The 144,179-nt window shown below is 41.8% G+C and overlaps 2 protein-coding genes and 1 long non-coding RNA gene across 3 annotated transcripts; 2 read left to right on the plus strand and 1 right to left on the minus strand.

The window, feature by feature from the left end:
• Positions 1-24,509: 24,509 nt before the first annotated feature.
• On the minus strand, positions 24,510-64,448 carry LOC111764399 (uncharacterized). Its single transcript, XR_002797019.2, has 4 exons — positions 64,264-64,448; positions 25,987-26,068; positions 25,758-25,852; positions 24,510-24,747 (listed from the first exon to the last, which is right to left on the minus strand). It is a non-coding gene; the product is annotated as an uncharacterized lncRNA (long non-coding RNA).
• A 19,176-nt stretch (positions 64,449-83,624) lies between these two features.
• Positions 83,625-87,758, plus strand: NKX2-6 (NK2 homeobox 6). Its single transcript, XM_004459514.3, has 2 exons — positions 83,625-83,919; positions 87,136-87,758. The coding sequence occupies exons 1-2, from the start codon at positions 83,646-83,648 to the stop codon at positions 87,756-87,758; spliced, it is 897 nt and encodes a 298-aa protein (XP_004459571.2). The 5' UTR covers positions 83,625-83,645.
• An 18,467-nt stretch (positions 87,759-106,225) lies between these two features.
• On the plus strand, positions 106,226-110,231 carry NKX3-1 (NK3 homeobox 1). Its single transcript, XM_004459518.5, has 2 exons — positions 106,226-106,520; positions 107,577-110,231. Exons 1-2 carry the CDS (start codon positions 106,226-106,228, stop codon positions 107,993-107,995), a joined length of 714 nt encoding a protein of 237 aa, XP_004459575.2. The 3' UTR covers positions 107,996-110,231.
• The last annotated feature ends 33,948 nt before the right edge of the window (positions 110,232-144,179 follow it).

A 144,179-nucleotide genomic window follows, 5' to 3' on the forward strand; every position in this document is an offset into this window, starting at 1 on the left:
GTGAGCTTCCAAAACAATCATGCATAATGTGCAGAATTCCCATACATCATCCTTCCACCAACATTTGTTGTAACATTTGTTACAGATTATGAAAGAACATCATCAGACTATTACCACTATTTTAATAAGCTCCCTAGAACACTAGTTTTTGGAAAAAAACTATAATAGAAGGAAAAATAAAAGATATGGAAACCTAGAGTTCCAGATAGTAGAATAGTTGAATCTAAAGTAGTCAGAGAACTTAGCAAAGAACTTTAGGAATCCAAATTATCCACTGAGAGATATTAATAAGATAATTCACATATTTATTCACATATGTGCAGGGCTGTTTTCAGTTTGAATGAACCAGCAATGTCACACTGGCTGCCTTTAACAAGTATTTCTTCTAACTGGCTGGGTCTTGTGCTATACCCATTGTTAAATACTGTGAATACACCATTGTACAGATACACTAAAAGCAGATAAATTCCAGCCATAACTGATCTTAAAAATATTTCTGAGGGAAGCAGATGTGGCTCAAGCAAATGGGCGCCCATCTACCATATGGGAGGTCCAGGGTTTGATTCCCCGGGCCTCCTGGTGAAGGCAAGCAGGCCCCAGCAGAGAGGTGGCCCATGGAGAGTGCTGGCCTGTGCAGCAAGCTGACCTAAAGGACAGCTGGCGCAGCAAGATGACACAATAAAAAGAGACACACAGGAGACACAATAAGAGATGCAGCAGACCAGGGAACTGAGGTAACACAAGAGATTAAGCACCTCTCTCCCATTCAGGAAGGTCCCAGGATCGATTCCCAGTGCTGCCTAAAGAGAAAACAAGCAGACACAGAAGAACACACAGCAAATGGATACAGAGAGCAGACAACAAGGGGAGGTGGGAGGGAAGAAAGAAATAAATCTTTAAAAAAAAACAAAACATTTCAGGGCCCATATATATTTAAAAAAAAAAAATGCAAGCATGCAACTATTCAGAGCAGAAGAGTCTATAAAAGTTAAATTCTTGTTCAAATCAGTTTTTGTTTCTTTTTTTTCCTTGCTTTAACTGAAATATTTGGTGATTTATAAAAAAATAAAAGAAAACCACATATGTGTACAAAAAGTGTAGATAAATCTATTGGCCTTTTGCTGTTTCCCTCAGCTATCCATGTTGGAAGTACATCCAGCCTTTGGGTCAATGCTATTTCATTCCATAAGGAAACAAAAAATCCTCTATGACTTGCTATACAACCTGCACCCTCCTCAATGACACATAGCTGTCCTGGGGCCCGTCCTCCTTCTCTCCCTCCTTTACTTGTTTCCTCCCACACTGCTCTTTTGCTCCTATTTTGATCTGACCCTCTCTTAATCACCATAGGTCTGGTTATCTAAACATTATTGGGCTTTGGAGAAATTATACTACAGAAGCCAAATAGATAAATAAACGTTGATCTTAGACATCAACTAGATCAAGCTTCTTAGTCCCATGGGATGTTTATCTTAGAGAAGTACACCATCAGATCTGGATTCATTATTTGGGATGCCTGCCAATTCCATGCATGGTAAGATCCATGTGGGAAAAGGGTGAGTGGGGATGGGACTGATCCAAGTATTCAGGTTTAAGAGGGCCCAATAAACATCATCTTTCTTACTTTCCTGGGTTCTGGTCCAACTGAGAAATGACATAAAACATCAAAACCAAGACAAAAAGCTATCTTTGATGGGAATCTAAATTATCACCTTTATTATTGATAAATGTAATAGTAGAGAATGTTGCTAATACACTGGAACAAATGGGCTTCCTGATCCTGAATCCCAGAATTATCTTGATTTGACCATCCTGTCACAGAAAGAGACTGTCCCAGTTTTAGCAATCAAAGTCCTACTTCCCAGGAAACCCCTCAGTCCTGAGCAAACCAGGATGATTGGTCATCCTAACTGAACCAGGGTCAACTGTCTGCAACAGCACAGGGGGCAGGGCGAGAGCAGATTGCATTTCCGGTGGAGAGATCACTCTCAAGTGAAGGGAGAGAAGAAGGTCTGGCCTAACATGCCCAGGTTCTTGCCCAAATTCTCCAATCAAATTAATTCATTAGAGGGCAAGAGTGTTAAACTGGCATGTCTCCAACCACATGGAAAGAAACATCAGAGTGAGAAAGAAAGATTCCTTTCCAACACCAAATAAAATTAATTTAGACAATTCAAAAGAACCCTCAGCAATCCAACAGGAATTGGTAGAAAGTGTGACTTAGAGACTAACTGGAAGAGAAATACAATTTTATGAGTTTCATACGTAACTCAAACTAAGCTTTAAAAGTGATGTTAAATAATAATTTTATTATGTAATAAAATATTCATGAAATGATAGTAGATTAAAAAAGAATATACTTCCTAATGCCCTGTGGTTAGGTGAGGATATAATCAGTTCCTGCCAATGACCTGTGAGCAGAAGTAAAATGTGTCATTCCCTGTACAAGCATTTAATTTCCAGCATTTCAGTTCTTTCTACCCTGCCATGATACTCAAAAGTATTCCAGGTCATGATTGCTTTGTCAATTTGAAACCTGGAATGAGGACAATAATGACATGGAGCAAAGTCTCCAATCAAACTGCAATGGACATGTAGCCCAAACAAGAAAACAAATACCTGTAGTTTTTACACTACTAGAATTTGGGGATTGCTTATTATCACTTCACAACTAAATCTAATCTGATTGGTAAAATGTGTAATATTAGCTAACTAAAACAAAAATAGAAAAAAGATTGGAAGGAAATACTAATAGTGATTGCCTTTGTCAGATAGGATTTTAAGTTATTTCATTTCTGACCTTTGATACTTTTTTGTACTTCTAAGTTTGTTTTATTGAAATGTTTGCTTTTGTAATCATAGAAAAACATTAAACAGAAAACAGATGCCTTTAGACCACCTACTTTTAAAAAAATGGAGTGGAATGCTTTAAAAGTATATCAGTTGTTTATTTGCAAACAATGTGTCATGATATTCCTTGGAATCCCAATTTTAAAACATTCCCATTTGAATGTGATTCAGAATTTTGCTCTTTGTCACACACATGAGGAAACACTTTCAAAAAAAAAACTTCCTAACTGAGATTTCTATAAAACTCTTTGGTTGCTAAGGAATGGTAAAGCTCTTTAACTAACTAAGAACAAAGTCGAAAATATCTCCATCAATTCCCAATCTGAAAAGGAATTGAGAAATGCATCACCTTTCTTTTTAAATGTCATGAAGATATCTACATTTCAAAAGAATAAAATGGCATGAAGTACATGTTTCTCACCATTAGAGATATTCTACCCACCATTCTCCTACTCTTTCTTTTCCATGATATGTATAAGGAGAGAGAGAATGAAGGAGAGGTTGTTCTGAGAAGCAGAAATGACAAATATTTGGAGTTACTCTAGCAAGAAGGAGGTGAGGGGAGTTGTTGCTAAGACCCCCACAAGGTCACAGAGCTGGAAAGAGGTAAATAACTGCTGGAGGTATTCTACTACACTACTGAACAATCCTAAAAAATGACAGCAGCTTTTGAGTCCAAGAGAAGATAATCAGGTGGAGCTACAGAGTAGTTTGTGTAGCAGAAAATAAAAAGTCTAGCAGAAAAAAAGCTTTGGTGAGGAATGCCAATTCATGTTCAATGAACAATAGCAGTTGCTGGTTTGAGAGCACATGTTTCACCCTAATGGAGACCTGGATTTCAGTTCTAGCTCTACAGCTGTTGGGACATGTAACTTTAGGCAAATTAGCAAACTATACTGAGTCTCAGTTTTCTCATCCATAAAAATAACAGTACCTGCCATATTGGCAGGCTGTAAGGATTAAATGCAATAAAGCATATAGAAAGCTTAGCACAATGTGTGGAACACAGTAAATGTTTAATATACACTAGCTGCTATTATATTTCTTTTTAAAGTCTGTTCCATAGCATAATGCTTAGATACAGATGTGGTTAAACACCATCTGTAAATATAGCAATTGCTATAGTGAATACTTTTGGGTTTTCAAAGTTTTCTATTTTAAGAGGAAAATGTAGATTTGCAGTTTTTTCTAATACTTCTACACCTATGCTATCCCATTTAAATTTTATAACTAAGTGTGAGATACTACCATTTCCAGGTAGCAGCATCCAAAACTATAGTAGATTCCCATTCTTCCCCTCTTTCCTTCTTTTTAAATTTTTATTAGAGAAGTTGTAGATATACAGAAAAATCATGCATAAAATACAGAGTTCCCTTATACCACCCTATTATTAACAATTTACATTAGTGTGAAACATTTGATGCATTTCATAAAAGAACATTTTTCTTTCTTTCTGTTTCCTTCTTTTTCTTTCTTTCTTTCCTTCATCTGTCTTTCTGTTTTTCTTTCCTTCTGCCTTTCTGTCTCTTTGTCTTTCTTGTTGTTCTTTTGTTTGCATGGCAAAAAACACACTTCTTTAAATATACAATCCAGAAGTAACAAAGTGAGTGCAAGCTTCCAAAGCCCTTGAGAGGGCTTAAGATAAGAACAATTTTTTTTTGTCTAGAAGTCTTAAGCATTCTCTTTTCAGTGTATTTCATACTGTTCATCCATATTCTCCATGAAGAATATGTTTGTTAAGAAACTAACATTAAATATTAACCTCCCCTTAAATATGAAACCTTTCAAATGACTCACAATCCAGACTGCATCCATATCATTTACTTATTGACCACTCGGGTCATCTATGTAGCTAGCCTGAGCCCAAGAAAGACTTATGAATTGTTGGCTCTCCTGATATAAAACTCCCTTTAGATAATTTACAGAGTAAATTCAATGATTGAATTTGTTCCTAGCAGACAAAAGTCCCATAGGCAACTGTCCATGGGATGGGGTGAGAGAAGAAGGGTAAGCCAGGAGCATGGAATACTTACTAGGTAATGGGTTGCTAATTTATGATGACTCATCTGGTGCCTTGCTAGTTAAAGGCACCAAAAGGGAGCAGAGGGACAATGTGTTACTTCATAATTAGACACAGGGCCATAATCATTCAAGAAAATCCTCCTGGAGACTTTTCTTCCTCTCTCCTACCCAGAAATTTATAGAACATCAGAACTACAAAGCACCTCAGAGATTCACCACCAAGAATACTATTATCAGTATTAGTGGTAGTAGTAGTAGCAGTATTTTTAAAATTCATATACATGATAATCTAACAGATGATTTTGGTTTGACTTACCTGGTATGTTCCAGAAATTATGTCCTTAATAATCAGGGAAGCAGATGTGGTTCAAGCAATTGGGCTCCCATCTACCATATGGAGGGTCCCAGGTTCAATTACCAGGGCTTCCTGGTGAAAAGCAAGCTGGCCTGCATGGCATGAAGAGCTGGCTCAACGAGATGACATATAACAAAAAGAGACACAGAGGAGAAACAGTGAGAGACACAACAAAATATGGAACTAAGGTGGTTCAAGAGATTGAGTGCCTCTTTCTCATGTGAGAAGGTCCCAGAATTGGTTGCCAGTGCCTCCTAAAGAAAAGACAAGCAGACACAGAAGAACACGCAGCAAATGAACACAGAGCAGACAGAGAGCGCAAGCAGTGGGGGGGGGGGAGCAGGAGGATCAGCATGTAATAGCACTACCACATGGTTATGGCATAATTTAGCCAAAAGCAAAGAATTGTGATGCTTTATTTAGCCTAAAAGGCCATATCACAGGTAAATGATGATTTCCAAGAGCAATTTATAAATATTGGAAAGATCTCAAGGAGCCCTAAGCATGTTAGAACCCAGGCTAAATACCACTTAAGAGTCTAAGTCTGCCATTTTTGCCCAAAGTCACATCTAGGAATAAAGCCACAGTCCTAAATCTCTGGTCTCTTTCCGCTGTACCATCTCAGCATAGGAAAGAATGACACTGAAATAATAAAACTGAAGGGGCAGCCAATTTCCAACGGACTCACCTACATCTTCTAGCATTCATCAAGCAATGTTTGAAGTTCCTTTGGAAATCCTAGAGAAGCAGACCAACCGTGGAGGCTTGCATAGGTTTATACCAGAAAATTCTGGGGAAACAGATCTAAGTACACCTCAGTCTCAACTGACCCGACCCTTTCTCAGGAATGACCATCCATGTTATTAAGCTTAACACGACATGCTGGCAATGGAGCCTACACGTGTTCTGACAACTCCCAGTCACCTCTGTGCTCCCCATCCCCTTGCCCTGATGTAACTGTCCTCAAAAGACTGATGCTTGGACACCCAGCCAAGATTCCAGGAAGCCATTGACCCAGTTCAAAAATAATGTTCTAACAGCTTATTAACCTTCCATATCAGTCCAGGGTAATCTGGACTCACCCGAAGTGAGATACAGGGCTGGGGCAGGGAATAGTCCCTATGTCAGCCTCATGACTTCCACCCTTTATAGAAACTTTCAAAGCCTTGCATCCAGTCAGACTCCACAGGGTAAAGCTCACTTCAGAAAGAAGATGCAGACTACACGTGGGGGTGTCCTTGTCGTGTGCACTGGGGGGAGGGCATGCTTTCTGTGTTTGTAGGTTTGGTTTTGTTTTGGTTTGTTTGATGGTAATGGAAAGAGGGGAGCAAAAAGGAAATAGGGAGATGGCCTTGAAGGAGCCCACAAGCATAAACAGGGACAGTTTGTGCCTTAAGATAAACAGGAACTAACTTGTATGATGCTTGTAAACAGTGACCCAGGCAGGGGTCAGCCTGTGTCCGTGATTTTGATGAAATGAGGTGTCAATTTTGGCTTTCCTCTGCATATTGGAAAGCAATTCTGAAATTTGTCACTTTTTTTACCTTCATCAATTCTAGCCAGACATGTTCTGAGATTAGAAGAGGAAATCAAAGCACTCATGCTGTCTAGATCAACCATGACTGAGAAATGAGATATTTGTTCCTCTCTTGACCTGAGAGCCAACTATCCACCAGGCAGAGAAATGCTGGAATTCCTTGTTGCAAGACTGTGAAGGTAGAATTTTAATTCCATTTCAAATAAACTCTGAGTTATAAATTGTATAGCATTTTTATAGTGAGCCAAATATCACAGTTTACTTTTTAAAGCATCACTTCTGTGCTATATTACAAGGGGCTTAGAGAATACCTTCCTGAGGGCTTTTAAAACATGGTCTTTATTAAGGAAGGATAAATCACATATTAAATAGATAGCTAAGAAATTATCCAATAAATTTGCCTTTTGAGAATGCCCAATAACAATCATTTAAGCAATCATTTTAAAATAAAAGAATATCAAAATAAGAAAGAATAGCTAAAAAATCCAAAATTGCCACAAATAGGTGCCTGGCTTCCTAATAGGCACAAAATTTCATGGAAAAACATAGGACTTTGCCCAGCCTAAGCCAGCTACTTGGAGCTCCATTTTGCAGGACAATGTGCAATTAGCACTAAAGCAAGGGACGTTATCCTTCCACAGGTCCACAATTATAGGCATGTTCTAGGAGGGGGCTCATGTAGTGGAAAGGCTACTGCAAAGGCTCAGATTCCAGGTTTAACTGTGGCTTTGGCCCCAGACATTTAATGCCTAAAACTCATAGTTGTGACCTTTATAAATCAGGAACCAAAATACTGAGTTCTGAATGCCCTCCCTATTTACATAGTTTTCTCATTATGTGTCTCATCTTCCCATAGTAGAATCAAAAACACTGTGTTTTCCAGACTGTCTTGAAGCACAAGTGACTAGCAAGTGACAATTGGGCCCACAGAAGGGAGTCACGTGTGGCAGTGGCTGAGCCCAGGCACATGAATTTTGGGGCAAGGGCAGTAATGGAAGTGTCTGGTTCTTCTGGAGCAGCTATGGTGGAGCTTCTGGATTCAGTCCCAGATATAAAACAGTGTCAATTGGAGGGTGATGGTGGCAGTGGTGCGTTTGCTAGAAAAGTCCCATGGTGTGGCTAGGTGGCTCCTAGCTGCATTGTTTCTGGATGTGTTGTTCCTGGTTGTGTAGCATCCAGTCTGGTTATCTCACCCACTCAGAGATTCTGAAAGGTACGGAATATCCTCTAATAAAGCACTTTCTGCTTCAACTAGCTAGAATGGATTCCGTAATCTGTAACTAAGAGCCTTGACTGGCAGAGATGACAGCTTACCCAAGGCTGGTGTTAGTAGGTACTGAGTGTGGGATTCATGAGTGACAATTGGTATAATTTCAGGGGCAGACAGAAGGTTCCCTGTGGCCCCAAATAAAGCCCCTACCTACGTGATACTGTTGCTTGAACAATGCCCAGAAGAGAGAACAAAGCCTTTCTTTAAATAAGGACTGGCACACTGAATTAAATCTCACATGACATTACAAAAAAATAAACTGATCCTTTCTCTAGAGCAAGTTTTAAGATGGGCTGGTAGAAGAAGTATGAAGCAAGTGAATAAATGATGCTCAAGGAAGGGAAGAAAGGAATCAAAAGGGAAGGGAGGGACCAAGCAAGGATTTCATCTTTTTCTCAAGTTGGACTAAAATGTAGAGAAAACAACTGAAATTAAGTATATATAAATGTCAGTAGCTGTTAAGTTTAGGTAGGATTACGAGAGGCATTTTCTTCTACCTCTTTATATTTTTCTTTATTTCCCAGATGTTTTATAATGCACATATTGCTTTTACAACTAGATTTGTAAGTATTTAATAGTGGATGGCCTAAGTCTCAATGCACTCCAGGCAATTGGTTTTTAACTATTTAGATTCAAAAGGGAGCTTTGAAATCATTTAGTCTAACTGCCCACACCAGACTGGAGCATCTTTGACCTCCAGGACCCCCACTGGGGGTCTCTGACCAGCAGGCACTCTTCCTCAGGCCAAGCTTCCTGACACACAGAGGTCAAACCCCTGCTTCCTGCTTCCTCTCGCTACGAAACTACCTCACACATTTGAAACTAGCTTTCATTTGGGCTCTGAGATTTTTCTCCAAGTTAAACATCCTTGGTTCCTAGTGTGATTTCTGAAATGGCTCTAACAACCCTAGTTACTCAGGTTTACTAGTGTTCCAGCCTCTGGGTCAGTCACTGGGACCCCAGCCTCCAGGACCCCCTTCCTCTCCTGTCCCCTGTTAGTAGCATCTTATCCCTCCAAACACAGTAGCCAAGCTGCTGCATTATCTTCCCTCCTCCCAAATCAAATCCTGCTCACAAATCTTCTTGACATGCAGAAATGTTAAACACTAGCATATATTATCTGCCCAGTGGGGTGCGTAAAAAAAAGGTTGAAATGATAAGCAATACAGTTCTAAATTCATTTTGAATATCAGGCTGAAAAAAGGGAGAATTTCTCTGAAATCATACCATGTTTTTTTCTCCTTTGACTAAAACCCAGTTTGCCCAACCACCTAAGAATTATAGAATTTAGAGCAAAGTTCTAAGTTCTAGGAGGGCTGTCCCTCTTCACCTCCTGTAGCGCCAGGGCCTAGTACCTTGCCAAGCAATTAGTAGAACCTCAATAAAATGTCTGTGGAATGAATTACCGAATCTCAATAGCAAACAATCCTTTGAAATGGTCTAAAGCTCTGATAACAGAATTCTTGAGCTCCCCTGCATCATGATACTGAAACTTCCAGAAAGGAGAGATCTGAACTACAAGGAAAACTGAAGTTAATTTATGCTCAAAATGAGACTTACACTATTGGTAAAAGAAAAGGTTCGAGAACTGTCACTAAACTTCAGGGTTCATTGACACAGTCAACACGCATGGAAAACCTGCTATGGGTTGGCACTGTGAGAGAGACTGAGAAGATAAGCTCAAATAAGATACAGCCCCTACTCCAAAGAAGCTCACAATCTACTCTGAAAACTACACATTAATAAATAATCGTAAATGTTAAAATTAAGTGGAAACCCCCTACTCCATTTACATCAAGAGGACATTTGGAACTAGGAAATAATCTAATAAAATCTGTTGCCACGTGTCCTAAACTTAAGGGCATTTGTAGCTACCATGTTGGATTACAGCTTAACACACGAATGGTAGGTTTTAGTGTTTGGCAAAAGGCTGGGTCAAATCATGTCAACAGAAGAAACAGACTTTACTCAAATAAGTCTCAATTATGTTGCTTGCCTTGGCAAGGTGAGCTTGGTTTTAGTTTAAACTGGTGAGGGATCCCACTGAAATTAGAGCACCTACTTTCATCCTTATTTTGAGAAGTAGAGACTATCTCCACCCCAACCAGAGTCAGCAACGAGAAATTGGGAAGCCTTCATCAGCAAACAGCCAAAGCAAGTGGCACTCAAACTTGTACAGCACAGCATACTTCCTGTGGGGTGGAGTCGGGGTTCCTATAAAAGGGAATGGGAACACTAGCTTAGGGGACTTTAAGAGGAATAAGAAGGAGAAAATAGGTTGGGAGACAGGACATGGGACAACCTCCTCTCAAATGCCTCCATTTGTCATGCCCTTTCTGGGCATGTACTAGGTAGCAGCAAATTAGATACTGATATAATCTCCATTCAGTTCACCCTGGACTCTTCTTTTGACATCTACAAAACCACTCAATAAAGATTTCATATTCTTTCACTGCAATATACTGTGATTGTCTAAGATTGGGAAAACTGGGAGGATGTGGAAAATACTTCCCAATCAGGCTACAGAGCCAGGACTCAAGGGACATCCATTCCTTGCCCCTCCATCTCCACCTCTCCACAGCACAAAGTCAACTTTGTTAAGCAACAGCTGCCTAGAAGAGCACCATGTCCAAGAGGCAGTAAGACTAAATCCACAGACAATCCTTCATGCTCTCATAACAAGGGCTAAAAGGGATGAGGCTCTGCCACCCAGGGGCTGTATAAAATATTGTAGTAGATGCAGTGGTGAAATAATCACTGTTCTTTCTATATGTGAGTGCCTACTATAAGCCCAGGACTACATGTACATTATTTAAGATAATTCTCCCAATATCCTTAAAATTCGATAATATTATCCCCAATGAATAGGTGACAAACCTGAGACTCAAAACTGACAATGTCTTGCCCAGGACCTCAATGCTGCTATTTACATCCAGGTCAGTCTCCCTTTAAAGCCCTTGTTCTTTTGAGCACATCACACCACTCACATGCACACAGACTTTGAAGAACTCTGAGCAGAAACCATCTGAGAGGTTAAGGAAGGCTTCAAGGAAGGCTTCACCTGAACTAGTATCTTAAAGAATGAGTACAAATTATTCAAAGAAGGGGAAGGCAGCAGAAAGGGGCCTTCGTCCCCATGGGGACAATCTAAGCAAAAGCATAAGAACCACGTGAGCAGAGATTGCTGAGGTACCAATATTGTTAGAATACAAACGTGAGGGAGGCAAAAAGGAAAAAGGGCAGAGGAGGCAGATGATCTGGAGAGGCTAGTTTGTGCCAGGTTTTGCATGCCATGGTAAGAAGTTCAATTTTACCCTGTAGTCATTATGGAGACATTGGAAGATCTCTAAAGGAGAAGTGACATGGTCAGATTAAAATTTCAAACAGGTCATCATGGAAAAAGGTGTATATAATAAGGATAAGATTAGATGCAGCAATAAGTTTGGAAACTATTACAATGGTAAGTTAAAAATTAATAGGGAAGCTGATGTGGCTCAAGCAATTGGGCTCCCGTCTACCATATAGGAAGTCCAAGGTTCAATGTCCAGGGCCTCCTGATGAAGGCACGGTGGCCCATGTGGTGAGCTGGCCCACACAGAGTGCTGCCCCACGCAGGAGTGCTGGCCCACATGGAGACCTGACACAGCAAGATGATGCAACAAAAAGAGACACAGAGGAAAGAGAATAAGAGACACAGCAGATCAGGGAGCTGAGGTGGTGCAAGAGAATGATTGCTTCTCTCCCACTATGGAAGGTCCCAGAATCAGTTCCCAGAACCACCTAATGAGAATACAAGCAGACACAGAAGAACACACAGCAAATGGATGCAGAGAGCAGACAATAGAGGGAGGGGGGAGAAATAAATAAAATAAATCTTTTTTAAAAAATTAATAAAGACCTGAATTAAGGTATTCATAATAAGACTGAAGACAAGGTACCAAATTCAACACATAATTAGGAATTAAAGCTTACAGGGCTCTGAGGTCATTTAAATGTGCGAGAGGGAGGTAAATATGGCATTCAAGTCCCCAGGAACAGAACTGGTTTAAGGAGATGATGAGTCAAATGTGAAGATATTGAATTGCCATGTCTGTGGGATCTCAAGTACAAATGTCCAGGAAGCAGCTGAATATGCAGTGGTGGCACTCTCCAAAGAGACATGGAAATTGTCTGGATCTAGATGGTAACTGAAGCCATGGCCATGGATTAATTCTTGCAGGCCAAAAGGGAGAGGGTCAAGGACCTAAGGAAACCCAAACATTGGAAGGGTAGATATAAGAAGAGCTGCTGAAGGACACAGTCAATAAATGGTTGGAGAAATATAAGAACATAATGTAGAGTTCTGAAAGCCAAAAGCATAATACTTTGAGAAGGTGAGTGTTCAATAGTGTAAGATTCAGAAGAAAGCTATAGAAAAATTCTAACAAAAAAAGTCCTTTGAGGATGACAACTAGGGAGACATCAGGGCCACAAGAGCAATGTCAGTAGCAGACGGAATAAGAAGAGACATAGGTAAAAGAATTTAAAGGTCAAAGTAGGGTTTGGGGGGCCTTGGTATTTTTAGGATGGGGAAAAATTAACTGTGTTTATAGACTGTGTTGAAGGTACCATTAAGAGAGAGAAAGATTAGGGACATTAGCTAAGGGGACTGGGGTGTGAGTGGAGGGATTTAGGAGAAATGTTAATTAAATGCAGCAGTACCTAAAGAGGTGAGAGGAGATGTTGTCAAAGACACAGGCAAAGCAGTTGAACCTGACCTCAAAGCACAAGTGAGCTCTAAGACTGCCAAAAATAACAAGGAAAGTTAGCTGTTGATAAGTTAGATAAATTTATAGGGAGGTTTAAAGACATTGAGGAAAATCATACCTGTTGGTCTCAATTTTCTTGATGAAGAGGCAAGACTTCATGAATTCGCAATGATATTAAATCACTCAGTTGTGGGATTTTCTCCAGCAGAGGTCAGCAAGCATGGGGGTCAGGGAGAAATACAATGCAACATCAGCTTGTTTGGGGATTTTCATATCAAGGTAATTTGGAAGAATAAAGGTTGAAATAATTCAAGGCTGTCAAGAGGTACAGAAAATTGTGGATTTCAGATCAGATAAGAAATGACGAGAAATAAAAAGGGATTAAGAGACTTAAACGAAACAGAGGAATCAAGGGCCTGAAAGTTTCCATGAAGTCAAAGAGCACTACACTTTGAGAAAGATTGGAAGATTCTAAATGATGGAGTCAAAGTGTAAGTTTAAATTTAATGTGGAAAGATGATAAAACTCATCCTTTTAGAATCCCTCCTCAAGAAGATAGATTTCCACTTCTTTTTAGTCCTGAATAAAGACAAGAGTCATAGAAAGACCCTATCCTTGAATAAAGTTGACTTTAATCTGAAGCTTTTAGCTTTGTGATATCCATTAGAAAAAAATATTAAACTGGGAGAATTGGTAAATTTAAGCCTACTCAACAGTACATGGATCTCCTTCCTCCCTGGCATCCATAGACTTGGTTGTTGGTTGGTTTCTCATTTTGGATGCTCTTGGGGTCCAGATTTGGGCAATGCACTACACGTTGTCCTTCTCTGCACTTCATTTGGAGGTCTGTTTCTCTTCCAATGAAAGGAAATGTCTCTGTACCAAAGCTTTAAAACAAACCCTTAATACCAATTAATTACATATTCCTGTCCTTCTCTCCTTTACTTCAGCCCAATGCATGCTTCTCTACCTTCCTGCTAGCTCATCCTCTTACTGCTAACCTCTCTGCCAATACTTTCAAACCCCATTCATGTCTTTGAAGGAAGCTCCCTCTACCTCCAATACCTCATCTGAAGGTGACCATTTTCCAAGGTCATCAGTTTCCATATAGCCCTCTAGAATGGGAAGTGTACATTTTCAGATGCCCAATATAATAAAACGGGGACATTCTCCCAAATTTACCTTGTCATTCTGAAATTCCCTGCCCTTTTGACCCTCATGTTATCTGGCTATACCATTCCCTGACTCTCCTCCTAGTATTCATGCCTGACCTCCAAGTAATTCCCACCACGCTCATCAGACTTTGGCAACTGGCTCACTAGCTTCTTCTCCATGTTATGCACTGCCATCATCATAGGGGAATTCAAACCCATGTAGACAACCCTCCCAACACACTGACCTCATAGTTCCAAGGTTGATTTTTCACACTAGAACTACTCCACCTCCAATATCTTAACCTCTTAGACTCTAGGGCCCTGCTCCAGTGAAAACGTCCTATCCTTTCAGCATCTTTGCTCACCTTTTTGTACTTTATCTACTGTCCAGCTTCACAGAGTGTTCCAGGCCCTAGTATCCTTTTCTCCAAGTCTATTCACACTTCTCAACTTTATCTCCATCCTTGTCTAGACAAGACCCTTTGCTGCAGAACTTCAGCCATCTCTTGTCATACCCACAACTCCCTTGCCCCTGACCTTGTGCTGTGCTCTTCTAGCAGACCCCAGCATCGCAACCACCCATGTTCCCCAGGGTTATAGAGAGTGCTAGAGAAAAACACAACTGGGAAGATTTCCCACACCAAATGTATAGTTTCTGTTCTCAACAGAACCCTCAGTTCTGCTCAGATATCCTGTTACATGGCCCTGGTCAGCTATCTTTCTCCAACTTCTGTAGTAACTATTCCAATGTTAACTCTCTCTTCAAACCTTCTCTCTAAAAACATCTTCAGTCTCAACAAGGTATCTTGCCTCTTATTTCACAAAGAACATAGGTGCCCTGAGCATCCCAAATATTTCTGTTTCTGTATCTACCCTTCCTTTTCCCAACCTTTTGTCCAAGGTTAACCCATCCACCCACTTCTGCTTTAGATACAATCCCTGCCTATCTCCCCTAGGACCTTCAACCATTAATCTTTTCCCATATCTTCCATCTCTCTATCCTTCCCCTCAGATATTAGTTTATAATTGTATTTGACCCTCTCTCATCTTTAAGAAAGAGAAAGTTACTGTGACTCAGGATCCCACTTATAGATAATGGTTTTCATAGTAAAGTAGTGCAATTAAAAACTCTACTTCCCACTCATCCTTTTTCCTTTTAATCAAAAGTAAGCATAAGCGTAACTTTTGAAATCAAACAGTACTATTAAGTTTTCATAAATTTTAAAAATATTTTTCTGTAATCCCCTTTTTATATACTCTATTTTAATGTTTTTAGTTAGATATTATCTCTTAACTTCTACTATGGAAGAAGAGAATTAATCTCTTTTTACCAACTCATCACCATCCCACACCCCACACACATATACACACACATACACTTTTCCTCTTCCTCCTTTCTCCCCATACTGTTGTATAATGATTAGTAGTTAAATTATTATCCATTACCCAATATTTATGCTAATATTTCTATATTTTCACACATTGAGTATTCTATGATTATGTTTTTTTTTCCTTGCACACATTTTGTTTTTACATAGTTACCTCTTTTTTTTCTGTTCATCTTTCTATGTCTGTCTGTCTAAATCATCCCCACTCCTTTTAAAACAAGAGTAAAACTCTCATTATAGCCAGACACCTTGGAAAATCTACCACATAATATATTTCTCCCATATAATACCTCCATCTTCAGTTCCATATGGTCAGGTTGCTCTCTAGGCTGACTGCTCATTCCTTCACCATCTACAGATTTCCTTTAGTTCTTCCCTTGATCTTAGAGTTCTTGATGCCTAAATTCTAAGTCTTCCTCTTCCTTGGTTTACTTCACCACTTATGTGGAACACATCCTATAGTAGCTTCTTGAAAAAGTGCACAAGGATGGCACGTATCTTGCCACTCTACCTTCACTACTGACTGACCACATTGTTAGCAATAGGAATCTAGGTTAGATATCCCTTTCCCTCTGAAAGTTGAAGGCACTGCTTCAAACTGCCAAAAAGTCCTATGCCATTCTAATCCCTGGTCCTTTGTATGTAACCTGTTTTGTTCTTCTCTGGAAGCTTTTGGAAACTTCTTTTTACACTTAGAATTCTGAAATTTCACAATAATGTGCCTTGGGTGAGGATTGTTTTTCATTTATTATTCTGGGCACTCACTGGGCCTTTTCTGTCTAGAAACTCGAATCTTCAGAAAATTTGGAAATTTTTTCCCATTTCTTTGATAATTTAACTACCTCCATTTTCTTTTTTTCTCTCTTTCTGGAGATCCTAATAGTCAAATGTTTGACCTTCTTGATCGAGTCTCTAATTTTTTCATCTTTTCCATTTCTATCACTTAATCCTATAGTTCTACTTTCTGGCTTTTTACACTTTGACAATCATATTTAAATTTCCAAAGACCTTTTTTCTGTTCTCTGAATGTTTCTTTATATAACATCCTGCTCTTATTTCATAGATAAAATACTTCTTACCTCTTGGATGGTATGAATCATATTTTTAATTTTTATTACATTCCCTAAATTGTCTCTATTCTTTTTTATCTGTTCATTTGTTTGTTGCGATTTCCAAAGTCAAATTAGAATTTTTTCTCAACTCTGTGGTGATTCTTGGTGTCTTCTTTTCACATCTAATAGTGAGGTCTAAATATTTATTACAGGCTCTTCATGCATGGGCATGCCTACTGAGCTTCACCAGATTTTGAGTAGAGATCTATCCATTCCATTAAGTCTTCTGTTTGAGGCAGGACAACCTTCCCAGAATACAATTGCCAATCTTCTCATCTACCTGCCAGTGTTCCTGAGCAGCAGAAAGGGCTAAAAGAGTCTCACTGCTCACTCTGCCTTAGACACTTGCTTACCTGACAATGAGAGATAGATGGGTATCCAACCACTCCTTATGCAAACTGTCCCCAAGCCTTTCTGGGTTTTATCCCTTCCTAGTACCTAGCCTTCAGAGGTACCTGGTGCCAGGAATCCCTAGGCCTTTCAGGGTTTGTACAACAAGAATGGTCTTGTTCCTCATTGATTTCGGTCCACCAGGCATCCACTCCTACAAACAGTTAGGTATTAGCTTTCTCTAAAGGAGAAGTAGGGAAGCAACATGGAAGAGCAAGAAGGAGCCCAGAGGAAGGAAGGAAGACAGGGAGGGAGGTAAGGAGGGAAAAATACTATTTTTGTTTTTGTATTGAACATCTGTTATGCACCAGACCCTGTGCTGGACCTTTAACATAAAGAAACATATTGTAATCCCAACAACAACCATGTTAGTTGGGTATTGGTACCGTTTTATATTTTACAACTGAGGAAACACTGTTCAGAAACATGAGATACCTTACCCAAGGTCATACAACTAGGAAATGTCTGGATTCAAACTCAGGGCCCTGGGAGCCCCATGCCCCTTCTCCTTTCCCCTCCCTCATGCTGAGAGACCTTCAAGGTCCGTCAGACAGTGTAGGTGACCTACATTCTACCTTCTGGTAGGTCAGCCCCACCTCTGGGTTTGGGTCTTCAGGCCCTAAGTTCTCTGGGTCTCCCCAAACTCTGCAGGGCCCTCTAGGGCACTGGGTACACTATTTTATATTCTCACTGGAAGGAGACCAAGGCGCTGTGTTCTCAGCTGCTTGGGCTGAGATCTGAAGCCTCGACCCAGCCACTGACGTCACTCGGTGTGCCCTCCACTTCCACCAGGCCGTTTATGCTGGCACAACCCGAGTGCAAGGCTGGCGGGAAGAGGATCAGCCCAAACAGTATTAATAAGAGGCAGCTGGTCTTTAAAAGCCTCTGACAATGTAAAGAAACTAAGACAGATGTTTTTGGAAGAGATTTTTAAATTAATGTGTCCAGCTCCTCGTCTCTTTCTATTGCCATTCTCCCCAAGCACACACACACATGCACACACACATACACATGCACGGACACACAGACACACATACAAACACATGCACACATGCATACACATACACACAGATGCACACATGCACATGGATGCCTGCACTTTAGTCATGGTTTTCTGCTGCTCTTTTCAACATAAATGGATGATCATCTCATTAACTGGATGACTGACCCTAAAGTCAGACACTGGCCAGTGTGATGAGTATCCCAGGACTAAGTCATGGCTCTATACTGGCCCAGAGGTCAGGAAAAGCAAGTGTGGTGCTTAGGGCATAGCATTTAAGGAGGCACTCACTCTCAGGTTCTCCTAAGTGCCCCAGGTACATCACTCATCTCCCCTTAGTCCCAGCCCTGCTGGGCAGAGCTGGCAAAATGTTTGGATGTTTAAGGGGAAAGAACACCAAAGGTAGGCAGGGATTAGCCCCTTTGTGGATTAGCTTAAAAGCTATGTAGGACACTGTGACAGAGGTATGTGTGGCAATGAACAGTAACCTGCAGAGACTTTTTAAAAAATAACTAAATTAAGATATGCCACATACCTAATGTATGCTGGGCATAGTGTTAGGTTCTTTCACCCACTTTTATTCCTACATTTAGCCAATCCCTGCCTAGGTTGTCTTCTCCTCAAGTTATTGGATTCCTTCTTATCCATAAGGGAAAGGTCTTACCTACCTCCTCTGTGAAGGCTTCTGTGGCCTATGCCTCAGTGATACCTGGGACTTTTTGATATTTTCTTTCGATTCAGTTCACCCTTAATCTTATGCTTTTTGGTGAGTACAATTTGCCCTTTATGTTGATCTGATTCCTATAGAAGGTCCCAGAGAAAATTTTTTTCAGAATTCAGTGCCAGAGAAAACTCTTATCCATGAAGAACTAACATTGTCCATCCTTTAGAATGATGAGATCGTTGTAACACCATGTTTCTCTGTTTGCCTACAGAGATGCCCTAGGCCCAGGGAGGATTTAATTCAGATTGGAAGTTCAGGGAAAGCTTCTAAAAGGAAATGACATTTAAGCTAAGACCAAAAGGATGAATAAAAAATTACCCAGGTAAAGACTGGAAGGAACATCATTCCATTCTGAAAAAGAAGCGCAGGTTAAGTAAGGTCCTGGGGCAGAAAAGAACTTAACATGCTTCAGTGTGGCTGAAGCATACTACAGAAAGAAGTAAGAGATACCAAAGAGTCTGTATAAGGACTTCTAAACCTCGTGAGAGAACTGAGTCAGATCTTGCAGATCCTGAGGACCTGGTTAAAAGGTCCAAATTACAGTCTCAATGCAATGGGAAGCATGTAAGAAGTTTTATATGTGGGCAGTTTATCTGCTAAGTTGGTTTCTCTAGCGGCTTTGTGGATAATGCATTGGAAAGAGACAAAAGCAGGCACAGGAAGACCAGTTAAGAAGTTATTGTAAGTTACCAGGCAAAAGATGATGACAGCCCACACCTGGATACCTAAGTGAAGATGGAGGGTGGTGGACAGAACCAAGATCTGTTTTGGAGACAGAATCAAGGGAGTATCTGGGTTGCATAAAGTAGCATAAGGTATGACTTTGAAACCAGGCAGAACTGAAGTGGAGAACCAGCTTTGCCACTACTGGTCATGTGACCCTAAAGGTGCTAACAATCCTCTCTGTGCTATAGCATCTTTACCTGTAAAATGGGAATAACGTAACCTGGTTTAAATGAATGAATTGAGCATTAAGAAATCTAATGTGTGGAAACAGACTTGGCCCAGTGGTTAGGGCATCCGTCTACCACATGGGAGATCCGCAGTTCAAACCCCGGGCCTCCTTGACCCCTGTGGAGATGGCCCGTGTGCAGTGCTGATGCACGCAAGGAGTGCCGTGCCACCCAGGGGTGTCCCCCGCGTAGGGGAGCCCCACGTGCAAGGAGTGCGCCCCGTAAGGAGAGCCGCCCAGTGCCAAAGAAAGTGTAGCCTGCCTAAGAAGGGCGCCACACACACAGATAGCTGACACAACAAGATGATGCAACAAAAAGAGACACAGATTCCCTTGCCGCATCAACAACAGAAGCGGACAAAGAAACAAGATGAAGCAAATAGACACAAAGAACAGACAACTGGGGTAGGTGGGGGGAGAGAGAAATAAATAAATAAATAAATCTTTAAAAGAATAATAAAATTCCCAGGGGGAAAAAAAAAGAAATCTAATGTGTTAGAAGAGTTGCTGGCATACAACAGACATTCAATACGTCTCTGGAGGATCTGCTTCTATAGACAGGTCTGCAGGAGCCCATGGACAGGGAATAGAGAGCAGCCAAGACCTGCCTTTGTGTAGTGAAAGCAGGAATTGAGGCAGAGCAACCCATCAGCTCAAAGGCATCTTTTCTTACCACCCTTTCTCTCCCCAGTTCCTTATCTCAGAAATTCTAGTAAAGGAACTTACATTTTCAGACCCTACAAGAAAGTAGGTTCTGTCCCAAAAGAGCAGAATATTACTGGCATTTGAGTGAGGGCGGAGAAGAGTAACCACAAGGAGAAAAAATGTTGCTGCTTTGGGAGGAAAAGGTATCTGAAGTCAAATGTGCCACTTCTACCTAGATGCACACTTTGGAGCAACCCTCTTCCTACCCACCCCAACCCTCCTCTCCATTCTACCTTCTTTTCTCTCCTCTCCCTCTCCTGCCCCTCTCTTTTCCCCTCTAAATTCTCCCTTCTGCCTTAGAGTCATGGACTCCAGAGACATCTATCCTCAGGGTTGGAACTCAGGACCCAGAAAATCCACCTCTGTCTATTCTCCACCCTTCTTTCCCCACATCAACCACAGTCAATGTCAATCAATAGGCGATTCTCTGGGGAGAAGAGAGCCTCCCAACTCTCTCTTTCTCTCTTCCTGCTGGGAACCTAAGAAGCTCAGTTTCATGGCTTTCCCACCAAATTTTCTACCGGCTTAAGGTCATTTGCTATACGAGGCAGCAGCTTTAGTGCCCCAGACTGAAGCAGTTGCATAATTCTTAGCCAGGCTCCCAGAAACCTCACAAAGCCACACTTCCAAAATAACCCCGGTGAATGAACCCAAATAATACCTGAAATTCTATCGGAATGCCAAGAAGACTCACGGAATGGGAGGGGTGCTCACCAGACCAAACTGCGGATACTCGATATCTTCCCACCACCATGGGCAGATTAGAAGGGGATTAAAGATTAAATGGACAGGGGGCAAGTGCAGTGCACAAGGCTACGAGTGTGACTGGGGCAGAGAGGAGAGCAGTGCTGTAAAGAGTTGAGCCCTGTGGCCTTCATCATGGCAGCTAACCTACCATGGCTCAGGAAATGTGCCATGTGATAAATGAAGAATGTCATCTTTATTTATCCTCACATCACCCTATGCCACAGGTACTATGGTCATTTCTATCTGACCGATGAAGATACAGAGGCTTAGAGCTGTCACATAGCCTGCCCAAGTCCTCCTAGCTAGTAGGTGACTGCACCATGATCTAGAGCCATTCCTCTGGGACTCGAGAGCCCAAAGCCAAAGCTCTTGGCCACAAATCCCCATTAGCTGTAATTAAGTAAACTGTTGTATGCTGAGAGCCTGGGGGCTGGATTCCCAAGGGGGGAAGACAAGGCGGTGGTATTCTAAAAGATTCTCTAGAATAGTCTCTGTTTCAGATTTTCCATGGCACTGATTTTAAAATCCCACCATTCTAGGCCCAGCCATAATTTAACAGCTCAGAGAGCAAGAAAAACAAAGAAGGAGCTATGAAGAGAGCGGGAGCCCTTGGGAGCTGCAGAAGGAAAGCACACCACCGTCAGGCTGATCTCCCATAGCTCCTTCCGGTAAAGCTCTGAGGTGCCTGGTCTGCTTCTGCAGGGACTCCAAATCTTTACTCTTTGCCCATCAACTTCCCCACCCCCAAAAAGGTCCCTTTGGAGGCCTAAGCTGGCCTCTGGCTTCTATTGAGAAAATTGAGGCTATTGGAAAATCCCGTCATGTGCAGGACTCTTACCCGCAAACACTTCCATCTTTCCATCTCCTCCCCTGGCTTTCTTGCAGCCAGCCCAGCAGAGCAGATGCTTCAGCAGAACGGATGCCCTTTCCCTGATCCAGGCAAACCCACCCAAAATGCACACCTGATCTTTGCCTCCTTTCTCCTCTCCAGTTTCCTTCCAAGCCTCTCACCTTGCCCACATTTTATTTTAAATGTCATTTAATACTCACTCCCACAAAAGCCTTCCCTAAAGTCCCAGACTTCATCAGACACTCCTCTGGGCTTGGGCAATATCTCAGTCATAGCACTCATTGCATTTTAGCCAAAATATCCATTCTCTGTTTTTCCCAACAGAATGTTTTAGGATGCAGGCTAGACGTTACCTGCTTCTGAATCCTCAGTGTCTGGCTCAGCACCTGTCACACAGTGGGTCCAAAATACATATGCATTAAGCAAATGAATGCTGTATCCTATGCCCCTCTTGCTCTCCCTCTTTCTATTTATTCATTGTCAAGCTCTTCAAAATGTCCACCTATACTTGTCTCCACTTCTTTACTTCCCACTCCCTCTTCACCCTTCAACCATCAGACATTATCCAGACAACCATTCTAGAAATGCTCTAATAATTTCTCCTCATAAGCCTTTACTCAGGGGACAGCTATTTCGGGATCTTCCATGATCACCCAGTTGTGCTACGAGGATTTTCTCTCTATTCCCATAGTCCACGTGGTTATCTGTATTGTGAAACTTCCTATACTCTTCCAATTATCAACGTATAGAAATCTGCACTGACAGATTCTTGGAGGCCAAAAGGGTATCTTACAAATCTCTGTGTCCTAGTATGTAGCAAAGTGCTTGGCACCTAGCAGACACTCAATAAATGTTTGTTAAATGAATTGCAGAATCCTAAGCACTTAGACTTCGGTCTCACTAGTCACTTCTCCCTGGAAAAAATCAGAAAGAAGTTGCAAAACAGGCAGAGGGCAAGTATAACGCATGACTTACGGAGAAGGGAAGGAAGGAAGGAAGGAAGGAAAAGAGGAAGGGAGTGGCGCAGGGATGGAGAGAGGCATACAGAACTAGTTCCTTATAGTTTCATTTCAGTTGACTCTAATGCAAATTCTTCCAGTGCCATCTCCTGCTTCCTGGGGTGTCTTGTTCTGGCAGTTTGATTCCTTCTTTATCTTAAGAAGACTATCAAATACCTCTCTCCTTCCCTTATAGGTAGGGTCTAGGAGTGATCTTGTTGCAAGAGAGACACTCAAGAGCTATCTTCACTTGTACTTAACTATCCTATTAGATCCAGGCACTTCCTTCCAAATTGGGACTGAGAACTGTGATCCACCATGCATTCTGTGAGCTTGCAGCAACTCAGACCAGGGACTGTACAGTATTTGGTTTATTTGGTTAGTTGGGGGCATAAATCAGCTTTTGTTTTGGGGGAAGGGAGAAAAGAGGGGGAACCTAGGTAGATGCTGAGTAATCACAGTGTCCGGAAGATATTGAGCATCAGTGGCAAATTACCTTCCTGATGACTCAGAAACAGGAAGCAGTGACCCAGAGGCAACGCAGGGAGAAGAGGCATGTACATACGTGATGACATCACTTCCTGTTTTAATGGGAGTGGAAAGGGAGAGAAGAAAAAAATCAAAGGGATAGGACCGTGAGTCTCCTACGTGTCTTTGCTCACAAGCCCACAGCTCCAGCCAGTATTCCTGCAGTTTCCTTACTGAAGACAAGCATAGGAGGAGAGAAGGGAAGTAACTCTGTTGTTCCAGTGGGAGGTGCTGCCCCTGGGTTATCTTATTTGGTTCTCACACTAACCACACGAAGTGTTTCAATAGCACTGAGGAAACTGAGGCTCAGAGACGCTGGGTAACTTGCCATAGACCTCAGAACTAGTTTTCAACAGAGGCAAGATTGGATCCTTGATCCTACTCTGCTCTTTCTCCAATAGACCTTACTGCCTTTAAAGACAAAGTGAAAAAACTCTATATATGGGGTGATGAGTGAGGTGCCAAAGGACACCATCCTTAACAAAAGACTCTGCTGGTTTCACATTGCCTGCAATTGTACCCCTTGACAGTCATTCCTTGGGTTCTCAATTAGTCAACAGAATAATTGTGTTTCTACTACCTGGCCCCCAAAAATCCTAAATCATTGCTGAGTGCTGGGGATTGGGTGAAATGAGGAATAACTGCTAAAGGGTATAGGGTTTCTTTTTGGAATAATGAAAATGTTCTAAACTTAGGTCATGATAATGTTTGCATCAAATTATATATTTCAAATGGGTGAATTTTCATGATGTGTGAATTATATCTCAATAAAGATGTTCAGAAAAATAGAACCTACCCTTGAGGATTTAAAATGTAATTATAGTGAGAAGACATATGCATAAAGACAGGATATGCCAAATAGAAAAAGTCACCAGAGGAGTACAGAAAGGAGAAGAATCAATTCTAGTTGGTGTCAGAGAAGGCAGAAGTGGCTTTATTTTGATAAATAAAAGGGAGAACTCAGAGACAGGGAGTGAAATTTCAGGCTGAAGGAACAACATGAGCATGGGCTTGTGAGAAAGCATGAATATATATGTGAAGCAAGCCCATGGAATAAGGAGCTGACTAATAAAATGAGTTGCTCAATGGCATGCAGTCACAAAAATGACTTAAAATATCAGATCAATTATCTACTGCTACGTAACTACCACTCCCAGAATTTAGTGTTTTAGACCAATAGCAAAGGTTTATTTACTCAGATTCTGCAATCTGGGTTGGGCTCAGCAGCATGGCTTCTCTTTGCTCTACAGTTTCAGGATGACCCTACTCAGAGGCTGGCCTTCATCACGGATGACTGGAACAACTGGAGACCAGATAATCCGACTCTTTTCCTCATGATTTGCCATCTTCCAGGGCCTCTCTCTCTCCAATAACTCATATCCCCAAGGAAACCGGCTCAGGCACTCTTGCGTAGCACCTACAAAGAGCAAGAGAACAAGGCAAAAGCTGCAAGGTTTCTTAAAGCCTAAGCCCAGAATTTATACAGCATGATTTCTACCACATTTTATTGGTCCCAGCAAGTCATATTGTCAGTCCAGATTTACAGAGGGAGGGGACTACATAGAGTGTGAATTCAAGGAAGTAAGATTCATTGGGTATCTAATACAACTCCCTAATAGTACGTCACTATATTGGCCTTGGAAGACCTTACTGACCAATGACCTGGCTTGCTTGAGTAGTATTGGAAGGGAAAAATGACTATGATTGTAGGGTTGGGAACAGAGCATAAAGGATATTGAATACAAAGCTGAGAAAACTGAATTCTATTCAAGAGTTCTTAAAGTGGGGACACCTGGAACAGGTGATATTTTAAGTCTTTATCAGTAAAGTTGATCATATGCACAAGGAAGGCATAATAGAACTCTATGTCTAAGGCAGATAAATTGCAAGGACTGTGTGTTCTCATCACCTAAATCAGATATCTGCACTGATTTACAGAAAGTAGGGTGTAGCAGCTAAGGTTGGGATGTCTATGCTCCAGGTGTCAAGATACACATCACAGATGGTCATTTATCAGCCTTTTTCAATTTTTCTACTCTTTTTTCCTTCAAGACACTCTTTGCAGCCCCAGATCAGTGGACTACAGAATACCAAAGTTGGAATCACAGTTTAGGGAGTGAGGCAAAGGAAAACAAAGACAGCCAGAGAAAAGCCTTTTTTCAGACTTTAATACAGCAATTAACAGCAAAAAGAAAACTGAAATTGACTTGGATATCTACTGTTCCTTTTCCAATGATCTCTTCCCTTATTTCATATTTGACTCCTCCAAAATACAGGGCAACTAAAACTTGGGACTGCTCTCATGCCACAGTTCCCCTGATGGCCTACCTCACTGACAGATAACAATTTACTGCCCCAAAAGGTAAAGCAAAGCCATAAAATATGGCCAATAACATCTAACAAATCACATCAAGAGTCACACCCTACCTTGAGCATTTTCACCAAGGGGCAGTCAAAGTTTTCTCCTCCAAAGACATACAAGTTGACTACATGCACTGTGACTTTCTCAGTATACTGCAACCCTGGGAGTAAACAAAATACTTAAAAGTGGTTAGAGTGCACATGTATGGGTATCAGGAACCCCAGCAAAAACAAACAGACATCTCCTTTACTGAGACAGCTCACGGGTCTATCCATGCTGGAGTAGGAGTCTTACCTTCAAATAGGAGGCTGGCAGTCCTCAGTACCACCTGGCAAAGGGTGTCTTCTGTTCCTTCTCATTCCCATCTCAGTGCTTCCTAGAAGAAAGAAAACATTTTCTGGAAGAAAATAAGGCTCATCTGATTGTGGAGAAGAAAAAAAGTTATTCTCCATCTTGCAAGAAGGGGCGCACAACAAGGAGACGTGGCTGGCGCTCCAAACAAAGAAGAATGACACAATTTATATCCCTAAACCTAGCATGCAAGCCCTTCCTCTGTTTCTCCATAGATTGGACACTTCAGAGGTTATAACCTACCTGAGAAGATTTAACTTTCCTGCACAAGAGTTTGTGATTAACCGCTTCCCCCATCACATTCCAACCATTTTAGTTTTTACCTGCTCCCCTTTGCCAAATAAGGAATGGAATTTAGTGTTGAATTGGTATTGACTTAGCTCGTTCTTGGGCATCTTTTTTATTGCCTATAGGACTGGCTTAAACTGGTTTCCTTTGTTCCTGTTTAACCCAGGAGTGGGAGACTGAGGCTGCCAGGTTACATTAATTAATATTTTCTTCTTTTATGTGAAAACTAAACTAAATCTTCGTTTCTTACAGTCCTTCCACCATCTGACATCTCCCAGATCTTCACCCACTCCCCCTTGATGCCCATAATTTCCCCCCAGAACATCCCCATTTAAGTTTTCTGCCCCTTTCCCATCACAAAAAAAATCCCTATATTCCTAAATCATCTCATCCCGACTATCAAAGCTCTGATTCCCTCACCATGATTTCATCGAGCTATGGGTGTGAATATCTGATCTATATTTAAAAAGAAGGCTCCTGTTAATTCCTGAAACATTGATTTGAATGTTTCCTGGTGGCATTTCAGGAAGCATGGAGAACAGATAAAGGAGGCATTTAGAGGCTTGCATCAATCAGGATCCCAGATATTTTTCTTATCTAAAAAGTTGAACCATGAAAAGATAGGGAAGAGTGAGGGCACAGACTCTACCTAAATATTGACATGCCTCTCCTCCACCCCCGCCACTAGTCATACCTTTGCAAATATCAACCTCAATAACCTATAACTAAAACTTTCCCTGCACACAGAATCACTGATGGTACAGTCATGAGACAATGAATGAGAGCCATGTGCTGCACACATAAACAAGTCATCCATTGCATTCCTACTGTAAACCATTTTTAAATACCCAGAGGTTAGGGTTATTTTCAGCAGAGATCCTCTCTGGCGTCACTGACCACGTCTGACAATTGTAATTTTCCATTTAGACAATGGAGGCTAACTTAGGCCTGGGGGCAACAGTGAGATGCCAGCATCTTAAAAAGAAAGAAAAGAAAAAAGAAAAAACACTCACACTTGGCAAGTAGCACCATCTAGGGGACTTGTAAGGTAAAACTTTTCTTCAGACAAATACAGACCTAGGAGTGTTCTCCAATAGCAGGATATGAAAACTAAATACCTCGGCCTTGGGGCGCATTTAAAGAAGTCTAGATCTAGGGCTTTTGCGATCCCCCTGTAATCCCATTTAGGCAGCCACATCTGAAGCCCTATGCCCAGATCTATAGGCATCTATCTAACAAATTAAAACAACATGAGAATCCAGAAATCTACCTATAAGGCACTGTAGAAGGCATTCCTGCCTGAGATTGTGATGACAGTGTCTCTAAAGATACTTCTATGATTCTGGGAAAGCAGAAAAGTGAATAGTCATGTTTCCAAATCTTAGTCAATGAAGATTTTGGCTTCCAGTCAACCAAAATGGTTAGCAAAGATGCTCCAGGGTGGCATTCCCCCAACAAGCGAAAACAGGCAGAGCCATTTTCCTAGGAACCACAGAACAGTTAAAGGGTTCCAGTAACCAGGTGAGTGCTAAATTAAGAAAACCCAGCCTTAAAACAGTAGAAGAAGCATGTGGCATCCCTGCTGGCCCCTCCCCCACTCCCACCATGGGGCATTGTGGACTCAGCCTGCACATCTATTGTGGATCCCTGGTCCTGTTCCAGAGGGAGCAAAGTAACCCTATATGCATCATGCACTGCCTGTATGTTGGTTCCAACATGTAGCACAAGACTGAGGCTCAGAAAAGATGGTGAGGATACAATATTTCACTTCTGCCTAAAGTGATCTTGTTAGGAGAGCTAAACTCTGAATGAGGGTACCAGCTAAGGCAAAGACAATTTCCAAAGACTGTGAAAGGTGTTTTGGGTATTGCTTTGTTTATTTTGGTCAGCTCCTTGGAAGACTACAAAATATCAAACAACTATGAAAAAAGACATTAATGGAGGAATTGCAGGACAAAAATGTTTAAGACCTACAAAAAGTAGGTAAAGAAATGGGAGAAGAAAGTCCTTCTTTATCAGTAGTTACTTTAAATGTTAACGGTTAAACTCTCCAGATTCTCCAAACATTGGAAGAATGAATAAAAAAGCGTAACCCAACTACATGCTTTTTATAAGTGACACACCTTAAATTCAAAGACATAAGTAGGTTTAAAGTGAAAATATGAAATAAAATATACCATGCAAGTAGTAACCAAAAGAGAAGTGTGGTAGCTATGCTAGTATCAGATAAAATTGTCTCTAAGACAAAAATTTTTAAGAGGGACAAAGAAGGTGACTATAGACTTATAAAGGGATCACATCAACAAGAAGACCTAACAATTATAAATATATATGCATCTAATGGTAAAGCCCTGAAATACATGAAGCAAATACTAACAGATTTGAAAACAGAAATAGCTCTACATTAACAGTAGAAGACTTCAATACATCAATTTGAAATGAAAGTGCCTTGCCACTGTACATACAGGTCAACACCTCTTACAGTGATGAAAGGCAAAACATTAGAAACAAAGCTTTATAATATTTTTCATTTTAGTAATACACCAATTTATTTTTACTTTAGTGTTTCTAGATGACTATGTATTCTATTTCTAAACTTTAAATCCATCACTGTATTTCAATTTCCTTTTAATTGAATTTGGCAATATATTAGAATTCATTGTTAAAGAAGTTTTGGACCACAGAGAGGTTCAACTATGGTAGGGGAGGAAATCTGGTGTGGGGTGTTATTGATGGGGGATACAAGGGTGGGGCAGAGTTCTCCAGAGCATGTATATAGGGAACATAAATATGTTATGATATATGTTGGGTATTTTTATAGTAGTTACAGTTACAAACGTAAACTGAGGGAGTGCTGAATTCCCACGCAGGGGAGCTCTGTCATTTTCCCCAATGGAACAACAATAATCCCCCAAGTGCAACAGCAAAGATCAACAAGGAAGGATGGTCCAATAATGAGCCTTGATACTGATGACTATGCTTAGGAGCCTGTGTGCCTGAAATACGAACTAGGCCTAGAGCTCTAGGGTGCCTAAGAGTTACCTCCTGGGAGTCTCCATGTTGTTCAAATTCGGCCACTCTCTAAGCCAAACTCAGTATGTAAATGCATTACCTTCCCCCCAACATGGGACATGACTCTAGGGGATGAGCCTCTCTGGCACCAAGGGATTACTACCAATCACTAAGTGGAGAAGCAACTAGAAGGAGACCTCAAATAAAAGGGTCAACTCACCTTTCTACACATGCCTCTTCTGTTACTTCTACAGGACCTGTGGCTGGCATTTGGGTTGGTGTCCTGAATCTCTGGACTGTCCATGTGACAGCCAGGCCCTGGGTCTCAGCAGACTTGTGGCTCCTACCTTCTGGTTTGTTGGACTTACCCTGGCCAGCTGACAGGGAGGTGAAGAGGGTCAACCACCACACCAGGGAGCCAACAGTGCCTACAACTGCAAGCAGGAGAATTGCATCCATCATCCATGTGGAATATAAGGCCCCTCTTGATGAAGAGGGGCACTGGACATAACCATCCCAGAGTCCACAGGATGGAAGAATAGAGTATGGATTAGAGTAGACTTACTGGTGTTCTGCAGGGGAACTATTGTGATTAGTAAGGAAAGAAATTGTAATAGTGATGTGGAATGGGTGACCACGGTGGCTGCTGATGGTAGGGAGACAGAAGAAGAGATATGGTATGGGGGCATTTTCAGGATTTGGAGTTGTCCTAGGTGGTGCTGCAGGGACGGATGCTGGACGTTGTGTGTCCTGCCATGGCCCACTGGGTGGACTGGGGGAGAGTGTGGACTACAATGCAGACCACTGTCCATGTGCAGTGGTGCTCCAGATTGTATTTGCCAGGTGCAGTGGATGTGCCGCGATGATGGAAGAGGTTGTTGTTGTGGGAGGGGTGGGTGGGTGGAGTGGAGGGTATATGGGGACCTCATTTTTTTAACTGTAATTTTAAAAGAAAATAAAGAGGAAAAAAATAAAATAAAATAAACAATTTTTTTAAAAAAGATCAACTCAGACCAGCAGAATATCTCAGCCTACATGTTGGATCATGTGTTAAAAACTGCTCTTTGACCTTGAATAAAATGGGGAACTGGCAAGGACAAATGAGTTTATATGGCTAAGAGTCTTCCAAAAAGAGTTGGGAGGTCATCAGAAGGGTCGCACTTACACACATCTCAGCAGGACCCCAGAAAAAGTGAAAGTAGATACAACCCTACATACTGGTTCTCCTGAAGACTACGGAGATCCATAGGGTATATAGTCATGGCAGATAGATTTGGAGCTCTGTGCCATGTCAGAGGGCCCTACATTGGAATTTGTGCTCCTGAGTGTGATGGAGCTGGACTCAGATGTGACTTTTCTACACATGCCTCTTCTGTCACTTTTACTGAACCTGTGGTTGGCGCTAGGGATGGCCCATACTCAGGAGACTTGAATCTCTGGACTGCCCATGTGCCAGCTGGGCCCTGAGCCTCAGCAGAATGGCAACTCCTACTCTCTGGTTCTTTGGTCTTACCCAGGTCAGCTAACAGGGAGGTGAAGATGGTCAACCACCACACCAGGGAATCAAGAGTGCCTACAACTGATAGCAGAGGAATTGTATCCATTATGCATTTGGAATCTAAGCCCCCTCTTGATCTAGAGGTGGAGCGGACATCACCATCCCAGGGTCCACAGAATGGAGGAATAAAATATGGACTAGAGTGGACTAACTGATATTCTACTATAAAACTATTATGATGAGTAATAGAAGAAATTTTAGCATTCTGGTGGACAAAGTGGCCACAGTAGTTACTGAAGGCAGGGAGAGGGTAGAAGAGATGTGATGTGGGGGCATTTTGGGATTTTGAGTTGTCCTAAATGATATTGCAGGGTCAGATGCTGGACTTTATATATTCTGCCATAACCCACTGAATGTACTGGGGAAGAGTGCAAACTACAGGGTAAATTATTATCTGTGTACTGCAGCAGTGCCCCAAATGTGTTCAACGAGTGCGATGAGTGTGCCACAATGATGGGAGAGGTTGTTGGTGTGGGAGGAGTGGGGTAGGGGGGTGGGGGGTAGACAGGAACTTCTTATATTTTTTAATGTAACATATTTTTGGTGATGTATATATCTACAATTTACAAAAATGATGTGGTGGGGGGTGGAGAGTGGGTTATATGGGAACTATTATGTTTTTTGTTTTTTTCTGTTTTTTAATGTAACATTCCTTGTGATCTATTAACTTTAATTTAAAAAATTAAAATTAAAATTAAAAAATTAAAAAATAATAATAGAACATCTAGACAGAATATCAGTGAGAAAATAGAAGTCTTGAACTATAAATCAACTAGACCTAACAGACATATATAGAACACTTCATTCAATAGCAACAGAAAACTCATTCTTCTATGGTGTACATGGGATGTTGTCCAGGACAGAACATATATCAGGTCACATAACAAGTCTCAATAAATTTAAAAATATTGAAATATTACAATATATTTCTCCAACCACAACAAAATGAAATAGAAATCAATAGCAGAGGGACTACTGGAAAATTCATAAATATGTGGAAATTAAATACCACACTCTTAAACAACCAAAGGTCAATGAAGAAATCAGAAGAGAAATCCAGAAATATGTTGAGGTGAATGAAAAAGAAAACACAACATACCAAAATTTATGGGATGCAGCGAAAACAGTGCTAAGATGGGAATTTATAGCTCTAACTGCATTTTAAAAAGGAAGAAATATCTCAAAACAGAGAGCTAACTTCACAAATGGAGGATCTAGAAATAGAAGAACAAACTAAACCCAAATCAAGTAAGGAAGAAAATAATAAAGATTAGAGGAGAGATAAATGCAATAAAAAATAATAAAACAATAGAGAAAAATCAATGAAACCCAAAATTTGTTTCTTTAAAAAGATTAATTAAATTTGCAAACCTTTGGTGACAGTGACAAAGGAAAAACAAAGAGGACACAACTAAAATCATAAATGAAAGAAGGAAAATATTATTAACTCCATAAAAATAAAAAGATTATAAGAGGATACTACTAACAATTGTATATCAACAAATTAGATAACCTAGCTGAAACAGACAAATTCTTAGAAACACACAAATTACCTACACTGACTCAAGAAGAAATACATGATCTCAATAGACTAATAACAAGTAAAGACATTGAATCGGTCATCAAAAACCTCCCAACAAAGAAAAGCTCAAGATCACCATATGGCTTCACTGGTGAATTCTGCCAAACATTCCAAGAAGAATTAACACCAACCCTGCTCAAAGTCTTCCAAAAATAAATTAATTAATTAAAAGGAGGGAGCCCTTCCTAACTCATTCTATGATGCTGACATCACCCTAATACCAAAGTCAGATTAGGATACCATAAGAAAGAAAATTAGAGAATAATATCCCTTATGAATATAGATGGAAAAATCCTCAATAAAATACTATCAAATCAACTCCAATAGCACATTCAAAAAATTATGCACCATGATCAAATAGTATTTACCCCTGGTATACAAGGGTGTTTCAAGATAAGAAAATTGATTAAGGTAATATGCCACTTTAATAGAATGAAGGGGGGGAACCACATAATTTTAATTGATCAAGAAAAGGCATTTGACAAAAAAATTTTGAAATGAAAAACTTAGGAACCTAGGGACTAAAAGAAACTTCCTTCACATGATAAAGGGCATATATGAAAAACCCACAGCTAACATCATATTCAGTGGTAGACTAAATAGACTAAATAAGATCAGGAACAAGACAAGGATGCCCATTGTCACCACTGTTACCCAACACTGCACTGGAAGTTTAGCCAGAGCAATTAGGCAAGAAAAAATAAAATAAAAGACATTCAAATTGGAAAGGAAGAATTTAAACTTTCCCTATTCATAGATGGCATGATCCTATATACAGAAAATCCTGGAAATTGCACAAAAAACTACTAGAACTAATAAACAATTTCAGAAAAAAATGGGAGGGTACAAGATCACAAAAATCAGTAATGTTTCCATACACTAGTAATGAACAATCTGAAGAAGAAACCAAGGAAAAACTCTATTTATAAAAGCAACTAAAAGAATAAAATATCTAGAACTAAATTTAACCAAAGATGTAAAGTTCTTATACATGGAAACTATAAAATTTTGCTAAAAGAAATGAAGGACCTAAATAAATGGAAGGACTTCCAATGTCCATGGACTAGAAGATCAAATATTGTTAAGATGTCATTTCTATCCAAAATGGTTTACAGATTCAATGCAATCCCAATCAAAATTCCAACAGTCTTCTTTGCAGAAATGAAAAGACCAATCATCATATTTATATGGAAGGGTAAGACATCTCAAATAGCCAAAACCACTTTGAAAAAAAGAATAACTTTGGAGGATTCACATTGCCCAATTTTATAATGTATTACAAAGTTACAATAATTAAAACAAAATGGAACTGTCACAAGGTCAGATATATAAACTACTCATATCCATGGCCAATTAATTTTTAATATTTTTTAATAGAAAGGTTGTGAGTTTACAAAACAAACATACACACCATTCAAGATTCTTATACATCGTCCCACCACCATCACTTTACATTGTTGGGAACATTTGTTACAAATGATGAAAGAACATCATCAAAACGTAGTTAAAATGTAAAAATTCATTCAAAGAGAGATCATAATCAGTCCATCTCTGCAGTCAGGTTTCCTTTTATCAGAGGATAAAATGACATCCCTCCTGCCATAGCTTCCATCTCACTGCATATACATGTATGGAGAAACAACTTCTTGGGGCTGAGAGTTCTGCCTCAAAAGGACTATAAAATTTAAGGGGTAAAGCTGACCTTTCTTACTGGCAACCACTCCTCATAGGACCTTCACCCTTCAGGCACAAGCCCTGGCAATACTGGGTTTTGCCTTCTTAGAGGAGGATGTGTTCCTTTATAGCTGACTTTGAAGAATGAGCTGTAGAACTACTAAAATTCTTCGGGTCCAGTGATTCACTTATAGAGAACGGGGAAGGAGGAAGGCTGTGAAGGAGCCAGGCATGGGAAAGCTGATGAAACCTGTGGAGAAAAGGGTCCAGAAGGGCACTGGGTCACTGGAGAAGGACCCTTCATAGAGAGGAAGGGAGGCTGCACCATAAGCCATCATAGTATGAATTCCACCTTCTTTGAAACTCTTTCAAAGGTCAACCACAGCCTGCTGTTATTTTTAGTTTAAGATCCAATAAATCATTAGAAGTTTATACCTAAGTCACAGATAACCCAGACAGATCATCTGATAGACTAAGAAACTGGAGTTTCATCTGTGTTTCAAATGGCCCTGTTCATAGACATAAAATATCCAGTAATTATGAAGTCATGAGGGAAAATGAGCTCTGGGCAAGTATCTGAACACTTTTGATATTTTATTGCTCATCAAGGATCTAAAGTCACTTTGTTCTGTGAATTTTGGGGGGTCTAATTTCTGATGTGAAGACAAGGGGAAAATTAGTTTTTGGAAAAAATTTTTAATTTTTTTTATTTTCAAGGAAGCTTTAGATTGCATAAATGTTACATAAAAATTATAGGGTATTTAGAAAACTTTTTAAATTGGAAAATAGAAAAGTCTGAGAATTCCCACTCTAACTATCCATACCCTGTCTTCTGGGCTAACTAGTCTGAGCTGCACAGAAAAATGCCTGTATTATCATTTGCAGTTAGGATATAAGCAGAGCGGGTTCTGCTCAGCTACAACTCTGAATTGACTTAAAAAGCAGGTAATGGAACATAAAGACTCCAAGGAACAAGATCCTAATTGGTGGACTCTCAGGCCATAAAAAAAGGCAGATGGGACAGATTTTGAAATGAGGGGAAAGGATCTTCATGGAGACAAATGGGTCCAAACCTTTGGCATAAAACCACCTGGGATCTTCAACAAATACTCATGCCTGGCTCCAACCCCTAGGTGTTCTAATGTAATTGGTCGGGGGTATGACCCGTGCACTCAGACTTTTAAAATCTCCCTGGGTGATTATCATGTGCAACAGTCTGTCAACCACTTATATAAGCAGTTATTGTCCATGGGGCCCCAGGCCAGCCCACATCTACCTGCTCTCAGCATCCCCCCACTTCTTGCATTCCCAGGCTTCCTCCTTGCTCTGAGCCCCTAGAGCATCCATCACATGGACTCCAAATCCCAAATACAGACACTTCACTTTGTGTCCCCTCAAATGTTATGTATTCCATATCCATTATCTCACCCCCTCCTGCCCCAAAAGAATAAACGCCACTCCGACATCTGGGTTTCAAAAAGTGTGCTGTTCATAGATATAAAATAACCAGTAATTATGAAGTCATGAGTATCTGAACACTTTGTATTGTACTGCTCATCGAGATCTAAAGCCACTTTGTTCTGTGAATAAACTTGTTTTTTCATAAAATATTCATTTTGGGGGAAGTCTAATTTCTCATGTGAAGATGGGAAAATAGGGAAAATAGTTATTAGGAAAATTTTTTAAATTGGAAAACAGAAAAGAGTTTTATTTTTGTGGGGTTTTTCAGTGCCTTCATTTCCATATGTCCTCCCGTAACTTCCATGGGGGTTTTTTCAGGGTTAAATGGACACTCGGCTTCTTCAGAGCTTCTCTGAAATAAATGACCTCCATTCACGGCATTACTGCCTCTGCTTGTCTAGCTTCCGGTGTGTGACATTATACCTTCTAACTACCCTCAATTTTGTCACATTGTATTAGGAAAAATAAGGACGTATGTTTATTAGGTGCCAGGCACTGAGACTAGATGCTTATCATGGGTGATCTTGTCTGATGCTTTCAACCACCTTACAAGGGAAGGTACTACCATTGTTTCCACTTTAAAGATGGGGAAACAGCCTTAGAGGCTTGCTTCATCCTGCCCAAGCTCACATAGCTCATGAGTGATGGAGCCCAAGCCCTCCAAGTCTGGGTTCTGCGTTTGAGTGCCTTTCAGTGGAAATAAAGGAAAAGAGACTAGATTTCTAAAGTATTACTTTAGAATATCCAAGACCTGATTGTGAACGAACTTAAGAGATTGGGGGGGGGGGGGGACAGGGCGGGGAGGCGAGAGCCCAGGAAATGCCAGGTGACACCTATAAAAGGAAAGGCACACAGGCTACCGAGAGAAAACGTGGTTTCTGGGCACAAAACGATTAATAAATAAAAAGGGCACGGGGAAGAAGTGAAAGAATTTTCTGGACTAGGAACCAGGCATCAGGGTTCCAAGCTTTACTAAAAACCTAGTATGTAACCCTGCACAACAGACTTCAGCGATCAGCTCTGGTTACTAACCGGCAAAAGAAGGATCTAGACAAGAATACATATCTGACTGTGTATCGGCACCCCCAAGGATGCTTTTTAAAAACCACGAATAGATTGAACAGATTCCTGGCCCCTACGGCAAAAATGCCCGGTCAGAGTCTCCGCGTGTAGAGTCCCGGTAACTCTGACGTGCAGCCCGGGCTTGAAGCTACCGCGCAGTCGGTTCCCTACTCTAACAGCGGGTTCTGGGGCTGCTGCCTGCTCCAGGAGCGCCGAGCCGCCTCACTTCTGGGATCTGACGCAGAGCAAGCTAGTGCATGACTCAACTTTCCCAGCAGAGGGGAGTGTTGGCTCAAAGTTTCCCTGATTCTTTGGCTTTAAGGTTTGCATCTAACCTAATAGCATTTTCTTAGGATATAATTTTATTTTTACAATAAAAAAAGAAAAAAACAGGTACCAAGAATTACCCATCATTTCCTCACTTGCTCGAATTATATAAAGTACACTCAATCCAGCCAATCCCACATCCAAAATTTAACCACGATTAATAATTTCTTTGTATCCTTCCTAACTCTTCTCTAAGTTTAAACACACAAATGTATTTGCATACATTTTTTATTTTAAAAATATCATAGACATCTTTCTTCCAAATCGATACAAATTAATTTATCACATTTTTAAATGGCTACAAATTATTCCTTTTTATAAATACTACTGCAATTACAGTCCTTGTACATACATTTTTATATAATCATGCCATTATTTCTGTAAACTAGAAACAAACATGGACAATTAAGCCCACGGGTAAATTCATTTTCCTTCACTTTCTGTAGTTTTTTTCCTATTCTATCAAATATTGAATAGTTTTTAACATATATTTCGTATGTGCTGGGCATTAAAAATATATATATTATAACAAATGTACATGTTCCCACAAAGGAAATTGTTTTTAATTTACCTTGTTTTTGGCTAAGGTTATAAAAATTGGTTTAATGAAATTATTTTCCCAATTACATTAATTTTGAAACAGGAATTTTCTTGTGGTCACTAAACCACTCCAAGGAGGCAATACAATATTTTTTTTAATTCATTATGCATGTACGTCACCATAAAAATATATTTGTGTTGCCTCTTGTGTCTTACTGAAGATACAAAATAATAAACACATCACTGTTACTCATATTCTTCATATATATAGAATAGATATCACAACACAAACAAAGCATTTGTCCTGTTTGTTGATCCCAGGTTCTAATCCTCTAGGCCCATGGGTTCAGACTAGTATAAAAGGGTCTTTTAGCTAAACTGCACCCTCTTCTCATGCCACATTGGGAAGCTGAGTTACTGCCAAATCAGACCCAGGTTCTAAGCTCCAGTGAGGTTCCAGTTTGAGGCAAAAAAACTGGATGCACTCGAGTGTCAATGGGGGAACCCTCTGTTAGGAGAGCCATTGTGTGGGGGTTGGGGTGAACTCTTCAAAAGAATCACATTCTCTTCAAATATGATGCCACTATCTCAAGAGCAAGCAAGCATGAGACAAAGCAAAGGCCTGTCCAGGGTCCTGGGGGGGGTAGGGGTGGGGAGGGAATTGGTGCTATTAAGATATTAAGTCTTCAACACCCTCCTTGGTTTCTGAACTCCAGGACTAGAGGCAGGCATCTTAAAACAAAAACAAAACATGGGGGTACTATTTACAGAGGAACAAAAGCATGAAGAAGTTTTTAAGAAGTATTGCTTTACCTCTAAGAAGATTAAAAATTCCGTAGAAACATAAGATGATTTTAGATTTCACAAAATTCAAAGGCAAAGTTGTCGGTGGCAGGAAGCTTCACAGGCAGTAGAAGCTGGCTTGCTCTCTCCCTTAACATTTGGATTTAAGGTTTTCCTAGAGAGAACTACAACCATTTCTCCATTATTCAGTTACTGTAGCTGCAAGTCCTTCCTAACTTTTAACTCATTCCCATAGTTCAACCTCACAGCTGTGCTGTGGCTTCTGCTTGCTGAATACTAAATCCCTGCCCTACAATGTTATTTAATTACAAAAGAATAAAAAATAATACAGCACGCAAGAGTAATATACAGAAGTATGGGGAAATTTATTGCACCTTTATTATTTTTATGATCTTGCTATTAAAAAGTTAGTTTTAACCATTTTATTTGCAAATAAGTGTTTTAAAAGATAAAAATATCTGGTCAACCAGATATGGATGTCTGCAACTGCATCAAAAGAATAATATGAGATTAAAAACAAAGCTCAAAAATAGAAGAAGCAACTGGAAGGAATTGGGGATGGGACAAAGGTGACTCCAACCAAACAACTATGCTGACTGATTTGTGGGAACTAAATTCAGACCAGGATGAAGGTGTGTCTTGATCAATTGGATCTTGGGACATGAGCTGTCTCTTAGTCAGCAAAAAAATAATAATCATTGTCCCAATGACAGAGATGACAATTTTTTAAAACAGCCCCATAGATTTCTGCCCCAAAGAAGGTTCAGTCTGGTTGGGAAAGTGTCACGATACATGATCCTCTACAGATAGGAGACATTTCATGAGCAGTAAGAAGATGTGTGCAGATTTTCTTTTCAAAATGAATTCAGCTGAAGGTTAAATGATCCACTCCACTTAGTTCTCCAAAACATCTCTACACTTGCTGAAAGCAGTGTAGTTTTCCTCATTAAAATAAGAATAAGAAGACATTTTTAAGGTGCAAGTTAGCAAAATCATAGTCTAGGCACATTCTTAGTAAACCTTACGCTGAAAGCATCCCAGATCCTGCAGCCACGCAATTTGCAAAACCTGAAGGCTAAGGCAGGAGAGGACATCAGACAGCCCTTTAGGGCATTTGAGGCTTGAATAGTGATGAGGGGGAAAGCACAGTGTGAAATCTGATAGGTTTGTGGGATTGTTGGGGGCAAGGAGGAAGAAGAGGAAGAGAAGGGAAGAATGAGGAAGGGACAAGAAAAGATAGAAAAACATTTCTAGAGCACATCCAGAATACAAATTGAGCTGCTTGTGATTCATCAGTCACCAAGATACCATCTCTATCCCATCCCCACAAAGTTTGCCAATGAATTGAATTACATTTCTCTCAAACAGACTGATTTCTCTTTTAAAAATAAAATCTCTGTAAGGACACTTACAGTGCTTTTTAAAGTGGGTGTTTTTCTGGCATGATAGAAGTTGTCTCCAAGGTAATCAGCCCATTTCTGGGTAAGGTTGACCACTAGGTTTTTATTTGTTTGTTCTCAACAGTCTGTCCAGAGTTCTAAATGTGGGCTTGAAGAACATCATCTATAGGGCAGTTTACAGTCTTTCTAGAAGAATGAATCCTGGTGACCATCCCTCCATTTTTAAAAAGTAAAATCTCAAGGTCTTCTTAATATATCAAATACAGACTGTTGGAAAGGTGTAGGAAATTTTTAGTATTCTGGATTGTTAAAACAATGAAGGTCTTAAGTTAAACCTGGTTTTCTGGGCCTTCCCCAGAGAAGCAATAGGAAGCTTGGGGCCATTTGAGATAACTCTGTCAGCTGGGCTGACAGTACGGATCAAACATCTGAGCCCGGACATTCTCTTTCTTATTCAATTACTCAACGGTCTGAGCCGGGACATTCTCTTTCTTATTCAATCGCTCAACGCCACCTAACAATAAAAGGAAGTGGTTTGGGGTGTGACTCTCTGGTTTGCCATCACTGACTAGAGGGACAGAATTGCCGGCCGCTTCATAACTTTTACCATTAGAGGTCATATCCATATTTTGAAAAATTTATTCCTAGGTACTTCATTTTTTGGTGTTATTACTAATGGTATGTTTTTAATTGATTTGTTTTCTTATTAGCAAATGTAAATACATTTTTTTACATGACCTCACATCCAGCAACCTTGGTAAACGCTTATCAATTCTAACAATCTATAAAATCATTTGGATTTTTATGTATACAATCATATCACCTGTGAATAATGACTATTTCATTTCCTTTCCAATACTTGTATATTTTATACCTTTTCCTGACCTTAAGGCACTGGCTAAAAGTTCCGGCATAACTTTGAAAAGACAAAAAGTATTGATAGCAGATATACTGGTATTGTTCCCAATATCACAGGGAATTCTTTCTATGTTCTACCTTTAACCTTATGCGGTAGGACTTTTGTAAATACTCTTTATTGGATTATGAAAGCGTCTCTTCCTAATTTGTTAAAGCTTTCATTATGACTGTTAAATCAAATAGATTTCTGAATTTATTGAAATAATTCATTGATTGATAAACTACATTCATTAACATTCTAAAGTTAAACCAACTATGCATTCCTTGGATAAGTGCAGGATGTGGTGTTGGCTCTTTTTGTATACTCTGGAATAGTGTGTGTGGAATTGGCATTACTCATTCCTTGAACAATTGGAAAAATTCAGTGGTAGTCTTCTGGGACTACTGTTTTCTCGGTGAAAAGACATTTTTAACTACTGTTTAAGGGTCAATATAGAATACTGGCACAACATGTGCCTGAAGCCAGGTGTGTGCATTTAAATTCCAGCTTTGCCTCCCAGGAGCGGTATGACCTCAGGCAAGTTACTTAATCCATGACTTAACTTCCTTATCAGTAATCAATAGTAGTATCACCTACCTTCAGTGTCCTAATTTATCTAAAACAAGTAGAATAGTGCCCATCCCATCCCCAGTGCTATAAATATGCTGTTTTGATCACTGACTTGATTTCTTGAATAATTACAAAACCATTCAAGTTTTTCCTTTTTTCTTTCCTCAGTTAGGGTACACTATACTCTTCTATGAATTTGACAGTTTTATCTATTTCCAAATTTATTATATCTTATTACCTTATCAATTTCTGTAGCATGTATGATTATCACCACTTTTTCATTCCTAATGATGTTTATTTGTGCCTTCTCCTTTTTTCTTAATCTTTACAAAGAGCAATATTTCTACTTTGCTGAAACTCACTTATGTATGCTTCTTTTCTATTTCATTAATTTCTACTCTTCTCTACTTTTTTCCTGCTATCTTTAAAATTCTCCTCTGCCCTTTTTCTAACTTCTTAAGATGAATGCCTTAACTCATTAATTTTCTGCCTTTATTTCTGTTATAAATATTTTGGCCTATAAATTTTCTTCTATATTACACAAGGTCTGATACATAATGTGTGTATGTTAACACAGTGCTAAATAATTTTTAGGTTTCATTGTAATGTATTCTTTTTTTTTTTTAGGCGTTACCAGGGATTGAATCTCGAACTTTGTACATGCAAAGCAAGTGCTCAACCACTGTGTTATACCAGCTTCATGTGATTTATTCTTTAACACATGAATTTCTTAGAAGTGTCATTCTTAATTTACAAACATGGGATTTTCCTGCTTAATGGTTTCTAACTTAATTGCGTTGTGGTCAGAGAACACTGTCTATATGATACCAACCTCATTTTTTTTTTTTTTAAAGATTTATTTATTTATTTATTTAATTCCCCTCCCCTCCCCCGGTTGTCTGTTTTCTGTGTCTTTTTGCTGCGTCTTGTTTCTTTGTCCGCTTCTGTTGTCGTCAGCGGCACCGGAAGTGTGGGCGGCGCCATTCCTCGGCAGGCTGCTCCCTCCTTCGCGCTGGGCGGCTCTCCTTACGGGTGCACTTCTTGCGCGTGGGGCTCCCCTACGCGGGGGACACCCCTGTGTAGCACAGGCACTCCTTGCGCGCATCAGCACTGCGCATGGGGCAGCTCCACAGGGGTCAAGGAGGCCCGGGGCTTGAACCGCGGACCTCCCATGTGGTAGACGGACGCCCTAACCACTGGGCCAAAGTCCGTTTCCCCCAACCTCATTTTTAACTTTTATTTTGCAATACTTTCAAACTTACAGAACACTTGCAAAAGTAATATAAAACCCAAATACCCCCACCCAGATACCCAGATCCACCAATTGTAACATTTTGCTACATTTGCCATATCATTCTATCTACCTAGCTATCTACCAATCGATCTATTGATCTATCATCTTTCTACCTATTAATCTGTTTTCTAAACATTTAAGAGTAAGTTGCATACAATATGCTCCTTGAAGACTTAATACTTCCATGTAAAGTTCCTAAGAACAAGGATACTCACTTATGTAATCACCTTAAGTGCAGTAACCAAGCTCAAGAAATTTAACATTGAAATAAAATTTATAGTCCATACTCCAATTTCTTCATACGTCATTTTGGGCCTTGATTCCTCCATTATTTTCTATTCCAGGATCATGTGTTAAATTTAATTGGCATTGTCTCTTTAGTTGCTCTTTCCTTTTTTTTTTTAATTGTGGAAACATGTTTACAACGTAAACTTTCCCATCTTAATCACTCCCAAGCATAATCACATTCATAATATTATGCTACCCTCACCCTCATCCATTACCAGAACATTCCTGTCACCTCAAACAAGAGCTCTATACCTATTATGCATTAACTTCCCACTCCCCCCACCACCACCCACCTACTCACCTACCTGTAGGTTACTCCGGTAACCTACAATTTACTTTCTGTCCCTATGAATTTGCATATTCTATTTCATATAAGTGGAGTAAATATTTGTCCCTTTGAGATGACTTATTTCACTCAACATGATGTCTTCAAGGTTCATTGATGTAGCCTGTATCAGAACCTCATTTTTTTTTGCAGCAGAATTATATTGCATTACATACAATGTATGTAATGTTTATGCATGAATGCTTATCCATTCTTTGCCCATGGACACTTGGGTTGCTTCTACCCATTGGTTTCTGTGAATAATGCTGTTATGAGCATTGGTATATGAATAGCCATTCAAGTCCCTGCTTTTAATCTTTTTGAGTATATACTCAAAAGTGGGATGGATGGGTCATATGGTGCCTTTGTTTGCTAAATGCTAACAAAACAATATATCCAAAATGAGTTTGCTTTTACAACGGATATTTATTAACTTATGAGCTTTACAATTGAGGTCATAAAGGTATCCAAATCAAGACATCATTAGTTGAAGCTGTGGGTGATCAGGCACAGGGCAGCATCATCAGAAGACATGCAGCTGTGAGACATCAGGCATATGGCAGTGTCCACTTTCTCTCCCCTCCCCTCCAGGCCTCATTTTTCAGTGTCTGGATTAAGTGGCTGCCTCTCAGCTTCTGCGTTCCCTGGATTCCAGCTTCTGCCTCCTGGTGCCTTCTCTCTCAGCTTTTGGGTTCTTCCCTGTCTCTGCAGCTTTTTCCTGTGTCCGTAGCTTTCTATTCCTCCATTTATAAAGGACTCCAGGAAGAGGATTAAGACCCACCCTGGGCCACACAGTCTAATCAAAGACCCTGAACTGAAGTAATTTAGTCAAAAGTTCTCACCAGCAATAGGTTTACAGACACAGGAACAGATTAGCTGTAAGAGCAGGATTTCTGGGGTCCACAACAGCTTCAAACTGCCACATATGGTAATTCTATACTTAATTTTCGTGGAACCACCAAAATGTTTTCCACAGAGGCTGCACCATTCTGCTGTTTGGTACTGGAGAAATATACATCATGGACAGCTTAAGCCCAGGCACATCTTTTCTTTACTCCCAGAAATACATCCCAAGGGGCTATCAAATTTTGCTGATTCGTTATTTCTCTAGTTCTTCTCAATTTATTTTGCATTTTGTTTTAGATTCTGGTTTGCACACAACCCATAAATTACTCCCTGTTGGTGCCGGGAATGATTGGGAATTTGATTTTTTGATCTAATCATTTGATGATCTCTGATCTGCTCTCTTCTGAGTGAGAGACAACAAAGAATCTGATTTTTTCAGTTCTTTTTGTTTGTCTATTTGCCTACTTTGATCTCAAAAAATAATTCATGTCTATTGAGAAAGAAAACAGCTCTTTGATATCTGGACTGTATCTGCAACTTTAATTCCCTTTTGCCACATAAGGTAACATATTCACAGGCTCCAGGCATTAGAGTGTAGACTTTTAGGGAGAGTGGGAACATTATTCGGCCTGCCATAATTGCTAAGCATAATTTTAAGTTTATATGCTTCTGCTTCTTATTTTTATATGCAATGGAGAGGTTATATCGTTGGGTCATGTTAATGAATTGTGTTCATTTTTGCCATGTTAAAAAAAAGGTGAAAAGGGGGGTTGTGTGGCTATAGAAAATTGTGAATGTTTGTAAGTTTTGCTAATTCATAAAAATCCTTATGTAAAACAGTTCTCAATTACCCACCCCTCAGTTTTCCCTAAAATAGAAATTAGTCACTTTGGTTAAAAGTTATAAATAATATGTGCAATTGAGATTACACTAAGAACAATAGTGACAAAGAAATACAACTATGCATATACTTTTGTTTTTAAGGGAGTAAGAGCCGTTTGTCCTGAAGTAGGAGATCTCAGGCCCTTATTTGGAAGGTAGAGGGTCTCCAGATCCCTCTACACTCTTGGAACTTATTGAGGCCCCAAAAGAACTTTTGTTTATGTTGACTGTAATAATTGCTCTTTTTCTTTTTTTAAGATTTATTTATTTATTTATCTCTCTCCCCTTCCCCCCTCCCCCACCCCGTTATCTGTTCTCTGTGTCTATTTGCTGCGTTCTTCTTTTTTGTCCGCTTCTGTTGTTGTCAGCGGCACAGGAATCTGTGTTTCTTTTTGTTGCATCATCTTGCGTCAGCTCTCCATTTGCGCAACACCATTCCTGGGCAGGCTGCACTTTCTTTCGCGCTGGGCGGCTCTCCTTACCGGGCGCACTCCTTGCACGTGGGGCTCCCCTACGCAGGGGCCATCCCTGCATGGCACGGCACTCCTTGCCCGCATCAACACTGCACATGGGCCAGCTCCACACGGGTCAAGGAGTTCCAGAGTTTGAACTGTGGACCTCCCAAGTGGTAGATGGACGCCCTAACCACTGGGCCAAGTCTGCCACCATAATTGATCTTTTCCACAATACAAATTAAAATTGAGAAATTTTTAAAATATTATTTTTCAAACATTTAAAAAGAGCCATATTAAGTATATTTCAAGTTAACATCAATAACATCTTAGTATTATTATGAAATGTTTTTTTTTATTGACTTTGTAATAATATTACATTAAAAATATATACATATGAGGTCCCATTCAACCCCACCACCCCCACCCCACCTCTCCCCCCCCAGCAACACTCATTCCCATCATCATGACACATCCATTGCATTTGGCAAGCACATCTTTGGGCACCTCTGCACCTCATGGTCAATGGTCCACATCATGGCCCACACTCTCCCCCATTCCATCCAGTGGGCCCTGTGAGGATTTACAATGTCCGGTGATTGCCCCTGAAGCACCATCCAGGGCAGCTCCATGTCCCAAAGACGCCTCCACCTCTCCTCTCTTCCTGCCTTTCCCCATACCCATCAGCCATCATGTCCACTTTTCTCAATCCAATGCCACCTTTTCTATGTGGACATTGGATTGGTTGTGTCCATTGCACCTCTATGTCAAGAGGAGGCTCAGATTCCACATGGATGCTGGATGCAATCCTCCCACTTTCAGTTGTCATCACTCTAGGCTCCATGGTGTGGTGGTTGTCCTTCTTCAACTCCATCTTAGCTGAGTGTGGTAAGTCCAATAAATCAGATTGTAGGTGCTGGAGTCTGTTGAGGCTCAGGACCTGGCTATCACATTGTCAGTCCAGAGATTCAAATCCCCCAAATATATCTTAAACCCCAACACTAACTGCACCTCCAGCACATTAGCATGAAAGTCTTATGAAGAGAGATCCCATCTGAGTCCAGATTCATCACACATAAACACCAGTTCCAAAGAGGGGCCATCTGACCTGGTAGTTAACCCCATCGGCCATGACCATAACTCCCATGGGTCTCTTTAGCCCTCAAAGGAACCAATACCTGGGGGTTGTATCTGCTTTATCTGTCTCTCAGACTCTGCTCAGTTGTGCATAAGGGCAATCCTTCTGACAGCCTCCAGACTCTTTTTTAGAGACTTGTAGCCATATAAACTCATTTCTCCTTTCCATTTCCCCCTTACATTAGGTCAAACAGCATTTTAAAGTCATGTTATTTTATGTAGACAGGGATATTCTGCTGATCCGCATTGAACCTTCCGTATAAGGTCATTTTCCAGTTGCATCATCAGTTGGTAGTTGATAGTGGTCCCTCGGTGCCAGGGAGGCTCATCCCCGGGTGTCATGTCCCACGCTGCAGGGAAGGCATTGCATTTACTGCTGAGTTTGGCTTCGAGACTGGCCACATTTGAGTAACATGAAGGCTGACAGGAGGAAATTCCCAGGCACAATGCTGCCCTAGGCCTTGTTCTTATTTTAGGCTTATCAGCTCACAAGCATAGTCATTAGCGTCAGGGGCTCACTGTTGAACCCTCACTCCCTCCCGGTCCCCGCCGCTGCACCTGGGAGACTGTTGCTGCTCCCCTAGGGACCACGACAGAGCACCACTGGCCAGGAACCCAGTACCCCCCCTGCTGTGGTTTTTAATTGTTGCCACTATGAGTATATCCAAACATTGCCATGCACCCTGGACATATGTTCTGTACAGCTCCCTGTCAGCCATATATCCCCTGTCAATGGTATCCTATACCAGTATTCCTCCATTGCCATTGTTGAACCACTCTGTGGTCCAGAACTCCCTGAAATTTGAAGCCCAATATAATGTCAGGGTCCCTTACTAGGAAATGGCATATAGTGATGGGTTTAAAGGTTAGATAAAGAATACGTGTTGACTTGGAAAAAATTCTACATCCTATCTTCCCCCCCCCCTAATTATTGAGCTTCTCTTCACAGGAGCCCTAGACCACAGCAATGCATATATATAGTATACAGCAGTCCCATACATTCACCACAAAACCTTTTCCCTTCCACAGCGATACTCTTACACCCTATTCACATCATATTTACTTAACGTGATGTACAGAGTCTGAGACAATAGCTTTCAAACAAGGTGACATCTGTGCTTACATTGTGGTGCATACTTTAGGATACACATTTTTTTACATTCTTAGTTATCCTATGTTTTACATTATGGTTTACATTATCAGTCTGTCATCTCCTATATGTTATGGTGTAATATTACATGTTTTATATCCATCCTTGTGTACTCTCACGAAACTCCTCTCTTACCCCCCATTTACCTTGGTTACACACATTTAACGTCCATTTTCCCTTCCACCTTGGTGCCCACAGTGACAGCCAACCTCCGTTTCCCGAGGAGCCACTTCCAGAAACAGATGGAATAGTGTTCAGGGCCTAACTTGCTCAACTACCCCAATGCCCTGGGAACCACCCTTTCTCTCGAGGGATACAGTTCCCTCTATTTGATGGCATTAGTCCTCCCCAGGATGTGGGTCCACCCCCACTCTCACTACTTGGGTGTCTACCCCGTGGTGTCACCCACTCTAGCAGAATGAGCATTTAGACATTCCCCAGGAGCCCTTCCTGCATCAGACCCTCCCCTCCGAGCATTCTAAACAGGTAACTCTCTTTATTATATTTTGATATGATTTTCTCGGCATTTTACTCTCCACCAACACCTGACCCTCTCCTGTGTTCGTATGCTACCCCTCCCTCCCCCCACTTTTGGGCAATGTTACCCATCCGCCCATCCCCAGCCCCCCTCAAACCCGCAAAGCCCCAACCAGAGGCAACCCCTTGCCCCCCTTTTATCTCTTCTTTGTGTTCATACTTACCACCATCTCGTCTTAAATTCCACCCCTGCATACATCGGCTCACATCCTTCCTCCACCCTCCGATTTCCTGTAAGCCTATCGTTCAGTCTCTTGCTATCTAAGGCAGCTTGGTTATTTCATATCATTGAGGTCATGTAGTATTTGTCCTTCAGTGTCTGGGTTGCTTCACTCAACATAAGGTTCTCAAGATTCATCCATGTTATCACATGTGTTTAGTGTGTTTGTTCTTACAGCCGAGTAGTATTCCATTGTGTGTATATACAATATTTTATTGATCCACTCATCTGTTGATGGGCATTTGGGTTGATTCCAACTTTTGGCGATAGTGAACAATGCTGCTATGAATATTGGTGTACATATATCGGTTTGTGTCCTTGTTTTCAGTTCTGCTGGGTATATACCCAGCAGTGGTATTGCTGGGTCATATGGCAAATCTATGGCTAGTTTTTTGAGAGACCGCCATATTGTCCTCCAGAATGGTTGGATCCTTCTGCATTCCCACCAGCAGTGGATGAGTGTTCCCCTTTCTTCACATCCTCTCCAGCACTTGTATTCTTCTGTTTTTTTCATAGCTGCCAATCTTATGGGTGTAAGATGGTATCTCATTGTGGTTTTGATTTGCATTTCCCTGATAGCTAGAGATTTGGAACATTTTTTCATGTGCTTTTTTGCCATTTGTATTTCTTCTTTGGAGAAGTGTCTGTTTAAGTCTTTTTCTCATTTTTTAAATGGGTTGTTTATCTTTTTATTTTCAAGATATAGGAGTTCTTTATATATGCAAGTTATAAGTTTCTTATCAGATATATGGTTGCCAAATATTTTCTCCCACTGTGTGGGCTCCCTTTTTACTTTCTTGACAAACTCCTTTGAGGTGCAAAAGGCTTTAATTTTAAGGAAATCCCATTTATCTATTAGTTCTTTTGCTGCTCGTGCTTTTGGTGAGATATTCATAAATCCATTTCCTATTACAAGGTCCTGTAGATGTTTCCCTACACTGCTTTCTAAGGTTTTTATGGTCTTGGCTCTTATATTTAGGTCTTTGATCCATCTTGAGTTGATCTTTGTATAAGGTGTGAGATGGTAATACTCTTTCATTCTTCTACATATGGCTATCCAGTTCTCCAGACACCATTTGTTGAATAGGCCACTCTCTCCCAGTTGAGAGGGTTTGGTGGCTTTATCGAACATTATGTGGCTATATATGTGAGGTTCTATATCAGAGCTTTCAATTCGATTCCATTGGTCTATGTGTCTCTCCTTATGCCAATACCATGCTGTTTTCACCACCGTAGCTTTGTAGTATGTTTTGAAGTCAGGTAGTGTGATTCCTCCAATTTCGTTTTTCTTTTTCAGTATGTCTTTGGCTATTCGGGGTCTCTTTCCTTTCCAAATAAATTTCATAGTTAGTTTTTCTAGTTCCTTGAAGAAGGCTGTGTTGATTTTTATTGGGATTGCATTGAATGTGTATATCAGTTTTGGTAGGATAGACATCTTAATAATATTCAGTCTTCCTATCCATGAACAAGGAATAGTCTTCCATTTATTTAGGTCTTCTTTGATTTCCTTGAACAATCTTGTATAGTTCTCGGTGTATAAGTTCTTTACCTCTTTAGTTAAATTTATTCCTAAGTATTTGATTTTTTTATTTACTAGTGTGAATGGTATTTGTTTCTTGATTTCCTCCTGATCTTGCTCATTATTGGTGTACAGAAATGCTACTGATTTTTGCGCATTGATCTTATAACCTGCAACTTTACTAAACTCATTTATGAGTTCTAGAATCTTTGTTGTAGATCTCTCAGGGTTTTCTATGTATAGGATCATGTCATCTGCAAATAATGACATTTTGACTTCTTCCTTTCCAATTTGAATGCCTTTTATTTCTGGTTCTTGCCTCAGTGCTCGAGCAAGTACCTCTAAGACAATGTTAAATAGGAGCGGAGACAGTGGGCATCCTTGTCTTGTTCCTGAGTTTAGAGGAAAGGAGTCTAGAATTTCTCCATTGTACACAATATTGGCTTTAGGTTTTTCATATATACTCTTTATCATGTTCAAAAAATTTCCTTGTATTCCAATCTTTTGGAGTGTTTTTATCAAGAAAGGGTGCTGTATTTTGTCAAATGCTTTTTCTGCATCAATAGATATAATCATGTGATTTTTTTCCTTCAGTCTGTTTATATGGTGTATTACGTTGATTGATTTTCTTATGTTGAACCATCCTTGCATACCTGGGATGAATCCCACTTGGTCGTGGTGTATAATTCGTTTAATGTGTTGTTGAATACGATTAGCAAGTATTTTGTTAAGTATTTTTGCGTCTAGGTTCATTAGAGAAATTGGTCTGTAATTTTCCTTTCTTGTGATGTCTTTGTTTGGCTTTGGTACTAGGGTAATGTTGGCATCATAGAAGGAGTTGGGTAATGTTCTTTCTGTTTCGATTTTTTGGAATAGTTTCAGCAGGATTGGTGTCAGTTCTTTCCGGAATGTTTTGTAGAATTCACCTGTGAAGCCATCTGGCCCTGGGCTCTTCTTAGTTGGGAGATTTTTAATAACTGATTCTATCTCTCTGCTTGTGATTGGTTTGTTAAGATCATCAATTTCTTCTTTTGTCAATATGGGCTGCTTATGTGTTTCTAGGAATTTTTCCATTTCCTCTAGATTGTCATTTTTGTTGGAATATAGTTTTTCAAAGTATCCTCTTATGATAGTCTTTATTTCTGTGGGGTCAGTGGTGATATTGCCTTTCTCATTTCTTATTTTGTGTATTTGCATCTTCTCTCTTTTTTTCTTTGTTAGTCTCGCTAAAGGTTTGTCAATTTTGTTGATCTTCTCAAAAAACCAGCTCTTGGTCTTGTTTATCTGTTCAAGTGCTTTCTTATTTTCTATTTCATTTAGTTCTGCTCTTTTCTTTGTTATTTCCTTCCTTCTTCTTCCTGTTGGGTTACTTTGTTGTTGTTTTTCTAATTCCTTTTAATGTGCAGTTAGTTCTTCAATTTTTGCTCTTTCTTTTTTGATATATGAATTTATGGCTATAAACTTTCCTCTCAGTACTGCTTTTGCTGCATCCCATAAATTTTGGTATGTTGTGTTATCATTATCATTTGTTTCAAGGTAGTCATTGATTTCTTTTGAGATTTCCTCTTTGACCCACTGTTTTTCTAAGAGTGTGCTATTTAATTTCCAAATCGTGGTGTGAAATCTGGGCTTCTGTCCCTTGCAAATCTCCAGCTTGACTCCACTGTGGTCAGAGATAATGTTTTGTATGATTTCAATCTTTCTGAATTCGTTCAGCCTTTCTTTGTGGCCTAGCATATGATCTATCTTGGAGAATGATCCATGTGCGCTTGAGAAAAATGTATATCCTGCTGTGTTTGGGTGTAGCGATCTATATATGTCTATTAGATCCAGCTCCTCTAATATACTATTCAGATGTTTTGTTTCTTTGGTGTTTCTCTTTTGAGATGTTCTGTCCAGAGTTGATAGTGGTGTATTAAAATCCCCCACTATAATGAAATTAGTTTTGACCTCATCGACCTCCTGAGATCTGTGCCAGTTTGTTCCAGAATATGAAAAAGCATAAAAAGGGCGAAACTTGGAAAGCAAATTTTACTTGACTTACTTTATAATATCTGAGACTGAAAAGCTATGAAATGTGTTGCATCTTTGCAAAGTTTACTCAGTTTTGATGGGCTTTCTTTCTTGTTTACTGGTTAATGCTTTCATCTACACATAAAAGCTTATTCTTTACCTTCTGGGTAACTTGCTTAATAGTAGAAATTCTGTGTCTTACCAAAATAATTTTCTGTGCTTTATGTTGATTTTACTATATCCTTAATTATTTAAGAGGGAAGAAATTTCCTTACTTATGGAAGAGCTAAGATTCTTTACAATCATGTTAACATCTATTTTTCTTTCTTTTTTTTTTTTTTTTGGAGGTACTGGGAATTGAACCCAAGATCTCATACATGCAAAGCTGGTGCTCAACTACTGAGCTACACCAGCTCCATGATATGTATGTTTTATTTTCACTTTGATTAAATAGGTAGCAAAGCTTTGTTTCTCAGGTTCCGTGATCCTTTGTCCAAATCTTCTCTGGCAATTTATTTTGCCTTACATCATTCAGATCATTTTTAAAATTAAAAAAAAAAAGCCTTCAAGATATCTTTTACACCTAAAACTACATTTGAGATTTCAGAGGGACCCTGGAAATCATGCAAAAATATTTTCTTAAAAGAGAGGAGCTAGATATCATTAGATTTGTTTGATGTGTTGTTTTGTGAGAGTTACATGGCAAGAGCTTTCAAGTCAGAGAGATACTCAGTCTGCTCTAAGCTAAATTTGTATAGGTAAAATGTTATTTCTATCAATATATCAGAAATTGTATTCTTTGTTAGAAGTCCCTGGAGGTTTGTCAACGCCCTCCCTTTCTATCATGTGTTTCAACCTCAATAGAAACACTCAACAAAACTCTCCTGAAGAGTCCCATTCATCAGCCATGTGGGATCAAAGCCCCCTCACAATTAAGAGGTGGAGTGGGCATCACCATCCCAGAGTCCTCAGGATTGGGGAATAAAATACAGACTAAAGTGGACTTACTGGTATTCTACTATAGAATTATTGTGACTCCAGCAATGGAAGAAATTATAGCATTGATGTGGAGACAATGGCCACTGGAGTTGCTGAAAGCAGGGAGAGGAAAAAAGAGGTATAATATGAGGGCATTTTTGGGACTTGGAGTTGCCCTCAAAGTTTACAATCAATGCTGTAGAAGAGATATGTGTAGAGAGGTCAGATCCGAGTCCAACCCCATCACACTCAGGAACACAAATTACAAAGTAAGGCCCACTGGCAAGGCACTGAATTTCAGAGCCATCTGTCATGACCATAGAACCTATGTGTCTCCATAGCTCTCAGGAGCACTAGTACCTGGGGTTGTATCTACTTTGGCCGTCTCTGGGGTCCTGCTGAGACATGCGTAAGTGCAACCCCTCTGATGATCTCCTGACTCATTTTGAAGTCTCTTAGCCATATAAATTCATCTGTCTTTACTATTTCCCCCTTTTTTTCAAGGTCTTTTTCTAGTTGAATCACAGCTGGTTATGGTAGTAATCCCTCAACCCCAGGGAGGCTCATCCCTGGGAGTCATGTCCCATGCTGGGGGGAAGGTAATGCATTTACATGCTGAGTTTGGCTTCGAGCGTGCCACATTTGAGCAACATGGAGGCTCTCAGGAGGTAACCCTTAGGCACCCTGCAGCTCTAGGCCTAGTTGAAATTTCAAGCACACAAGCTCATAGCATAGTCATCAGTATCAAGGGCCCATCATTGGACCTATTTGTGTGTATATTTTGTAAAAAGTCTTATATATACATTTATTACCCATATTCATACTTCACATGAGGTTTATTATGTTATACAGCTCCATGTTACATTTTTTAGCTTTCCTTCTAGTAATATACATGTCTTAGACTTTCCCTTTCAACCTGTCATACCCATAGTGCTAGTTACAAACACTACAATGTGCTCTCACTATTTCCATTCATTTCCAAAGATTTATAAAAAAACCTTTTTACCAATTTTGTACTGATTAACCCTTAGCTTTCCATTCTCCACCCTCATTCTCTTTTCTTCTGACCTATATTCTAATTATTAACTTCCACAGGGTTTGTTGTTTTTTTTAAAAATACAGCTGCCTAGGTTAGTCTGGATCTACTGAATCTCTTTATCTGATATTATTGGTATATTATGTATACTATATCTCAGGATTATGTGTTATATCTCGAGGCTGCTTTATAAAATCATGTTCTTCCATAAAAATTATGTTCATCCATTTATATAAATCAGATGTAACATTCACTATCTTCTTTAAAAATAAGTTTAATCATTATCCTTAGAAAAATTTTATCTAATGTTGGGGGGAATGGCTTCATTCTCTTTATTTTACATGCCACAGAAACAAGCAAAATTCCTTGTCAATTGAATTATTCTTATTATGAACCATTAGTACTTTCAAATTTGATAGCTATCATTAATAAATGAAGCACAGATATTTCAAATCTCTGCCATCTACATTTGCTTTTCATTTTGATATGGTGCTTTCCTGAAAGCTCTGCTATAAGCTACAGACCAGTTTGGTGTCTTCAGCAAAAATGGACAGCTTCAGAGTGGCATGAAAAAGACTGTACCAGGTCACTGACACTTCAAAGAATAAACTCTTAGATACAGACCTATGAGCTGGCATCACTTATCAACTCTCAGATTGTACCTGTGGTCTGACTCAGGATTTCCAGAACTCTTTATAGTTGAGAAGCAGAGAACTTTATGAGACAGCTAATTGAAGTGCCAATGGAATATGAATTAATTACATAAGGCTGAATGAACTGATGAGGAAAATTTTGTTGTGGTTATTTGTTTGGAATGTTTTGTACTTTGCTTTAATATTCTATTTTCTGGATATATTAGGAAGTTATTTCTCTTTCAACCTAAGCTACCTAATCCACAACAGTTTCACAAACTCTGCTCTCATAAACTGATATGAAACATTTCTAAGTGATATCTGATTTTCACTGATTCCCCAGAATTCAGAAACTCCCACTAAGTCTTCTTATTTTTCATGACAATCAAGTTACCTGTATAGGTTCAGCAAGAATCTCTCCTACTTCTTACTAATACATTATTTGGACAAATCAACTGCACAACTAAAACCTTATCTAGAATGTCATATTTGAGAATGATGGTCATCAAGCCAAGTATGGGATAAGTCACTTTAAGAAACAAAACTTGACTGTACTTATGGATCGAAAGCCTACCAAGTCTGCCAGTTCACCCAGGAAAATTTGCCTGGTACCTGGCTCACAAATTCCCAGTATTACAGATGGCAAAGAGGCTGCTTCCTAGAAGGCCAGGAACTTTTGCAAATACTGGGAATTTCAAGAGAAAGGGAATCAGGTAGATTTCACTAGATTTATCAGAATGAAATCTGAAGAGAGGGTTTCTTGGATTTGGTTTCCTACTCTCAGGGCAACAAATAGAGGCTTTTAAAAGTCCAATCCCAGATTCTTACAAAAACTTCCAGGCAGAAGTTAAGTATGTGAACTTAATGGTTATTCAATACACTGTGGTTTTAAATTTGAAAGCAAATTACATGGTGAATTAACAGTGTTGCTGCACTTATGTAAATTATCAAGCCAAATCTAATGAGAGAAGCCTTATTTTATAATCAAGAATACTTGTTTTTAAGTTTATTATGGTACAAGGGGAAATACTGTCATAGACTTTTGAGCGTGGCAGACTTGGCCCAGTGGTTAGGACGTCCGTCTACCACATGGGAGGTCCACGGTTCAAACGCCGGGCCTCCTTGACCCGTGACCCGTGTGGAGCCAGCCCATGTGCAGTGCTGAGGCGTACAAGGAGTGCCCTGCCATGCAGGGGTGTACCCCGCGTAGGGGAGCCCCATGCGCAAGGAGTGCGTCCGGTAAGGAGAGCCGCCTAGCGCGAAAGAAAGTGCAGCCTGTGCAGGAATGGCGCCTCTCACACAGAGAGCCGACACAGCAAGATAACGCAGTGAAAAGAAACATAGATTCCCGTGCCGCTGACGACAACAGAAGCAGACAAAGAACATGCAGCAAATAGACACAGAGAACAGACAACTGGGGTGGGGGGGAAGGGAAGAGAAATAAAAAATTAAATAAATCATAAAAAAAAAATTTAAAAAAAAAGACTTTTGAAAGACTTTGAAATGTGGGGAAAAAAACAGATTATAGAGTGTTGTCTCTAGAGCAAGTTGAAGAAAACTGATAATACTGATAATAATGCAAATTTTTGCCAACAGAAATGCAAATTAATTCTGTCCAGTTTAATGCAGTTGATAAGTGATCTGTTTTACATCTATTTGTAAATTCATTTTGGCACTCCTTATATGTCTGTGTGTGTGCGTGCACTACTTTGAATTCCCCTGTGAACCAATGGTAATTTCCTGTTGGTTTCCTCATTAACTAATGAGCTAAATAAAAACTTTGGCACATGTTCACGGAAAGAAATCAATTACTAAGGAAATACATTAAAAATTTTCCCTCTGAATATCTACTTACCCATTTTAGAAACATACAAAGCAAGGTATTATTTCTTCCTTGGAATTTAATTTTCTATCCCATGCCAACTCTTTTTCTCTAAAAATGCTTTTTGACTCAAAGTTGACTTTATGTGTCTTATATCAAGACTTTGTGACTTATATTAAGACTTAAAACTATATCCGTTTTAAATTAGTACTTACCACTTTATCTTTTTTCATCCTTTTAATTTCAAGTATTTTTATGCAAATGTTTGGATGCATGTATACTATAACAGGATTTTGCTTTTATATGGTTTGAAAATTTCTAACTTTTGCAGTTAAATTAAATTGCACATTTATTATTATTTGTACATTTTAAATAATGTACTTATTTATTACATTTAATGCAGTAAATGTAAATTAAATCATATACATTTATTGTAATTGCTGGTATATTTACATTTATTTCTATGATCTTACTTTGTTTTCTATTTGTCCTCTTTTTAAATTTAGCAAGGATATCTGTTTGAAAATTACCTTTAGTGGTCTACTAATCTCTCTGGTTTCCTACTGTCATTTGTTTGTGTTATTTTTGTTTTATTTACGTCCAAGAATTCTATACTTTCTTCCCAGGTCACTAGCATATTTTAAATTATTTTAAAAACACTTTATCTGGAAATTTTAGTTATTTTCAGTGGAAGTATGTTGATCTGAGTACCTTTTCCACCATACTGCCAGAGACATAATTTTGCATCTCTTTTATTTTTAAAACTGGGGATTACATTCAGTGATGATTTTACAAATTTACATATCTACACAGAGTATATGAGCATAAAAAAGTATTCTTAGAACACTCTAAAGTAATATTTTAAACTATTTCCTCATTACAAAAATATTATATGCTTATTAGAGACAGTCTAATAGTCTAATAGTATGCCAGAGATGCTTTAACACACACTCGATGGCTGAAAAAAACAGGAATTTATTGTTTCACAGTTTTGGCAACCACACATTCAAAATCAAGGTGTTGGCAGGATGGTGCTTTCTCTGGAGTCTGCAGTGTTCTGGTGGTGTTTGCCAGCATTCCTTAACTCAGTCTCTTGCTTCCTTCACATGCTTATCTGTGTGCTTCTGTCTCCTACTCCTCACCGTGTCCAAATTTCCTCTGTTTTTAAGAACTCCAGGCATATTGGATTTAAGCTTTCCCTATTTCAGTTTGGACTCACCTTAATAGAACCTTCAAAGATCCTATTTACAAACAAGTTCACATTTGCAGAACCAGGGGTTCAGACTTGAACATGTCTTTGTGGGGAACATAATTCGATCCATAGCACAGACTACCATTAAAAGATCATCAATAAATCCATCCTCCCTCCTCCAGAAATAATCCATGTTGTTCATCAGAAGCTAAAGGAGGATTCAATACTGTGAACAATATCATGGAAAGTCAAATCACCCACTGAGTATTAACTTAATGGAAATATTATTGAAAAGAAGTGATACAATTCCCAAGATCAAATCACTTCTTGGACAGGAGTATTATTTTAGATAGTGACTGCCGTGACAGATAAAACATCACACCAACAATTTCTAATCATCATTCAAATAATTTAGAAATTATTAGAATAGTTTGGTAAACAACTTATATGGTACAGTTAATATAACTTGGTAAGCATTTTTATAACATATGTAGCTATGTTTAGTGAGAAAATAAGAGAATTTTTTATTTTTAATGTACATATTAATGTGCATTATCATTCCAGCTGTTCAATTGTGATTTTAAAATATCATGTGTTTTGTTTACATACACACATGCATGCATTCACAGAAGGTACTTAGCACATATTACAATTTCAGTTTATATTTTACTAAGGCACAAAGGCTAAAGCAAATATATAAAATCAAGACATGGTACGAGCTCCTAATTATGTGCTATTTGAAAATATATAAATTTGTTACATTTGTGGAATGGCTTTTTAGATAGGTAGAGCCATTTTTTAAATACTTATGGTATGAATGAGTGAATAAAAGAATAAATGAATATCACAACTGCCCTGTCATTTACAGATATTCTTCTTCTAGAGAAAAAAACACACATGCAAAAAATAAATAAATAAATAACCACTGTTTCACCTACAATTTAGGCAGTTCATAGAGCCCTAGAGCAAGCTATTTTCAGTCATGTTTCATGCCTAAGTCAAAGTCAGAAAGTCCTTTGAGAGAAAAGCATCTGATTTGGGCCTTTCTGCCTTGTAGCAACAAAAACACCCCTGTGTGCCTGGCCAGTGAGGTGACATACCGTCTGCCATTAGTTAGTCGGTGGCTGAGTCATGACTAGAATTTATGCCTCCCCGTTCCAATTCCAAGTTCTTGCCAGTCCACCTTGCTGCGACCTTATCTAACGGTAAACTCAATAAAACCTGTCTGTTCTGAGTGAGTTGTATGTTACCGCAAGAAAAAGTCCACCGAATGAAAAAATGATAATCATTCCCCAAAATGAACTGATACAATTCCTAATAAAGCACCAAATAAAATGGTCACTGTGTTCAAGAATACCTTTCCATACCCTGACTCAGTGCCCTCCTAACACTGATGTGAGAGATATAACAATTAACCACTTTACATACAGGACATCATTTTACTTTCTAGGCCTTTTCTTAAGGATCTTGACAATTCATATAACTGAACCAGAATCCTTAAGTTACTTCAGACAAGAATGTATCTTTAGCTTTAGGATAAAATAGCCCTGTGTGCATGCATATGTATTAATTTCTTCCTTTTGTATGTGTGTTTGACCACATCAATCTAACTCTTTAAAAAGTATTGTAAATCCATGGAGAATAAAATACTACTCCTTTATATATGGAAGAGCATGTTCACATGCTTTGTTTGCCATAATCTCACATAAACCCAGTGATATGGGTTACTCCATCCATTTTACAGATGAGGAAACTGAAGGTCAGAGAAGTTATGTGACAGAGACAAGTGGTAAAAGCCTAACCTATGGCTTGGCTCCAAGACTCCTGTTGTTCATCATATGCCACCCTTCCTTTCTCATCAGTTCATAAAGAAAGGATCTGCCTGGCACAGAAGGATGCTGATGCAAATGGAGACATGAAGAATAGGACTGGCTCCCAATTTTCTTCCCCTCAAACTGATGTGGGCCATGGGTGGGAGGCTGTTTGTCTCTTCGTAGATAACCTAAGCTGTATGTGTCCTGACCTGTGGGTGTGGGACAGTAAGAGGCTGCAGACACCGCCCCCCCCCCCTTTGGTGACCCTGGCAACGACTTCAGTCCCAGAGAAACAGTTTATCAATGCAAACTCTATAAACTTTAAATATTCAGGGAAAATGCAAACCAAATGTGCTAAAAGCTTATCTAGAATGTATAAAGTCCATGCTAAAAGCTTACCTAGGATGTGGAAGACATATGCTAATTCAAGTTTACTGAGCACTGAAACAAAAGAACTGGTTGTCCCTTCCTCTCTGTATAAAAGGAACTCGAAGATCTTGTTCCCAGTTTAGGTTTGAAACAGAAAGCTCCCGAGTCCCACCAGCCAAATAAATCATTTTTTTCTTCTCAAAATCATTCCTGAGTCCTGGCCTTTCTATACGCAAATAATTGAACCTCCCTCATCTTCTACAACAAAACCAGTCCCAAAGTCTGAGTCCCTTAGACTCAAAGTGTTGTTTGAGGACCAGCTACATCGGCATCACCTGGGAGCTTGTGAGAAATGCAGGATTTGGGGCCTCTACTAAATCAGAATCTGCATTTGTACAAGGTCCTGGATAATTCCGAGGTACATCAAAGCCTGAAAAGCACCGGTAGAGACACCCATTACTTTGGGATAAGAATGGTTTCCAGCCAGAACAGACCCTCCTCAGGTGAACATCCGAAATCGAGAAGCAGATAGAGCCAATCGGTCAATGTCATCTGAATTCCGATTTTAGATTGTTTTGCAAAGAGGCATCTCCAGAAGTGAGACCTGCTGCAGGTCAGGGTGGGAACCTGAAAACTTGTTCCCGCAGAGCAGTTCTAGGGGCACCAAGGGCTGTGCTGAAGCTTTTGAATTGAAGGAGGAGCCAGCCCTGGGGTAGGAGTGGGTGGCGCTGCAGCCCCGGGGCAGCCCCGGCGGTCCGGTGATCCTTCCGGGAGCAGATCTCCAGCGTCTCGCCCTGGCGCCAGCGGTTCCCCGCCGTCAACAGCGCGAGGTGTCGGGTTGCGACCTGGGTTGGGACCACCCCTAAAGGCCGTTTGAATGACATTACCTGGGGTGGGGAGCGGGAGAAGGAAAAGAAACCATCTTGAGGCGCGGCGGGGCTGGGAGCCGAGCGAGACGTGCCCCAGACTCAGGGTGCCGCGCGAGGCCCTGGGCCCCGGCCTTGAGTCCGGCTGGGATGCCGCAGGCGGGGACCGCCCCCAGCCGGCTGGGGAGAGTGGGTCTAAAGCCACCAGGTCGGTGGAGGAAGGCGCGCGCCCTCTACCCTCCACCGAGGCGCCCGGCGGGGAGGCCACAGGGGCAGCGCGCTCCCGTCACTCCACTGGGGCTTACACCTCTCACGGCGGCCGTCGCATCTCGCCAAGGAGCATTAACTTCGCTCGCACGCGATCGGTTCCCGCCCCTCTGCAATTCCACCGCCAGGACCTGGCCCGCCAGCCTTCTCTGGGTCTCTTTCTCCCTTTCTGGAAATCTGCCGGGTCGCCGACGGAGCCGGGCGCGCTGCAGGGAGAGCGGGGTCCCGGGCAGCAGCTGCCTGGGCCGGGGATGACAGGCCGTTTGTTTGGGCTTCTGTTTACTTCGAATTCGTCTTGTCTCCAGGGCCTTTAGAAACCAGCTAGTGAAGACTTGGCAGGCCCCAGCCCGGGGTGGCATCGGCGCTCCCCGCCGGGCAGAAAAGCTATGGGTCCAGGCAGGGCCTAGCAAAGCCCCAGAGAGAGAGTCGGAAGTGGCCGAGTCCGTGGCCTTCTCGTTGCGGACGGCTGGGTTTGGGGGTGCCCGGGGAGCTGGAGGACTCGGCTGCGGAACCCGTTCCGCGGCTTGGAATCGGCAAGGTACTCGAGTTCTCCAGGCCCTGGATTCCTCAGCTATATAACGTGGGGCGAGTTGCGGTACCCAGCTCAAACCAGCGTGACGCGGACTACGGGAGTTCCTGTCAGTAAAAATCCTGGAACAGTGCCTGGCACAGTGTCGGCCCTTTTATTATCAGGAGTCAAAGAGGAAGGTCCGCTAAGACTTAAGGGTCAAGTTATTTTCATATAGAGTATTTTTGCGTGTTGCGATGTAAAATGCAAGTGTATATTTCAAAATACATACGTAAAGGCATGTATAGTTTACCAGAATAATAACAACAAGAAACACGTGGTATGTGTATATGCAAAATATAAAGTGAATTTTATGCAAACATTTTGGCGGGGACAAAGACCACTTGTCTCTTCATTTAGAAAATCAAAACTTTCAGCAAATACCAGCTTGCCCAACAAACCCTCTTTCCAGGCTTTCTAATTCCCCGGGTTTCCCTAATCTCCCTACAGGATTCCTTCCCTGCAGGTCGGTCCCTTCCCAGGAATGTAAGTAAGCAGCCCCTGTGCTGCAGACTCCCTGGGGAAGTAGGGAATCTGGAGGAGGCCCCTCCTCGGAATCAGGGGCTTAGTCTGCCAAAGCCAGGCAGGCAAGGACTCTCCTAACTGGAACGCACCCCCTGTGGTATAGGGACTCCTCTGAACCCAGATGGAATTAGGGTTAGGGTTTGCTCTACCTGTTAAGAAAGGCTTTGTTAAGGGAAAAATAAGACCCTCGTCTTGTATCAAGGGCTATAATGAACTCATTTAATCAATGGGCTGCTTTCAAACACAAACACTGTTTCTGGCCTAACCTTGATATGCTCATTGCAGTCAAGTTAAACTGAAAGTCACCCATCCCTACTACAGGAATAAAGTGGCCCTTAAAGGACCTCTACTAGGAAACAAGTGATGCTCATATATTTTGTTAGTGTAGTTCACTTTATGGTGCACATTTAGAAACAACTTTTTCTTTCTGCCGCCTCCCACACACACACTCCTTTCATCAAAAAGGTTCTATTTCCCAACCCGACTTAGATCATCTCTACATTACTTTTTTTTTGGCAGGGGGAGGGTAGGGTATACAGTACAGTAAACACACAGAAAAGTGCAAAAAGCATAATTGACAAACTTAGTGAATTGTTGTGAAACAAATACTCAGATAACAGGACAACCTCCCAGAAGCTCCCCTGTGCCACTTTTGGATTATAAAACTCTTCCATTCTCCTAGCAGTAATCATCAGCCTGACTTTTATTGTGTTCATTTCCTTGCCTTTCTTTTTTATATAGCTTTGTTACCTAAGCATATATCCCAAAACAATATATGCTCATTTTAATAGTGCCTGTTTTTAGAACTTTATACCAATGAATCATCTAGTATGTGTTCTATTGTGTCTGGCTTCTTTTGTTCAAATTATGTCTTTAAGATTCTTCCCTGTTTTATCAGTGGTTCATTCTCTTCGCTGTTGTATAGTACTCCAATAGCTATATGACTCTATATACCACATGGCTATAAAACAGTGGATTTTTTTAAGAAGGCACCAGGGATTGAACCCAGGACCTCGTACATGGGAAGCAGGTGCTCAACCACTGAGCTACATCCACTCCCCAGCACAGTGTATTTTATCCTGTTTTACTGTTGGTGGACATTTGGATTGTTTTGTGTTTGGAGCTATTACAAATAATGCTGCTATGAAATTTGATGTACATATCTCTTGATGCACATATACACTCAGTAGGGTTTATGTATAAAAAAATGGAATTGCTGGGTCATAGTGTAATTTTTTTTTTAGATTTGTTTGTAATTTATTCCCCTCCCCCCCCCCCCCCCCCCCCCCGTTGTCTGCTCTCTGTGTCCATTCCTTGTGTGTTCTTCTGTGACTGCTTTTATCCTTATTAGCGGCACTGGGGAATCTGTGTTTCTTTTTGTTGCGTCATCTTGTTGTGTCAGCTCTCTGTGTGTGTGGCACCATTCTTGGGCAGGCTGCACTTTCTTTCGTGCTGGGCAGCTCTCCTTATGGGGTGCACTCCTTGCGCGTGGGGCTCCCCTACGCAGGGGACACCCCTGAGTGGCATGGCACTCCTTGCGCACATCAGCACTACCCATGGGCCAGCTCCACACAGGTCATGGAGGCCCGGAGTTTGAACCACGAACCTTCCATGTGGTAAGCAGACGCCCTATCCATTGGGCCAAGTCTGCTTCCCTCATAGGGTAACTGGACTTGCCACTTTACTAGATGCTGCCATACAGGTTTCCAATTTCCACACCCACAAGCATCATATAACTGGTCCCATTGCCCCACATCCTTGCCTGCTCACACTTAAGTATTGTCTGGCTTGTAAATTTTAGCCTATTGAGGTTGTGCACCTTATGTGTATTTGGCCATTTAGTTTTCTTCTTTGTGGGAAAAAAAAGGTTGTTTATCCATTTTCTCTTTTCTTTTTGTCGCTGCTTTAGAAAAGTTTGTTCTATATTCTGGATTGGAGCCCATTACTGTGATACGCTGCTAATATCCCCCCACTCGGTGGGTGGCTTGCCTTTTCACTAGATTGATGTTGGCTTTTGTTGAATAAAATACAGTCCCATTTATCAGTCTTTTCCTTTATAGAATGTGCCTTTTGCAACTTGTTTTAAAAATTACTCCCTGCCTTCCGGGGTCATGAAAATATTCTTTCATATCATTTTTTAGAAACTTTGCTTTTCACACTTAAGGATAACTGAGGTTTTGAATCAGTGCCTTAAACTCTTTCTAGAGCAGACAGAAAGCGCAAACAACGAGGGGACAGGATTCTAGAGCAGCTAGCGCAAACAAGGAGGGGCGGGAAAAATAAATAAAATCTTTAATAAAAAAAATTTCTACCTGCTAGAAGTTCTTCCAGTTGTGGCTGCTGTAACCAATGGTTTTTCTTGTCTCCAGGTTGCGCAAAGTGGGTAGACCCACCAGGTGGACAATTCCCTTTCGCAGCTGCTTTTTGCGCAAGAGTTTTGCTCTCAAAACCAAATTAGGTAGACCAGCTCCCTGCTTCCCCCTGACTCCCCAGAGTCAACCGCAAAATCGCGTGGAGGCACCTCCGCTCCCACGCCAGCTGACGCCGCTCCCGGGGCGCGCCTGCTGTGAGCCCCTGTCCCGCCTCCACGGTCCATTTCTACGGAATCCTCCAGGATCCGGGAACGAAGCCCCTCCCACCGCCACCGTCCGACTTCGCTATTTCGTGTCTTCGCTGCTTTCCGCGAGATCTTCTCTCTGAGGTCTTCCAGGAGCCGGGGGGCGAGGGGAAGCCCTCGGAGAAGTCCTGGGAAGGAGGTGCAGGTTGCGGGTGGTCGGTCAAGGTGAACTCTAAGCCGCGCGCCCCTCGGGACAAGCCCCTCTGCAAGCGCCCCGGGAAGAGCGCGGAGGGGCTCAGACTGCAGCCACGACGCGTTTGCCCGAGAATACCCAAGTAATAAGTAATTTCCATTTTTCTATCAGGTTCTACCACCGTAGGCCACCCTTCGCGAAGAACTGATGCCCCTCTCCCCCTTACACCAAAGAAACAATCTGAGAAGCATGAAAAAAAAAATTTATTACGGAAAGGTGTATAGTAATGTTACTTATGAAAGGGAGAAATGGGAAGAAACTTAAATATCCCACAGAAGAAATCTGTCTTCAAAATATTTTATATAGCCATAGGGAAAAAATATGCACTCAAAATCGTTTTAGAAGAATATTCGATAACATGTAACATTTTTCATAATACAACGTTAAGAAGTAAAGCAAGTTAGAATATTCAATCCCAGCTTCTTTAAAAGTAAGTAAGTATACAGGCAGAAGAAAAAACTGAGTTTATAAATATCTAAATGTTTTTTTCTGCGTCGTAGGATTAGATTTTCTTTGTGCTTTTGTGTGGTTTTTTTTCTTTTTTTCGATGAATATGTGCTATTTTAGGAATCAAATTGTTTTTTAATAGGAAGACGAGGGAGAGAAGAGGGAGGGAGGGAGGGTGAGAGAGAGCCAGAGATCCCTGACATTTCTAAAACTGCTGCAGTGGAATGTATGTCATCAAGGCCTGTTTCTCTGCCATCATTTACGCGAAGAGTTCTGCATACCTAGAAAACGAAAACTTGAGGCAACTACTGGTGTAGTTCAAATGGCGGATTAAAAAAAAAAAAAACTTCCTATTTCGAGAAAGCAGGAATTTGCTTTTCAAATCTTAATTTCCCGACGCTATTATTAATCCACATTTAATCCGTGCTGAGAAAAATGAAGGAGTTAATAAATGTGCTCCTTGTTCTAGTTATTTTGCTTTTCCTGCCCATCCAATAAAACAAATCTGCTCTCTGCGAAATAAAAACTAACTCCAGTGTTCTTTGTCCTCAAAATGTTGGTTGCCACGAATCTGTGCTGCCATCATGGAGAGCTGGAATCCCCTTCCCTAAACCCCATCCCCGCCCTGTGAGCAACTCGGTTCACTTACCACTACCCTTCCTGCACAAATTTGAGCGAGCACACACATGCGTACACATCCCTGGCTTCTGAACCCCAGCTTCTGAGTCAGCAAGTCCAAGGTTGGGGCTTAGCCAGAGGAGGGAGTTTTTGCCCCAACACTCTGTGGAATTGCCCAATTAGGGTCACCACTGACCTCCGGTTGCTAAATCTAATATTCATTTTTCTGTCATCTTATTTGACTTCCAGTGGCATTTTACATAGTTCTTAATTTCCTTCTCCCCTACATGCTTCTTTTGCTTTGTTTTCAGACCACTGGCTTCTCTGGTTTTTCTGCTTCACTCTGGATTCTCCTTTACTGATTCCTCCTCTTCTCCCAACCCCTTTTTCTGTTTAACATTTTTATTTCAAAAATTTTCCAACTACCAAAAAATGGAAAAAATAATACAATGAAACCCATTTTTCCTTCATCTAAAATTCACCAATTATTAACATTTTGCTACAATTTGTTCTCTCTCTCCATATATATATATTGCTGAACTATGGAAAGATTTGTACATCATGAATCTTCACACCCGAATGAATGTTCCTAACCAAACTTCCAAAAAACCACTCTACTATCATCACATCTAAGAAAGTTAACAATAATTCCTTTATTTCATCTAATAGTATTAAAATTCCAACTTTTCTAATTGTCCTCAAATTGTCCTTTTTTAGCTTCATTTTCATCCAGTGTGCAGTCCAAGTTCACACATTTTATTTAGTGGTAATGTCCCTTGGTTTCTTTTTATCTAGAACAGCTCAGCATCTCTTTTTTAAAAATGACTGGAAGTTTGATATTATTTATGAATTCCAAAAAGAGGTATTTATTATGTTTGTACACTGGTCTGTTCCTGTGGACATGATACCCTTTGGTTTATTTAAATTCAAAGGCTTTACATTTACTTGATTAGATTATGTTAAGATTATGATAAGCTTTGATTTGACCACATCAGTAAAGTGTAACTCAGTGTGAGTTTCCGCCCCTTTTGTGGACTATAAAAATGAGCACTTAATCATGGAGATACACAGAAGTAGATACACAGAGACGAAGAGACACAGAGAAATAACAGAGAGCTCCACAGACACACAGAGGAGAAAACTTGTCATCTTTGATCCTGTGGTCCTGGGAAGAAAGAAGCCATTCTCCTAATAGTTTATAGCTGGCCTTGTGATGAGAACAGAGCAGCTGAGCCAGAAAGAAATGAGCCCTCCAGCCTATAGCTGAGATCAGAAGCTGAGCCCACACGGCCTTAAGGGGAAAGAGGAAGGCTGAACCCTAACAGATATCAGCAGCCATCTTGCTTCAACACATGGCAACAGACATTTGATGAGGAAGTACCTCTTATGCTACCTTGAATTGGACTCTTTAGGACCTGGTAACTGTAAGCTTTTACCCCAATTAATACCCTTTATAAAAGCCAGCAGACCTCTGGTACTTTGCATCAGCACCCCTTTGGCTGACTAATACTATGACACTGACTTTCTTTTGCAGCAGCAGCAGCCAGACCAATTGATTTATTCTGAATAAAGTCTCATAGTCTGAATCCCTGATTTCTTAAACTTTGGACTGCCTAAGAATTTGGTTTTGAACCTCTCTATTTATACCCACTCCTTCAGGATATCACCCAGAATGGCAACTTTAATTATCAGCTATATGTCTGTATGTCAACAATTCTCAAGTATATATCCATAGCCCAGGCTTGTCTCTTAAGCTGCTTACTGGAAAACTCCACTTGGGTGTCTCAGACACATTTCAAACTTTGAAACTAAACTAATCTTTCATCCAAAACCTCCTCTGCCTTTATAGTTTTCCCCTTCTCAATTGATAGTAACTCCAGTCTTTCCAGTTACACAAGCCAAAAAACTTAGGCTCCTCCTTGTACCTTATATTTCACATCCAATCCATCTGGAAATCCTGTTAGCTCAATACTTAGAACATACTCAGAATTGGACCACTTTTACCATCTCCATAGCTTCCACCTGGGTCCAGCTATCACCATCTATCCCCTTCATTATTGCAATAGCCTCCTAACAAGTCTCCCTCTTCCATCTTGTTTGGGGCAGGGTCCATGCCCATATTTTACAATCAGGCTTAGAGAAACCAAATAATGTGGTTGCAATACATTATTAGAAGCAAAGGAGTAGGGTTTCGGTCCAGCCTGGTGGTCCACATACTTCACTGGACCATTACCTTCTACTCTAAACACAGAAGCCAGAGAGTTCCTTTACAAACTCAAATCACATTATATTATTCCTATACTTAAAACCTTCCAGTGTTCTCAGTTTCTCTCAAAAGTAAAACCCAAATTCCTTTGATAACCTACCAAGGCCTGCATGATTGGTCTCCTTACCTCTCTGACCTCATCTCCTACAGCCCCTCTCCCTCTTACTCATTCCACTCCATCTACACTAATTCTCAAACCAGGCATAAACTTTCCCTAGGGCCTTTCCACTAGCTGTTCATTCTCCCTTTACATGCCCTTTCTCCAGACACCCACATGGCTCACTCCCTCATTTCCCTCAGGTCCTTGCACAAGTGTCACTTACTCAAAGAGAATTTCTAACTACCCATCTTAAAATTGCAATTGCACACTCATGCACACACATGCTCCTGATCCCCCTGATCCTGCTTTACTTGTTTTCTCCATATACATATCATCTTTGAACATACTGTATAATTACCTATGTATTATTATTATTTGCTTATTTTCTGCCCCCTTCTTTGTTAAATTGTAAGCTCCTTAAGAGCAGGAATCAAAGAAGACCTCCCTGAGGTTATCTGAACAAAGACCTGGACAATCTGGAAAAACAAGGGGTATGGGTGATAAATTATATAAAAACCTTTCAAAAACTCTTCATAGAGCATAGTGCCTCGTTTGTAGTATAGTGTTTACTACAAACACTGGTTTATAGCCACAAATATTGTTTATTACTAATATTTAGTTCATAACTTCATTCAAGGTGGGAAAGTAATGCTGAGAATTTGAATGAATGGTTTATTATTAAACCAACTACATTTATTATGAGCTACTTGGTAGGTTTGCATAGAGGAAGGCATAGACCCAATGAAGTATCTGGACCACCAGGCTAGGCCAAAGCCCTACCCCTTTCCTTCTAATAATGTGTTGCAACCACATATTTGATTTCTCTAAGCCTGTCGGTAAAATTGGGGTATGGACCCTGCCCCACCCCTGATAACAGAGTCAGATATTCCTTGGACCCTGTCCTTCCATGGAAGCTTTGAACAACACGCAAGAACTGACAGAGTTTTCCCAAAGCCCTGGAAAATAGTTAAAGGGTTGCAGTAACAGAATGAGTTCTGAACCATGAAAAAGGAAAACCTTGTGATACCCTTGCTAGTCCCTTCTCCATCCCCTCACCAACTCTGCATGGACCCAATTCAGGTCTCTGGTCCCAATTATGGAGGGAACAGAGTAAATTTTGTGCACATACTAGATTGCATGGATGTCTGTGTCAATCTAAGAGCAGCCTGAAGTACTGAACCTGTCCATTCACACATCTCAGGCCCATTGTCCCAGAGTTTGACCTTTGCCTAGAGGCACTCACAGAGTTCTCCTATAGAATGAGAGAGCAATCTAACTGCAGCTGCCTAGGGCTGTAAGACACGAAGTGAAGAACTTGGGACCGTAAGGAAACACTGTTTCCTAGGAGAATGAGGATATTCATATCTGTGTAAATGGAGGAATTCCTAGTTGTGTATGCCCAAGACAAGTGTGTGCACAGAAAAGACTGGGGAAGACAATGTTTTTGCCTTGGGCTAGTCTCTAAACCCCTCGTTAAGACAGCTAAGGTCTGAAGGAGAGCACTCACATGGGCCAATCTGCTAAGACTGGGAAATGTGTTTTCTTTATTTCTTTTTTTTTTCCTCACCTCCTGGCATTCAAGGACAGTTTCATCTTAATCCTAGCTGGGTAGAAGCTTAAGGTAGAGACTCCTGAGAGTCTAAATTTTAGAGATAGCACATTAAAATATCAAAATGTCCAGGTTACAAAACAATAAAAAATTACAAAACATACAAAGAACCAGGAATTGATGGCCCATGCAAAAAAGATAAAAGCATTAGAAACTATCAATAAGGAGGACCAGAGCTGGGACATAACAGGCAAAGGCTTTTAGGAAAAAGTCCTGGTGGCAGACTTGGCCCAGTGGTTAGGGCGTCTGTCTACCACATGGGAGGTTCACGGTTCAAACCCCGGGCCTCCTTGACCTGTGTGGAGCTGGCCCACGTGTAGTGCTGATGCGCGCAAGGAGTGCCCTGCCACGCAAGGGTGTCCCCACGCAAAGGGGAGCCCCACGCGCAAGGAGTGCGCCCCATAAGGAGAGCCGTCCAGCATGAAAGAAAAGTGCAGCCTGCCCAGGAATGGGGCTGCACACACGGAGAACTGACACGACAAGATGATGCACCAAAAAGAAACACAGATTCCCATGCCGCTGACAACAACAGAAGCAGACAAAGAAGACGCAGCAAATAGACACAGAGAACAGACAACCAGGGTGGGGGGGGGGAGGGGAGAGAAATAAATAAATAAAAATAAACCTTTAAAAAAAAAAGAAAAGAAAAAGCCCTGACATATGCTCAGAGAGCTAAAGGAACACATGGACAAAGAATTAAAGGATATTAGGAAAACAACTGATGGACAGAGAGAATATTAATAAAGAGATAGGAATCATTAAAAGCAACCAAACAGGGTGGTGGACTTGACCCTGTGGTTAGAGCATCCATCTACCACATGGGAGGTCCACGGTTCATACCCCGGGCCTCCGTGACCTGTGTGGAGCTGGCCCATGCACAGCGCTGATGCGTGCAAGGAGTGCCCTGCCACGCAGGGGTGTCCCCACATAGGGGAGACGCACAAGGAGTGCGCCCCGTAAGGAGAGCCGCCCAGTTCAAAAGAAAGTGCAGCCTGCCCAGGAATGGCGCCGGACACACGGAGAGCTGACACAAGATGACACAACAAAAAGAAACACAGATTCCAGTGCCACTGACAACAACAGAAGCAGACAAAGAAGAAGATGCAGCAAATAGACACAGAGAACAGACAACTGGGGTGGGGGGGAAGGGGAGAGAAATAAATAAATAAATAAATCTTAAAAAAAAAAGAGCTAAAGATTTAGTAAGAGAGAATTTTTTAAAATTCCCTAGAGGGGAATCAGCAGCAGATTGGAGATAGCAGAAGAATGAATCAGTGAAGCTGAAGATAGGACAGTTGAAGTATTCAGTCTAAGAAGCAGAAAGAAAATAAAGGAAAAAAATGTGAACAATCCTAAGAGACCTGTGTATATGCAATAGTGTACACATTGTGAGAATCCCAGGAAGAGAAGAAAGAGAGAATATTCAAAGAAATCATGACCAAAACTTCCTGAATAGTGAAAGATTTGTATATATACATCCACAAAGTTCAATGAACTCCTAACAGAATAAACCCAAGTAGACACACACCAAGACATTTTATAATCAAACTGTTGAATACCAAAGATAGAGGATCCTGAAAACTGCGAGAGAAGTAATAGGTCACATACAAGGGGACCTCAGGAAGATTAGTGTCAATTTCTCATTGGAAACCATGGAGGCAAGAAGGCAGTGAGATGACATAGTTAAAGTCCTGAAAGGAAAAAAAAAAATCACCAAACAAGAATTCTATGTCCAGCACAACTGTCTTTCAGAAATGAAAGAGAGAGTCAGATATTTCCAGATAAACAAAAGCTAAGGGAGTTCATCACCAATGGACTATAAGAAATGCTAAAGGTAGTTCTTCAGGTTAAAAGGAAAAGACACTAGACAATATATCAGAGCCACATGAAGAAATAAAGATCTCTAGCAAATTTTTGCTTTGAAACTCCACCTTTTACTTCATATAGTATCTAATATGCAAAAGCATAAAAAGTAATGATAAATCAATGGTTTTGGACTCATAATGCCTAAATTTATAATTTGCGACAAGAACTACATCAAGTGGGGAGAGGGAGAAGCATAATAAAATAATGTATGCTATTGAAGTTAAGTTGTTATCAAAGCAAAGGGGATTGTTAGATTTAGAATGTTAAGCATAATGGGTATGGAGTTTCTGTTTGAGATGGGAAAGTTCTGGTAATGGGTGGTGCTAAGGGCAGTGCAACTATAAGTATGATTAATCCCACTGAATAGTATTCCTGGAAGTGGTTGAGATGAGAAAGTTTATGTTGTATACACGTTTCCACAATTTTAAGAAAAGGACACCTAAACAGACAACAATTAATAGTAATACATGATTCTAGACTAGATCTAATAGTGGAGGAGAAAAGGCTGAAAACATTATTGTTAAGCGTGAAAAAATTGGAATATAAACCAAAAGCTCTATATCAATGTTAAATTTCTTGAACCTTATAACTGCACTCAAGGTGGTTACATGAATGTATATCCCTGTTCTTAGTAAATGTACAGATAATTATTATCCAAGGAGACTGATATATAAAACTATTTTCAAATGTTTTAAAAATAGAAACATAGGTAGGTAGGTATGTAAATAGAGGGAAGAAAAGAATGATACAGCAAAAGGTCACAATGTTGAAATTGGTGGATCTGGGTTTGTGGGGGGGGGTGGAGATGTTGGAGTTTTCTCTGTGGGGGTTTTGAATAAGTTTTTTGGAACTATTCTGAAAGTTTGAAATTATTTCAAAGGAAAAAGTTTGAGAAAAAAACAAGTTAGTGAATATAATGCCTAGAGTTTGGTAAATTATTGGTCAAATATTACCTTTTGATACAGAGATCCTGCTGGGAATTGGACCAAAATTAACAATTATTGGTAACACTGGCAGCTTCCATTCTCTATATACCCTTGGTTTGTGCCTGTGTAATGTAACAAGCACAAGTTCAGCACCACCCTTCCTGTCTCTGTTTCCAGATCTCCCAGAGATCAGGAGGAAATGAATTAAAAGAAAAATTTGGAGATTTGGGTACTTAACAGTCTGCCTGACTAGTCAGAAGCAAACATTTTTTATTATTTTTTTTTCTAATCCAAGCTCCCCAATCTTTCCAAATTGCCAGGATTTGGGAAAGGGGAATGAATTATCATCTTCCTTTGGGGTAAATGTGCTTTGCACCCATCTATTTCTGTACCCCAGCAAGTCCAGGGCCCTCTGACCACAGGGTCATTCCAACCCTGCTCCAGTACCTGCAGCTTTCAGGCCCTGAAAGTCAGGAGAGAAACCCAAATGACAGTGGAGATCAGGACGAGCCTGCCACAAGGAGCTGGGTGAAGGGTTTTCTGATCCAGTTTGAGTCTTCTGGGCTTAGTCTCCTAACAACATACTGATCATTTTTTAAAGTGGATCTGCTCAAGACCCGAGACCTTCCCTGGGTTGGCTTTTAAATGAGCCGAACTACTCTCTAATGTATCTACCCAGCGTCAGACTGTCTGGGGAGGAGGTAAAAAGGGAAAACACACTTGGTTATCAAGATAATTTATCTACATGGCACCAAATATCATCCTGCTGGCTGAGCCTGCACACTCTGTTTCTGTCCATTTGGTTTTGCCCCACAGCTGCCACGTGTGTATGGGGACTGCCCGCTGGGGAGAGATTATGGGCTGTGCTCCAGCAGCAGCCCAGGCCCAGGCTCTCCCTTGCACAGGCCCCTCACTAGCCCACATGTCCTTCTCCTCCTGTTTTTAGAGAATCTTCCACAAGTTCTCTGGGGGGAAGAGAACTCATATGAGTTTGCTTTTATTTTTTATTTTTTATTTTTTATTTCTATTCCTCTCATCCAGGGAGTGAAGAAGCATGGAAACCTGTGACTATATTACAAATAAAATTGTGTGCAAGGCACTCGCCAAGAATGGGCAATCCCAACATTGACTGTAGACATGGGTGGCAGACATGTGGACTAATGTGCCATAGACCCTAGTTCAGCTGTCTAGAGGCAGGACATTCTGACCCGGGCCATGGTACCCCTTTCAGACCTCAACTCAGGCAGGATCTCTGGGAATCTGGGATGGATGGTATTTAACTACCAGGCTCATCTTACAATGACTCCTACTCTCTTTACAATTAACTCTAGTCCTTACTCAAAGTACCATAGCAGGTTTCCAGCTTTTTCTGAAGGAAATTGTCTTATAAAAATTAAACTCATAAGACACGAATAACTTGTTTGTTATGCAAAATAAAAATCATTAATTTTTAAAAATAATTCAGAAGTCTGGGCTGGCTCCAGAAGGCCGCTGGATAGAGTTCTGGAACAACCCCTGGGCAATTTGCAATTATATAGAAGAAGGAAATTATAAGGGGTTTTGGATGTTCTGTTAGACTAACTTTTGTGTAGAAAGATTCCAGTTATAATGGTATCTGCTGTGGACACTCTTCTCTGCCCCGGTCCCCACCCCCACCCCAGTAAAGAGGCCACCTTCTTTACAGTCTGTGGACTGAGATGTTGGCACCTTTTACATTTGAGAATAACAGTAATGACAGTAGAATCTCATTTATAGTAATTTAGCAGGTTGCTACCTCTTTTTTTCTTCTTTATTTTCTTTCAAATGTTACATTCGAAAAATATGAGGTCCCCATATACCCCCACTCCACCCACCCCTCCCCTCCCACATCAACAACCTCTTAGGTTGGAACCTCGTAAGGAAGATGCAATTTGAAGCCACCGACTCGACTCAAGCACTGGATGCCAGACGTGTTATTGACCTCTCTCTAGGCGAATGGCCATAAACAAGTTACAGGACCCCTTTGCGCCTCAACATTCCATCTTTGGAATAGAAATAATGACTTTTGCCCTACTTATCTGAAAGGGACATCAATGAGATCACGAATGCCCAAGCTGAGCAATACACCAGATACTAAAAACAGTCAGCGAAGGGTCTGTCTGACCCCAAGGTCAGGCAGGGTGTGTGAAACTCCCGGCTGCGGCGCTGGGGAGTCAGCGACGCATTTGGTTGCACCCCGGGCTTCGGGGAAAGCGGGGAAAGGCGGTGCGGGGGGGGCGGGGTCGCTGCTGTCAGATCGTGGTGCGGAGCTGCAAGAGCTGCAGTCCCGCGCACATCTGAAGCGCGCTGCCTGCAGTCCGCGCCCTGGCTTCGCGTTACCGGGATCAAACCCCGACTGAGGCTCGGTATCCCGCCTGCTGGCAACCCCCCACGGCCCGCTCTGGGCGGCGCTGTTCATTTGCTTTGGGTCTTTGCCCCGGCCCCCTACTCACACGCGTGCACACGTACGCACAAGGACCCACAGCTTCCTTCGCCTGGGCCCTGGCGTTTATTTTTCCAGGGGCTGGAAGTTTCCTTCCCGCGGCTTGGTGGCCGGCGCTATCAGCAGGCGAGGCGGCCAGGGCCAGCCTGTCAGGCGATCAGAGTGCGCCGCGGCCTCCGGGCGGCTGGAATGTTAATTGAAAAGGGTGCTGGCGGCCGCAGCCCAGATAAGCGTCGCCCGCCGGCTCCCGGGCGCGGCCCCCGCCCTGCGGCTTGCGGAATCACCCCGCGCGCCAGAGAGGAGAGTAAAGGCCCAGCAGAGAGGAGCTTCGGCGGTGTCCCCGGCCCTCGGTGATTTTCTTTTACCCTAGAGATCTGGAGTGAGCCCGGCAGGCGGATCAAGGCATCCGCGCGCGGCTCCCGAGGGCTCGGACGAGGCTTTCAAGCCCCGCGATCTGTCCGGAAGACTAAACAGTCTCCCCCACCGAAAGCCGGCAAAGAGGATTGTGGGGAGATGACCGGTGAGAAATTAAGAATCCGACCATACGGCAAAATGAGACCAGATATTGTTTTAAACAGGCTTTTTAAAAAAATGGATAAAAGAAACGTCTTCCTCTCTACTCTCCATTCAATCCATGCTCCCCCTTCCCAATCCCGAGATTTTTGTGCTGAATTTCATGGGTTTGCAGAATGCTCCTCTGTAAGTCAACGAACCAAACTGTCCAAATGATCTCAGCTTAGTCATTTGAGAGAAGATAAAATTAGGTCCTTAGTTCATACCACGGCATTCGAATAAACGCCAGATAAATCAGGGATTTTAGTGCAATCAAGTAAGCCATACAGGTTCTAGAAGAAAACATGGATGAATTCCTCTTTAACATTGGTGTAGGGAAGCGTTTTCTAACCATGACTAAAAATCCAGAGGCAATTTTTAAAAAGATTAATAAACGTGAACACAAGTATAAAAATGTATGGCAAAAAGCATCACAGAAAAAAAAGTCAAAAGAAACTGGCAAACAGGAAGAAAATATTCACAACATATATCAAGATAAATGCCTAAACTCACTAATATATAAGGAGCCCTTAAAATTGGTAGAAAAATGGGGGAAAAGAAGGAAATTTTACATGTATATATATGGTACTACATAACATTCCTGGAGGGAAGAAAACATGTACAACCATTCTGTCCGGGAACTTAGCAATGCCTTTAAAGAAACTCATATATACACCTATCTTTTGACATACACTTCCACTTCCAAGAATAAATCCTAGAGAGTTTATTTCTTTAGCTGTACAAAAAGATTTAGCAACAATTTCATTCACCACAACACTGTTTGTAAAATATTGAAAAATCTAAATGCTCATTCATAGGAGAACGGTTGAGTAAATAATGGCACATTGGCACAACAGAAGTACTAGACAGCCAAGAAGAAGAGGAAGAAGGGTCTTTTCTGAGCCAATATGGTGTAATTTCCAGCATATCTTGTTAAGTGAAAAAAGCAAAATGCAAAAGGATTGAATGGGCCATGGAGGCACCTTTCCTTGGGAAGGGGCCTTACCTTACATATGTGAGCCTTGCGGCCACATCATTAAAAAAGATGTGTCTATGATCAACAAGACAGCAGTTCCAGGCAGGTTCCTTCACACCTCGAACTGCAGAAATAGATGCCATTTGGTTTTTGGTTGGGATGCAGTCTCTTAAATATGATCATCAGATTTTGATGATGAAAGTGGCATTATAAATGAAAGTATTTTCCTTCACCAAACCAGCAAAACTTGGCACATTAGTTCAGTTCAGTTGGTAAAGCTGTGCTGGTGACATGCAACAATAAGAGTTCACGTGTCTTTCCCCCTATAGTACCGGCCACTCCAGCAGTGTTCTGGAATGCGTACTATTTATCTTCATGCCCCAAGTGCCATGCAAAAGGTCTTATATATATAGGATGCTCATATGTCCCATTTTGCTGGGACAGTTATGTTTTATGCCTGCGGTCTTGCTATTCCATCCAACTAGTGCCTCCTTTCTTCTTTAAAGTGCCCGGGTTTGGATGACAAATTATATGATTAGTTTTTTTCTTATATAATAGGCACTCAAAATATTTACTAAATTGAATGGACTAATTTGGAGTATATAAAATAATAAACTCAGCAAGATTGAACAAAATATAGTGGATTTTTCTTAGGAACAAGGACACAACAATGTACTGAGCAAAACAGTAGGAAGAAATATAAGAAAAGATGATTACTAAACAACTGAATTAATCTGAGTTTGTGCTCTAAAGGAAAGAAGGAATACTGGAAGTAAGGACACAATGTGACCTGAAACAGATTTCTTCACCTTTCTTTGTCTTGGTTTCCTCATTACTAAACAAGAAATAATAACAGGGTTATTTTGAGAATTAGAAAGATAAAGTGTAAAAGTTCATTAGAAATTACAAAGGAAACTATATATAAAGGGGCCCAGTTCTTTTTGCCAAAATGATCCTTGCTATTTTTCAAATCTTTTTTACTCTCTTCAGCTCTTGAGGGAAGTAAAGTGGAGCAGGAGACAGGAGAGGCTAAGAGCACTGGCTCTCTAGTTAGTGACACAGAGGTGTGGTAGAAGAGTGACAGCATCAGCAGTGAGAAAACTTGGATTCGAATTTTCCTCTATTGTTTGGGAGCTGTGTGATCTTGGGCCACAAGCGATCTCTGTATTCTTCCTCTGTAAAATGGGAATAATTAAGCTAAAATTATTTAAGAGAAAAACTTAGAAAAATCACCAGGTTATTTTGAGAGGGTTTACGTTAAAATTATAATTATACAATCCATAAATATAAAGTTTTGATCTATGCAAACAATAATAAATAGTGGGAAATTCTCCTTGTCCTGAGCATACAGTAGGCATGGTATGACTTATATGAAGCAAAAGGGAGGCAGGTGGAAGATGCATAGGCATTGTTGTACTGTGACATCCTCAGTGCTAGAAAGTAGCAGCCACAGAAGCCATCTGATACACAAGTAGCAAAACTCATCAGGGGAAGGGGATGTGGCTCAAGCAGCTGGGCACCTGCGTACTACATGTGAGGTCCCAGGTTTGTTTCCCAGGGTGCTGCCTATAAAGAAGACGAGCATGCATTGAATGGACATAGAGAACAGAGAGTGCAAAAAATGGGGGGGGGGGGGGGGGAAGAGGGGAGAATAAATATATAAAATAAATCTAAAAAAAAAACTCATCACAAATGGGAGAGAGTGTAAACTACGATGTAAACTATAATCCATGCTTAGTGGCAATACCCCAAAATGTGTTTGTCAATTGTAATGAATGTACCATACTGATGAAAGATGTTGCTCGTGCAGAAAAATGTGGGAGGTGTGGGCAGTGGGACATAAGGGAATCCCCTATATATTCTCTGTAACATTTATGTAATTGAAATATCTTTTAAAAAGTAAGAGTGAAAAAACTCATCAGAAGCATCATATCCATAAAAAAATCTTAATAAATGTCACTGCTTAACAACAATTAAGACTATCAATATTATGCTACCTTGTTGTGAGTTAAAGAATGGGTAATGGGAAAATATCCATCTATCTGCTCATTTGTAGGGGAAAAAAGGTTGAAATTGGGACTGGGTAGGAACCAGGAAGAGTGAAAGAATCATAACAGTAATGAGATGTTGGGATCATATCACCTCTTCGAGTATACCTATTAGTATAATTCTCATTTTAAGAATCGTGTTAGTTTCACTTACGCAAAAATAAACGTTGTAATATTTTTTAAAAGTAGTGTCAGCAAAAAGGACCGTGGCAGAGCAGAAAACTCCATTGGGCCTTTCAGAGACCGGGGGCGAGGGAGGGGGGTGTGCAGCAGACCCCCTGGCCAGTCCTCAGGTTATCTTAGGGTCAGCGTCTGAATCCCCAGCCAAACATGGCAGATGCTCTTAATCAATAAACATATTTTGGAGACCTGTTATGAGCCAGGTGCTGGTCTACGCTTGGGAATACAATTGTAACAACAGACCCCAGAGCCCCAGCCTAATCTAATGAGGACCCTGTGGTACCTTCAAGTTTAGGAGATCCACCTCCTGTAGTCCAAGGGGCCCACTAGCACCAGACTTGCCCCCTGTTATGTATAGATTTTAAAGGGGGACTCCCTTAAACTTACGGATAGTTTGAAGGAAACAGGAGGAAAAAAGGACTTTTGGTAGCCACGGATGAGAAGAGGTTCAATAAATACTGTGTACAAATCCCACCTGATTGTGTAAGGTATCACATTGCATGGGTATAATTTAAAGGTGTCTCCCGTGCAAGAATACAGGTTAAAATAAACGGTTCTGGGACTGCTCACATCCTCGGTTTCCTCTGAGTATGGGCAGTGTCTGGTAGGGGCGAAAACACATTTGTGGAAACTAGTATTGGTTTGAACTGTGATTGGTTTGAACTGTGATTGTGTGACGCGGGTGGAGCGACAGATTCCCACCCTCACCCCACACACACACACACACACCCCAGGAGTTGCCGAGTGGAAAGCTTTTCTATTACCTCAAAGTAGACAGTATCCCTCTCATTTTTAAGAACCGAGATGATTCACTCATGAGAACGTGACACACACACGCCGCATCACGGGGCTCGTCTCCGGACTCCCCTCTTTCCTGTTCTGGCAGCCCTGCCTCGCTTTCTCCTCGCCTGTCCCGGCATCTGCGCGACGGACAGTGGCCTGGTCCCTTGCGCCGCCTAAAGTGCCGGGTCAAAAGCTACCGAGGTCCTAATTGCCCCGGAATGGAGGAAATGAGCGTCTTGACTCCACTCTCTGGCCTTGCGCCCTAGGGCTAAAGGGGATGAGAGTGGAACTGTCAGGATAGAGCTGCTGTGACCCGGGCAGGGTTGCGAACTGCGAGGGGTGACTTGAGGGGCCAGGAAGGGGGAGCCAGAGGCTGGTGAGCGGAGAGATCGGGGAACTGAGACCCAGTTACCGGGTGGCAAATTCCCTCCCCGCTACACCTTGCGACAGAAAGATGGCCTGTCTTGCGTCTGGGGTTGGGGGACCGCGATTGGACACCTCTCCCCAGGTTTGCCCTCAGGAGAGCAGGAGCTTGAACCCAGGCGGCACTTTCCGTAAGGAGGACTCGCGTTTGCACTGCAGACGAGGGGTTGGGGAACCTTTTCAGGTCCGGGATCGGGTTTGCTCCTCGCAGCACGCCAGGAAAGGAAAGCAAGGCCTGGGATCTGAGGCAAGGATTTGAATTCAAGGCTTTTGCCTCCTTCCACGACCGCGCTATTCTCCTTTTGATAACGCGCTGGGAAGTTCGTGGCTTACTGTTTTTAGCTGGGGGAGCTTTTCCACCACCCTCCTCCCACTCAGCCCTTTGAAGGAGGGGACTGAGCTAAACAAGTCTGGGATCTCTTGTTGGAGAGCGGGGAGGAACGATTACCCACCAACAGCCGAACTGAAATACTTTTTCTTTGTCTCTCCGTGGTGTCGGATGGTGGTTGTAAATATCCGTCTATCAGACATTCGCCTGCATCTCTGGGGGAGGACAGACAACGCTATATTTCTGGGAAGTCGTGGGGTAATAATTTTAGGAGGCTAAAATATTTGATTCATTAATGTTACTTCCAGATGTTTATCCCAAAATGTTGACAAGGGTAAAGGCACAAAGGTGTTCTCTGAACTCTTTACAATGATGGGGAGGGGGGGGGGGAGTTATATCTAAAAGTATAGACACAGCCTAATATGGTCGAGCTATACTGTGGAAAATTACATTAAACTGTGTTTAGTAAAAATTATTCTTTGAAGTTGTAGTCTTAGAATGGAAGTTTAAAATATACAAACTTGCACATACTCTGATTTCAGAGTGATGTATATGATGTATAGAAGGAAGTGCTCTAAGAAGTTATCTCTGGATGGATGTTTATTCTTTTCAGCTTTTCCTTATTTTCCAGTTTGTCAAGGTGTGTATGATTAATTTTATTTTTTAAAGATTTATTTATTTATTTCTCTCCCCTTCCCCCCTCCCGCCCCAGTTGTCTGTTCTCTGTGTCTATTTGCTGCGTCTTCTTCTTTGTCCGCTTCTGTTGTTGTCAGCGGCTGGGAAATCTGTGTCTCTTTTTGTTGCCTCATCTTGTGTCAGCTCTCAGTGTGTGCGGCGCCACTCCTGGGCAGGCTGCACTTTTTTCGCACGGGGTGGCTCTCCTTACGGGGTGCACTCCTTGCGAGTGGGGCTCCCCTAAGCGGGGGCACCCCAGCGCACATCAGCACTGCTCATGGGCCAGCTCCACACCGGTCATGGAGGCCCAGGGTTTGAACCGCAGACCTCCCATGTGGTAGACAGTCGGCTTAATCACTGAACCAAGTCCGCTTCCCTGATTAATTTTATAATCAGAAAAATAATAAAAATTAAATAAATGGATGAGTCATCACAAGATTTCTAGATCGCTTCTCTTTAGGAGGGGGAAAATATCTTGCTACTTGGAATTCGCATAACCTCTCTGATCTTGACTCTCACAGAAAAAAATGAAGTTGGAAACACTCAAGGGGTAGTTTAGATGTAAATATTAAATGATGCAATGTATTAAAAATCATTACTTGGTGGCTGAGCGAACAAGTTTGTGGACATTTTGAATGCAATATTTAGCCCTGAAGGATGAGTTCGGTTTATTCGGATTTCAGGAAAGAAAGGCACCCAGAAAATTCTTGGAATGCTGAATTTGCATAAGAAGTTTGATTTAAACAACAACAACAGGGAGACGGACTTTGGCCCAGTGGTTAGGGCGTCCGTCTACCATATGGGAGGTCCGCGGTTCAAACCCCGGGCCTCCTTGACCCATGTGGAGCTGGCCATGCGCAGTGCTGATGCGCGCAAGGAGTGCCTTGCCATGCAAGGGTGTCCCCCGCGTGGGGCAGCCCCATGCGCAAGGAGTGCGCCCGTGAGGAAAGCCGCCCAGCGTGAAAAGAAAGAGCAGCCTGCCCAGGAATGGCGCCGCCCACACTTCCCGAGCCGCTGACGACAACAGAAGCGGACAAAGAAACAAGACGCAGCAAATAGACACCGAGAGCAGACAACCAGGGGAGGGGGGGGGAAATTAAATAAATAAATAAAATCTTTAAAAACAACAACAACAAAATTTGGTCTGAAACCCCCCTAAAAAGTGCTCTAATGAAATCCCAATTTTACTTTTAAAAGGAGGTACAGAGATTGAACCCAGTACCTCTTAACTGGCAAGCAGGCTCTCAACCACTTGAGCTACCTCTGCTCCCTCATTTTTATTTAAAAATTTTAAAAACTCCTTTCACTCTGCCTGGGGATCCTGAGAGTGAGTCATGTTTTATTGATTGTTGTAGCATGAGTAATACAGTTAACATTCCTTGATGATTTCATACACATTATTTTACTTAATTCTCACAATAATCCTGCGATGCATGTACCCTTATCTCCATTTTGTGATGAAACCAAGTTTAGAGAGGTTAAATACTTTGCCCCAAAGCCCACAGTTCATGTTCCAGAGCAAGGACTAGATCTGTTGACCCCAACTCCATGTTCTTAACCACAGTACCACACTGCCACCCTGTCCTCCACGTCAGTCGTGTCCAAAGAACTTTTCTGGATATCCAGCGCTCACCTCAATTCCGCACACTTTCGGGAGGGTCGCGTTTACGCACACACACGCACACATTCTCAAGGCTTTAGGGAGGATACAGGGAAGGAAGAGAAGAGACATGGGCCTTGAAGGAGGTGAGCCGCACTCGAGGAGCTTCGCGCAGGACCGAGGCTAATCCTTCTTCCCAGCCCCTCGATGAGTCCAGGGGAGCCTGAAAACAGGCTGGGAGCTCCCCAAATCTAGCCCCTGCTCTCCTTCTAATCCTAGGGCTAGGAACCTCTAGCTGCCGGGACTGGGACTCTACTGGTAAAGTGCGGATCCGATGTTCCCCAGATCCGGATTCTGCTCTAACCGCTTTGAGGATCTTTGACATTTCGCCCTGGCGGGTCAAGACTCGCTTCTCCTTCGCAGTCCAGCTTCTGCGCCCTGAGGCGAGCTCGCCGCGGCCGGGCTGGGGCCCTGCACCCAGACAGCTGAGCGCCACTTCAAACCCCTCCTGGGCTCAATTTCCCTCTGCCAAGAGAGTGGACGGTTGAGCTCAAGCCAGGCGGGATGGAGGTGTCGGGTTGCACAGCAACGGAGGGTCGCGTTGACCCGGGTTGGCCTGCGGAAGCTCCCGGCTCCCTCACCACTGGTACCGTATTGACGGTTACCAGCCGCACGCGGCGTCAATTCTTCACCTTTTCTTGCTTTAGAGAATCTTCAGTACCAACCAAACCTCCTCGGAGGTGCGGTGGGGAGGAGCGCAGAGAAGGCTCCGCGGAGCGCGGGAAGAAAGCACTTGAGGAGGAAGGTGCTGGGTTGCACGTGGTTTTGAAGGAACCAATGGGGCAGCGGTCTCGCCAGCCGACTCTCGCGTCCCGGCCCGCAGGGATCGCCCAGGGGAAGGCGCGGTCCCGCACGCTACGCGTCATACCAGAGGTTGGGTCTGCGGGGCCTGCAGCGACAGGAAGGGGAGCACCCGGCGCTGCTCTCCGCGAGGACCGAGAACGCCCCGCCCCGTCGGCCCTAGCGATGCTGCTGAGCCCAGTCTCCTCCACCCCCTTCTCGGTCAATGACATTTTGCGACTCGAGGGCGAGCAGAGTGGCCCCGAAGCTTCGCCGCTCCGGGGAGGGCGGAGGAGCCTGGAAAGCCCTCGGTACTCGAGACTGGACCCGGAACCGCATGGATTCGAGGTTCTCAAGACTGGTGGTGGCTGCGGCGCCAGGAGGCAAGACGGACCCGAGCCTCCAGGGGACCCCGGTGAGGCCACCTTGGAGATGAACATGGAACCCGAGCGTGAGCCTGGTGAGTAGCGCTCGGGGCTCGGTCCCTCCAGGGGGATGGCTGGGGGGTGGTAGGTGCCTCTCCTGGTCTCCGGGGTGCCGAGGCTGTTCATCCTTTTCCCCAGTGGCGGAGTCCAAACGACAGCTCTCTCTGACCTCACTACCATTCCCTCCCCACTGCTCTAACGACAACGAGCTCGAATCTTAAGGCTCACTGCTCATCCATGGCCTTCCCTCTGATTCCCGCAAGCCCATCGCCCCCATCCACACGCCACAATCCCCAGTTCTCAGAGCCTCCAGCTTCTCTTTCCCCCAGCAAACCCCCTACAATATTTCAGCTGTGCCCCTTGCCCCCTCATAAACACGCAGGAGCCGGTTCCCGACCTTCTGCAGGTCTCTCTCTCCCCTAAACCATCCCAAAAAGAGAGAAATGGAGAACCCGCAAAGCAGTCGGGCTTGGGAGTGGACCTTCGGGTTCAGTGGGGCCCAGCCATTTCTTGGGGCTTGCGGAGTGTTTGCCCCAAACCCGCCTTCCTCTGCCCGGATTCTCTTCCCAAAGAAGAGAGGTGGGGACCAGGAAGGGCCTGCGTGCCTCGCAGTGGAAGGCCCTGCGGTCGCTGTCCACGGAGCCCCAGCGTCGGCAAGCATCGTTAGGGCAGCCCGGGGCTTAGCAATCCTGGGAGACACTCCCGCCCAGTCCCGAGCTCCTGGTCTCCCACGGAGCAAACGGCGTCTCGGGGAGTTTGGGCCCTGCACCTGCAGCCCGGGAAGCGGTGGGCCGGGAGTGGTGTGGAGCGGGCTATTGCGAAGCCGGAGGCTTTGGCAAGAGAGGACCTACATTCCGAGAAGTGAAAAAGCCACGGTTCCTCTCGCCAAACCTCCGTGCCTGGATCCGGAGCCTCCCCGCGGCTCTGGGGGCCCCGAGAGCCGTGGGAACGCCTCGCAAGGCGGGTCTCCTCTGCGGGGCTGTGCCGTGACCCCGCCAGTCAAGGGGGTTGTTTGGATCAAACTAACCAAACAAGAGACAGCTGGTTTGGAGTTATTCGCAGACTTGCAGGCTGGTCTGGCAGCCGCCCGGAGAGCATCGAGCTAACTTCGCTAAGAAGTTGTTGGGTTTTCTGCAGCGGATTCTAAACTCCCTCCGCCCGCTCAGCGGACTCGATGTTCCCTTAGCTTTGTGACAGAGGGGCACGCTCTTTGGACCAGGGTTGTTGCGGAGAGTTTCTCCTTTTCTGGCGAACCAGGGGCCGAGGCTCTTCAGCCGCTGCGGTAAACGCCGACGGGGGTCCCCAGATCTGCTCCCGGAGTTAATTAAGCCCGCGGAGCTTTGCACCCAAAGAGCTCTTCCTGGCTGACTCGGCGCACGCCATCGCCTTCAGAGGTGCAGAGCGGGGGGATTACACACCACGGAGGGCGCTGGGTGTCGAACCCAGAGCCGGGTTAAATCGCCTGGCACGCGCCCGGGTTGCTGCGCGGCCCGTCAGCCTGCGTCTTCCGCGAATTTCGAATGGGGCCTTGATCAGTCGTGAACTTTCGATTTGTTAAGCAGGCGAACCCTCGTCAATATCTTTCCCTCTGCGAGGGGAGAAGTCCTCAGTTTTTCTGGCCTAGGATCTGAGCGCAACCGTCTCAAGGAACTTCAAACAGTACCAGACACCCTGTCACTTGGGAGATTGTGTCGCAGTGGTGGGGGCTTGAAGTCGGGTTCTAACCCGCACTAGCTCTACGTAAATGTGCTCTGCCCCGCCTAGCGACAGCTTGCGTCCGCTCCACGCTGCTGATTTTTCTCGGCGCGAGTTCCCATAAAAGCTCAGCGTTCCCCCGTTTCCCATCCGTGGGTTAAAATAGAGCTTAAGGCCAAACAGGAGAAAGATGGGGAGCAGAAAAGAAAGCTGCGTCTTAGCGGAGTCTGGGGCATCGGATAAGCCGCCGGGGTCTCAAGCCCGGTGTTAACCCGTTCAGTTCCGGGCAGATTTAGAGGGTTCTGCAAGGGCGCTGCCCGGGCGCAGGGGTGGGGGTCCTCTGGGACAGCCCCCGACATGCCAGGGAAACCCAAAGGGCCACTTTTTAAGAAGCCATATGCAATCTCAACTTCATATACAGCTCAAAAGGAGCCTCAGCTTCTGAGCCAAGAATCAGGCAGATTTTCGTTTAAATCCTTTTCATTTTGTTAGTTTGGAATCCAGAGCAACGTGTCCAGGAAAGATGGGATGCATGCCTGATGCCGGTGGAGCACTTGATGAATAAAAAACAAGGGTGTGTGCAGAGGTAGTGGTGAAGGTAGGAGACCCACTCGAGGCTCCCGTTCACGTCCTGGGAGCCCAGTATTCCTTGGATGAGCACGCGGACCTTCACGGATAGAGTCTCCTTCTCTAGACCCGCAGCAGGGCCTCGGGGGCTCTTTCTCCTCCAAGGACAGCTCAAAGTTATTCCATCAGATAGTCTCCCAAACTTACACTTGATTCTCGCTGAAAATGCTTTCCTCAAATTCTGTCACACTTTGGAACCCACCCACTCCACCTCATCCCCGACACATTCTAAAGAGAAAAAATGGATCCGCTTTGGAAAAGATCAAGTCTTCCTTTTGACTTAGATCATTGATGGGAGGCAGTGGCCACTGGAGGTTCCGAGGGGAGGGAGAAGGAAAAACGTGTGATACGGGGGCATTTTCGGGATTTGGCAATTGTCCTGAATGACATTTCAATGACCAATACAGGCCACTATATATCTTGTCATAACTTACAAATCGTGCCGGAGAGAGTGTAAACTATAATGTAAAATATAATCCAAGCTTTGTGGCAATCCTCCAAAATGTGTTCAATTGTAACAAATGTACCACACAAATGAAGGATACTGCTGATGTGGAAAAATGTGGGAGGGATAGAGAGCGAGGCATATGGGAATCCCCTACAATTTTAATGTAACATTTATGAAATCTAAGTATCCTTATATATATATATATTTAAGTCATGTACACTAGGGATTGTGTAGTGCCACAAATTTTATATATACACACATATTTCAGCAGGTACAAAAACGACAGAGTTTCACGGCAAGTGACATTTAGACCCAGCTGAGGCGATGATGGGAGAACCGCAGGTTGGAGGCGGGGAACCGCAGGATCCGGGCGGGGGTTAAGAGGGCGCGAGGTGAAGCTTCTTCGAGCAGCGGAATCTCTTGAAAACCATTTAAGATGAGCGTAGCCTTGCTCTGATGAGATTTCTTCCTGCGCTTTTAGAACCTGGCTTGCCTACGGCGTCGCCCCTCCGCGGGACCAGAGTGCCAGAAGGCGACGTTGACGGCGGCGGCGGCGAAGTGTGCGTTGGCGTCAGGCAGCAGCCCAAGGCCCGACCGCGGCGGAAACCGCGCGTGCTCTTCTCGCAGGCGCAGGTGCTGGGGCTGGAGCGGCGCTTCAAGCAGCAGAGGTACCTGTCCGCGCCGGAGCGCGAGCACCTGGCAAGCGCGCTGCAACTCACGTCCACGCAGGTCAAGATCTGGTTCCAGAACCGGCGCTACAAGTGCAAGAGGCAGCGCCAGGACAAGTCCCTGGAACTGGCGGGCCACCCCCTAGCGCCGCGCAGGGTGGCAGTGCCTGTACTGGTGCGGGATGGCAAGCCCTGCCTGGGCGCGGGCGCGCCGGCCTTCCCTGGCCCCTACAGCGGAGTCGCCGCGCCGTACTCCTGCTTCAGCGGCTACGCGGGAGGCCCTTATGGCGCGAGCTACGGCAGCGGCTACGCAGGCGCTGCCTCTGGTCCCGCGCCGTCCGCGCCCCTGGCCAGCGGGGGCTCCCGCGGGGGTAGCCCCGGCGCGAGCGCGCAAGGCCACCTGCCAGCCACGCTGCAGGGTGTCTGTGCCTGGTGAGGCCCTCTGCTCGGCTCTGCCCGCCGGGGCCAGGTGCTCCGTCCACGCCCTTCCGCCTGCGGGATGGAAGCGGCGACCCGCCGCGGTTTCTCCCCCCAGAGCGATCGCTGGGACTGCTGATTGCCTCTCGACGAATTGTCCAGCTTAAGGACGGGAGGACGTTCTCCATTCGCCACCCCAGCCCCTCCCAGAGAGAAAGAACCCGGGGCCCTCAGCAGCGGCACCCGGAGGGGAGAAAGCTGAGGGTGGCTGGCGGTTTCGGGTGGCGCAGCCAACTGAGGCAGGTGCCTTTCCCGCTTCAAACCCAGGGACCTGAGAAACGTTTGACTTCGGTGCGGCCGTCCGGGGCCACTAGATTGGAGGGGGGTGGTCTACAGGAGCTGGAACCTTCAATTAAAGGCAACAGGTGGGGGAAGACTAAGACGAGAAGAGAGGGGCCTGAAGAGCAGGGAAGAGGAGGGCCCAACTGGTTTACGGAGAAGGAACACTGCTGCGAGCCACGCTTTCCTTTGGGGTTTAAAAGTCACCCACCAGCTGTGCTAATGGAGACTATAGTAATCTGGTGGCTCTTTCCTTTCTGGGGTCAAATGATTGCTCTCCCGGAAGGCTCCTCTCCATTCTGGGTCTCCCTGCACTGTTGCTTACGTTTTAGTTCTTGTATGCAGCACAGCATCTTATGTAAATATATTGAATTTACTTGCATGTGTTTATATGTGAATTTGTGTGTGTGGTCATTAGAACGTATCCTCCTCTCAGCTATTTCAAAACAACGTTAGATTAAAGGGAAAATTAAGCCCAGATATGGAGCCCTCAGTGCAGAATTCCATATCTGGTTCGATTTCTTCTCTCATACCCCCTCCCTCTTTGTAGGTTTTCTTTCAGAATAAATCGGTTTCTAAATTCCACATGAGAAAGAGACACCGTTGGGATGACATCTCCCATGTCCATTTGTCACTGTCCTACGATGGTGAGTGGGAAGCCTGAATTTAAAGCAAATGTTGACTCACCCCTAAATGTGTCCGAAGTTATGCAAACTGAAGACTGAAAACAAACTCACTTTATTAATGAAAGCAGAATAAAATAGGAAATTTTCTTTGGAGGCACCATAGTAGTACAATCACCCCCCCACCCCTCATTGTATTATATTTTTAAACAATGAAAACTCTGATTCATCATCTTCTAGACCACTGACTTCTCAAAAGTTAAGTTCTGAAATTTTAAAAATTCTAATATTTAATTAAAGTGTACTCCCACTGTATTTTCTCTTTTCTGAATGTTCCCTAATTGTTTATATTAAAGTGGGAAAACAGAGACTGCTTGATTCTATGTAGCTATAGTTTATTATCAGTAGCTTAAATTTCTTGAAATTTTTATAGTTAAGCTAAAAAAAGAGTAAATGTTCACAATTTTTTCTTACCACCATTTCCTTCTTTTTTTTTCTTTTTGGTGTTCATCCATTCTTTTTCATTTCTTCATTTTCACTGCTAATAAAAATGTATTTAGAAAGACCTCATAGTGTCTTTCTATTATAGTTAGTGTTGTTTTCCTGAAAGTAAAAGGTGAAGTATGTGTATTTTAAATTTGGAAATCTCAAAAATATCCTTTTGTCAATTAAGCTGAGATAAAATGGAAATTAAAATCAAATTGTCCATCAAGAGAGAACTGTCACATAGTTCATTCTTTTCACTTTAGGATTTATTCTGTATGAGAAGAACAATTATCCCATGAACACAGGCCTTAGATTCATGTCAACTGAGTTTAAGTCCCAAAGTTACCACTGATAATATATCTGGCCCTCATTTGTTGAATAAATTGGACTAAATGATTTCTTAGATCAGATCCTAAGATACTGTTAGTGTTTTAAAATGGTCCCTACCCTGGAAATGTAAGTCCCTGTAGTATAGATATAGCAAAATGTTATTCATCCTCCCACCCTCTTCCAACATAGAAAGGGAACAAAGAAGCATTCGCCAGGCATATGATGTTCTGAATAGAACTTGCCTTGGTGAGTGAGCACAAGTAAAAGACTCCCACCACCCTCCACCCGTTTATCTACCACAAGGAAAAGCACACAAAGAAAAGCAATTGCTGTGGATGAAACTCAAAGAGAAGGGGGAAAGAAGTTTAGTTCAATCATCAGTAAACCAGCCCTCAATGAGCAGTGCTGGTAGGGCCACAAGAGAAAAATAGGATTTGGCTGCTGTCCTTAAGGTACTCATTATCTAACTGGATAGCAAAGACTAACATGAGAAAGGTCTCTAAAAATACAGGGTGGTATATGCTACATTGCAAACAAAAACATAGACAATAAAGCTCTCTCTGGAGGGGTAAAAAATCCAGTGCAAGCTGGGGTGCTTAGGGAAGGCTGGAGAAAAGAAGCTGGTTAAACCTGGTAATTAGCACGGGAATGGCACTATTTACTGGGAGAGGTTCTAGGAGAGGGCTAGGATTCTGGAATCTAGAAAAGGAAATGGGCACATCTCAAATTTTATAGTAGCTTGAGGTACAATTCATGGCTAGGTTCATGGAAATTTTAAACTGCATTTAGTTAGCTGAAGCCATGTGGAAGGCAGGATCGGCCACAGGGAGGGGAGGAGAGTTGTCTCAATATACACGCTCGATCCTTTAGTTGCTCCATTGACCTGTGACATTTGCTGTTATGCTCTCCAAATTGCCCTGACATCCATTTGTACTAGTCTAAAAGAAATTATAACACAATTTTTGTCCATGCGCAACCCACGTGGCTTTTCTCTTCAGAACACAGCATGGAAGTTTGAGAATCACGACACCAACGGTTTCTTTCCAAAAGCACAGAGAGAATAGCAAAGGAAAACTCTGCTCCCATTTCCCCACTCTCTGCTTGTCAGAAGCACTTTAAAAGGCTTCCCTCTCCCAGCTCATCAAGTCCACCCCCAGCTGCCCATTTTCCAGCTCTGTAATCTCCTTTCCACTGAAAGCTGCCCCTTTCTGTGTGTCTTACCGCCAAGCACTTATCCATGGCAGGGCTTTCACCAAGGAGCCGCTCTGTAAGCAATCAGTCCCTTATCTGCATCATTCAGTCCCATCACTCTAGCCACCTCTTAATGTTCACAAGTTCCCCAAATGGGAAGTAATTGACCTCTAAACAAAACAAAAAAGCTCTCAGAGAGATAGCAGAGGTTCCTTTCCTAACTGTCGCAGAGTTAGGGGTCTCACCTAGGCCAGGTGGATAAGTCAATAAAATTGCAGACTTCCTGGCTCCCTGTCTCTCCTCTCGCCTTCCCAGCCGGCTTCAAGCCAGCTCCATCCGGATACCATCTGCAAATCAGATGGAGTAGGAGTCTAACTGCAGAGCTCAGAGTTGTCGCAGATTTCTGGTACTTATTTTTCTGTAATTTTATTGTTATTATGATGTAATTTGGGGAAGGCACATATTTGGATTTCTAAAAAAATTCCATTTGAAAAGCATTTATGAGCCAATCTACGAGTTTATACCAGCTGTTTATTATTCTATGAGCACAGTAACTGGCCCTTTTTCACAAAACAAGGAAATTCTCAGGCCCAGATTTAAAAGGTATGTCCCTCCCTTCCCCTACCCCAGGCTTCCCTAAGGAGAGATGGAAGGGGCCAGGGGGGATGGGGATGGGGGACATTGAGCAAGCCTCTTAACATCTCATCTGTAACAATGAGGAGTGGATCTCTGAGGCTAACTCTAATTTTGGGTGTCTCCCTGTTGATTTCAGATGCCTTTATTATTATTTTTAAATTGTGGGATGTATCTTATATCCAGAAGATTATATATGACATTTACAAAAACACCTATAAAGTGAACAAAGATATAACTCTCACTCAAGGCAAGAAATTGGGGATTCCAGTTCCCAGAAGCCCTTTTCCCCATGCTCCTCCAGAGCTCCTGAGACCCCAGCCCTGCCTCTCCTCACCCTCCCCACAGAGGTAAGCATTATTCTGACTTCTGTAATAATAATTTCCTTGCTTCTCCTTATAATTTACCCATATGGACTATATTTCCCTTAACAATCTGGCTTAATTTTGCCTGATTTTGAATGTGACATAAATACAATCATACTACATGTTTTCTTTTGTGACTTGCTTCTTTTTTTTCTCAGCTTGATGTTTGTGAGATTTTACCATGCTACTATGTGTTAGTTTTAGCTTGCTCACTTTCATTGCTCTATTGTAGACCATTGAATGAATACACTTCAATTTATTTGTTTGTTCTTCTGTTGATGGAAATGGGGGTCGTTTCCAGTTAGGGCCCATACCAAAGAATGCTGGCAGTGGTGCCCTTTCCCACAGGGATAGCTCTGTCCTAGAGCTGAAGTTGTTCCTGTTAGAGTTCTGGTGGATTTGGTACTCTATGTGACTCTGGCCTTTTGCATGGCCCTTACCCATTTGAATCCACATTTTCCTTTGCACTTTGAACCCCCAGGGCAACCTAGTCATGTTTCCAAATGACCAGCTCCTCGGAGCAGGAGAATTCAGCCTCGGAGCTGTTTTGTCCCCAGTGCCACCTCCCCCAGCACTGTGGGAGTCCCTCTGCCTTCTCCCTTGACTCTGTTTGGACTTGTCCAGCAAGCTCCCCTGCCCTCAACCGGAGAGAAGGATGTGGTCTTAGTGACACAGTCCAGATTCCACTGTAAGAAAAGCAAAGATATGCCCAGCAGGCCTGACCACAAACCTCTGGAGCGCTTTCTAACTTAGTCTCTGTGGGGCCGTTTGTTTTGAAGCTGGCCTGTGGAACCTGCCTCCTTCCTAGCATTCCTTAATGACTTCGGCTTCCTCTTGTTACCAACCCAGTCCAGTTGCCTGAAACTCACAATGGCCTCCCAAGTGAGGACTTCAGTGGGCCAAGGAAGAAACTTTCCTTTCATGGCTCCTGTCTCCAGGCCTACTCTGGCCCCTGGTGCTTCCCCTGTACACTGCCCTTGGGAGGCCTTTCCCAACGCCACAGACTGGGTCAAATCCCCTGATGTGCACTGCACCATCATAATCCCTTAAGCCCTTAATAATGTATTTATCTCCCTGTCTGTTGTCCCTTCCGAACAGTCAGCCTCATGTCTGCCTTAGACCCCTGTGTATTTCCAGCATACCCTCTGCCTGCTGTGGAGGAGGACTCATAACTATGGGTGAATGGCTGCTGCGGACTTCCTTGCTTGATCTCACATAGTCTGCACTATAGACCAGGCTCTGACCTTGCTTCTTGGTGGTCAGAATCCTCTGGAAGGAATACTTTCTCTGTGTGGACGGGGACCAGTTTCCTCGCAGGGGTCACTGAAGCTCTGATAATAGGGACCCTAAGAAGTTCTGTCAGCCAGTGGATATGGCTAACGTGGAAAAGAAAATTTCTCTATTTTATTCATCTGGCCGTCTCCAGTAGGAAAACAAACTGTATTTAGCAGGTGTTCATGAACACTAGGCTAAGCTGAGGGGAAATATAGGACCAGTATCAGGAAAAAAAACCCAAACAAACAACTTACCAAGAATCTAATACTCAGTTTAAAGCACTTTTCTATGCCTGAGAAAGTGGAGGAGGTGGAGCAAGAGAGAAACAAGGATGCATAAGACAGAATCCCTGCCCTCAAGATTATAACATGGCAAATAAGACAAGCATCTGTATAGCCACTCTAATACAAGAAAAACTAGAAAAAGTACATTATAAACATGTAAATATGAGAGCACAGAGAAGGCAACAATTTATTCTGACTGGAACAAATCATTCATTCAATTAATTGAACACCTATACATACAGTTCCTACCCAGAAGATGCTTATAATGGAGAGAGTTGTAGCAGGGACTTCTAGCTACCATCCAATATCCATTTCCCTGTTTATTCTTATGTAATAGAACCCCAGGGTTTTAGTTAAGTACATGCCACCCAGCTAATTATCCATTTCTGAGACGCTTGCAGTTAGGTGTCACCAAGTGACTAATTTCTGGCTGATGGGATGTTAACTGAAATGCATGCATCTTCCTGGACATAACCTTAAACTGAAGCGGCCTTCCCTCCCTTTCTTTCTCTCCCTGCTGCTGGCTGTAATGCAGATGAGGTGATGGGGACAGTAGCAGCTATCTTAGATTAGAGCAACAAGATGGAAGAAGCCAAGGTCCTCAACACCATGAGATCGCCTACCAGCCTTGATCTAATTACACTCAGACTATTAAGATGACAGATAAAGAAACATGTTTGGTTTAAACCACTTTTCTTTTGGCCTTTGTCACAGCAGCTGAACATATATTTCAGCCATAATGCTGGTAACAAGAAGATCAGCAGATGCAGTGCAATGGATGTTTCGGGGGGAGTGGATGTTGACCAAGCAGTTGAGCACCCACCTCCTACATGAGAGGTCCTGGATTGGGATCCCAGTGCCTTAATGAAAATAAAAAGACAAAGCAAATGAAAAAAACAACTCAGGGGAGCCTACGTGGCTCAGGGGTTGTGTGCCGGCTTCCCACATACAAGGCCCCAGGTTCAAGCCCTGGCCTCCGGTACATTAAAAAAAAAAAGTTTTGAAGGGAAATAGACCAAGTCAAAGTGATCCAGGAAAGAACCACTAAAGAAGAAGGGCTTGAGAGAAGCCTCTTGAAAGGATGAACAGGATTTGGATGGATGGAGAGGAAGGATAGGGAATGGGGTACATAGAGGGATGTAGATAGAGGGGGACACAGAGAATAAAGTGCTTGGGAGTCAAGGCAAGGACTTTGTGGGAGCTGACATTGAAGGCAGCCATGTGGCTGCCTAGGGGATATGTCCATAGTCATGGTTTTTACTTGATAGCACGCTGTCCCCAGACCATGATCTTATCTACTCGGAAGGTGTAACTCCCATTTCTATGCAATTAACTCCCAAATCCCACATCCACATCTCCAGCTTGATCTTCTGTCTTGAATTCCAGACCCAAATTGCCAGTTACTTCCAGGACATCTGTATTTGAATGTTTCCCAATCCCATCTCTCTCCACCTCCCTCCTGACAAATCTGCTCCACTTTCTATATTTCCTCTCTTGTTACTGCATCTCCATCCTGCCTGCAACCCAGGCTTGAGACTCCGTTGTCCTATTTAACTCTCTTCTCCCCCTCATTAACAGCATCTAGTTAAATGGTAAGTTCTCTTAATTCTATCCCTAAAGTACCTCTCCTGCCCTCCCTACTTCAGTTTCCTGTTGCCACTAGCTGAGTTCCGGTAATCTTTTCTTACTTGACCAAATGCAATAGCCTCCTAACTGATCTCTCCTCCTCTGCTCTCTTCTCTGCAGACCATTTCTCATGCTGCTATAGGATTTCTTTTTTTAAAAAACAGAATCCAGAGCTTGTCTATTTCTTGATGAAGAAAATTTCAAAATAAAATTTACATTCTTTAACCAGATACACAAGTCTCCATAATCTGATTTTTATCTATATATCTATATTTCCAGCCTCATTCCTTGTCATGCTCTTCCATTTGCCCACTGTTGCAGCCAGCAAACTACCCTGTCTTTCCAAAACAGGCTAGATACATATCAAGTCTTCCTTGAGCTACTTGGTTAGGCTTTCATGCTCTCACAGTTCATGGTTTATTCCCTGTTGGAGGACATATTTCACTTTTGGATTGCAATTGTTTTTCCTTGACTGTCTCTCCAATAAGCCTCTTGATTGAAGGAATCAATTTTGGCCAATTTTCTTTATTCATATAAATTTTCATAGAAGTATCATATACAGAAAGAAAAGTTCACAAATAATACATGTATGGCTAAATGATTTTTCACAAGCGAGCCTCTCACATTATCAGCACCCAGACTATGAAAACAGAACATTCACATTCCCCCTGAAACTCTCTTGTAGCCCCTTTCTGTCACACTCCCCACAAAGGAAACTATTATCTTGACTTCTAACACCATAAATTAATTTTGCCTATTTTTGAACTTTATGTAACTGGTATATACCCTTTTATCTGTTTTTCTCTTTTCATTCAACATTATACTTATGAGATTTACCCATGGTGTTGTAGGGAATTGTAATTCATTCATTTTTGTGTACTTTTTATTTTTCGTGGAGTTAACAATTGCCTAGTTTTTTTCTTTTGCTAATTTGATAAATGCCAATTCCTAATTCTTCCCTACCCATTCTGACAGTTCCTCCTTTTTATTAATTTTTTTATTGTGGTAGCATATATAACATAAAATCTGCCATTTGGCCATTCTTAAGTGTACAATTCAGTGGCATAAATTACTAAACAATGTTGTGCTACCATCATCACATTCCATTGCTACAACTTTGTCCTCAGCCAAAATAGAATTTCTTTACCCATTTAAGCAGTAACTCTCGATTCCTTTTTCTCCTAGCCCCTAGTAGCCTTCAATCTACTTTGTTTCTATGGATTTGCTTATTCTAGATATTTTACATAAGTGAATCAGACAATCGTTTTCCTTTTATGTCTGGCTTATTTCACTTAGCATAGTATTTTCAAGATCCATCCATGTTGTAGCATATATCAGAATGTCATTCATTTTAATGGCTGAATAGTATCTCATCATGTGAATATACCACATTTTATTTATCCATTCATCTGTTGATGGGCACTTGGGTTATTTCCATCTTTTGGCTATTGTGAATAAGCTGCTATGAAAATTTATGTACAGATATCTGTCCAAGTCCCTGCTTTCAATTCTTTATGGCATATGGGTCATATGGTAATTTTATTTACCTTTCTGAGGAATCACCAAACTATTATCCACAGTGGCTGCAGCATTTTACATTCCAATCAGCAATGCACAGAGTTTCAATTTCTCCACATTCTTGCCAACACTTGCTATTTTCTGTTCTTTTAGTAATAGCCATCCTAGTGGGGCTGAAGTGGTATCTCATTGTGGATTTTTTGTTGTTTGTTTTAAATATTTATTTATTTAAACCATGTCCCCCCGTCCTGTTGTTTTTGCACTTGCTGTCTACTCTCTGTATCCATTCCCTGTGTGTTCTTATGTGTCTGCTTGTCTTCTATTATGCAGCACTGGACAATGATCCTGGGACCTTCTGGAGTGGAAGAGAGGCACTCAGTCTCTTGTGCCACCTCAGCTCCCTGGTCTGCTGTGTCTTTAATTTTCTCTCCTCTCTGTCTCTTTTTTGTTTATTTTTTTTTTTTGAAAGATTTGTATTATTTATTTCTCTCCCCTTCCCTCTGTTGTCTGCTCTCTGTGTCCATTTACTGTGAGTTCTTCTGTGTCCGCTGGCATTCTTGTCATGCAGTACCGGGAAACTGTGTCACTTTTGTTGTTGTTGTTGCATCATCTTGCTATGTCAGCTCTCCGTGTGTGCGGTGCCACACCTGGCGGGCTGCACTTTTTGTATGTGTGTGTGTGGGGCAGCTCTCTTTGCAGAGTGCATGAGACACTCCTATGCAGGGGACACCCCTGTGTGGCACAGCACTCCTAGTGCATGGCAGCACTGTGTGTGGGCCAGCTCACCACACAGGTCAGGAGGTCCTGAGTATTGAACCCTGGACCCTCCATATGGTAGGCAGATGCTCTATCAGTTGAGCCACAATCACTTCCCACTCTGTCTCTTTTTGTTGCATCATCTTGCTGTGCCAGCATTCTGCATGGGCCAGCATTCCACGTCGGCCAGCTTGCCTTCATCAGGGAGGCCCTGGGACTTGAACCCTGGACTTCCTATATGGGAGATGGGAGCTCAATCGTTTGAGCTACGTCCGTTTGCCTCATTGTGGTTTTGGTTTGCATTTCCCTAATGGCAGATGATATTGAGCATCTTTTCATGTGCTTATTGGCTAAGGGTAGAGGTAGATGTTGAACCTCCGAAGCCCATTTACTTTCCATGATGTTCTGTTGCCTTTTCATAGTCATCAAAGGATGCTGTGCCTTACTGTTATTTAACCACATAAATAATGGCTATATTTGCTAATGACAACATCCAACATCTGCTTGCTGGCTGAATGGCTTGTGCTTTTGGTCCTGACATTTCCATTCCAGTCTCAGAGAGAGAAATCAGAGGGAACAGGTCTGAACTAAAGGGCATCCTCAGAATTGAAATATATTAGAGAGCCATAAGGCCCTGCTTTCCACCCAGGACATCTGAGTCAGAATTCGTGCCATAAAAGCATTTCATATAATGCCAAGAACATAACCAATAGCCATTGCTTGCAGGACTTAAACTTCCCACCAGGTGACACCATTGCCTCCGGTTTTCACTGTAGGAAAGGGAATTGCCTAAAATACTTGGGACTCTACCCTCAGTCTCTGCCTTTGGCTTTGAGTAACGTTTCACCAGCAGGCTTCATTTTTCAGGTCAAGCCCTTTGGCTTCCTGTTTGGATATTGGCAGCTGGGAGTGAGCTGAAGGCATGGACTCAGTAAATTAAGGACACCACAGGCCGTTAGCCATGGTTTCAGCATAACAAGTATTAATGATAATATCGGAAGGCTGGTGGCTACTGATATATGGTGCTTTACAATGCAAAAATCTCTCCTGTAAATGCTGTCTCATTTAATCACCATATATGAGAGTGTTATTCCCACACAGTTGAAGAAACGAGGGAAACCGAGGGACATTTTCAAGGTCACACAGCTTGTACTTTGTACATCACAGTGTCAGAGCATAAACCCATTAACCCTGTTTGCAAATCTGTTCAGGTTTGAATTTGCGTATCTCATCCGTAATTGTCTGGGCTTAGAATACCAACTCTGAAGGGTTGTTCAAGCAAACGCTGTTAACAAATTGGCCTTTGACTCTGCCCTCCTTTTTACCTTTCTCTAGGCTCTCACTTACCCTGAGGGGAAATGGATCTGATCTGGCTCAGAGCAGAGATTCTTGGCTGTTCCTGAGCTGAAGAATGCCTCGAGAAACAGTTTAACTGACTATTGGATTCTGGCTTAGCTCTGCCACTGGCTAGTTTTGTGATGCGGAGGTGGGGCAGGGGGAGGTGGTTCTTCATCTTTCTGGGCTTCGATTTTCATCTTGGATAAAATGGAGTTGGTTAAGCCACCTATTATCAATGAGACTCACTGAGTTGTGAGTGACAGAAACCCAATTCAAACCGGCTGGAATCAAACACTTAAGGCATTTTCTTGGTCCATGTGACTGAATGGCAGGCAGGATTAAGGTGGGACTGGCTGTAAGGATGGCTGAGACCAGGTACTGGCTCCCCAACACCTGTCATCTCTGATTCTCTCTGCCTGATCCACTGCATCGCCTCAGGCTGCCAGGAACACAGCTAGCTCCAGGCAGCTCTGAATCACATCCTTACAGCTCCTTAACCAGAGATGAAGTGACACTCTTCTTCCAACTCCAGGCTGAAAAACGAAATCAGCTTCTCTTTACCACAAGGTATAGGGGGCATCAGGCAAGATAAAAAGGATGGGAGTGCTTTTGAAAAATCCACCTTCCCTGTAGAATTTGTCCTTGAGGAACGTTTTCCTGCCTCGGGGCAATTCACTTGCTAGTAATTCTCTATGGCCTTATCTCAACAGTTCCTTATGAGAACAGGGTTTGCCAGGAAAGGCAGGTGGGGGGTGGGCAGTGCAATATGCTTATACTCTCTCTTCTGGTCTTAGCTCACCATACAATTCAGGCGCCCCCGTGTCTCCAACATTCCATACATCTAGAGAAAGTAATCCAGAGACTGCTACCCCAGGGACGAATGTCATGCTGCACCATTTCACTCTGCCTCTGAGAGTTGTGTTCTCACCTATGAATGGAAAATGGGGGCAATGGAGACACCCCATAGCATGAGGTCCCCCACTAGCCACATTTTTGTCATGTGACCTCTATTGGAAAGGTAGATGTCAGCCCTTACTGGTATCCTCATGGACCTGCCACCTTCTGATAAAATCCCACTGATGATGACTATTTCATGGCAGTCTCTAGGGACAAAGATAAGAGGTGATGCAACTTTTGGATCTTTGTCTTCTCCTACTCGATTTAGTTATATCCTTCTGACCTAAAATTAGCTTTACCTACGGAATAGAGCCCCAGCACCCAAGGTGGGTCAGACTGCAAAGAGTTGTGGGCTTGCCCTTAGGACAGCAAGCAGGAAAAAACTGGGCAGTGACTCAGATGGGCAGTAAGAGGAGAAGAAGGACATGGGGATTTAAGTCTCTATTCATAGGGTGGCTGTGAGGATTAAGTACAAGTTAACATAAGCAAAGTGCTTGAACAGCACATCATGTGAGGTAAATGCTAACTATTATGGTTTTAGTGCCAAGCCAAGGATTTCTGAATTGCTGAATTTTATTAATTTAGAAAGACTTCTTTCATGCAGTCCTCATGCAATGCTAGGTCACCCTGGAGTGGCTGCGCACTGAAAGGGCCAGCCTCTTTGGTCAGCGCTGAGCCCTCACTGCAGGTGGTGGGTCAGTCTGTCAGTCAAGACCAGGTGTCTTCTTTGCCTTCGCCAGTCTTCTCCTGCCCATCCCGGGTGCTCCAGCCCCCACTTTCTCTCCCACTGGAATTGCAGATGGCTCCAAACAGGCAGATGGCCACCACAAATATGCTGTGTCCACTGTGACCATGGGGCCTAGTTTAGTTTCTAAAGGGCTTAAGCCAAGGCCAGCAGTCAAAGACCACCTGATAAGGAAGGGCCCCTACACTCCCCATGCCTCCTCTAGCTGGTGCTGATTCTGTCTTGAGGTCACTGGGGAGAAGCCATTTCGTGCTGGATCTGGCCTGTGGGTTTTTCTATTGACCAACCAGCTAACTGGCAGGTATGATATGAAGATATGTGAACAGATTTTGTTTTTGTTTTTTTTCCCAAAGGCCTTTACATTTCCATTGATGTGTCATAGAACTAATACACTGGCAAAGGGCCTCAGCAGTGCCATATAATTTTATTTCTTTACAAATGAATATAAGGGAATGGAGGTGGCTTAAGCAATTAGGTTCCTCCCTCCCACATCGGAGGTCCTGGGTTCAGTTCCTATTGCCTCCTAAGGAAACAAGAAAGACGAACAGACAGAGCAAGTGAAAAACAATGGGGGCTGGGGAGAAATAAATAAATAATAAATTAAAAAAAAATAAATGCAGGAAACAAATCATTATAACTACCTCTGTGTTTTTGGAACATATAAAATTCACATTTTTAAAAGAGATAGAAATAAAACTGGTCTACATATTTATAGACCTGGGTTAAAGTTCCTAACTGGTTGCTATTGTGTAATTTTAGATGAGTAATTGAGAGTCTCAGAACCTCAGGTTCCCCAAATTTCAAATGAGGTCTATGGTACCTTTCCACCCAATTCTGGGAATTTTTAAATGAAATACCAAAATGCCTCCGGTTTTTACACATTTTCTTCTCTCCATGATATCCTGTTTCCATGCCTTCTAGTTTATTCTCCATATCCCCTCTTTTCTCTCCTTGTACCCCTTCAGAGGGCTGGCAACCTGGACAAACGTACCAACAGAATGAAAGGTTTGTCCAGCCCAAAGTTCTCGGGGGCTGCGGGGTGATCTGAAGGGTCTGTCCTCCATTTCTCACAGGCCTGGGGCAGCCGTCTCCCCTTCTCTGTGAAAACACCAGCATGGCCTTTCCTGGGAGCCAGGTGGAGATTCTGTCCCCATTTCAAAGTGGAGCTACAGGGGCAAGTCTTGCCTCAGGACATAGGAGCCTCTGGCCGCGTGGCTTACGCTGCCCAGTAGCTGGTGGTCGCATAGTCACACAGCCCTGTAGTCCCCCCAACACTATCAGTAAAGTGTCCATCGGAGAACACCTAGGCAGCAGCTCTGGAAGTCCTCGTGGGGCCCTGTCTAGTCACAGGGGACCACAGAACACTCTGGAGAGCCAAGCAGGGCCCTGGCCCCCAGTGCCTCACCCCACAGGGCCCTGCTCCCCCCTCAACTTAGAGATTGGCTCTTCTGCCTTCTCAGATGATCAGCCGCCCTGGACACCATCATCTGGGGCACCAAGAGGCTAAAATAGCCTGCTCAGTTTTATGGAGGGCGCTGAGAGCTGGAGGGAGTGGGAGAGGGTAGGTCTCAAATTGCTTCTGGCAGCCAGAACAGTGTGGGAAGGTCAGAGCCTCCTCCCCTAGAAAAACAGCCCCCAATGTGTCTCCCAGGTGAGGGTGTCTGTTAAGCTGTTGAGCAGACCAGGCGAGGAAGGATCGCGGCCACCCAGTTAGAGGACAAGGAAAGTGTATGCAGGCAGCCTTGGGCTCTCCAGAAATTGACAGCGGTGGAGGGGGCAGATGGGAGGTTACCAGGGGCACCCTTAGCAAAATACTGTTGGGTTCCTATTGCCCAATAAATCTTCCCTGATGGCTTTTCTTGGATAATAAGCACTGATGAGGGGCGTAATGAAATTGAATTATTATCTGCTACTGAAGTTACCCCAAAAGCCTAACCCCCTTTACCATACAGAATGGCCTATAGGGAAAGCTGGCATAAACAGCTATGGAGTTGGACAGTCAGACCATTTTTAAGGGGTCTTGGGATGGAGGAAGAAGAGGCCATGTGGCAGGTATGGGATTCGAAATATGAATCAATTTCAAAGTAAGGGGAGTGAATGTAGCTTAGTGGCTGAGCACCTGCTTCCCATATATGAGGTCGTGGATTCAGTCCCTGGTACCTCCTAAAAAAAAAAAGCAAAAAACACAGTTTCAGAGTGAGATCACAGGACAGGAACCTAAGAAGTCTGGAGTCCTCCAAAGAAAAAATAAAATAGCTCACGTGGGTCTACAGTGACCTCACCCCTTCTTTAGTAACCTGTAGACTCCCTCCTGAGCTGCCCAGAGCCCTCACCTCCTCAGCACTGGCATCACTTGGGAGCTGGCTGGAATGCAGACTTTTGGGGCCCATCCAGACCTACTGAACCAGAACCTGCATTTTAACAAGGTCCCAGGCAATTTCTATGAACCTTCGAATCTGAGAAACATTGATCATCTGGCTGACCAGAACCCTGTCCCCTACTGCCCCCATCTCCCCTGCCGAGTTCTCCTGTGCTCTGAACTGATCCCTCTATCCCCCTTTCTTTTTCCACGATCTCTCTTGTCTGTGGTTTTGCACTCAACCAACCACTGGTTGGAAAATAAAGGTCAGACTAACTCATGCCATGTGTAAGTGGCTGATAGTAGCCTAATCTGTTACTCACATATCATTTTCATATAAATGCATGACAATAATTGTAACTCAAATGCCTCATGGAAAAAATTAGGGCACTGAGCTAGATTAGTGGAGAGGTAAAGCCCTTGAATCATTTCAGGGAGGCAGGTGCCTCTGTGCCAGGCTAACCTTCAGATTTAACTCACCCCATTGTTCCTCTTTTCAATGGCTCTGCCTATCACACTCCCTTGGAGGAAGACAGAGAGAAACAAGACAGGATAGGCTGAGCTAAGAACTCTGTAGCAAGCAATGGGAGACCATGGTAACCCTATGTGACTTGTCCACAGTCCTGTTTGTGCCCCCCACTCCATGAAACGGGAACATATTCTCTCTCATCTCAGTGTAAGCTGAGACTATTGAACCCTGACTCTCAAACAGCCTGATTTATTTTCAAAGCCATTTCTGAGTAGTCCACTCTTCTTCCCTTCTCCCAACTTCTCCCAATATAGCAGGTAATTGCTATATTGCTATGTATTGCTTTAGATCCTTCCAGATATTTCCTATATTCTAAATGCTTGAATATAAAACATATAAAGTGTAATTGTTTTTACAGTTGACCATTCTATAACACCTTTTGTAATTTGAATCAGTCTCTTACCATACTAAGGATATGTTTCCAAGTCATTACATTGTGCATTTGTATATTTCTATGGTAAATCTCTATCCATGGAATTACTGTGTCAAAGGATATGTCCAGTTTTAATTTTGACAGATATTGTCAAGTTGCCATCTAAATATGCAGAAGTGATTTATTCTCCCTCCAACTTGGTATGGGAGAAACCAAGTTCTTCCATGCTCCCAACACTGGATATTATCCATCTTTTTAACATTTGCCAATCTGATAGGTGGAAAAAGGGTATTTTGATGTGGTTTTATTTTGCTTTTCTTTAATGATGAGTGTGGTTTAACATTTTTTATGTGCTTGTTTGTGTTTTAAATCTTTGAATTGTCTGGGATTTATTTTGCTATGAGAAGAAAACTTTGTTTTTTCTAAATGGCAGTACTAGTTATTAAATAATTCATATTTTCCTCACTGATATGAAAGGCCACCAAGCTCTAAACTTTAAAAATTAAGAGAGACCACTTCAACCTAATCCTTATGCCATATAAAAACATTAATTTAGAATGGGTCCTGGATTAAAATGTAAAGTGTAAAACTACAAAACCTTTAGAAGATAACATAGGAGAGCATCTTCAGAACGTAGGGATAGGCAAATAGTTCTTAGACAAGACACCAAAAGCACAATCCATAAATTAAAAATTAATTGGACTTCAACAAAATTAGAAACTCTTATGCTGTGAAAGATCCCGTTAAAAGGATGGAATGACAAACTACAGGTTGAGAGAAAATATTTGCAAGCCACATATCCAACAAAGACCTTATATAGACAATACATAAAGAACTCTCAAAATTCAGTAAAAAAAACAACCGAAAATCCAATTATAAAATGGGCAAAAGAAATGAACAGATAATTCATCAAAGAGGAGATATAGATGGCATCGTTAAACATATGGGAAATGCAAATTGAATATGAAAACCACAATGAGATTTCACTACACATACATCACAATGGTTTAAAAAAAAAGTGATAATGTCAAATAGCAGAGAGGATATGGAAAAACTGAAATTCTCATACATTTCTGGTAGAATTGCAAAATGGTACCACAACTCTGGAAACCAGTTTGGCAGTTTCTTACAAAACTAAATGCACACTTACCATATGGCCCTGCAGTTGCACTCCTGGACATTTCTCCCAGAGAAATGAAAACTTGTGTTCACACAAAATGTTCACAGCAACTTTATTCATAATAGCAAAAAAATGATGGAAACAACACAAATGTCCTTCAGTGGGCAAATGATTGAATAAACTCTGGGAGATCCATTCAATGGAATATTACAGCAATAAAAAGGTATGAACTATTAATATGTGCAACAACCTGGATGGACATCAGGGGCATTATCCTTAGTGAAAAAGCCCATCCCAAAGATTATAAATTGTATGATTCAATTTATATAACATCGGCCAAACGTCAAAACTATAGTGGTGGAGAACAGATTAGTGGCTGCCAGGGGTCCGGGAAGGAAAGGAGGACATCAGGGCGAGGTCCAGGGCAACGCAATGCAAACAGGTAACACAAGGGGTTCTTTTGTGGTGATGGAACAATTCTTTATATTGATTGCGGTGTGATGAAATTGCATAGAGCTATACACACATACACAAATGAATGCAGGTGAAAATGGTGGAAATGGAATAAGGCCTGAAGTCTAGTTAACAATAGTATACTAAAGGCAGTTTCCTGGTTTTGAAATTGTATTAGAGTTTATAGGATATCACTACTGGGGGAATCTGACAGTACTACTTTTGCAACTTCCTGTGAATCTGTAATTATTTCGAAATAAAAAGTCAAATAAAAATAATGAAAAGAAGCCTAGAAAAGATGAGAGAAGAATGCCATCTTTGCCAAAGGCCTTCTCATGGCACAGAGCAGTTCTCTTGCCTGGTAGTTCCTTTATCTCCTCTCCCTTCAGCACACTATCCTTCTAAAAAGTGTCCTGTCTAAGGGAAAGTGCCTTAGACAGGACTTATAGGAAAGTTGCATAAATAAAAATAGCTCAAAAGAATACCAAAATACCATTTTTTCAGATTCACTTATTAATGTTTTCACCCATTCGCTTTACCATTTGAGATCTATCCCATCACACTATATCATTATTTTGAATCATTTGAGGGTGCTACATACATCATGGTCTTTACCTCCACATATCTTAGTGTTTATTTCCCAAGAATATTCTCTTATACAATCACAGTAGTTGCCAACTTCAGTAAATTTAACCTTGACTCAATATTTTATCTATCGTTCCTATTCCACTTTTGTCACTTGGCCCAGAATCCAGCACAGGGTCGGGTATTGTCACCTAGTTGTCAGCTCTCTCGGGGAGGCTTACGTTTAGCATATCCGGCTTTGCCACAACCTCTCAACGTCACCCAGAATTCTCATCTGCCAAGTGGGACCATAGTAAACGCCCCGCCCATTCCTCAGGCTGTGAGTAAAGGTACTTTAACCGGCTATTAGAGCCAAGCCGAGGATATCACTTCATTATTCCAGAAAAACGCCTCAACGTCTAAAGGGCAGAGTGAGGCGGACCAAGAGCAAGGAGAAGAGAGACCTGGGGAATGAACCCCCTAGCCAAGAGGCGAGCAAGGCCCGCGAGGGGCGCCGGCTTCCCCTGCCCCCCTCACCTGGAGGCCGGCGGCCAATCCGCGGCGCGGCCCGGGTCCCCGCGGCCAATGGGAAGGCGGCGCGCACGCTCCCCCGGGGCTATAAGTGCGCGCGGCGCCGCGGAAAGTGAAAGTGGGGGTCGGGCGCCGGGGCCGCGCCGCCAGGATGCTCGGGGCCGCGGCAGGCGGCCGCACGCCCCGGAGCCCGCCGCGGACCCCGTCCAAGCCGCTCACCTCCTTCCTCATCCAGGACATTCTGGGGGACGGCGCGCAGCGCCCCGCGGGCAGCCCGGAGCCCGGGTCCCCGCCTCAGCCCCCGCGCCAGCCGGAGCGGAGGCTTGACCCTGCCACGGAGCCCGAGGGAGGAAGGAGAGGCCGCGCAGGGGGGCCGGAGGCCGCGCCCAGCGCCCACCCCAACTCCGCGCCTGCAGACGCCGAAGAGTTGGCGGAGCCCGAGCCAGGTAAGTCAGCAGGGGCCGGGCGGGCCGGGGGCAGGGCCGGGGGCCGCGGAAGGTAGCGGAAGAGCCCGAGAGGCTGGACGGGCGCTGAGGCCCGAGGGAAGGGTGCCCCAGGGCAGCCCGCACGAGCTGGGGATGCCGGATGCGGGGGTTCCCCGCCCGCCCCCGCCACGCGTGGGGAATAATTCATCTTGAGCCCCAATGTCAGGGCAGCGCACGATTTTGACCTCGTTTTGCTCCGCGGGCTCTTGGCCCTCCTGGGCTCCAAAGCCAGCACGCGCGCAGCGCTCCACCGCCAAAACCGAGGCTCCAGGTCCTCGGAGGTCGGAGCAGAAAAGCCAGATACCGTGGTCCTCCAGCTCCCAGCGACCGCGCGACGACCCACGATTGGCACCAGCCCCGCGTTAACTCCTGAAGTTACCATAACTAATAATAATTTACTAATATTAATAAATTCGGGCTTGACCAGTAAAGACTCCTAATGCTTCCGAAACTCGGCCCTGAAACAGTAAATTTGGACGTTCCCCCGGGTTTCAGGAGATGGAGCACCGTTGGAACATTTTAGAGTAGATCTGCTTTCTTTCCCATCACCTCTTATGAGGCAACCTAAAGCTCGTTTAGAAGGAAAAGGATTAAAGCAAGAGAATAAACTTGCAGCTGCAGTTAACTCTTGAGCCTCTTCCTATCGCACAAGACCTCTTTTGGACACCTGGATGTCAACACCGGCTGCCTTTTGGTCCCACTTTGCCAGGTATCTTACCCTCCTCCCATTCCTCCTCAAGGCACACATATTCAGAATCCCTACTGAGTTCAGCCACTAAATGCCTGGCCTTTAACTTTGGGTTCTTGCTGATTATTAGAAAACTAATACATAATATACTTACTCCTTCCCCCTCTGGAGAGTTCTTTAGTCATGTGAAAAAAGTGAAATGTATCCAAGATAACAGTGGCCTGTTTGTTCACTCACTAAAGAGATAAGGGTGGACTGAATTCTGTTCTCTTCCTTGCTAACATGTAACTTCTTGCTTCCCATCCCTCTTTCCTCCCTCTCCTTTCCAGAGAGGCACTTTGAGACCTACCTGTTGGACTGTGAAAACCCCTCAGGCGCCTTACCAAGCCTCCCCCAAGGCCCCAAGCAGCCGCAGAAGCGCTCCCGAGCTGCCTTCTCTCACACGCAGGTCATTGAGTTAGAGAGGAAGTTCAGCCATCAGAAGTACCTGTCAGCCCCTGAAAGGGCTCACCTGGCCAAGAACCTCAAGCTCACCGAGACCCAAGTGAAAATATGGTTCCAGAACAGACGCTACAAGACCAAGCGAAAGCAGCTCTCCGCTGACCTAGGAGACCTGGAAAAGCACTCCTCCTTGCCGGTCCTGAAAGAGGAGGGTTTCCCGCGGGCCTCCCTGCTCTCCATGTATAACAGCTACCCTTACCACCCCTATCTGTGCTGCTTGGGAAGCTGGAGCCCCCCCTTCTGGTAACGCCTGCTTAGAGGACAGCCATTTAGGACCAAAAACTGCCTTCGCAGGTTGTCTCTCCGGAAAGCAAAAGGGGCCAAGGTCTGGGGGTTTGGGAGCAAGAGGTGCACAGACCAAAACGTTGGAGGTTGCCATGGAAATCTTAGCTTCTTCACTGGTGGGCCAATGAAAGCTCTGGGACAGTGAATAATTTAATATTTAAATAATTCTCTCAACATACAATTTAGGTCATTTTTGCTTTTAGCAACCTGTTTGAAAGGAGGGCAGGACAGAAAAGGTAAAATTTTGTATGAGCCACCCATGTTACTTCTGGGGTTTCTGTGCCTCCAGTTCCATCTTCAGTGTAATTCTGAAAGAGTAAGTAGTACAAGACTCACTTGCTGTGATTTTAAGACAAACTGTATAAACAGAACTCAACTGCAAGGGTGGGCCTGTTCTAGAAAAGCCTCTGCATGTCCAAGGCAGAAGCCTAAGGAGGGTCTCCTCTCTGCTGCTGGGGGCCATTCCTTTTTTTTTTTTTAATATTGACAGAAGATTTTTTTAAAAAAGCCTCTTCTGAACTTTTTTGCCTTAGGCCTCAGAATTTAGACTCAGAAGCTTCCTGGAGTTTTCAGGCTATGATTCATACTTTCACATAATTCTTTACTATAAGGTTCTTCCTTCATTTTTATTTTTATTTTTCTGTTCCACTGCATTCACCCACTGAAAGGCTCCTTTTAAGCCCATACTTTTAGTCTGTCTACACCTAACATAAGCCTTCCTTATTTAGCCCTGAGACCTGGTCTCTTTTTTATTTTTTTAAGTTTTTTTTCTCTCCAGGGTTTAAAAAAAAAAAAAGTAGGGGGCAGATTCTGAATTGGCTAAAACACATGCATTAAAAACAACACAGCAATACTTATTTCTTTCCTTTAAAAATATATGGCATTAAATTCCAAATCCTATTTAAAGACCTGACAGATCTAGAAGGTCCCTGCTGCTTTTATAAGACTTGCTGGTAGCTCTGTTGTTACCGTTCAAAGTTTGACAGCCCTTTTGCCTTGGAATCCCTATAGGCAGAGGAGGTAAGAGACCTGGGGCTCGTACACACAAGGAAGAACACTGCACACTGAAGGGCTGCTATCATGGAGCTGTCTAGTGGAATAGATGGCTCAATGCCAGGGGATGGAAGAAAATACTGCCCAGACTTAGGCTGAGCAAGCTGAAGGGTCTGATAGGACTTTGCAGGAAGAGGCTACAAAAAAGGAAACAGTTTTCAAAACACATTATTGTCACTTCCATCACCAAATAAAGATACTGTCCAGATATTTCAGGAACCATGTTTAATGCTTATAATGGGTTCCCAAAATGGGTGACCAAGTAACTATAGAGTGAATGAGCAGAGGGCAAAGAGGAAATGTGGCTGTCCTGTTTCTATCCTATTATCTCAGGTGACCTTGTGGTAAAGAGACAGCAGAATAAAGCTAATTACTGATGAGCTACCCTGAGGCCTGGAAGTCTCTCGATCCCACTACTTAATTCTGTTCAGTGGAAACCTTTCAATTTCCTCCTATTAAAAGGGCCAATTTACTGTTGGTGGCCAAAGTGCCAGTGTAAGTTGATAGAAAGTCGGCCCATTTCACCCGATTTTCAGTGGTTTGGGATTGATATAGAAATACTGTTAAATGTGATGTGCTGCTGAGAGTCACCGTAATACTTACTAGCACAGCAGGCAGAATAGCCTAAATTACTTTCTCTTTTTTACATGTCTTTTAAGATAAGTGTTCAGTATTCCCTTTCCACTCAGTACACTTTCCCTCCCCACCCTCTGAATTTAATTCTTTCAACCTGGGATTCTGCAAGTATTAAATATTTTAGTGTGATGCATATTGTGTTACAAAAGAAGTCTTTGTCTAAAAAAAATTTTTTTTGTGAATCCATCTTGTTTCTCTCCCCTCCCCCCCATTGAAGCTAGTCTGTCACTCATGTCTTAACTGGTAGAAAGAAAATTTGAAGAACTAGTATATAGGCATCTGACAAGTGAACTGGATGGTGCCTTGAACATTTCACCCAGACAGCCTATTTCTGTCCTGTTTAATAAATTAGTTTGGATTCTCCACATGCATAACAAACCCTGCTCCAATTTATAACATAAAAGCCTGTGACTTGAAGTTTAGTAAAGTAGCCCCAACCAAACTTTATTTTTCTATGTATTTTTTGCAACAGTGTTTTTAAAAATAAAGTACTGTGTCTTTATTAGAAATATCTGCCTGTGCCTTTCTGTTTCCTAAAGATTGCATGCTATTTACCTTAAGTACTTCTGGTTACCATATTCCCACCCTCAGCCCACCTGAAACCCTCTGAAGATCAAATAATCAGAAGCACCAGCTTAGCCAGTAGCAGCTAATGGTCATTGTTTTACACATGCACTGTCCTCAATTCCTTGCAAGTCAGGGGAGAAGATATTTCTGTATTCAGTTTAATAATTACCTGCTCTCTCCGAGAGATACTGTTTGTTTAAATAAAGAACATTAGATCTTTACTTTTTTTTTTTTTTAAGACTGTCAGGAATACAAAGACCACAGCAATACTTCTTTAAAAAATCCCCTATTATTTCCCCCTAGCCTCGAGCACTGCGACTGCTCCCTGCCCTCTTGGCCCCTACAGCTCTGTGAAAATGTCATCTTCATCCAGAGCCGATAGACCTTTTGCAAGTGACCCCTTTCATTTGGAATCACAAATATTGAAGAAAGGTTTTATTAACGTGTTAAAGTAAAATAACTAAATAAAACATCCTTTATCCCGCTGCACTTAAGCCTTCATTAAATCCCACAAGTAGTGTCTCATGCACCTGATTACCTGAGAGAAATAGAAGCTTAAAGAGTAAGGTGCTTACTCTAGGTAAAACATATCATAATTTCAAAGTTGGCTCTAATCCTTTAAGTACATTGTACACACAGGTGGGGCCTCTTGTAGCATGTTCACATCATGAGATTTAACTCTTTGCACAAATCTATAGCTATCCTCCGCTCCCGGGAAGGCCATGAGCTCTCAAATTACAAAGGCTCTTGCAGTAAATTAAAAGATGTGGATTTTTAAAAATCATTTTAAAGTAACTAATCCAGGAAATTAAACAAAAACTCTCTCATCTCTAAAGAAAGTACTCCTCTCCCTTCTCTTCTTTGTCCCCCTTCCAACTTTCCTTTAATATCTCTGCTAAGCTCACGCCCATCTTCTTCCATCAGCTTCCCTCAGCACGCCACATGTTTGAGGTTTTTGAAATTCCTTTCCAATATGTCTGTCAAGTTACTTTAGGTGTAAGTTTCTAAAGTTACTATAGCTTTGCTACTGATGTTCCCACTGGCTCCCCAGCCCCCCACCACAAGCCAGTGGGGCCAGGAGGGGAGATGAATGCCAGAGGTGGAACACCTAACAGAAACCTTTTCCTTCCACTTGCAGAGCTAGCACTTCCTCTGGGTGATGCTAATGTTACATATCTTGAAGCTGAGCTCAGGGGCAACAATGGCCATGAAGGGAGTGACTTTGACGAGGTGCCCTGAAAACAGACTGTGACAGAGTGCTGCACGTGGGAGGTGGCTGAGAGTGCTCTCAGGAGGTACACCTGTACAGAGGTGACGAAGGCAGCACTGAGAAGTCATCCCAGGCCGTGGTCACCACCGCCTTTTTGCTGCCAGGCAATCTGAGTCGAGAGGGTCAGGCTAGGCTGAGAGCACTGCATTCTGCACCCAGACACCCAGACTCTGCTCCTCCCCACTGCCGTCGTGAATGTGTCACCAGGGCATGTTTTTCAAAGTCAAGAGTTATTTACTGCCCAAGGAAAAGGGTAGGACCGATAGGGGCATGAAATGCTCCTAGTTTAGCCATAGACTTGGCCTTCATACAAGCTTTCCCAGACAGACTACCCTGTCCAAAGGCTTATCTGAAGTCTGCAGGGAAAAGTGGAAGAACCTCAGTTTCCATAGTCTTTCCTCCCCTCCCCTCTGAAAAGGCTCCAGATGGGGCCTTGACTTATTTCCAGAGCTTGCTCTGGGTCTGCTCTGGGGTGGCTCATTTAGGACAGAGCCACTGTGTGGCCTCATGTTGGATGAGGCAGTCACTGCCTGTTTCTAGCCAGTTCAGTGATGGTGTTAGGCCTTATTGGGGAGGTGTTGGAAACAGAGGAAGAGGTGACACATACAGAAAAGTCCTGATTTTCTCATTGGAATGACTGTAGGATACTTGTAGTTTGTTTTTTGTTTTGTTTTGTTTTTAAATTCTAGAAGTCCATGGTGGTACAGGAGAAATGAATGCTGATTTTACTCTCTTGAAGGTAGAGCCCAGCATTTAGTCTTAAATATCAGTTATTCCCACTTTCTCCATTGCATTTGAGGATGTCCCTCAGTCCTGTGATTTTTCAGCATTGGCTACACATTAGAACCATCTGGAAGCCTTTAGAAAGACATGGAACAATCCAGCCCTACCTAACACCAACACTACCGTCTCTGAAGGTAGGACTCAGACATCAGTATTTTTTTAAAATTCTAATGTCCAAGATTATGAACCACTTGCTTAGTCTCTTTTCAACTGGTTTGCCTACTCAGCCTCAGAGGTGCCAGGACAAGAGAGCTATCTGGAGGTGCCAGCCAAGAAGGGAGGAGTTGGGGGTTGTTTCTTGTGTGTGGATTTTTTTTTTTTCTGGCTTAGTCTTTCTTTATACAGTGAACAGATGCCTAACTTTTACTTTCTTCCCAACCTGCCTCCTCTTGGAATCATAGACATCATTAAAAGGTCCTCTATAAACTGGGAAAACCCAGCTCATTCCACTTAATCCCTCACTTAAAGTTTCAGGAACCCAAACTGCCTGGGTATTTTGATAACCCAGTAATCCACAAGCATCTCTTACCCATTTCCAAATCAGGCCCATCCACACTCACTGCTCCGATGGAAGACAGAAAAGAAAATCCCATCTCTGACGATGGCTGAGGAGTTTTCACCTTCCCTGGGACTAGAGAACATTGTTTGCGCATTGCTGGGACCAGCAGGTGTCATTTAACATCTGTCAATTGGTGTCATGCTTCCCTGACAACTCATCTATCAGGATTAAATAGTGTCTTAACACTGACACAACATTTACACTTCCTTCTGCCAAATCGGTTATTTTAAACTTAAAAAAAAAATGTGTGCAGAGATGGGCAAGGGTGAAGGGTGGCTCAAGAGAGGAAGGAATATGCCTTGTGACAACACGTTTTTGACTAAAATTTGCATGCAGTAAACACAGAATTGGCAGCAGAACTTTAGCTCAAAGCCAGAAAAGCTTAAACTTGACCTAAACAACATCTGAAAACAAAAGTAATGGGAATGAATCAGTTCTGCTGAGTTATTTTTATTGGGAAAGATTCAGGGAATACTTATGACACAAACTTGGGGGACAGGGAGATGTTATACTTTCAGGGAAAAGTTTGGAATCTCTCCCTCCCACCATGCTGTGAGCTTGTTTATATTTGGATCCTTGATGATTTTTCCCCCCTTTAAGGAAGAGCCTACTCATCAAAAGCTAATACACACAGGTTCTTGTGCTTTGCAAAGGCTTGAATGGTGTAGAGTGGGTACAGGGGACTTGTCATGATCAGAGGCCACTGTGAGCTGCTTATTTAGCTTTCAAAGAGCTCTAGTTGGATGGTTCACATTAAGGACACCACAGATTTTTCTCTAGTTGCTCCATTGGTGAGATGTATAAATTGACAAGACACATTGATGATTAAAGCATAGAACAAAGTCCCAAGGGTCCTCAATGTGACTAGACAAATGATTTCTCTGGGTTTTTAATTTTACTTATCTGTAAAATGGGTAGATGGGACCTTCTGTAAATGTATAAATTGCCTGAAGAAATTTTTGCAGAAGGAGCTCTTTATATAGTGAAAAGAAAGCAAATGGGGTGAGGGGTGATGATATGGTCAAGGAACCATGCATTAAAGACACAAGTAGTCTAGATTTCAGACCTCTGCAGCCTCTTATCGCTAGAATCTTGACTTCAGAAATGTCTTGTGGGTCTTCACTTAAATTGTGTGGTCTGTTACCAGATTGTTTTGCCCTTTCAGCAGATCAACTGCATGTAATTTTTTTGTGTAAGAGCAACGAAAAGGAAGACAGCAAAGAATCCAAAGCAAGAAACTGGAGTTGGATGGGTAGTGTTCCACAGCCTGTGGAAACATCTTGGCCCATGAGTGAGCTCCCAATTGCTCTTGCTGGCTCCTGGTTGACCTGAGTGGAGAAGTTGCTCCACATCCTCGAGATTAGGATTTTTTTTTTTACACAGAGAGACTGGGGGCATGTCAAGTTTGGCATCAGGAGGTAATAAAAGCTGGACCAGGATCTGAGGAAAGGTGTTCCCATTACAACCAAAATAGGTTTGTAAAAGCCTGGGCAGGCATACAGCCCAGAGCAGCAGGATGGGCTTGCACACAAATTTGGCCAGGTTTGCTCACAGAGAAGCAGCTTGGCAAAGGAGGCCATGGGAAAGGACTTGAGAGAGCTAGTTGACCACAAACCCCTAAAAGCCAGATCTGATTTGATTTGGGGCAACAACCAAAAGTGTGTGATGTCCTGAGCCATGGAGCTAAGCATCCCTCCCTGCTCTGCACAGATCAGATAGATATTTGACACTGATTAAATATATGTCTGCTGAATGAATGAATGAACCTTACCTGCAGTACTAGGTTTGAGTCTGAGCACCATGCCTTGAGGAAAATTGTAGCAAGTTCAGAAGAGCATAACTGGGATAGTGCAGGGGTTTTAAACAATGAAAAAGAGTTGAAGAAACTCAAGATATTTAGCCTGGAAAAGGGAAGTCAGGGCTGGGGGAGAGGGAGTTAGGGAAGAGTAGAAGGATTAGACATTTTCTGCATTCTCCTGGATGGAATCCTCTAGGTGACTTAGTGCTCAGATGATCACCACTGGGCCTTAACCCTAATCCTAACAGTGTCACTGATGAGGTTCCTTGAAACTGGCCACTATTTGGTGAAGAATTCTAAAAAGGATGGACACTCATAATGCAATTATGCATAGACAACTTTCTAGTTCTGTGATTCTAGAGAGAAATGTTGGGTACTAACTCATCTATCACCTACTTACTATGAGATTAGGCAAATCACCCCCAGGGCTCTGAGCTTCAGCTACTCTTCTGTTAAATACAATGAAATTAATCCTAATAATGGTGATCTAAAGCAAATGAGATCATAGCTCTACAAGTCCCTTCTTTAATTTACAAGTGCAATAACTAAACAATGGTATGATTTCAGGGGCCACAGAGATCTATTGCCCCTAAATATGTTTCCTCTCCAGTCCCTACAGATTCATTCTTGGGCTTTAGAATCTATCTCCAGTCAAAATATGAATATTCCTAGGAAGAGTAATGAATTAAACTCAATGATTCAATTATCTCTGAATATAATTAAATTCATTAATGCTAACAGAGACATCATGAGTTGCTGGAAATGGGTCATTGTAAAAGTGTGGAAAAGCTCCAAAAAGAATGCTGGAGGCTCTAGAAAAAAAAATCGATTTCTATTTCTAAATTTCATCTAGGTTTAGTCATGCCCATAAGTCAGATAGTTCTGTTTCACTGCTTAGTCTTAGGTTTTGAGCTTAAGCTAATATATATATTAGCTTTGGAATCCTTTTGACTTTGACCTCAGAACATGTATATTGTTGCCTGGGAAATATTATATATTTCTAGAAACCAAAGGACAGACAAGGACAAGTTTTTTCTCTTATATGTCCAGTGTTTCTTTTCCTTCGATTCAGAAATTAGTGATCCAGTGAAAACAGAAGGAGACGAAAATAATTTCACATTTATTTTTTTCCTTTATTAGAGAAGTTGTGGTTATACAACTTGTGGTTATACAGAACAATCATGCGTATAACACAGGATTCCCATATACCACCCCACCACCAACACCTTGCATTGGTGAGGGACATATTTATTTTATTTTTAACTAAAAAATGCCATAACTCTAAGTCCTTTACTTAAACCAGTAGTTGCTTGAGTTTCTTTAAATGCAGCATGGAATAATGAAAATAGTATGGATTTTAGGTTTAGGATTGACCTATAGCCCTGGTTGTACCATTGTTTTCACTGTCTGACTGAAAACTAGCTGTTTGGATTCATGGAGTCTCAGTTTCTTCATCTTTAAATAGGGGTACTAATGCCTTATTTTCAGGGTTGTTCTAAGGATAAAATGAGCTAAATCCAGCATATATTAGGTGCAACAGGCTGAACTGTGTTCTTAAAAATGATATGTCCAAGTCTTAATCCCCAGTACATGTGAATGTGATCTTATTTGGAAATAGAGTCTTTGCTGATATAATTAAGGCTCTTGGGAGGGGATCATCCTGGATTGAGTGTGGCCCCTAAATCCAATGACTGTTTTACTTATAAAAGAAAGGAGAGGAAGATATGACATATGGGATACAAGGGAGAAGGCCATGCAAAGAGGAAGGCGGAGTTGGATTTATGCAGTTAATAAGCCCAGGAATTTCCTGGAGTCTCCAGAAGCTAGGAGAGAGGGATGGAACAAATTCTCCCTCAGAGCCTCCAGAAGGAACCCACACTGCCACCATCTTGATTTCAGACCACTGGCCTACAGAACTGAGAGAATACATTTCTGTTGTTTTAAGTCACCAAATTTGTGGTAATTTGCTATAGCAGCCCGAGGAAGCTAATATATTAGGTGACTAAGAATTGTCAGCTCACTTTCCTCTTTTAAAAAAAACGTCTAAACTATATCCAAATGAGTACATACGTCTTACATATGATAATTAAATAGATGCAATTATCAGCTAACATATTTTATATATACTTTCCCATGTATCTGCATAGCTACATGTTATTTGCTATTTCAATTTTTGTGGCTGTTTTTTATTTTTTTATTTTTTTACTGGTGCACATAGAAATTTTATTTCACTCACACACACACACACACACACACACATATTTGTGGCTGTTTAATATGACAGTAAGCTATACTCCATAATATGTAACCACCATATTATTGGACATTGAGATTGTTGGTAGATTTGAGAGAGAAACAGTCTGAGAGGCAGAGAAATCTAGAGTGGGAGTGACCCAGAGGGATGAGTGGCCCATCAGGGAACAGACTGAGATCTTAGACAGATATCAAAACAGACTCAGGGAAAAATGCAGACTAAAGTTGCCATAAAGAAAACTGAAGCCAAGTCTCCAAGATACGGTTATTTCTTCTGGGCTGAGCTATATCTCCATGGTATTCCATATGGGGTCTTTCCCACAGGAGAGGAGGCTGTGTGTCACCTGAGATAAAATCATGAGAGGTGGAGGACTAGAGACCAGGGCTGCTGGCTTCCATGCCCAAAGCAGGACTATACAAATACAAAAAAAAAAAAAAACACAACAAAAATACCTAAACAGTTCCAGCTGCAAAAATTTATGGCTATTGACTTTTAGAAAAGGGTATTTTAGATAAAACAGCTATTTATACAGAAAACAAAAAAGAAACATATTGATTGGTTTTTCAGTTGACCATTCTCAGTCCTGGGAGAGGTGTTAAGTGGAAAAAAACACAAAACACAAAAAATCTTCCCAGCCTTCCTCCTCTTTGCCAGTGCTTTATTCACTAAAGTTCCCTAAACTGGACTAGAGGGAGAGCTTCAGAAAAAGCTGAAGATCAGTGTTTTATGACCATGTAGACAAATATTTTCTCCAGAATTCTTTTAGAAAGGGAAGAGAAAATCCAAAGGTGCAAATATATTTGAGCTGGAGGCTTTTTGGTGGCCAAGTTAGACCTTTGAGTACTAAAGAAGAGGTGACCCACGGCAGAATTCTTCCAGTGAGGCAAACAAGATTTTCTCTTTGAATTAATCCAATGAATCTACTTTTTGAAGGTTGTATGACTTTTGGGAAAGTTATTCACTTCTTTATACCTTAGTTTCTTGTCCATAAAGTAGTCTCTTAGGTCTCTTCCAGCTCTACTAGTCAATATTTAATGATTTCTCTTCTCAAGTTGTCAGACTCCTTGCTTTGCCACAAGAGTTTGAAAATATTAAATTATTAAATTCAAAATTAGGTTTGCATATGAGACCCTGTTTAATCAGATCCCCAGAATTTTGTCACAATGTCCAGTCCAATGTAGGCTGAATTAAATTTGCATAAGGGTTTGCTTCTCATGACTGTTGAACAGAATCAAAGGAAATAATGCTGCTAGAGTAATCTGAGAACTGTAAAGGAGTCCTTACCATAATATGTGTAATGCAGGTACACATTGAGAGCCAGAAAAGCTTAGCTCAAACTCCCATTCATGCGCTGTCAAAATCCAAACCTGCAGCGAGATGAGTGATAATTCCTAGTGGACTCATTTCACTCTCAATTTCCACAGGTGCTATCTCTGTTCTACACTGCAAAAGTGAAACTCAAGTTCTTTCTTGAATTCCTAAAAACAAAACAAAACAAGGCTCTCACACAAAGCATTCATATTTGTGGTAGGCTTTACTGAACACACGTTGAAGTGGTGAGGCATAGGAGCGACTGTTATACTATAGCAACCAGAAGATGTTCAAATTAAACAACAGATATCCTGAATCTTTTTTTTATAGAATCTTTTTAAAATTTTTAATTAATTTATTTTTTTTATTTCTCTCCCCTTCCCCCTGCCCCAGTTGTCTCCTCTCTGTGTCCATTTTGCTGCGTGTTCTTCTTTGTCTGCTTCTGTTGTTCTCAGTGGCACGGGAATCTCTGTTTTTCTTTTTGTTGCGTCATCTTGCAGTGTCAGCTCTCCGTGTGTGCAGCACCATTCCTGGGCAGGCTGCACTTTCTTTTGCACTGGGCAGCTCTCCTTACAGGGCACACTCCTTGCACGTGGGGATCCCCTACACGGGGACACCCCTGTGTGGCACGGAACTCCTTGCGTGCATCAGCACTGCGCGTGGGCCAGCTCCACACGTGGGCCAGCTCCACACAGGTCAAGGAGGCCCGGGGTTTGAACCGAGGACCTCCCATGTGGTAGACGGATGCCCTATCCACTGGGCCAAGTCTGCTTCCCAAATATCCTGAAATTTAAGTTGTGGAATTTCTACTGATTTCATCATATGTGGACCTCAGTTTCATTTTGTCTGTGAATTCCTCTAACCTCCTTTCTTTTCTTTTTCTTCTCTCTCTTCTGCAGTCTCTCTTTCGGAAACAGTCACCTTCTTATTTCCAGCAGAGAAGATTAGCCAGCAATCTATATTGACTCGATCCATGCCTTCATAAGTTTTACCTGCTTCCGTAAGCAGCTTATCAAGCAGCTTTTCAAGCAGTCTTAAAATGGTTTTAGCTATACCCAGGGGTACAGATACAGTGAATGATTAATTTAGTGTCTATGATTACTAAATGTAAGACTGAGCTAGACCTTGAGGAATCAGAGAAGTTTAAAATACAGTTTGAAGGCAAAATACCCAGAATAACCAACATAAGACTATGAAGAACAAAGTTGGAGGACTGACACTACTGACCTCAAGACTTACTATAAAACCACAGTGATCAAGACAGCATGATAATGGTAAAAGAATAGAAACATAGATCAATGGAAAGAAGAGAAATAGACCCATACAATATAGGCAACTGATCTTTGACAAATGAGCAAAGGGAATTTCAATGGAGAAAGGATAGTCTTTTCAATAAATGGTGCTAGAACAAGTCGATGACCATATGTTAAAAAAAGAAAAGAAAGTACACACAGACCTCTTTCACAAAAATTAACTGAGATGGGCCATAGACCTATTTAGAAAATACAATATTACAAAAGTCCTAGGAGAGAACAGGAGAAAATCTACATGACCTTGTTGTTTAGAGATGAGGTTTTAGATATAGTACCAAAAGAATGATCTATGAAAAAAACAATGTTAGGTTTTATTAAAATTAAAAGCTTCGGCTCTGTGAAAGACACTGTTAAAAGACTGAAATGGCAAGCCACACACTGGAAGAATATATTTGTAAAACATACATGTGATAAAGGACTTTTATCAAAATTATACAAAGAATTTTATAATTTGAACAATAAAAACAATACAATTTAAAAATGGGCAACATATCTGAACAGACACTTGATCAAAAAGATGTACAGATGACAAATAAGCATAGGAAAAGATGCTCAACATTATTTGTCATTAGGGAATGGCCAGCTAAAGCAAGGAGATACAGCTACACACCTATTAGAATTACTGAAATCCAAAACTCTGACAATAGCAAACAATAATGAGGATGTGGAGCAGCATGAACTCTCATTCATTGCTGGTAGGAATGCAAAATGGTATAGTCACTTTGAAAGACAGTTTAGCAGTGTCTTACAAAGCTAAACATAAGATGTATTATTTGATTCTAACTATTTATCCAATTGATTTGAAAATTTATGTTCACATAAAAACCTACATGTGAAAATTTATAGCTGTTTCACTCATAATTGCCACAAAGATGGAAGCAACCAAATTGTCTTTCAATAGATAAACGAATATACAATCTGTGGTGCAACAATACTATGGAGTGTTATTCAGTGGTAAAAAGAAGTGAGCAGAGATAACTACTGTTTTAAAAAATAGTATGAATATTTTTTAAAAAGTGCAATCATCAATATTAACAAATGTTCCACACTAATGACAGGAGTTGTTGGTGGGAAAAGGCAAAACTATAGAGATAGTAAAAAGATTAGTGGTCACTAGGGATCTGGGTTTTGAATTGAACAGGTGAAGCACAGAGAATTTTCAGTGCAGTAAAAATATTGTGTATGATGCTGTAATGGTGACACTACACATTTATCAAAACCCATGGAACTTTATAGCACAAAGAGCGAACCTTAATGTATGCAAATTTAAAACAATCATTTAGGCAGTTGGGTGACCTCAGGAAGGAATACAGACTACACAAGAATTTAACTGTATTACAAATGTATGAAAAAACCTCATTGAAGGGGGTGGGGGTAAAAGGTGCTAAGCTAAGTAGGTATGGAAATGAGATACCTGTAAAACTAAATGCAAAAAGAACGGCACATAAGCATTCTACTCTATTTGATAAAGGTGTTTCCCACAGGGATATGGGTTAACAATTCTGATACTGTTATACATGTATACAGGATGGCACAATTAAGTAAATGAATGACAGATGGTGGGAGCTAGGTTTCTCACTGTTGGAGTGAGAATTCCCCACTGACAAAGTGGGAATTTGCAGATAAGGAAGGAAGGGAAGACGCTAGAGTAATGATGGAATAGAGTTGCAGATAGCAGAAAGAAATCATGTTTAGTTCAACATAGATACAAATGGTTACCTAGAGAAATATAGGGAGATATGTTTATATACAAAGGTTAGTGTATACACACATAATTCTTTGCTCTGTCAGCTGAGAGAGCCTAAAAACAAACATACCCCAGTAGCAATGAGCATATTTAGCACTCAGATCTCGGTATCATTCTCCAATAAATTGAACAAAGGTTCCTTGGAGAAATGGCTTATTCTAGGACTAGGGCAGGGAATACGTATAAGCCTGAAGCATCTTATAGTACCAGAAAGTAAGGATACTAAGAAGGAAAAAAACTAATATTGATGGTGACACATCAAAGTCAAAAGGGCACAAGAACACGAACCAACTGAAAAAGTAGTTACTGCCTAAATCTGGAATAATTTAAGCAACAAAATAAGGATACAACAAAGTATTAAATACATATCCATTAGTCCATTCTGATATCAATAAATGATTAAATAAAGAAATGGGAGAGAAGAAACAAAATTCCCATGTAGAAGAATAATAATTTATGTAGCTATTCCACCCTCAAGGAAGTGAAGCATCACTCTCAACTCCTCAAGTGGGATTGCACATAGTAACTTCCTTCCAAAGAGTGCATTGTGCAAAGAGGAGAAGAAAAGAGAAATCTTATAGCTGAGAAATGTTAAACACAACTTCAGTCAGGTGATCGAGGTCAACATCAACAGTCACAAATCATGCTGATAGTATATGGCCTTGATATGATGTAATGAAAATGGCACTTTACCTCTCTAATAGTTTCCCAAGCCCATAATCCCAGGCTAGTCATGAGAAAACAAACAAACAAATTCTAATAGAGGGACATCTGACAATATACCTGACTGGAACTCCTCAAAATTGTCTGTCATCTAAAAGAAGGAAAGTCTGAGAAACTGTCACAACTTGGAGGAGCCTACGAAGACATGATAACTAGATGCAATGTGGTATCCTAGAATATAAAAAGAACATTAGGTAAAAACTAAGGAACTCTGAATAAAATACGGAGTTAAGTTAATAATAATGTATTAAATATCAGTTCTTAATTGTAACAAATGTACCATCCTAATGTAGGATGTTAATAAAAGGGGAAATTGGGTGTGGATATATGGCAACAATCTGTACTATTTTCTAAAATTTTCTGTAAATCTAAACCTTTTCTAAAAAGTAAAGCCTATTTGAAAATATATAGTATGAGACAAATATTTGTGGACTGAATGAGTGACAGTTTTTGATATCAAGGAAATTTTACTCTATATGGAAAGACAACATCATACATAAAGTATCAGTACTATAAGGCTGTGGAGTCTGGGTGTCAAATAATTGGTTAATGAATGTAACATTTATCAAATGCCTAGTATGTGTTTATTAATGCTCATGATAGCCTCCTGGGGAGATGCTATAATTATTGCCATTATAGCTATTTCTATTTTACAGATAAGAAAATTGAGGCTCAGAGAGATTAGGTAGGTTATCCAAGTCACACAGATAACAAATGCCAGAGCCAGAATTTGAACACAGCCACTCTAATGACAAAGCTGGGTACTTGGTTACTTCATACAATATCTTAAAGAAGTAACATAGACTGTGAAAAGCCGTCTTCTGTGGTGGACTAGCCAGTTTTCATGGCAGCATAGGGATTTGAGCTGAACCCCGAAGGTTTAGAAGGATTTAAGAGGAGAGGTAGAATGAGGACATCCCAAGTAGAGGGAAATTTATGAGTAAAAACTAGAAGGCTGGTATGCTAACAGCCTCCGGAGCCCAGAGGCTTGTCTTACTTTTGATCTCCTGTAATGCACTTCTCCTCAACCCTGCTAGGTTTCCTCAAATCCAGAGCAGAGGTAGCCTCTGGTACTGCTGTATCCAGCTGCTTTGGGAGTAATGCTCACATCTTTCTATGGAACCAGTGTAGAAGTACCTGCGTCCCACACCAGCAGACCCACAAATAATTCCAAGAAACCAAGGCAAACAAAACACAGCAAAGGGAAATCCTAGAAGGGCTGCAATGGAGGAGAAGGACGACTGCCCTGGCTGGGACCCTCTGAGTAGTACACCTAGTAAGCCGAGAAACTCTTACTTCTAGTCTAGGTAGATTTGATCAGATGGTGTCCTTACCTCCAGTCCTACTAGAACTTGATTCCTCTAACAGTGAAACCTCCAAGTCTTCCCTTTTGGCCCTAGGCTGTGCCTTGTAGATTCTGATCTTGCATTCTATTTCTTACAAAAACAAAACAAAACCAAAAAACAACAATTTCCCACGTGGAAATTGACTACTTCCCTGTAAAATGAGTAGTCAAGAATCCTTTTCTATTCGTTAAAGCACTCCAAAGGATCTTACCTCGAAAAATTCTCTGTTTACTCTGTGTTGTTCTACAAATTAGATTTTTCTGTTAAATCAAATGGCTTCCCCACACAGCACATCCAAATTCTAGAACACATCAATTGCTCTTCATCAGTACTGGGTTGGAGCAAAATCCAAAAGACTCATCTTCAGATCACTAACAGGTTGGGACAACCACTGCTGTCACATAGCCCCCCACTACCCCAAGACTCTTACCCACAATAACCTTCTCAAGCACAGCCCTATAGACTTCTCAGAAGTCCAGCCCCTTCAAATTGCTTGTCGTGGGCTTTATTCCTGGGTGCTCTGGGTGAATGCTTTTCTAGCTTCCAGGGTTCTCCACTCAATAGCCTGGAATCTGGATAGCTTTTGTATCTAGTGTGGTGTTTGCACAGAAAAACCATTTTGGAAGGGTTATTTTTAGAGATGAGGTTCTTGATCACCACCATTTGAGGTCCCATTGAGTGCTAAGCAGGGCACTGGGTGATAGGAAGGATGGAAAGATAAATATGATGCAATTCCTCCAACTGAGAACAGTTGAATAGTAAACAGCATCCTGAATTGTGATTTTCCCCAACCAATAATACTGTAAAGTGGATGGTCTCTAAAATCATTTTTCACTGTTATTCTATGATTCTATGACAGTTTTGCAATCAGTTATTGTGCAGACATAGTAAAGGCCTACTATGAGTTCTAGATTATGTTAGGCATGTAATTTACATTAAGTTATTGATGGCATTTTATGAGGTTGGAGCTGGGGTGCTATAAGGGAAAGAAGCCCTACTTTTGCCTTTGTTAATGCAGGCTTCCAATTAGCTGAGCTAACCAGGCAGGGCCAGGAGATTGTGCAAACACTTCTGATACTTTGGAAAAGTCCTCATGGGATCTTGAGTGCCAGGGAAAGAAAATCAAGCCATCAACTCCATTTTGGCCCCAAAACCAAACCAAGGCAGAAATAGATCCCAGGAGTTTTTGGCTCAAACAAATATTACATTTATAAGGCCCACATTTAGGAGGCCCCAACAAGTCTCACTGATACAGAGACTGCCAACCCAGCCATCCAAGCAAAGTAGCAATCTACAGACAATGGAATCTATCACCCCCGCCAGAGGACCAGGAGCAGCGATGAGCTCCACTTTCAACACACTTGCATCCCCTTTTAGTTACAGTGCCTGTCGAGAGCTCTCAGCTCCCACGCACAGGGGTCCTTACAATGCTGAACTGTTCTCTAGCTTTCCCAGGTAGCAACAGAGTAACAAGCACAACTGCTAACTTGAGCTCCTCAGGGGAGCAAAGGTCCAAGCTGACAGTGACCAGTCCAGCAATTGTTACTGTCTTGTTCTTTTCCAAATCAGGGAATACGCAGTGAGATAAGGTGATGGGCTCTCTGCTGCCCTCTTCTCCCTGAAAGAGGTGATTTCCCAAGATACAAAAAGGCTCATAAAACTTCCTGCAGCCCTGGAAAGCAGACTTGTTCACAGGAAGAACTTCAAATCTGGTTTTTCACTGGGAAAACCAAGTGAATTCTGGCAATGATGTTTAATTCTGCCTGGGAGACTTAACCTCAAACATTTCCATGGCGCCAAAGAAATGTTTCTTGTAACATTTACCAGAGGTTTAAGTTGGGTGGGAAACCATGGGTATTCAGATTTGAGATTCTTTTGAAGCAAGGGAGAGATAGGAGAAACAAAAGTCTTGGGGGCTTGAAGTCTGTCTAATGGAATACAAATACTTCAATAACTCTAACTTTTCCATCAGAGAAAACTGCCAACATGGAAGCCCTCAGATCTAGAACAAGACAGTTGCAAAGCCTCAGGCTCTTGGAAGAGAGGGCTCCACCTCTGCTCTAGATTGGCTTCTTCTTCTGAAGGTCAGTACTGAGAGAAGTAAGCTTGGCAGTAACTAGCCACAGAGTTGATCTTCAAAACCACTCCATTATTTAAAACCCTCCTTCAAGACTTTAAATGCCGAGCCAAATTCAAATTGCCAGTGTGAGTATTCTGTGGAGGTGGTTTCTCTGTAATGGTTCTGCCACATGCTACGAGTGAAGAATGCATAATCTGAAATTCAGAGATAAACTCTACCCTGGAATGGAGTTTGGGGTGCTTGCTTCTGTTCCATATAGCCTTCTTAGCCTTGTTCTGTTCAGCTAAAACCTAGACCCCTAGTTTAGTCAGATTTCATCCCTAACCCAAGTATCTACTGAACTTTTTCATCTATACCAACAGAAACTGAATCCCTGAACTTTGCTTTTCTGAATTGTTTTAGGAACTAATATAAATATTGCTATAAATATCCCTTTTATGGCATTAATTCCTGTTATTTGGGCTTCAAATAATGCCAAGGTAGCATGACATTAATAGTTGGAAATTATGAAGTATTTAAATATATTTTCAATTGTCATCACATGATTCATCTCTTTTTTTTTATTCATCTCTCTCTCTTTTTTTTTTTAAAGATTTATTTATTTATTTAATCCCCCCCCCTTCCCCTATTGTCTGTTCTCTGTGTCTATTTGCTGCGTCTTGTTTCTTTGTCCGCTTCTGTTGTCGTCAGCCGCTTCTGTTGTCGTCAGTGGCACGGGAAGTGTGGGCGGCGTCATTCCTGGGCAGGCTGCACTTTCTTTCGCGCTGGGCGGCTCTCCTTACGGGTGCACTCCTTGCACGTGGGGCTCCCCTACGCGGGGGACACCCCTGCCTGGCAGGGCACTCCTTGCGCGCATCAGCACTGCGCATGGGCCAGCTGCACACGGGTCAAGGAGGCCCGGGTTTTTAACCGCGGACCTCCCATGTGGTAGACGGGCGCCCTAACGACTGGGCCAAGTCCGTTTCCTTATTCATCTCTTTTGAGCCTCCCAATATCTGTGAAGAAGCTATGACAGATCTAATTTACAAAATATTACACAGTGAGCCAAGGACTGAAATTCTGGGTTCTTGACTCAGTCTAGCAAATAATTAAATACAGAAAATCCAACCTACGTCTCTGTGAAAAATGATACTAAAATTTTATAACACAGTGCCCCTGCTCCTTTTAGAAATGATGTGCTTTAATTCCCAAGAGTGGATTCCAAGCTAATGACCACCTGCTGAAGATACTGTGGAGAGGATTCTTGCATTGGGCAGAAGACTAGACTATATAACAATTAAGTCTTTTCCAGCCCTAGAATTCTAGAACATTTTCACAAAGTAAAGCAACAAGGACTCCACATTACTATGGAGACAGCAAGTGGCTAGACCAATGGTTCCATATTTGTGATTACAGAAACTGGATTTCACGGTATAATTTCAGAATAACTAAGAATCCCATTGCAAACCAAGTACAATCTGTACACTGAATAAATCATGTTTCTTGTGCATGTAGATGCTATTGTAATTTATAAGTACACATTTATTAAGAAATTGCTCTTTGCATCACATATTTTCTCAAACAATGGATACGAAAGTATTCTTACTATCATACAGGGGGTCCATGACATTTTTAAGTGTTAAAATTTTTTTCTATGTACCACAAAATAAAAAAAGATAAATCAGACTTTATCAAATATAAAATATTTGCTCATTAAGAGAGTGTATTAAGAAAATGAAAAGGCAAATTACTGACTGGGAGAAAACAGTTGAAATATATATATCTGGCCAAGACTTTATATCTAAAATATATAAACAACTCATAATTCAATAATAAGACAAACCAAGCAATTAAAAATGGGCAAAAGATGTTGTGTTGGTTTCCGGTGGCAGTTGTAACAAATTACTGCAAACTGGGGAGCTTAAAGCAATAGCAATTTATTCACTTACGGTTCTGGAGGTCTGAAGACCAAAATCAGTATCACTGGGCCAAAGTCAATGTGTTAGCAGAGCCATACTCCCTCTAGAGGCTCCACAGAAGAATGCTTCCTTGCCCCCTCAAGCTTCTAGTGGTTGTCAGTCAGCATTTCTTGGCTTGTGGCTACATCACTCCTTTCTTCAAAGCCAGCATCTTGAAATCTCTCTCTGCTCCATCTTTAAATCCTCTCCTCTTCTGTGTGTCTCAAATCCCCCTCTGTCTCTCTCTTATACATGTTATTATATTTAGGGCTCACCTGGATAAACAGTATGAAATCTTCAAAGTAATCACATCTGCAAAGACCCATTTTCCAAATAAGGAAAAATTTACAGGTTCCAGGGATTAGCACATATCTTCGGGGGGCAATTTTTCAGCCTACGACTTATGTTAACAATTCACAAAAGAAGATATATAGGTAGCCGATAAGCACAGAAAAAGATGTTCAATATTAGTTATCAAAAAATGCAAATTAAAACCACAATAAGATACCACCACATACCAAGTAGTGTTGGCAAAGGAGGAGAAATGACAAAGGCAAAGGTTGATCATCTTTGTATTTATTCTAATGAAAAGGTGTCTTACTGCTTTATTTGCCTAATAAAATCTTTCTCCAGGTGAACACACTGAGATGGAGTGGCTTATTAGCAAGGCAGACCTGAGGCATTGAGAAAACATAAGCCACTGTACATATAAACTCCCTTTCAAAGAAGCACAGGAGAGGAGGATTTTAAGTAGAATGACAACAAGTTCAAATTGAGGGATTACGACTGTATAGTACATTATTAGCTAGAAACTTGACTTTGAACCGTAAAATGCATAAAAACGTCCTCTTACTCTTTCTCCAGGAATATACCTCCTCTCTCTGAGTGCTTCATTTCCAGTAAGATAGAATGAAAATGAGAATAGCCTATGGACCCTAGAAAAACTACTTGAGCAAGCAGATAATGTGAGGGAAGCCCCTCCTCCATTAGGTGACTTGAAATTAAATTAGCTAGAAGGCATTAAACATGCCAAGGAAAGATCACATGTGCATATACCCTTGTCATCTTCTTGACTTTCTTTTAACAAACTAAGGTACAGGGGTTCAAGTAGGTCACACACACATCAATGTAGGAATTGGCTCTCTTAGGAGACTGCCTGAAGCAAAAGTTTTGGCTGCTGTCCCCTTAGGTCAAAATCAGTTCACCAAGATTTGGAAGGTACCCTGAAGTTCCTACTTGTTTAAAGGGAGTCAGCACTAGTTTAAAGTGGAAAGTGCCTGGCGCATGAGTCAGAAGACCCAGCCCACCTGAATTCAGTTTTCTTCCTGTGCATTGGGAAAGATAATACGGGTCCTACCCATTTCACTAGGACTTGGCAGGCCCAGTTGAAAAGGAGGCCAAAAACTCTTCATAGACCCTCACGTAGGAATTGGTCTGCACAAACCTGTTAAGAGGCCAATTCGGTACCGAGAAGGGGGAGTGGGGCGAGTTAGTTTTGGGCATCTGCATCTTACTTTGGTTATTTTTACCTCTAAGAACTGCGCAGATTTGCCCTCCTGATGTATAAGCTTCCCCTCCCTCCCCTGTCCAATCCAAGTTGTTTTTATCAAGCATATTTCAACTCCTGGTCTGCTGGCTAAACTCAATTGCACATGAGGTGCTAAGGAGGAATAGAGGTTTAACGGGAAATGCCTCCTTTCCCCCCTACTACTGAGTCTGCAACATGATACCTTAAAGATCTTCAACTCCGTAACTTAAAGGAGTGTGGGGGCCTCAAGCATCAGGACAATGATTTGGGGGAGGACACTCAATTCTCATGGTCCTTAAAAATCATATTATATTACTGTAGGAATGGAGTAGCTCAAGCAGTTGAGTGCCCACCTCCCAAATAGGAGGTCTTGGGTTCAGTTTCCAGTGCCTCCTAAAAAAACAAAAACAAACAAGCAAAACAAATGAAAAGACCAATTCAGGGAAGCCAATGTGGCTCAGTGGTCAAGCACCGGCTTCCTTCTCACATACAAGAACCCGGGCCCCTGTACCTCAAAAAAAAAAAAAAAAAATCACATTACATAATTGACTGCCTAACTTGCCCAAATCCTGGAGAGCAAAGGTGGTAAGTAGTGTTTCCCAAGGGTTGACTTTTTGCCAAGCGGTGTGGTTAGCACCTTTGCAGAGCTCATACTTCATTTAATTCAGCTTTCCTTTTGTTAGAGTGAAAAGCCAATGTTGGAGATGAGAAAGTCTTTAGAAAATATAGCCTGCCTCCTCATTTTACAAGTGGGGTGACTCAGGTCTCAGTGGATAGCGGACTCCCCAAGTCATGCAACTAGCTGTGGCAGAGCCGAGTAGAAGTTGGGTTTCAGACACAAGGAGAGGGTCATTTTCTCCATAACGAGTAACCCTGTCACAGGCTGTAATTCCATCGCAAGCCAAGTCTAAGCAAGACCGTGTAAAATTTACTTCTGAAGACTAATCAAAAGCACTGATAAAGCTGAGGAGATGAATTTTCTCAAACATTCCTCGTCACCAAGGGCCCATACCTGTTGATGTCAGTGTGAGGATACTCAAAAGTAGTTTCCCTGATGTACTGGAATCCTGTATTTTATGCATGATTGTTCTGTAAACCTACAGATCCTCTAATAAGGAAAAAAAAGGGGGGGGGGGGAGAGAAAGTAGTTTCCCAGCACTAAATGATTCATTAACCACTGATATGCCTCCCTTTCTTTTGTGGAAGCTGGGACTATGCCTATGAATTGCTGTGACAAATTTATGGTGTATATGTTCAATGAAAGTGTCACACAGGGCTTGAACTGCTTTTGTGTTTTCTTTCTGCTACATGGTTTCTAGTCACCTTTCTCATTAAGTTCCTGATGCAGATATAAAGCAAAATGCCTGGCTGTGTTTCATATGGGTTTCTGGACCCAAGCCTGGTGGCACATTCCCCTCTAGCTTCCTGTCTGCATTCTTCTCTGATCTCTTTCCAGAAACAGCCTCTTAAAAAATTAGCCAGGAGGGAAAGTTTGCCTGTTCTGCCTTGACTACCTCCCCTATCCCCAAACTCCTTTCACCTTCTTCTTCTCCCTCATATCAAATTCCCAGGCTTTTGTTGCCCTATAAATGCATACATATCATGGTCTTAAGGACTTAATCTGTAACTCCTTACATTGTTATGGCATTTTTAGGGGTTGGTTTTTTTGTTTTTTGTTTTTGGTATTTTATATAGATATATTTTAAAGAAGCTTTAGATTACATAAATGTTATATCAAAAATATAGGATACTCCCATATGCCCCACCTCCTTCCCCTCCCACACTTTCCCCTGTTAACATCTTTTATTAGCGTGGTACATTTGTAACAATCGGTGAACTCATATTGAAGCATTACTACTAAGCACGGTCTATAATTTACATTATAGTTTACACTTTGCACCACACAATTTTATAGGTTTTGACAAAATGCACAAATGGCCAGTATCCATCATTGCAGTGTCATGCAGGACAATTCCAATATCCAAAAAGTGCCCCCATGTTACACCTATTATTTTCTCTCCCTCCCCTCAGAACCTCTGGTGGACACTGACTTTATATAATGTCACAAGTTCCTCCATTGCTAGAATAATCAAAATCTACTTTAGTCTATGTTGCTTTCCCTCCTTTATGTTTGTTCATTCCTCAGTCTTGAGGATTTGGGGATGATAATGCCTACTCTGTTTCTGATTGAGAGGGAGATTAGGTTCCATGGGGCAAATGGATGGAATCGTCTTGCCTGAAGTTGCATATACTCTGTTCTTTTTGGATGGGTGCTGTCCATTTTGTTAATTGTCCTGGGCAAGTTCAATGGAACTGGAAAGTAGGCATTGCAACTCTGCTCAAATTCAGGGCTTTAGGTGCATTTTTAAAAGGATAGCTTAAAGAAGGCAATGCTAGACCAAAGGAATGAATTTTCAGGTGTGGAATTTCAGGCATTAGTATAAATGGAGGAGATATTCTGAGGAGGACAGACACACCTCATGTCTTACAGACATAGAGGTCAAATGATTTGCCCAAAGTCATCTGCAAAAAGAAAATGGTGTTGGTGGTGGGACCCTGATTGGTCATGAAGTTGAAATGCCAGTGTATGAATGATATTTCCACTATATTGTATCCCCAGAACCCAAAATTTCCAGGTCTAGAATGCTGAGGTGTTAGTTATGATGACCACAGTCAAAGGCTAAATTGTAGGGTGATGGCTTTAGATAGAGAAAAATCAATGTTTTAATACAGAAAATTCTGAATTTAATAGTGATCCCTCAATTAAAAGCAATTAATTAATTTCCCACATCTGTAGATGAAAGAGAGCCTTATGCCTGGTCTCTAAAATCAGAACACAGCCCTCACACAGTCTCAGAAAGATTATAAACCCTGATGGGGCTCACTGTTGCATCAACCAACATATCCTTATTGGGTTACTAGTGTATGCTCATCAAAGCTCTGGGCACTGTGGGAGAGACACAAGTCTAAGACTCAGGTCCTGTTTACAGCTTGGTAGGAGGCCAATACCTAGGTGGAATATGGCAGGAGCTAAAATTAGTGGGGCAGAAAGGAAACACTATCGAGGTTCAAATGAGACACAAATCTCTTGAAGATGGACCAATAGGAAAGTCTTCAGGGAGTATTTTGGGGCTGGATTAGAAGAGGGTTAGAGGGGGAAAGGACTCAAAGGAAGGAAGTCTCCTGGGAGGCTATTGCAATGATCTCACCATGAGACAGTAAGTGTGGTTAGTGGAAATGGGATAAAAGACAGGAAGCAGAAATATTACCAGTGAAAAATCTGGAGAACTTAGTAACTGATTGAACATGAGCAACAAGGCCAAAATCTCTAAACTCAAAAATAGCACCAGGATTTTTCCTGAAATAAAGCAGAAATTGGGAAGAGGATTTGGAAGTTTGATTTGGGCTATAATGATTGGATATGGTGTTGGAATGTCCACGATGTCTAGTGGGTAATTAGAGCATTCTAGTCCTGTGGAGAAGGGCTGGAACTGAAGGTAGAGATCTTGGCATCCTGAGCTTAGAGGCCATGAGAATAGATAAAGCCACAGAGGAACAAAGTACAGTCATCTTCGCTAACATTTACAAAGCACTATCTATATTCTAGACATTGCATATGATACTTTAGAAGAATCCTCTGATCTAATTCTTACAACTTCATGAGGCAGGCAGAGTACCTTAGTACTGTTAATAATCATAATTTACAGATAGAGAAACTGAGTCTTAGAGAGTTTTTCTAATTTGTGCAAAGTCACTCAGCTGATAAGCAAATGGTGGAGTCAGGAATAGTAACCAATCTGTCTGATTTCAAACTCATCCTGTTAAATACAACATTCTCCTGCACAGCAGGAGAAGATCGATGGGCTAACTGGTGATTCCCAAGGAAACTTATGAGGTAGATTGACCAGGCTGTCCTCAGTTACAGGGCTGTGGGAGATTGCCAAGGCCAGAGAATACAGGGAAAGTGGGAAAGCATAGAGCCTTCCACCACCTGGCTAGACCTCCTTCCCCAGCTAATGTCAGCAAGCAAGGTTTCTTTTGATAAGAACAAGTGCCCAAGCTTGAGAGTTGAACCTGTGTACCAATGTCATCTTGATCTTCTCTGTTTATCCTCTCTCTTAGCCACTTCCTAAGTAAACTCCTTTAGCTTGCCCAATCCAGGGCGGTGCACTTTTGAAACAATCAACCACTCTACCTCCTCTGAAACCCCTAGATGCCTGTTTCCTCTTTCTCAGATTGGCTCTGCTGATGAACAGGGCTTGTGATTTCTTCTCTAAACCTCACTATTCTTCTTTGAGTAAAACTAAGGTAGCACATTATGACCTGGCAGTGAACAAGACAGGTGTCTTGGGCAAGATCCAAGCCAAGCCTAGCAAAATTGTGAAGTGGGGAAAATTTGCCTTTCTTTATTTCCATTTCCCTTTTTGACTTTTCTCCCGAGTCCCCCAGGTTCACGTTTGATTCCACTTTTTTAGGGTATTTCGGGTTCCTTATATCCACTTCCTTCTTTGCAATCGTTTCAACAAAACTTTCCTTAGGAAAATAGATGATGAACTTTTTACTTAAACTTATAAACGACTGATAATGGTTTTATACATGAGTGCTACTAGTGTTTAAGTCAATACAAAGTCATTTCACTTATGCCAAAGGAATGAAGCTCTAATTATAAATATCTGGAAGCCAAGTAAAGGAGATCATTAAGAAAGGGAAACAGGACAATTTTCAAGTTTTAGTGTCCCTGAGTAAAGTTTCCACTTCTCAGGTCAGTCTGAGCATTTCACATTTTTGCTTTTGAAAAAAAAACACTGAAACTTAAAAATCTAATTATCATCACTTCATGTCAGAGATTTTACGTATAATAGGTGTTCATACAAGAAAAGAAAATTCTAGAGACTGGAGTGGAACTTCAAATGGGCAGCAGGACTTAGCTGGCCCTATGAGTGAAACTGCATGCCCTGATAGACCCTCCCCTCAATAAAACTAAGAATGTTCGATAAAATATTTTAAAGCTTTTTCCTATGAACCTCAAGTACATTATGCTAAATGAAAGAAGTCAGGCTCAAAAGATTACATATATGACCTTATGTAAATAGCAAAACCATAGTGGCAAAAATACAGTTCAGTGATTGCTAGAGGCTAAGGTGTTAGAGAGGGATTGATTACAATGGGCAACATGAGGAAATTTTGGAAGATGCAACTGTTCTTTATCTTCATTGTGATAGTGAATTCTCAGTTGCATGCATTTATCAAAACTCATAGAACAGTACACCAAAAAGAGTATATTTTACTGCACATGAATTAATACCTCAATTACAATGAAATTGAAAATCAATTGAAATAAAAAAACTTTTCATAAATACATTAATGAGTTGTCAGGTTACTCATGCAAGAATACTCATGTGCCAAAAGCTAAATGAAAGTGGGGGTCTAGAGAGATAAGAGAAGCACCTAGACTTTTCCTTGATGACATTTTCTAATATTGGTTTACTTGAGTTTTGGTTGTTATGGCCCTAAGCCTTATGAGGTCCAGGGAATTAAGTCCAAATTGGGGAGTCTAAAAGGAGATAGTCTTGCAAAAAACTAGGACCCAAAACGTTTTGTACCTTAATTTAAGGATGAATAAGAAATAAACCTATTTTTCCTGCCTTTCCCAAAGGGGTCTGCTTTAAAAGTTTTTTGCCTAAAAACTGATGCTGAATGGAGAAGAGAAGGAAAATTCTTCTTGGGAATTAATAAACACAAGAAGGGCCTTGCACATATTTGCTACCTGAATGCATACTACCAGGAAAGAATAATGTATTTCAAATTAACAATTTATTTTAGGGTGTTTCTGAGCTGGAAGTGTCTACCAAATGCCTGGAAGGAACAATTGTAAATACTTTCCTTGAAGGACTCTACCTTAAACATATTCCTCACAGAATCCCTTAGATAAAGTTTCAAGAGGTATAACACAGTAAAAATCACCAAACACACAAGAAAAAAAAAGGCACCATGGGGAAGCGGCTATGGTTTAGTCGATTGGGCTCCCATCTACCATATGGGAGGCCCTGGGTTCATGTCCCAGGGCTGCCTTGTGAAGGCTAGTTGGCCCGCGCCCATGAAGAGCTGGCACAGCAAGATGATGCAACAAAAGGAGACACTGATTCCTGGTGCCGCTGACAAGAAAACAAGCGGACACAGAAGAATGCACAGCGAATGGACATAGAGAGCAGACAACTGTGGGGGGGGGGGGGGGGAGGGTTGAGGGAGGAGGGGAAGGGGAGAGAAAGAAAGAAAATAATAAATATTAAAAAAAACTCAACACACAGCTAAATCAGATCTGTAAGGATTTATCAGATTTAGAAAAGAAGTACAAATTTAGGGAAGAAAAACCTGATTTAAAATCGAAATTTTAAGAATGAGTTTACAGCAGATTACAAGGAGCTGAAGAGCAATTTGGTGAAGAAAAAATAGATCTTAAACATTATCCAAATGCAGAACCAGGAATAAAGAGATGGGAAATATAAGAAGATACAGAGGATGGAGTGAGAAGATTTAATAGATGTTGTTTTAGCTTCCTTGGCTGCTCAAGAAAATACCATGAAAAGAGCTGACCTTTTAATTCTTACTTAATGGGTCATGGTTTTGCAGTTAAGAAAAAGTCCAATCAAGGCATCAGCAGCAATGCTTTATATCCTAAAGACTGTGGCCTGCTGGTGACTCTTGGTCCTTATCTTGTCACATGGCAAGGCACATGGCTCTCTCTCTTCTCTTCCTGGTTCTGTTGATGCTCAGCTTCTGACTGCTCCCTCTGTGGTTTTCTCTTTACATTTCATTCTGCTTATAAAGGACTCCTGTTGTTTTCCTTTCCTAGGATGCATAAGCAAATGCCATGAAATGGGCTGAGTTAAACAATGAGAGTTTATTTGCTTATGGTTGTATGGTTAAAGAAAGTACAAATCAAGGCATCATCAACACTGTGACATTCTGGGGCTGCCTGAAGGCAATCTTTTGCTCCTCTGTCACATGGCAAGGCACATGGTAGCATCTCCTGGTCTCTCCCTTCTCTTCTGGCTTCCATCAATGTCCAACCTCTTACTTCCTGTGTTTTTCTCTCTGAATTTCACTCTGCTTATAAAGGACTTCAGTAATAAGAATAAGACCCATCCTGACTGTGATAAGCCACACCTTCTTTTTTTAAAATTTCTTTTTTATTTGAAAAGTTGTGAGTTAAAACAATCATGCATACCATATAGGATTTCCATACATCAGCCCACCACCACTGTCTTACACTTTTGTGACACCTGTGTTACAAATGATGAAACACACCTTCTTAATTGAAGTAACCTCATCAAAAGGTCCTACTTAAAATGGGCTCACACCCAAAAGAATGGGTTAAGTTCAAGAGCATGTTTTTCTGGGGTACGTACAGCTCTAAACCACCACTGATGTGTAATCAGAGTTCTACAAAGAGAGGAGAGAGAAAATGGGAGAGATATAATATCTGAAGAAACAAAGTCTAAGAATTTTTCAGATCTTATAAAAAGATCCTAATCCAAAGAATTCAGTAATTAAAAGAAGGCAGGAAAAAAAATTACACTCCTACTCATCAAGAGGAAACTGTAGGCTACCAAAGACCAAGAGAAGATCATAAAAACAACCAAAAAGAGAAAGCAGATGACATTTTAAAAAATAACAATGAAACTGACACCTGACATCTCAACAAAAATAAAAGGAGCCAAAAAAAGCCAATTAAGTATTAAAAATAAAAAAGATTTATTTATTTAATTCTCCCACCCCCTGCTGTCTGCTCTGTGTCCATTTGCTGTGTGTTCTTCTATGTCTGCTTGTCTTCTCTTTAGGTAGCACCAGGACCCAATCCTGGGACCTTTCAGAGTGGGAGAGAGGTGCTCAAACTCTTGCACCACCTCAGCTCCCCGGTCTGCTACATCACTTCTTGTCTCTCCTTTATGTCTCTTTTTGTTGTGTCATCTTGCCCTCCACTTGGGCCAGCTTGCTGCATGGGCCAGCACTCCTGCATGGGCCAGCTCTCCACTCAGGCTAGCTTGCCTTCACCAGGAGGACCTGGAAATCAAACTTTGGACCTCCCATATGGTAGATAGGAGCCCAATAGCTTGAACCACATCTGCCTCCCTAAGTAATATTTTTTATGTACTAATGGAAATACAATATTTCTTAATAGATAAAATTCTAAAGGATATAATTGAGGCAAACATGAGCATTGATTAAAACAATAATAATAATGTCAGGCATCTGAAAACAAAATAGTGACATAGAGACAATAATGGCATATAAATCTGGAGGGATGCTGACTGAAGTTTGTGTCTTAAGGTTTTTATATTGATTTGGAAGGTGGTAAATACTAATTCTTTTTAGAATTTGCAAGTCAAATTATGTACCTTAACTTTACAGTGTAATATCTAAAAAAATAGGAATAGTGTATAATTTCCATAGATAATGATGAGAGAACAGGAGGAAGAGAGAGAAGAGAGAGAAACCTAAAATAAAGCAGGGGGAGCCAATTTTTTAAAAAATCAGAAAAATAAACAGAGAATGTAAGATGTGAAAGCACCAAAAAAGATGGCAAATTTAAAACCAAGCATACTAATAATTTCAACAAATTCAAATTCTCTAGTTAACGTGAGAGCAAAGATAAGAACTTAAAAGTTTTAATTGTCAAACTAAACTACAGAAAACACATTCAGTCAATGCTGTTTATAAAAAAAAAAAAAAAAAAAGACACCTGAAGCTAACTTAAAGGTACATACAGTAAAGGAATATGAAAGCCTAATTAAAAGTTCTGATATATGAAACAAAATAGGGTGTAAGGTAAAATGCATTACTAGAGGTAAGGGGGTCCCTGCATACTGTTAATGGGATTTATGCACTAGGGAGATGATAATTCTAAATGTGTATGTACCTGCTATAACAGTCTCAAAATACACAGAAAAATGCACAGAACCACAAGAAGTAAAAGTAAATCAACTTATCATAGTGGGATATATCACTACATATCAGTAGGTAGATCAAGCAGACAAAAAATTTCAGTAAGGATACTAGACACCTTAATAACACAATTAATAAACTTGACCTGCTGGACAAAAATAGAACCCTGTATCCAACAGCTGCACAAGACATATCCATTTCAAGCATGCATAGAAAAATTATGAAAATTGAACACATACAGGGCATAAGGTCTCAACACATTTTAAAAGATTGGCACAAATGACTATGTGTAATTAAGGGGAATAAACAGTTACAGAAGAAAAACAGAAATATTTCATAGGCTTGAAAATTAGAAAATATACTTCTAAATACCTCATGGATCAAAGAAGAAATGAATATAGAATTTAGAAAATATTTTAGCTGAACAATAACAAAATATTTCATATCAAAATATGAGTGCAGCTAAGTTGATATATAGAAATTTATAGCTTTAAAAGCATATATAGAGGGAAGCAGATATGGTTTAAGCAGTTGGGCATCCACCTACCACATAGTAGGTCCCAGGTTTGGTTCCCAGTGCCTCCTAAAGAAAAGAAGCAAGACAGTGAGCTGATGCAATGGGTTGACATGATGGGCTGACACAACAAGATGATGTAACAAGGAGATACAACGAGGAGACACAATGAGGAAACACAACAAGAGACACAATCAGGAGGGAGGAGATGTGGCTCAAGCACCTCCCACATGGGAGGTCACAAGTTTGGTTCCCAGGGCTTCCTAAAAAAGAAGAGAAGCAGACATAGACAGCAGACAATGAAGAGACAAGAGAGCAGAGAGCAAATGCAAACAATGGGGGCAAGGGGGAGTAATAAATAAATACAATAACTCTTTTTTAAAAAAGCATATATAGGAAAGAATAAAGACTGAAAATAAATTTGTAAGAATCTATCTCTAGTCTAAAAGATAGAAAGAATAAAACAAAATATATGGAATGGAGAGCCTCCAAGTTGAGAGCCTCCATGTTGCTCAAATGTGCCCATTCCCTAAGCCAAACTCAGTACGTAAATGCATTACCTTCCCCCAGTGTGGGACATGACTCCCAGGGATGAGCCTTCTTGGTGCCAAGGGTTTACTACCAATCACTCACTGGTGATGTAACTAGAAAAAGACCTTGAATAAAAGGGGGAAATGATAAACGCAAATGATTTTATATGGCTAAGAGTCTTCAAAAGAGAGTCGAGAGGTCATCAAAGGGGTCATGCTTATGCATGCATCAGCAGGATCCCAGAGACAGCCAAAGTAGATACAACCCCAGGTACTGGTGCCCCTGAGGGCTATGGAGACACACAGGTTCTACAGTCATGGCAGTTGGCTCTGGAGTTCAGTGCCTTGTCAGTGGGCTCTCCTCTGGAATTTGTGGTACTGAGTGTGATGGAGTTGAACTCAGATGTGACTTTTCTACACATGCCTCTTCTGTCACTTTTACTGGACCTGTGGTTGGTGCTGGGATTGCTGTATATCCAGGAGACTTGAATCTCTTGACTGGCCATATGCCAGCTGGGCCCTGAGCTTCACCAGAGTTGCAACTCCTACTCTCCAGTTCATTGGACTTACCCAGGTCAGCTAACAGGGAGGTGAAGACGGTCAACCACCACACCAGGGAGCCAAGAGTGCCTACAACTCCGAGCAGGAGAATCTCATCCATCAGCCACGTGGGATCTAGCCCCTTCTTGATATAGAGGTGAAGTGGACATCATTATCCAGGGTCCACAGGTTGGAGGAATAAAATATGGATTAGAGTGGACTTACTAGTATCTACTATAGAACTATTGTGACTAGTAATGGAAGAAACTGTAGCATTGATGTGGAGAAAATGGCCATGGTAGTTGCTGAGGGCAGGGAGAGGGAAGAAGAGATGTGATGTGGGGGCATTTTTGGGACTTGGAGTTGTCCTGAATGATACTGCAGGGACAGATGCTGAACATTATATATCCTGCCATAACCCACTGAATGGACTGGGGGAGAGTGTAAACTACAATATAAACTACAATCCATGTGGTGCAGCAGTACTCCAAAATAAATTCACCAAATGCAGTGAATGTGCCACAATGATGCAAGACATTGTTGATGTGGGAGGAGTGGGGGGTGGGGTATGTGGTATGTGGGTACCTCTTATATTTTTAATGTAACATTTTTTGTGATCTATGTATTTTTTTAAAAAATACAATAAAAATTAAATGCTCATAAAAAAACAAAAAATGCTAAAAATTAATGAATACAAGCACATAATAGAGAAGATCAGCAATGCCAAAAGTAGGTTCTTTGAAAAAACTGATAAAATTGACAAATCTATGGCAAGATTGATCAGTAAAAGAAAAAAGAAGGGAAAAAGGGAAATGTACAAATAAATAATATCAGGGAAGAAAAGAGAGATGTAATTAAGAAACTGTAATGTCTAAATGATGAATGGATTTATGCCAATAAATTTAAAAACTTAGATTATATTACATACTCTTAGAAAAACGTAACTTCACAACTGTCCCAAAAAGAAAAAAAATCTTGAATGTCTTGTAACTAGTGAAAGAATAATCATTGACTAAGAATCTTTACACGCATACACACATACCAAGCAAAAACAAAAATATCAGGCCCTGATGGTTTCCTCAAACACTGAAAAGACAAATAACTCCAGTCTTACTCAAAATACTCCAAGATGCAGAAAAAGAGAGAATATTCCCCAAATCATACTTTAAGAAGTTAGCATAACCATGATACGAAAACCTGACAAATACACTGAGAAAGGGAAATATTAGACAAATCTTATACATAAACAAATTGAAAAAAATCCTACAAAATTAGCAGACCAAATTCAGCAATAAATTTGTAAAAAAGATAATGCATCATGACTAACTTGGTTTACCCCCAAAATGCAGGGCTAGTTCAACATTAGAAAGTTAACTAAAAAAACTCAAAAGATTACCAATTTGGGAAGCGGACTTTGCCCAGTGGTTAGGGCGACCATCTACCACATGGGAGGTCTGCGGTTCAAAACCCCGGGCCTCCTTGACCAGTGTGGAGCTGGCCCATGCGCAGTGCTGATGTGCGCAAGGAGTGCTGTGCCATGCAGGGGTGTCCCCGCATAGGGGAACCCCACGTGCAAGGAGTGCACCCTGTAAGGAGAGCCGCCCAGCGCGAAAGAAAGTTCAGCCTGCCCAAGAATGGCACCACACACACGGAGAGCTGACACAACAAGATGATGCAACAAAAAGAGACACAGATTAATATGCTGCTGACAACAACAGAAGCGGACAAAGAAGACTCGGCAAAATAGACACAGAGAACAGACAACTTGGGGGGGAAGGGGACAGAAATAAAATAAATAAATCTTAAAAAAAAAGATTACCAATTTAAGGGATTGAGAAATATCCCATCTTTCCAGTTGAAGCAGAAAAGATGATTAAAGCTCAGCAAACTAGGAATCGAAAGGAACATCCTTACTCTAATAAAGAATATCTTCAAAAATCTTATAGCAAACACCAAACTTAAAGGTGAAATTTTGAAGTATTTCCCTTTGAAAGCAATAACAAAACAAGAATGGCTATTACCACCTCTGTTTAACATCGTTTTGATGCCTTAGCCTGCACAGGAAGACAAGAAAAGGAAAAGATGTAAGAATTGGAGGGAAGAAAGCAAACTTATTCATAGATGATATAATTATCTACATAGAAATTCCAATATATAGATAGAGTGAGAATTTAGCAATGTTGCTAGATACAAAGTCAATGTTTAAATATTAGTTACGCTTCTTAAATCTTTGACTTGAATTCAAACTTCAGGAAACAAATGAATTTTATTTCTATACATCAGCAGCAAACACATAGAAAACATATTTTAAAATAAATCAGTGACATTCATAGTAGCCTTAAAATACAAAAATAAACGTTTACCCCCCAAAAAATCAACAAATCATGTCCATCCTTTTATGGAGAAAAATATAGAACTTTATTGAAAGACACTAAGAAAGACCTACATTAATGGAGAGATATACCATATTTGAGTAGAGAAAGAATTGATAGCAAAAAAAAGTGTTAATTATATTCAAACTTGACAAATTGATTCTATAATTTAAATGGGAGGGCAAGTGACCAAAAGCCAACATACTCTTGAAGAAGAACAAAGTAGAAGAACTTGCCTCTATATGTCAAGAATTAATTTAAAGCTATAATGATTAAGACAGTGGGATATACAAATTAACTAAGGGAACAGAATAATGGAAATTTAATTTATTTATATATATACACACACACACACACTTTTTTCTTCCTTTCCCCCTTCCCCTCCCCCTTCCCCACCACCCTCCTGTGTTGTTGTTGTTTTTCTGTCTGTGGCCATTTGCTGTGTGATCTTCTGTGTCTGTTTCTCTTTTTATCTTCTCTTCTCATCTTTCTCCTCCTCTAGGATTCACTGGGATTTGATCCTGAAAAGCTTTGACGTGGGCAGAGGTTTCCTGTCAATTGTGTGATCTCAGTTCCTAGTCTCTGCTGCACTTCACCTTGACTCTCCCCTTTGTCTCTTTTGTTGCATCATCTTGCTGCATGACTCACTTGTGCAGGCACTGGCTCACCACGTGGGCATTCAGCTTTGCTGCATGGGCACTGGGCTCGCCAAGTGGGTACTCAGCTCACTGCATGGGCACTTGGCTCACTGTGCAGACACCCATGCCCACACTCAGCTTGCCGCCGGGTACTCGACTTACCACACAGTCACTGACTTGCTGCACAGGCATGCTTTCTCTTCTTTTTCACCAGGAGGCCACAGGGATCTAATCTGGGTCCTCTTATGTAGTAGGCAGAGGCCCTATCACTTGAGCCACATCCACTTCCCATATATATATATTTTAAAAGATACTTAGATTACATAAATGTTACACAAAAAATAAAGGGGATTCCCATGAGCCCTGCTCCCTACTCCTTCCACATTTTCCCACATTAACAACATTCTTCATTAGTGTGGTACATCCGTTACAATTGATGAAAACGTTTTGGAGCATTGCCACTAAGTGCTCTTCTGCACAATTTTGTAAGTTATAGCAAGATATATAATGGCCTGTATCTGTCATTGCAATGTCATTCAGGACAATTCCCAAGTCCCCAAAATAATATGTTATACCTGTTTTTCCCTGTCCCTGCCCTCAGAACTGCAGTGGCCACTGCCTCCATATCTATGATATAAGTTCTTACATTGCTAGAATTACAATAAGTCTATGGTAGAATACCAGTAAGTCTATTTTGGTCCATAGTTCATTCCCCAATCCTGAGGATTCTGGGATGGTGATGCCCACTCCAACTCTAATTGAGGGGGGACTTCGATCCCATAGGGCAGATGGATGGGACTCTCTTGCTTGCAGTTGTAGACACTTTCAGTTCCTTTTAATGGTAATTGTCCATCATCATCTCCTTGTTAGTTACCCTGGATGAATCCACGAACTAAAGAGTAGGTGTTGCAACTTCATTGAGATTCAGGGCCCAGCTGGTATATGGACAGCCCAAAGAGTTAAGTCCCTTGGATGTATACCTATCAACTCTAGAACTAATATAGGTTCAAGTAGAAAAGGGTCAGAAGAGCCATGTCTAGGGAAACCACAACTGAGTACAACTCTGTCACACTGGGGAGCATGAATTCCAAAGTAGGGCCCACTGGTAAGGCACCAAACTCCTGAGCTATCTGCCCTGACTATAATGTCTGGATGTCTCCAGAGTCCTCAGGAGTCCTGCTGTTTGAGGCAATATTTACTGTGGCAGTCAATGAGATCCTGCATAAGCATAACCTCTGGAATGAACTCCAGACTCACTTTGAAGACTCTTAGCCATATTAACTCATTTGTTTTTACCTTTCCCCACTTTTGGTCAAAGTCTTTCTCCAATTGCATCACCAGCCAGTGCTTGATGGCAATCCTTCGGTACCAGGAAGGCTCATTTCTGGGAGTCAATGTCCCACGCTGGGAGGAAGATAATGTATTTATATGCTGAGTTTGGCTTAGAGAGAGGCTACATTTGAGCAACAAGGAAGGTCTCAGGAGGTAACTTTAGGTACCCTATAATACTAGGCTAAATTTCAATTTCAAAAGAAAAGGTTCATAAGTACAGTTGTCTATATCAGGGACCTGTCATGGGCCATCCTTCTTCACTACCCCTGAAATTCATTACCCCTGAAATATAATTTATAACATAACTAGCACTGCAGAATAATGGGGAATGAAAAGTGTTGAGAAAATTGGATACCCATATAGAAACAA

The sequence above is a fragment of the Dasypus novemcinctus genome, chromosome 25 (genome assembly GCF_030445035.2).
Source record: "Dasypus novemcinctus isolate mDasNov1 chromosome 25, mDasNov1.1.hap2, whole genome shotgun sequence".
NCBI lineage: Eukaryota > Metazoa > Chordata > Mammalia > Cingulata > Dasypodidae > Dasypus > Dasypus novemcinctus.

Coding starts and splice junctions, on each gene's coding strand:
- NKX3-1 (XM_004459518.5), top strand. CDS start 106,226: ATGCTCGGGGCCGCGGCAGGCGGCCGCACGCCCCGGAGCCCGCCGCGG. Junction 106,521..107,576: donor GTTGGCGGAGCCCGAGCCAG/GTAAGTCAGCAG, acceptor TCTCCTTTCCAG/AGAGGCACTTTGAGACCTAC.
- NKX2-6 (XM_004459514.3), top strand. CDS start 83,646: ATGCTGCTGAGCCCAGTCTCCTCCACCCCCTTCTCGGTCAATGACATT. Junction 83,920..87,135: donor GGAACCCGAGCGTGAGCCTG/GTGAGTAGCGCT, acceptor CTGCGCTTTTAG/AACCTGGCTTGCCTACGGCG.